This window comes from Pongo pygmaeus, chromosome 8 (assembly GCF_028885625.2).
Source record: "Pongo pygmaeus isolate AG05252 chromosome 8, NHGRI_mPonPyg2-v2.0_pri, whole genome shotgun sequence".
Taxonomy (NCBI): domain Eukaryota; kingdom Metazoa; phylum Chordata; class Mammalia; order Primates; family Hominidae; genus Pongo; species Pongo pygmaeus.
In genome coordinates, this window is record NC_072381.2 from 42,310,588 (window position 1) to 42,454,766 (window position 144,179).

A 144,179-nucleotide genomic window follows, 5' to 3' on the forward strand; every position below is an offset into this window, starting at 1 on the left:
GAAAAGAAATATCTTCACCTTAAAACTAGACATAAGCATTCTCACAAACTTCTGTGTGATTACTGCATTCAACTCACAGACTTGAACATTCCCTGTGATAGAACAGTTTGGAAACACTCCTTTTGTAGAATCTGCAAGTGTTTATTTGGATCGCTTTGACGCCTATGCTGGAAAAGGAAATATCTTCAGCTAAAAACTACACAGAAGCATTCTCAGAAACTTCTCTGTGATGAGTGCATTCAACTCACAGACTTGAACGTTTCTTTTGATAGGACAGTTTTGAAACACTCCTTTCGTAGGATCTGCAAGTATTTATTTCGAGCGCACTGAGGCCTATGCTGGAAAAGGAAGTATCTTCACATAACAACTACACAGAAGCATTCTCAGAAACTTCTTTGTTATGAGTGCATTCAACTCACAGACTTGAGCCTTCCTTTTGAAAGAGCAGTTTTGACACACTCTTTTTGTAGAGTCTGCAAGTGGATATTTGGAGGGTTTTGAGGCCTATGCTGGGAAAAGTAATATCTTCACCTAAAAACTACACAGAAGCATTCTCACAAACTTCTGTCTGACTAGTGCATTCAACTCACAGACTTGAACATTCCCTCTGATACAGTAGTTTGGAAACACTCCTTTTGTAAAATCTGCAAGTGTTTATTTGGAGAGCTTTGACGCCTATGCTGGAAAAGGAAATATCTTCAAAGAAAGACTACACAGAAGCATTCTCAGAAACTTCTTTGTGATGAGTGGATTCAGCTCACATACTTGAGCCTTTCTTTTGAAAGAGCAGTTTTGAAACACTCTTTTTGTAGAATCTGCAAGTGGAAATTTGGAGCGCTTTAAGGCCTATTCTGGGAAAAGAAATATCTTCACCTAAAAACTAGACAGAAGCATTCTCACAAACTTCTGTGTGATTAGTGCATTCAACTCACAGACTTGAACATTGCTTTTGATAGAGCAGTTTGGAAACACTCCTTTAGTAGAATCTGCAAGTGTTTATTTGGAGCGCTTTGACGGCTATGCTGGAAAAGGAAATATCTTCACATAAAAACTAGACAGAAGCATTCTCAGAAACTTCTTTGTGATGAGTGCATTCTACTCATACAGTTGAAGCCTCTTTTTGGTGGAAGAGTTTTCAAGCTCTCTTTTTGTAGAATCTGCAAGTGCATATTTGGAGCGCTCTGAGGCCTGTGCTGGGAAATGGAATTATCTTCACATAACTACTACACAGAAGCATTCTCAGAAACTTCTTTGTGATGAGTGCATTCAGCTCACAGACTTGAGCCTTTCCTTTGAAAGAGCAGTTTTGAAACACTCTTTTTGTAGAGTCTGCAAGTGGATATTTGGAGGGCTTCGAGGCCTATGCTGGGAAAATAAATATCTTCACCTGAAACTAGACAGAAGCATTCTCACAAACTTCTGTGTGATTACTGCATTCAACTCACAGACTTGAACATTCCCTCTGATACAACAGTTTGGAAACACTCCTTTTGTAGAATCTGCAAGTGTTTATTTGGATCGCTTTGACGCCTATGCTGGAAAAGGAAATATCTTCAGCTAAAAACTACACAGAAGCATTCTCAGAAACTTCCCTGTGATGAGTGCATTCAACTCACAGACTTGAACGTTTCTTTTGATAGGACAGTTTTGAAACACTCCTTTTGTAGAATCTGCAAGTGTTTATTTCGAGCGCTTTGAGGCCTATGCTGGAAAAGGAAGTATCTTCACTTAACAACTACACAGAAGCATTCTCAGAAACTTCTTTGTGATGAGGGCATTTAACTCACAGACTTGAGCCTTTCTTTTGAAAGAGCAGTTTTGAAACACTCTTTTTGCAGAATCTGCAAGTGGAAATTTGGAGCGCTTTAAGGCCTGTTCTGGGAAAAGGAATATCTTCCCCTAAAAACTAGACAGAAGCATTCTCACAAACTTCTGTGTGATTACTGCATTCAACTCACAGACTTGAACATTCTCTCTGATAGAGCAGTTTGGAAACACTCCTTTTGTAGAATCTGCAAGTGTTTATTTGGATCGCTTTGACGCCTATGCTGGAAAAGGAAATATCTTCACCTAAAAACTACACAGAAGAATTCTGAGAAACTTCTCTGTGATGAGTGAATTCAACTCACAGACTTGAACGTTTCTTTTGATAGGACAGTTTTGAAACACTCCTTTTGTGGAATCTGCAAGTGTTTATTTCGAGCGCTTTGAGGCCTGTGCTGGAAAAGGAAGTATCTTCACATAACAACTACACAGAAGCATTCTCAGAAACTTCTTTGCGATGAGTGCATTCAACTCACAGACTTGAGCCTTTCTTTTGAAAGAGCAGTTTTGAAACACTCTTTTTGTAGAATCTGCAAGTGGATATTTGGAGCGCTTTAAGGCCTATTCTGGGAAAAGAAATATCTTCACCTAAAAACTAGACAGAAGAATTCTCACAAAATTCTGTGTGATTAGTGCATTCAACTCACAGACTTGAACATTGCTTTTGATAGAGCAGTTTGGAAACACTCCTTTAGTAGAATCTGCAAGTGTTTATTTGGAGCGCTTTGACGCCTATGCTGGAAAAGGAAATATCTTCACATAAAAACTAGACAGAAGCATTCTCAGAAACTTCTTTGTGATGAGTGCATTCTACTCATAGAGGTGAAACCTCTTTTTGGTGGAAGAGTTTTCAAGCTCTCTTTTTGTAGAATCTGCAAGTGCATAATTGGAACGCTCTGAGGCCTGTGCTGGGAAATGAAATATCTTCACCTAAAAATTACACAGAAGCATTCTCAGAAACTTCTGTGTGATGAGTGCATTCAACTGACAGACTTGAACATTCCCTCTTATAGAGCAGTTTGGAAACACTCCTTTTGTAGAATCTGCATGTGTTTATTTGGAGCGCTTTGAGGCCTATGCTGGAAAAGGAAATATCTTCACATAAAAACTAGACAGAAGCATTCTCAGAAACTTCTTTGTGGTGAGTGCATTGTACTCACAGACTTGAACATTCCTCTTCAGAGATCAGTTTGGAAACACTCCTTTTGTAGAATCTGCAAGTGTTTATTTGGATCGCTTTGACGCCTATGCTGGAAAAGGAATTATCTTCACCTAAAAACTACACAGAAGTATTCTCAGAAACTTCTCTGTGATGAGTGCATTCAATTCACAGACTTGAAAGTTTCTTTTGACAGGACAGTCTTGAAACACTCCTTTTGTAGAATCTGCAAGTGTTTATTTCGAGCGCTTTGAGGCCTATGCTGGAAAAGGAAGTATCTTCACATAACAACTACACAGAAGCATTCTCAGAAACTTCTTTGTGATGAGTGCATTCAGCTCACAGACTTGAGACTTTCCTTTGAAAGAGCAGTTTTGAAACACTCTTTTTGTAGAATCTGCAAGTGGAAATTTGGAGCGCTTTAAGGCTCATTCTGGGAAAAGAAATATCTTCACCTTAAAACTAGACATAAGCATTCTCACAAACTTCTGTGTGATTACTGCATTCAACTCACAGACTTGAACATTCCCTGTGATAGAACAGTTTGGAAACACTCCTTTTGTAGAATCTGCAAGTGTTTATTTGGATCGCTTTGACGCCTATGCTGGAAAAGGAAATATCTTCAGCTAAAAACTACACAGAAGCATTCTCAGAAACTTCTCTGTGATGAGTGCATTCAACTCACAGACTTGAACGTTTCTTTTGATAGGACAGTTTTGAAACACTCCTTTCGTAGGATCTGCAAGTATTTATTTCGAGCGCACTGAGGCCTATGCTGGAAAAGGAAGTATCTTCACATAACAACTACACAGAAGCATTCTCAGAAACTTCTTTGTTATGAGTGCATTCAACTCACAGACTTGAGCCTTCCTTTTGAAAGAGCAGTTTTGACACACTCTTTTTGTAGAGTCTGCAAGTGGATATTTGGAGGGCTTTGAGGCCTATGCTGGGAAAAGTAATATCTTCACCTAAAAACTACACAGAAGCATTCTCACAAACTTCTGTCTGACTAGTGCATTCAACTCACAGACTTGAACATTCCCTCTGATACAGTAGTTTGGAAACACTCCTTTTGTAAAATCTGCAAGTGTTTATTTGGAGAGCTTTGACGCCTATGCTGGAAAAGGAAATATCTTCAAAGAAAGACTACACAGAAGCATTCTCAGAAACTTCTTTGTGATGAGTGGATTCAGCTCACATACTTGAGCCTTTCTTTTGAAAGAGCAGTTTTGAAACTCTCTTTTTGTAGAATCTGCAAGTGGAAATTTGGAGCGCTTTAAGGCCTATTCTGGGAAAAGAAATATCTTCACCTAAAAACTAGACAGAAGCATTCTCACTAACTTCTGTGTGATTACTGCATTCAACACACAGACTTGAACATTCCCTCTGATAGAACAGTTTGGAAACACTCCTTTTGTAGAATCTGCAAGTGTTTATTTGGATCGCTTTGACGCCTAAGCTGGAAAAGGAAATATCTTCACCTAAAAACTACACAGAAGCATTCTCAGAAACTTCTCTGTGATGAGTGCATTCAACTCACAGACTTGAACGTTTCTTTTCATAGGACAGTTTTGAAACACTCCTTTTGTAGAATCTGCAAGTGTTTATTTCGAGCGCTTTGAGGCCTATGCTAAAAAAGGAAGTATCTTCACATAACAACTACACAGAAGCATTCTCAGAAACTACTTTGTGATAAGTGCATTCAACTCACATACTTTAACGTCTCTTTTGATAGGACAGTTTTCAAACACTCCTTTCGGAGAGTCTGCAAGTGTTTATTTCGAGCGCTTTGAGGACTATGCTGGAAAAGGAAGTATCTTCACATAACAACTACACAGAAGCATTCTCAGAAACTTCTTTGTGATGAGTGCATTCAACTCACAGACTTGAGCCATTCTTTTCAAAGAGCAGTTTTGAAACACTCTTTTTGTAGAATCTGCAAGTGGATATTTGGAGCACTTTAAGGCCTATGCTGGGAAAAGAAATATCTTCACCTAAAAACTAGACAGAAGCAATCTCACAAACTTCTGTGTGATTAGTGCATTCAACACAGAGACTTGAACATTGCTTTTGATAGAGCAGTTTGGAAACACTCTTTTGTAGAATCTGCAAGTGTTTATTGGGAGCGCTTTGACGCCTATGCTGGAAAAGGAAATATCTTCACCTAAAAACTACACAGAAGCATTCTCTGAAACTTCTTTGTGATGAGTGCATTCTACTCACAGAGTTGAAGCCTCTTTTTGTTTGAAGAGTTTTCAAGCTGTCTTTTTGAAGAATCTGCAAGTGCTTATGTGGAGCGCTCCGAGGCCTATGCTGGGAAATGAAATATCTTCACCTAAAAACTACACAGAAGCATTCTCAGAAACTTCTGTGTGATGAGTGCATTCAACTCACAGACTTGAAAGTTTCTTTTGATAGCACAGTTTTGAAACACTACTTTCCTAGAATCTGCAAGTGTTTATTCGAGCGCTTTGTTGCCAATGCTGGAAAAGGAAGTATCTTCACATAACAACTACACAGAAGAATTCTCAGAAACTTCTTTGTGATGAGTGCATTCAACTCACAGACTTGAGCCTTTCCTTTGAAAGAGCAGTTTTGAAACACTCTTTTTGTAGAATCTGCAAGTGGAAATTTGGAGCGCTTTAAGGCCTATTCCTGGAAAAGAAATATCTTCACCTCAAAACTAGACAGAAGCATTCTCACAAACTTCTGTGTGATTACTGCATTCAACTCACAGACTTGAACATTCCCTCTGATAGAGCAGTTTGGAAAAACTCCTTTAGTAGAATCTGCAAGTGTTTATTTGGAGCGCTTTGACGCCTATGCTGGAAAAGGAAATATCTTCACATAAAAACTAGACAGAAGCATTCTCAGAAACTTCTTTGTGATGAGTGCATTCTACTCATAGAGCTGAAGCCTCTTTTTTGTGGAAGAGTTTTCAAGCTCTCTTTTTGTAGAATCTGCAAGTGCATATTTGGAGCGCTCTGAGGCCTGTGCTGGGAAATGAAATATCTTCACCTAAAAACTACACAGAAGCATTCTCAGAAACTTCTGTGTGATGAGTGCATTCAACTCACAGACTTGAACATACCCTCTGATAGAGCAGTTTGGAAACACTCCTTTTGTAGAATCTGCAAGTGTTTCTTTGGAGCGCTTTGACGCCTATGCTGGAAAAGGAAATATCTTCACATAAAAACTAGACAGAAGCATTCTCAGAAACTTCTTGTGGTGAGTGCATTGTACTCACAGACTTGAACATTCCTCTTGAGAGATCAGTTTGGAAACACTCCTTTTGTAGAATCTGCAAGTGTTTATTTGGATCGCTTTGACGCCTATGCTGGAAAAGGAAATATCTTCACCTAAAAACTACACAGAAGCATTCTCAGAAACTTCTCTGTGATGAGTGCATTCAACTCACAGACTTGAACGTTTCTTTTGACAGGAGAGTCTTGAAACACTCCTTTTGTAGAATCTGCAAGTGTTTATTTCGAGCGCTTTGAGGCCTATGCTGGAAAAGGAAGTATCTTCACATAACAACTACACAGAAGCATTCTCAGAAACTTCTTTGTGATGAGGGCATTCAACTCACAGACTTGAGCCTTTCTTTTGAAAGAGCAGTTTTGAAACACTCTTTTTGTAGAATCTGCAAGTGGAAATTTGGAGCGCTTTAAGGCCTATTCTGGGAAAAGAAATATCTTCACCGAAAAACTAGACAGAAGCATTCTCACAAACTTCTGTGTGATTACTGCATTCAACTCACAGACTTCAACATTCCCTCTGATAGAGCAGTTTGGAAACACTCCTTTTGTAGAATCTGCAAGTGATTATTTGGATCGCTTTGACGCCTATGCTGGAAAAGGAAATATCTTCACCTAAAAACTACACAGAAGCATTCTCAGAAACTTCTCTGTGATGAGTGCATTCAACTCACAGACTTGAACGTTTCTTTTGATAGGACAGTTTTGAAACACTCCTTTTGTAGAATCTGCAAGTGTTTACTTCGAACGCTTTGAGGCCTGTACTGGAAAAGGAAGTATCTTCACATAACAACTGCACAGAAGCATTCTCAGAAACTTCTTTGTGATGAGTGCATTCAACTCACAGACTTGAGCCTTTCTTTTGAAAGAGCAGTTTTGAAACCCTCTTTTTGTAGAATCTGCAAGTGGATATTTGGAGCTTTTTAAGGCCTATTCTGGGAAAAGAAATATCTTCACCTAAAAACTAGACAGAAGCATTCTCACAAACTTCTGTGTGATTAGTGCATTCAACTCACAGACTTGAACATTGCTTTTGATAGAGCAGTTTGGAAACACTCCTTTAGTAGAATCTGCAAGTGTTTATTTGGAGCGCTTTGACGGCTATGCTGGAAAAGGAAATATCTTCACATAAAAACTAGACAGAAGCATTCTCAGAAACTTCTTTGTGATGAGTGCATTCTACTCATACAGTTGAAGCCTCTTTTTGGTGGAAGAGTTTTCAAGCTCTCTTTTTGTAGAATCTGCAAGTGCATATTTGGAGCGCTCTGAGGCCTGTGCTGGGAAATGGAATTATCTTCACATAACTACTACACAGAAGCATTCTCAGAAACTTCTTTGTGATGAGTGCATTCAGCTCACAGACTTGAGCCTTTCCTTTGAAAGAGCAGTTTTGAAACACTCTTTTTGTAGAGTCTGCAAGTGGATATTTGGAGGGCTTCGAGGCCTATGCTGGGAAAATAAATATCTTCACCTGAAACTAGACAGAAGCATTCTCACAAACTTCTGTGTGATTACTGCATTCAACTCACAGACTTGAACATTCCCTCTGATACAACAGTTTGGAAACACTCCTTTTGTAGAATCTGCAAGTGTTTATTTGGATCGCTTTGACGCCTATGCTGGAAAAGGAAATATCTTCAGCTAAAAACTACACAGAAGCATTCTCAGAAACTTCCCTGTGATGAGTGCATTCAACTCACAGACTTGAACGTTTCTTTTGATAGGACAGTTTTGAAACACTCCTTTTGTAGAATCTGCAAGTGTTTATTTCGAGCGCTTTGAGGCCTATGCTGGAAAAGGAAGTATCTTCACTTAACAACTACACAGAAGCATTCTCAGAAACTTCTTTGTGATGAGGGCATTTAACTCACAGACTTGAGCCTTTCTTTTGAAAGAGCAGTTTTGAAACACTCTTTTTGCAGAATCTGCAAGTGGAAATTTGGAGCGCTTTAAGGCCTGTTCTGGGAAAAGGAATATCTTCCCCTAAAAACTAGACAGAAGCATTCTCACAAACTTCTGTGTGATTACTGCATTCAACTCACAGACTTGAACATTCTCTCTGATAGAGCAGTTTGGAAACACTCCTTTTGTAGAATCTGCAAGTGTTTATTTGGATCGCTTTGACGCCTATGCTGGAAAAGGAAATATCTTCACCTAAAAACTACACAGAAGAATTCTGAGAAACTTCTCTGTGATGAGTGAATTCAACTCACAGACTTGAACGTTTCTTTTGATAGGACAGTTTTGAAACACTCCTTTTGTGGAATCTGCAAGTGTTTATTTCGAGCGCTTTGAGGCCTGTGCTGGAAAAGGAAGTATCTTCACATAACAACTACACAGAAGCATTCTCAGAAACTTCTTTGCGATGAGTGCATTCAACTCACAGACTTGAGCCTTTCTTTTGAAAGAGCAGTTTTGAAACACTCTTTTTGTAGAATCTGCAAGTGGATATTTGGAGCGCTTTAAGGCCTATTCTGGGAAAAGAAATATCTTCACCTAAAAACTAGACAGAAGAATTCTCACAAAATTCTGTGTGATTAGTGCATTCAACTCACAGACTTGAACATTGCTTTTGATAGAGCAGTTTGGAAACACTCCTTTAGTAGAATCTGCAAGTGTTTATTTGGAGCGCTTTGACGCCTATGCTGGAAAAGGAAATATCTTCACATAAAAACTAGACAGAAGCATTCTCAGAAACTTCTTTGTGATGAGTGCATTCTACTCATAGAGTTGAAACCTCTTTTTGGTGGAAGAGTTTTCAAGCTCTCTTTTTGTAGAATCTGCAAGTGCATAATTGGAACGCTCTGAGGCCTGTGCTGGGAAATGAAATATCTTCACCTAAAAACTACACAGAAGCATTCTCAGAAACTTCTGTGTGATGAGTGCATTCAACTGACAGACTTGAACATTCCCTCTGATAGAGCAGTTTGGAAACACTCCTTTTGTAGAATCTGCATGTGTTTATTTGGAGCGCTTTGAGGCCTATGCTGGAAAAGGAAATATCTTCACATAAAAACTAGACAGAAGCATTCTCAGAAACTTCTTTGTGGTGAGTGCATTGTACTCACAGACTTGAACATTCCTCTTCAGAGATCAGTTTGGAAACACTCCTTTTGTAGAATCTGCAAGTGTTTATTTGGATCGCTTTGACGCCTATGCTGGAAAAGGAATTATCTTCACCTAAAAACTACACAGAAGTATTCTCAGAAACTTCTCTGTGATGAGTGCATTCAATTCACAGACTTGAAAGTTTCTTTTGACAGGACAGTCTTGAAACACTCCTTTTGTAGAATCTGCAAGTGTTTATTTCGAGCACTTTGAGGCCTATGCTGGAAAAGGAAGTATCTTCACATAACAACTACACAGAAGCATTCTCAGAAACTTCTTTGTGATGAGTGCATTCAGCTCACAGACTTGAGACTTTCCTTTGAAAGAGCAGTTTTGAAACACTCTTTTTGTAGAATCTGCAAGTGGAAATTTGGAGCGCTTTAAGGCTCATTCTGGGAAAAGAAATATCTTCACCTTAAAACTAGACATAAGCATTCTCACAAACTTCTGTGTGATTACTGCATTCAACTCACAGACTTGAACATTCCCTGTGATAGAACAGTTTGGAAACACTCCTTTTGTAGAATCTGCAAGTGTTTATTTGGATCGCTTTGACGCCTATGCTGGAAAAGGAAATATCTTCAGCTAAAAACTACACAGAAGCATTCTCAGAAACTTCTCTGTGATGAGTGCATTCAACTCACAGACTTGAACGTTTCTTTTGATAGGACAGTTTTGAAACACTCCTTTCGTAGGATCTGCAAGTATTTATTTCGAGCGCACTGAGGCCTATGCTGGAAAAGGAAGTATCTTCACATAACAACTACACAGAAGCATTCTCAGAAACTTCTTTGTTATGAGTGCATTCAACTCACAGACTTGAGCCTTCCTTTTGAAAGAGCAGTTTTGACACACTCTTTTTGTAGAGTCTGCAAGTGGATATTTGGAGGGCTTTGAGGCCTATGCTGGGAAAAGTAATATCTTCACCTAAAAACTACACAGAAGCATTCTCACAAACTTCTGTCTGACTAGTGCATTCAACTCACAGACTTGAACATTCCCTCTGATACAGTAGTTTGGAAACACTCCTTTTGTAAAATCTGCAAGTGTTTATTTGGAGAGCTTTGACGCCTATGCTGGAAAAGGAAATATCTTCAAAGAAAGACTACACAGAAGCATTCTCAGAAACTTCTTTGTGATGAGTGGATTCAGCTCACATACTTGAGCCTTTCTTTTGAAAGAGCAGTTTTGAAACACTCTTTTTGTAGAATCTGCAAGTGGAAATTTGGAGCGCTTTAAGGCCTATTCTGGGAAAAGAAATATCTTCACCTAAAAACTAGACAGAAGCATTCTCACTAACTTCTGTGTGATTACTGCATTCAACACACAGACTTGAACATTCCCTCTGATAGAACAGTTTGGAAACACTCCTTTTGTAGAATCTGCAAGTGTTTATTTGGATCGCTTTGACGCCTAAGCTGGAAAAGGAAATATCTTCACCTAAAAACTACACAGAAGCATTCTCAGAAACTTCTCTGTGATGAGTGCATTCAACTCACAGACTTGAACGTTTCTTTTCATAGGACAGTTTTGAAACACTCCTTTTGTAGAATCTGCAAGTGTTTATTTCGAGCGCTTTGAGGCCTATGCTAAAAAAGGAAGTATCTTCACATAACAACTACACAGAAGCATTCTCAGAAACTTCTTTGTGATAAGTGCATTCAACTCACATACTTTAACGTCTCTTTTGATAGGACAGTTTTCAAACACTCCTTTCGGAGAGTCTGCAAGTGTTTATTTCGAGCGCTTTGAGGACTATGCTGGAAAAGGAAGTATCTTCACATAACAACTACACAGAAGCATTCTCAGAAACTTCTTTGTGATGAGTGCATTCAACTCACAGACTTGAGCCATTCTTTTCAAAGAGCAGTTTTGAAACACTCTTTTTGTAGAATCTGCAAGTGGATATTTGGAGCACTTTAAGGCCTATGCTGGGAAAAGAAATATCTTCACCTAAAAACTAGACAGAAGCAATCTCACAAACTTCTGTGTGATTAGTGCATTCAACACAGAGACTTGAACATTGCTTTTGATAGAGCAGTTTGGAAACACTCTTTTGTAGAATCTGCAAGTGTTTATTGGGAGCGCTTTGACGCCTATGCTGGAAAAGGAAATATCTTCACCTAAAAACTACACAGAAGCATTCTCTGAAACTTCTTTGTGATGAGTGCATTCTACTCACAGAGTTGAAGCCTCTTTTTGTTTGAAGAGTTTTCAAGCTGTCTTTTTGAAGAATCTGCAAGTGCTTATGTGGAGCGCTCCGAGGCCTATGCTGGGAAATGAAATATCTTCACCTAAAAACTACACAGAAGCATTCTCAGAAACTTCTGTGTGATGAGTGCATTCAACTCACAGACTTGAAAGTTTCTTTTGATAGCACAGTTTTGAAACACTACTTTCCTAGAATCTGCAAGTGTTTATTCGAGCGCTTTGGGGCCAATGCTGGAAAAGGAAGTATCTTCACATAACAACTACACAGAAGAATTCTCAGAAACTTCTTTGTGATGAGTGCATTCAACTCACAGACTTGAGCCTTTCCTTTGAAAGAGCAGTTTTGAAACACTCTTTTTGTAGAATCTGCAAGTGGAAATTTGGAGCGCTTTAAGGCCTATTCCTGGAAAAGAAATATCTTCACCTCAAAACTAGACAGAAGCATTCTCACAAACTTCTGTGTGATTACTGCATTCAACTCACAGACTTGAACATTCCCTCTGATAGAGCAGTTTGGAAACACTCCTTTAGTAGAATCTGCAAGTGTTTATTTGGAGCGCTTTGACGCCTATGCTGGAAAAGGAAATATCTTCACATAAAAACTAGACAGAAGCATTCTCAGAAACTTCTTTGTGATGAGTGCATTCTACTCATAGAGCTGAAGCCTCTTTTTTGTGGAAGAGTTTTCAAGCTCTCTTTTTGTAGAATCTGCAAGTGCATATTTGGAGCGCTCTGAGGCCTGTGCTGGGAAATGAAATATCTTCACCTAAAAACTACACAGAAGCATTCTCAGAAACTTCTGTGTGATGAGTGCATTCAACTCACAGACTTGAACATACCCTCTGATAGAGCAGTTTGGAAACACTCCTTTTGTAGAATCTGCAAGTGTTTCTTTGGAGCGCTTTGACGCCTATGCTGGAAAAGGAAATATCTTCACATAAAAACTAGACAGAAGCATTCTCAGAAACTTCTTGTGGTGAGTGCATTGTACTCACAGACTTGAACATTCCTCTTGAGAGATCAGTTTGGAAACACTCCTTTTGTAGAATCTGCAAGTGTTTATTTGGATCGCTTTGACGCCTATGCTGGAAAAGGAAATATCTTCACCTAAAAACTACACAGAAGCATTCTCAGAAACTTCTCTGTGATGAGTGCATTCAACTCACAGACTTGAACGTTTCTTTTGACAGGAGAGTCTTGAAACACTCCTTTTGTAGAATCTGCAAGTGTTTATTTCGAGCGCTTTGAGGCCTATGCTGGAAAAGGAAGTATCTTCACATAACAACTACACAGAAGCATTCTCAGAAACTTCTTTGTGATGAGGGCATTCAACTCACAGACTTGAGCCTTTCTTTTGAAAGAGCAGTTTTGAAACACTCTTTTTGTAGAATCTGCAAGTGGAAATTTGGAGCGCTTTAAGGCCTATTCTGGGAAAAGAAATATCTTCACCGAAAAACTAGACAGAAGCATTCTCACAAACTTCTGTGTGATTACTGCATTCAACTCACAGACTTGAACATTCCCTCTGATAGAGCAGTTTGGAAACACTCCTTTTGTAGAATCTGCAAGTGATTATTTGGATCGCTTTGACGCCTATGCTGGAAAAGGAAATATCTTCACCTAAAAACTACACAGAAGCATTCTCAGAAACTTCTCTGTGATGAGTGCATTCAACTCACAGACTTGAACGTTTCTTTTGATAGGACAGTTTTGAAACACTCCTTTTGTAGAATCTGCAAGTGTTTATTTCGAGCGCTTTGAGGCCTGTGCTGGAAAAGGAAGTATCTTCACATAACAACTACACAGAAGCTTTCTCAGAAACTTCTTTGTGATGAGTGCATTCAACTCACAGACTTGAGCCTTTCTTTTGAAAGAGCAGTTTTGAAACACTCTCTTTGTAGAATCTGCAAGTGGATATTTGGAGCGCTTTAAGGCCTATTCTGGGAAAAGAAATATCTTCACCTAAAAACTAGACAGAAGCATTATCACAAACTTCTGTGTGATTAATGCATTCAACTCACAGACTTGAACATTCCCTCTGAAACAGCAGTTTGGAAACACTCCTTTTGTAGAATCTGCAAGTGATTATTTGGATCGCTTTGACGCCTATGCTGGAAAAGGAAATATCTTCACCTAAAAACTACACAGAAGCATTCTCAGAAACTTCTCTGTGATGAGTGCATTCAACTCACAGACTTGAACGTTTCTTTTGATAGGACAGTTTTGAAACACTCCTTTTGTAGAATCTGCAAGTGTTTACTTCGAACGCTTTGAGGCCTGTACTGGAAAAGGAAGTATCTTCACATAACAACTGCACAGAAGCATTCTCAGAAACTTCTTTGTGATGAGTGCATTCAACTCACAGACTTGAGCCTTTCTTTTGAAAGAGCAGTTTTGAAACCCTCTTTTTGTAGAATCTGCAAGTGGATATTTGGAGCTTTTTAAGGCCTATTCTGGGAAAAGAAATATCTTCACCTAAAAACTAGACAGAAGCATTCTCACAAACTTCTGTGTGATTAGTGCATTCAACTCACAGACTTGAACATTGCTTTTGATAGAGCAGTTTGGAAACACTCCTTTAGTAGAATCTGCAAGTGTTTATTTGGAGCGCTTTGACGGCTATGCTGGAAAAGGAAATATCTTCACATAAAAACTAGACAGAAGCATTCTCAGAAACTTCTTTGTGATGAGTGCATTCTACTCATACAGTTGAAGCCTCTTTTTGGTGGAAGAGTTTTCAAGCTCTCTTTTTGTAGAATCTGCAAGTGCATATTTGGAGCGCTCTGAGGCCTGTGCTGGGAAATGGAATTATCTTCACATAACTACTACACAGAAGCATTCTCAGAAACTTCTTTGTGATGAGTGCATTCAGCTCACAGACTTGAGCCTTTCCTTTGAAAGAGCAGTTTTGAAACACTCTTTTTGTAGAGTCTGCAAGTGGATATTTGGAGGGCTTCGAGGCCTATGCTGGGAAAATAAATATCTTCACCTGAAACTAGACAGAAGCATTCTCACAAACTTCTGTGTGATTACTGCATTCAACTCACAGACTTGAACATTCCCTCTGATACAACAGTTTGGAAACACTCCTTTTGTAGAATCTGCAAGTGTTTATTTGGATCGCTTTGACGCCTATGCTGGAATAGGAAATATCTTCAGCTAAAAACTACACAGAAGCATTCTCAGAAACTTCCCTGTGATGAGTGCATTCAACTCACAGACTTGAACGTTTCTTTTGATAGGACAGTTTTGAAACACTCCTTTTGTAGAATCTGCAAGTGTTTATTTCGAGCGCTTTGAGGCCTATGCTGGAAAAGGAAGTATCTTCACTTAACAACTACACAGAAGCATTCTCAGAAACTTCTTTGTGATGAGGGCATTTAACTCACAGACTTGAGCCTTTCTTTTGAAAGAGCAGTTTTGAAACACTCTTTTTGCAGAATCTGCAAGTGGAAATTTGGAGCGCTTTAAGGCCTGTTCTGGGAAAAGGAATATCTTCCCCTAAAAACTAGACAGAAGCATTCTCACAAACTTCTGTGTGATTACTGCATTCAACTCACAGACTTGAACATTCTCTCTGATAGAGCAGTTTGGAAACACTCCTTTTGTAGAATCTGCAAGTGTTTATTTGGATCGCTTTGACGCCTATGCTGGAAAAGGAAATATCTTCACCTAAAAACTACACAGAAGAATTCTGAGAAACTTCTCTGTGATGAGTGAATTCAACTCACAGACTTGAACGTTTCTTTTGATAGGACAGTTTTGAAACACTCCTTTTGTGGAATCTGCAAGTGTTTATTTCGAGCGCTTTGAGGCCTGGGCTGGAAAAGGAAGTATCTTCACATAACAACTACACAGAAGCATTCTCAGAAACTTCTTTGCGATGAGTGCATTCAACTCACAGACTTGAGCCTTTCTTTTGAAAGAGCAGTTTTGAAACACTCTTTTTGTAGAATCTGCAAGTGGATATTTGGAGCGCTTTAAGGCCTATTCTGGGAAAAGAAATATCTTCACCTAAAAACTAGACAGAAGAATTCTCACAAAATTCTGTGTGATTAGTGCATTCAACTCACAGACTTGAACATTGCTTTTGATAGAGCAGTTTGGAAACACTCCTTTAGTAGAATCTGCAAGTGTTTATTTGGAGCGCTTTGACGCCTATGCTGGAAAAGGAAATATCTTCACATAAAAACTAGACAGAAGCATTCTCAGAAACTTCTTTGTGATGAGTGCATTCTACTCATAGAGTTGAAACCTCTTTTTGGTGGAAGAGTTTTCAAGCTCTCTTTTTGTAGAATCTGCAAGTGCATAATTGGAACGCTCTGAGGCCTGTGCTGGGAAATGAAATATCTTCACCTAAAAACTACACAGAAGCATTCTCAGAAACTTCTGTGTGATGAGTGCATTCAACTGACAGACTTGAACATTCCCTCTGATAGAGCAGTTTGGAAACACTCCTTTTGTAGAATCTGCATGTGTTTATTTGGAGCGCTTTGAGGCCTATGCTGGAAAAGGAAATATCTTCACATAAAAACTAGACAGAAGCATTCTCAGAAACTTCTTTGTGGTGAGTGCATTGTACTCACAGACTTGAACATTCCTCTTCAGAGATCAGTTTGGAAACACTCCTTTTGTAGAATCTGCAAGTGTTTATTTGGATCGCTTTGACGCCTATGCTGGAAAAGGAATTATCTTCACCTAAAAACTACACAGAAGTATTCTCAGAAACTTCTCTGTGATGAGTGCATTCAATTCACAGACTTGAAAGTTTCTTTTGACAGGACAGTCTTGAAACACTCCTTTTGTAGAATCTGCAAGTGTTTATTTCGAGCGCTTTGAGGCCTATGCTGGAAAAGGAAGTATCTTCACATAACAACTACACAGAAGCATTCTCAGAAACTTCTTTGTGATGAGTGCATTCAGCTCACAGACTTGAGACTTTCCTTTGAAAGAGCAGTTTTGAAACACTCTTTTTGTAGAATCTGCAAGTGGAAATTTGGAGCGCTTTAAGGCTCATTCTGGGAAAAGAAATATCTTCACCTTAAAACTAGACATAAGCATTCTCACAAACTTCTGTGTGATTACTGCATTCAACTCACAGACTTGAACATTCCCTGTGATAGAACAGTTTGGAAACACTCCTTTTGTAGAATCTGCAAGTGTTTATTTGGATCGCTTTGACGCCTATGCTGGAAAAGGAAATATCTTCAGCTAAAAACTACACAGAAGCATTCTCAGAAACTTCTCTGTGATGAGTGCATTCAACTCACAGACTTGAACGTTTCTTTTGATAGGACAGTTTTGAAACACTCCTTTCGTAGGATCTGCAAGTATTTATTTCGAGCGCACTGAGGCCTATGCTGGAAAAGGAAGTATCTTCACATAACAACTACACAGAAGCATTCTCAGAAACTTCTTTGTTATGAGTGCATTCAACTCACAGACTTGAGCCTTCCTTTTGAAAGAGCAGTTTTGACACACTCTTTTTGTAGAGTCTGCAAGTGGATATTTGGAGGGCTTTGAGGCCTATGCTGGGAAAAGTAATATCTTCACCTAAAAACTACACAGAAGCATTCTCACAAACTTCTGTCTGACTAGTGCATTCAACCCACAGACTTGAACATTCCCTCTGATACAGTAGTTTGGAAACACTCCTTTTGTAAAATCTGCAAGTGTTTATTTGGAGAGCTTTGACGCCTATGCTGGAAAAGGAAATATCTTCAAAGAAAGACTACACAGAAGCATTCTCAGAAACTTCTTTGTGATGAGTGGATTCAGCTCACATACTTGAGCCTTTCTTTTGAAAGAGCAGTTTTGAAACACTCTTTTTGTAGAATCTGCAAGTGGAAATTTGGAGAGCTTTAAGGCCTATTCTGGGAAAAGAAATATCTTCACCTAAAAACTAGACAGAAGCATTCTCACTAACTTCTGTGTGATTACTGCATTCAACACACAGACTTGAACATTCCCTCTGATAGAACAGTTTGGAAACACTCCTTTTGTAGAATCTGCAAGTGTTTATTTGGATCGCTTTGACGCCTAAGCTGGAAAAGGAAATATCTTCACCTAAAAACTACACAGAAGCATTCTCAGAAACTTCTCTGTGATGAGTGCATTCAACTCACAGACTTGAACGTTTCTTTTCATAGGACAGTTTTGAAACACTCCTTTTGTAGAATCTGCAAGTGTTTATTTCGAGCGCTTTGAGGCCTATGCTAAAAAAGGAAGTATCTTCACATAACAACTACACAGAAGCATTCTCAGAAACTTCTTTGTGATAAGTGCATTCAACTCACATACTTTAACGTCTCTTTTGATAGGACAGTTTTCAAACACTCCTTTCGGAGAGTCTGCAAGTGTTTATTTCGAGCGCTTTGAGGACTATGCTGGAAAAGGAAGTATCTTCACATAACAACTACACAGAAGCATTCTCAGAAACTTCTTTGTGATGAGTGCATTCAACTCACAGACTTGAGCCATTCTTTTCAAAGAGCAGTTTTGAAACACTCTTTTTGTAGAATCTGCAAGTGGATATTTGGAGAACTTTAAGGCCTATGCTGGGAAAAGAAATATCTTCACCTAAAAACTAGACAGAAGCAATCTCACAAACTTCTGTGTGATTAGTGCATTCAACACAGAGACTTGAACATTGCTTTTGATAGAGCAGTTTGGAAACACTCTTTTGTAGAATCTGCAAGTGTTTATTGGGAGCGCTTTGACGCCTATGCTGGAAAAGGAAATATCTTCACCTAAAAACTACACAGAAGCATTCTCTGAAACTTCTTTGTGATGAGTGCATTCTACTCACAGAGTTGAAGCCTCTTTTTGTTTGAAGAGTTTTCAAGCTGTCTTTTTGAAGAATCTGCAAGTGCTTATGTGGAGCGCTCCGAGGCCTATGCTGGGAAATGAAATATCTTCACCTAAAAACTACACAGAAGCATTCTCAGAAACTTCTGTGTGATGAGTGCATTCAACTCACAGACTTGAAAGTTTCTTTTGATAGCACAGTTTTGAAACACTACTTTCCTAGAATCTGCAAGTGTTTATTCGAGCGCTTTGGGGCCAATGCTGGAAAAGGAAGTATCTTCACATAACAACTACACAGAAGAATTCTCAGAAACTTCTTTGTGATGAGTGCATTCAACTCACAGACTTGAGCCTTTCCTTTGAAAGAGCAGTTTTGAAACACTCTTTTTGTAGAATCTGCAAGTGGAAATTTGGAGCGCTTTAAGGCCTATTCCTGGAAAAGAAATATCTTCACCTCAAAACTAGACAGAAGCATTCTCACAAACTTCTGTGTGATTACTGCATTCAACTCACAGACTTGAACATTCCCTCTGATAGAGCAGTTTGGAAAAACTCCTTTAGTAGAATCTGCAAGTGTTTATTTGGAGCGCTTTGACGCCTATGCTGGAAAAGGAAATATCTTCACATAAAAACTAGACAGAAGCATTCTCAGAAACTTCTTTGTGATGAGTGCATTCTACTCATAGAGCTGAAGCCTCTTTTTTGTGGAAGAGTTTTCAAGCTCTCTTTTTGTAGAATCTGCAAGTGCATATTTGGAGCGCTCTGAGGCCTGTGCTGGGAAATGAAATATCTTCACCTAAAAACTACACAGAAGCATTCTCAGAAACTTCTGTGTGATGAGTGCATTCAACTCACAGACTTGAACATACCCTCTGATAGAGCAGTTTGGAAACACTCCTTTTGTAGAATCTGCAAGTGTTTCTTTGGAGCGCTTTGACGCCTATGCTGGAAAAGGAAATATCTTCACATAAAAACTAGACAGAAGCATTCTCAGAAACTTCTTGTGGTGAGTGCATTGTACTCACAGACTTGAACATTCCTCTTGAGAGATCAGTTTGGAAACACTCCTTTTGTAGAATCTGCAAGTGTTTATTTGGATCGCTTTGACGCCTATGCTGGAAAAGGAAATATCTTCACCTAAAAACTACACAGAAGCATTCTCAGAAACTTCTCTGTGATGAGTGCATTCAACTCACAGACTTGAACGTTTCTTTTGACAGGAGAGTCTTGAAACACTCCTTTTGTAGAATCTGCAAGTGTTTATTTCGAGCGCTTTGAGGCCTATGCTGGAAAAGGAAGTATCTTCACATAACAACTACACAGAAGCATTCTCAGAAACTTCTTTGTGATGAGGGCATTCAACTCACAGACTTGAGCCTTTCTTTTGAAAGAGCAGTTTTGAAACACTCTTTTTGTAGAATCTGGAAGTGGAAATTTGGAGCGCTTTAAGGCCTATTCTGGGAAAAGAAATATCTTCACCGAAAAACTAGACAGAAGCATTCTCACAAACTTCTGTGTGATTACTGCATTCAACTCACAGACTTGAATATTCCCTCTGATAGAGCAGTTTGGAAACACTCCTTTTGTAGAATCTGCAAGTGATTATTTGGATCGCTTTGACGCCTATGCTGGAAAAGGAAATATCTTCACCTAAAAACTACACAGAAGCATTCTCAGAAACTTCTCTGTGATGAGTGCATTCAACTCACAGACTTGAACGTTTCTTTTGATAGGACAGTTTTGAAACACTCCTTTTGTAGAATCTGCAAGTGTTTACTTCGAACGCTTTGAGGCCTGTACTGGAAAAGGAAGTATCTTCACATAACAACTGCACAGAAGCATTCTCAGAAACTTCTTTGTGATGAGTGCATTCAACTCACAGACTTGAGCCTTTCTTTTGAAAGAGCAGTTTTGAAACCCTCTTTTTGTAGAATCTGCAAGTGGATATTTGGAGCTTTTTAAGGCCTATTCTGGGAAAAGAAATATCTTCACCTAAAAACTAGACAGAAGCATTCTCACAAACTTCTGTGTGATTAGTGCATTCAACTCACAGACTTGAACATTGCTTTTGATAGAGCAGTTTGGAAACACTCCTTTAGTAGAATCTGCAAGTGTTTATTTGGAGCGCTTTGACGGCTATGCTGGAAAAGGAAATATCTTCACATAAAAACTAGACAGAAGCATTCTCAGAAACTTCTTTGTGATGAGTGCATTCTACTCATACAGTTGAAGCCTCTTTTTGGTGGAAGAGTTTTCAAGCTCTCTTTTTGTAGAATCTGCAAGTGCATATTTGGAGCGCTCTGAGGCCTGTGCTGGGAAATGGAATTATCTTCACATAACTACTACACAGAAGCATTCTCAGAAACTTCTTTGTGATGAGTGCATTCAGCTCACAGACTTGAGCCTTTCCTTTGAAAGAGCAGTTTTGAAACACTCTTTTTGCAGAATCTGCAAGTGGAAATTTGGAGCGCTTTAAGGCCTGTTCTGGGAAAAGGAATATCTTCCCCTAAAAACTAGACAGAAGCATTCTCACAAACTTCTGTGTGATTACTGCATTCAACTCACAGACTTGAACATTCTCTCTGATAGAGCAGTTTGGAAACACTCCTTTTGTAGAATCTGCAAGTGTTTATTTGGATCGCTTTGACGCCTATGCTGGAAAAGGAAATATCTTCACCTAAAAACTACACAGAAGAATTCTGAGAAACTTCTCTGTGATGAGTGAATTCAACTCACAGACTTGAACGTTTCTTTTGATAGGACAGTTTTGAAACACTCCTTTTGTGGAATCTGCAAGTGTTTATTTCGAGCGCTTTGAGGCCTGTGCTGGAAAAGGAAGTATCTTCACATAACAACTACACAGAAGCATTCTCAGAAACTTCTTTGCGATGAGTGCATTCAACTCACAGACTTGAGCGTTTCTTTTGAAAGAGCAGTTTTGAAACACTCTTTTTGTAGAATCTGCAAGTGGATATTTGGAGCGCTTTAAGGCCTATTCTGGGAAAAGAAATATCTTCACCTAAAAACTAGACAGAAGAATTCTCACAAAATTCTGTGTGATTAGTGCATTCAACTCACAGACTTGAACATTGCTTTTGATAGAGCAGTTTGGAAACACTCCTTTAGTAGAATCTGCAAGTGTTTATTTGGAGCGCTTTGACGCCTATGCTGGAAAAGGAAATATCTTCACATAAAAACTAGACAGAAGCATTCTCAGAAACTTCTTTGTGATGAGTGCATTCTACTCATAGAGTTGAAACCTCTTTTTGGTGGAAGAGTTTTCAGGCTCTCTTTTTGTAGAATCTGCAAGTGCATAATTGGAACGCTCTGAGGCCTGTGCTGGGAAATGAAATATCTTCACCTAAAAACTACACAGAAGCATTCTCAGAAACTTCTGTGTGATGAGTGCATTCAACTGACAGACTTGAACATTCCCTCTGATAGAGCAGTTTGGAAACACTCCTTTTGTAGAATCTGCATGTGTTTATTTGGAGCGCTTTGAGGCCTATGCTGGAAAAGGAAATATCTTCACATAAAAACTAGACAGAAGCATTCTCAGAAACTTCTTTGTGGTGAGTGCATTGTACTCACAGACTTGAACATTCCTCTTCAGAGATCAGTTTGGAAACACTCCTTTTGTAGAATCTGCAAGTGTTTATTTGGATCGCTTTGACGCCTATGCTGGAAAAGGAATTATCTTCACCTAAAAACTACACAGAAGTATTCTCAGAAACTTCTCTGTGATGAGTGCATTCAATTCACAGACTTGAAAGTTTCTTTTGACAGGACAGTCTTGAAACACTCCTTTTGTAGAATCTGCAAGTGTTTATTTCGAGCGCTTTGAGGCCTATGCTGGAAAAGGAAGTATCTTCACATAACAACTACACAGAAGCATTCTCAGAAACTTCTTTGTGATGAGTGCATTCAGCTCACAGACTTGAGACTTTCCTTTGAAAGAGCAGTTTTGAAACACTCTTTTTGTAGAATCTGCAAGTGGAAATTTGGAGCGCTTTAAGGCTCATTCTGGGAAAAGAAATATCTTCACCTTAAAACTAGACATAAGCATTCTCACAAACTTCTGTGTGATTACTGCATTCAACTCACAGACTTGAACATTCCCTGTGATAGAACAGTTTGGAAACACTCCTTTTGTAGAATCTGCAAGTGTTTATTTGGATCGCTTTGACGCCTATGCTGGAAAAGGAAATATCTTCAGCTAAAAACTACACAGAAGCATTCTCAGAAACTTCTCTGTGATGAGTGCATTCAACTCACAGACTTGAACGTTTCTTTTGATAGGACAGTTTTGAAACACTCCTTTCGTAGGATCTGCAAGTATTTATTTCGAGCGCACTGAGGCCTATGCTGGAAAAGGAAGTATCTTCACATAACAACTACACAGAAGCATTCTCAGAAACTTCTTTGTTATGAGTGCATTCAACTCACAGACTTGAGCCTTCCTTTTGAAAGAGCAGTTTTGACACACTCTTTTTGTAGAGTCTGCAAGTGGATATTTGGAGGGCTTTGAGGCCTATGCTGGGAAAAGTAATATCTTCACCTAAAAACTACACAGAAGCATTCTCACAAACTTCTGTCTGACTAGTGCATTCAACTCACAGACTTGAACATTCCCTCTGATACAGTAGTTTGGAAACACTCCTTTTGTAAAATCTGCAAGTGTTTATTTGGAGAGCTTTGACGCCTATGCTGGAAAAGGAAATATCTTCAAAGAAAGACTACACAGAAGCATTCTCAGAAACTTCTTTGTGATGAGTGGATTCAGCTCACATACTTGAGCCTTTCTTTTGAAAGAGCAGTTTTGAAACACTCTTTTTGTAGAATCTGCAAGTGGAAATTTGGAGCGCTTTAAGGCCTATTCTGGGAAAAGAAATATCTTCACCTAAAAACTAGACAGAAGCATTCTCACTAACTTCTGTGTGATTACTGCATTCAACACACAGACTTGAACATTCCCTCTGATAGAACAGTTTGGAAACACTCCTTTTGTAGAATCTGCAAGTGTTTATTTGGATCGCTTTGACGCCTAAGCTGGAAAAGGAAATATCTTCACCTAAAAACTACACAGAAGCATTCTCAGAAACTTCTCTGTGATGAGTGCATTCAACTCACAGACTTGAACGTTTCTTTTCATAGGACAGTTTTGAAACACTCCTTTTGTAGAATCTGCAAGTGTTTATTTCGAGCGCTTTGAGGCCTATGCTAAAAAAGGAAGTATCTTCACATAACAACTACACAGAAGCATTCTCAGAAACTTCTTTGTGATAAGTGCATTCAACTCACATACTTTAACGTCTCTTTTGATAGGACAGTTTTCAAACACTCCTTTCGGAGAGTCTGCAAGTGTTTATTTCGAGCGCTTTGAGGACTATGCTGGAAAAGGAAGTATCTTCACATAACAACTACACAGAAGCATTCTCAGAAACTTCTTTGTGATGAGTGCATTCAACTCACAGACTTGAGCCATTCTTTTCAAAGAGCAGTTTTGAAACACTCTTTTTGTAGAATCTGCAAGTGGATATTTGGAGCACTTTAAGGCCTATGCTGGGAAAAGAAATATCTTCACCTAAAAACTAGACAGAAGCAATCTCACAAACTTCTGTGTGATTAGTGCATTCAACACAGAGACTTGAACATTGCTTTTGATAGAGCAGTTTGGAAACACTCTTTTGTAGAATCTGCAAGTGTTTATTGGGAGCGCTTTGACGCCTATGCTGGAAAAGGAAATATCTTCACCTAAAAACTACACAGAAGCATTCTCTGAAACTTCTTTGTGATGAGTGCATTCTACTCACAGAGTTGAAGCCTCTTTTTGTTTGAAGAGTTTTCAAGCTGTCTTTTTGAAGAATCTGCAAGTGCTTATGTGGAGCGCTCCGAGGCCTATGCTGGGAAATAAAATATCTTCACCTAAAAACTACACAGAAGCATTCTCAGAAACTTCTGTGTGATGAGTGCATTCAACTCACAGACTTGAAAGTTTCTTTTGATAGCACAGTTTTGAAACACTACTTTCCTAGAATCGGCAAGTGTTTATTCGAGCGCTTTGGGGCCAATGCTGGAAAAGGAAGTATCTTCACATAACAACTACACAGAAGAATTCTCAGAAACTTCTTTGTGATGAGTGCATTCAACTCACAGACTTGAGCCTTTCCTTTGAAAGAGCAGTTTTGAAACACTCTTTTTGTAGAATCTGCAAGTGGAAATTTGGAGCGCTTTAAGGCCTATTCCTGGAAAAGAAATATCTTCACCTCAAAACTAGACAGAAGCATTCTCACAAACTTCTGTGTGATTACTGCATTCAACTCACAGACTTGAACATTCCCTCTGATAGAGCAGTTTGGAAAAACTCCTTTAGTAGAATCTGCAAGTGTTTATTTGGAGCGCTTTGACGCCTATGCTGGAAAAGGAAATATCTTCACATAAAAACTAGACAGAAGCATTCTCAGAAACTTCTTTGTGATGAGTGCATTCTACTCATAGAGCTGAAGCCTCTTTTTTGTGGAAGAGTTTTCAAGCTCTCTTTTTGTAGAATCTGCAAGTGCATATTTGGAGCGCTCTGAGGCCTGTGCTGGGAAATGAAATATCTTCACCTAAAAACTACACAGAAGCATTCTCAGAAACTTCTGTGTGATGAGTGCATTCAACTCACAGACTTGAACATACCCTCTGATAGAGCAGTTTGGAAACACTCCTTTTGTAGAATCTGCAAGTGTTTCTTTGGAGCGCTTTGACGCCTATGCTGGAAAAGGAAATATCTTCACATAAAAACTAGACAGAAGCATTCTCAGAAACTTCTTGTGGTGAGTGCATTGTACTCACAGACTTGAACATTCCTCTTGAGAGATCAGTTTGGAAACACTCCTTTTGTAGAATCTGCAAGTGTTTATTTGGATCGCTTTGACGCCTATGCTGGAAAAGGAAATATCTTCACCTAAAAACTACACAGAAGCATTCTCAGAAACTTCTCTGTGATGAGTGCATTCAACTCACAGACTTGAACGTTTCTTTTGACAGGAGAGTCTTGAAACACTCCTTTTGTAGAATCTGCAAGTGTTTATTTCGAGCGCTTTGAGGCCTATGCTGGAAAAGGAAGTATCCTCACATAACAACTACACAGAAGCATTCTCAGAAACTTCTTTGTGATGAGGGCATTCAACTCACAGACTTGAGCCTTTCTTTTGAAAGAGCAGTTTTGAAACACTCTTTTTGTAGAATCTGCAAGTGGAAATTTGGAGCGCTTTAAGGCCTATTCTGGGAAAAGAAATATCTTCACCGAAAAACTAGACAGAAGCATTCTCACAAACTTCTGTGTGATTACTGCATTCAACTCACAGACTTGAACATTCCCTCTGATAGAGCAGTTTGGAAACACTCCTTTTGTAGAATCTGCAAGTGATTATTTGGATCGCTTTGACGCCTATGCTGGAAAAGGAAATATCTTCACCTAAAAACTACACAGAAGCATTCTCAGAAACTTCTCTGTGATGAGTGCATTCAACTCACAGACTTGAACGTTTCTTTTGATAGGACAGTTTTGAAACACTCCTTTTGTAGAATCTGCAAGTGTTTATTTCGAGCGCTTTGAGGCCTGTGCTGGAAAAGGAAGTATCTTCACATAACAACTACACAGAAGCTTTCTCAGAAACTTCTTTGTGATGAGTGCATTCAACTCACAGACTTGAGCCTTTCTTTTGAAAGAGCAGTTTTGAAACACTCTTTTTGTAGAATCTGCAAGTGGATATTTGGAGCGCTTTAAGGCCTATTCTGGGAAAAGAAATATCTTCACCTAAAAACTAGACAGAAGCATTATCACAAACTTCTGTGTGATTAATGCATTCAACTCACAGACTTGAACATTGCTTTTGATAGAGCAGTTTGGAAACTCTCCTTTAGTAGAATCTGCAAGTGTTTATTTGGAGCGCTTTCACGCCTATGCTGGAAAAGGAAATATCTTCACATAAAAACTAGGCAGAAGCATACTCAGAAACTTCTTTGTGATCAGTGCATTCTACTCATAGAGTTGAAGCCTCTTTTTGGTGGAAGAGTTTTCAAGCTCTCTTTTTGTAGAATCTGCAAGTGCATATTTGGAGCGCTCTGAGGCCTGTGCTGGGAAATGAAATATCTTCACCTAAAAACTACACAGAAGCATTCTCAGAAACTTCTGTGTGATGAGTGCATTCAACTCACAGACTTGAACATTCCCTCTGATAGAGCAGTTTGGAAACACTCCTTTTGTAGAATCTGCAAGTGTTTATTTGGAGCGCTTTGACGCCTATGCTGGAAAAGGAAATATCTTCACATAATAACTAGACAGAAGCATTCTCAGAAACTTCTTTGTGGTGAGTGCATTTTGCTCACAGACTTGAACATTCCTCTTGAGAGATCAGTTTGGAAACACTCCTTTTGTAGAATCTGGAAGTGTTTATTTCGAGCGCTTTGAGGCCTATGCTGGAAAAGGAAGTATCTTCACATAACAACTACACAGAAGCATTCTCAGAAACTTCTTTGTGATGATTGCATTCAGCTCACAGACTTGAGCCTTTCCTTTGAAAGAGCAGTTGTGAAACACTGTTTTTGTAGAATCTGCAAGTGGAAATTTGGAGCGCTTTAAGGCTTATTCTGGGAAAAGAAATATCTTCACCTAAAAACTAGACAGAAGCATTGTCACAAACTTCTGTGTGATTACTGCATTCAACTCACAGACTTGAACATTCCCTCTGATAGAACAGTTTGGAAACACTCCTTTTGTAGAATCTGCAAGTGTTTATTTGGATCGCTTTGAGGCCTAAGCTGGAAAATGAAATATCTTCAGCTAAAAACTACACAGAAGCATTCTCAGAAACTTCTCTGTGATGACTGCATTCAACTCACAGACTTGAACGTTTCTTTTGATAGGACAGTTTGAAACACTCCTTTTGTAGAATCTGCAAGTGTTTATTTCGAGCGCTTTGAGGCCTATGCTGGAAAAGGAATTATCTTCCCATAACAACTACACAGAAGCATTCTCAGAAACTTCTTTGTGATGAGGGCATTCAACTCACAGACTTGAGCCTTTCTTTTGAAAGAGCGGTTTTGAAACACTCTTTTTGTAGAATCTGCAAGTGGAAATTTGGAGCGCTTTAAGGCCTATTCTGGGAAAAGAAATATCTTCACCTAAAAACTAGACAGAAGCATCCTCACAAACTTCTGTGTGATTACTGCATTCAACTCACAGACTTAAACATTCCCTCTGATAGAGCAGTTTGGAAACACTCCTTTTGTAGAATCTGCAAGTGTTTATTTGGATCGCTTTGGCGCCTATGCTGGAAAAGGAAATATCTTCACCTAAAAACTACACAGAAGCATTCTCAGAAACTTCTCTGTGATGAGTGCATTCAACTCACAGACTTGAACGTTTCTTTTGATAGGACAGTTTTGAAACACTCCTTTTGTAGAATCTGCAAGTGTTTATTTCGAGCACTTTGAGGCCTATGCTGGAAAAGGAAGTATCTTCACATAACAACTACACAGAAGCATTCTCAGAAACTTCTTTGTGATGAGTGCATTCAGCTCACAGACTTGAGACTTTCCTTTGAAAGAGCAGTTTTGAAACACTCTTTTTGTAGAATCTGCAAGTGGAAATTTGGAGCGCTTTAAGGCTCATTCTGGGAAAAGAAATATCTTCACCTTAAAACTAGACATAAGCATTCTCACAAACTTCTGTGTGATTACTGCATTCAACTCACAGACTTGAACATTCCCTGTGATAGAACAGTTTGGAAACACTCCTTTTGTAGAATCTGCAAGTGTTTATTTGGATCGCTTTGACGCCTATGCTGGAAAAGGAAATATCTTCAGCTAAAAACTACACAGAAGCATTCTCAGAAACTTCTCTGTGATGAGTGCATTCAACTCACAGACTTGAACGTTTCTTTTGATAGGACAGTTTTGAAACACTCCTTTCGTAGGATCTGCAAGTATTTATTTCGAGCGCACTGAGGCCTATGCTGGAAAAGGAAGTATCTTCACATAACAACTACACAGAAGCATTCTCAGAAACTTCTTTGTTATGAGTGCATTCAACTCACAGACTTGAGCCTTCCTTTTGAAAGAGCAGTTTTGACACACTCTTTTTGTAGAGTCTGCAAGTGGATATTTGGAGGGCTTTGAGGCCTATGCTGGGAAAAGTAATATCTTCACCTAAAAACTACACAGAAGCATTCTCACAAACTTCTGTCTGACTAGTGCATTCAACTCACAGACTTGAACATTCCCTCTGATACAGTAGTTTGGAAACACTCCTTTTGTAAAATCTGCAAGTGTTTATTTGGAGAGCTTTGACGCCTATGCTGGAAAAGGAAATATCTTCAAAGAAAGACTACACAGAAGCATTCTCAGAAACTTCTTTGTGATGAGTGGATTCAGCTCACATTCTTGAGCCTTTCTTTTGAAAGAGCAGTTTTGAAACACTCTTTTTGTAGAATCTGCAAGTGGAAATTTGGAGCGCTTTAAGGCCTATTCTGGGAAAAGAAATATCTTCACCTAAAAACTAGACAGAAGCATTCTCACTAACTTCTGTGTGATTACTGCATTCAACACACAGACTTGAACATTCCCTCTGATAGAACAGTTTGGAAACACTCCTTTTGTAGAATCTGCAAGTGTTTATTTGGATCGCTTTGACGCCTAAGCTGGAAAAGGAAATATCTTCACCTAAAAACTACACAGAAGCATTCTCAGAAACTTCTCTGTGATGAGTGCATTCAACTCACAGACTTGAACGTTTCTTTTCATAGGACAGTTTTGAAACACTCCTTTTGTAGAATCTGCAAGTGTTTATTTCGAGCGCTTTGAGGCCTATGCTAAAAAAGGAAGTATCTTCACATAACAACTACACAGAAGCATTCTCAGAAACTTCTTTGTGATAAGTGCATTCAACTCACATACTTTAACGTCTCTTTTGATAGGACAGTTTTCAAACACTCCTTTCGGAGAGTCTGCAAGTGTTTATTTCGAGCGCTTTGAGGACTATGCTGGAAAAGGAAGTATCTTCACATAACAACTACACAGAAGCATTCTCAGAAACTTCTTTGTGATGAGTGCATTCAACTCACAGACTTGAGCCATTCTTTTCAAAGAGCAGTTTTGAAACACTCTTTTTGTAGAATCTGCAAGTGGATATTTGGAGCACTTTAAGGCCTATGCTGGGAAAAGAAATATCTTCACCTAAAAACTAGACAGAAGCAATCTCACAAACTTCTGTGTGATTAGTGCATTCAACACAGAGACTTGAACATTGCTTTTGATAGAGCAGTTTGGAAACACTCTTTTGTAGAATCTGCAAGTGTTTATTGGGAGCGCTTTGACGCCTATGCTGGAAAAGGAAATATCTTCACCTAAAAACTACACAGAAGCATTCTCTGAAACTTCTTTGTGATGAGTGCATTCTACTCACAGAGTTGAAGCCTCTTTTTGTTTGAAGAGTTTTCAAGCTGTCTTTTTGAAGAATCTGCAAGTGCTTATGTGGAGCGCTCCGAGGCCTATGCTGGGAAATGAAATATCTTCACCTAAAAACTACACAGAAGCATTCTCAGAAACTTCTGTGTGATGAGTGCATTCAACTCACAGACTTGAAAGTTTCTTTTGATAGCACAGTTTTGAAACACTACTTTCCTAGAATCTGCAAGTGTTTATTCGAGCGCTTTGGGGCCAATGCTGGAAAAGGAAGTATCTTCACATAAAAACTACACAGAAGAATTCTCAGAAACTTCTTTGTGATGAGTGCATTCAACTCACAGACTTGAGCCTTTCCTTTGAAAGAGCAGTTTTGAAACACTCTTTTTGTAGAATCTGCAAGTGGAAATTTGGAGCGCTTTAAGGCCTATTCCTGGAAAAGAAATATCTTCACCTCAAAACTAGACAGAAGCATTCTCACAAACTTCTGTGTGATTACTGCATTCAACTCACAGACTTGAACATTCCCTCTGATAGAGCAGTTTGGAAACACTCCTTTAGTAGAATCTGCAAGTGTTTATTTGGAGCGCTTTGACGCCTATGCTGGAAAAGGAAATATCTTCACATAAAAACTAGACAGAAGCATTCTCAGAAACTTCTTTGTGATGAGTGCATTCTACTCATAGAGCTGAAGCCTCTTTTTTGTGGAAGAGTTTTCAAGCTCTCTTTTTGTAGAATCTGCAAGTGCATATTTGGAGCGCTCTGAGGCCTGTGCTGGGAAATGAAATATCTTCACCTAAAAACTACACAGAAGCATTCTCAGAAACTTCTGTGTGATGAGTGCATTCAACTCACAGACTTGAACATACCCTCTGATAGAGCAGTTTGGAAACACTCCTTTTGTAGAATCTGCAAGTGTTTCTTTGGAGCGCTTTGACGCCTATGCTGGAAAAGGAAATATCTTCACATAAAAACTAGACAGAAGCATTCTCAGAAACTTCTTGTGGTGAGTGCATTGTACTCACAGACTTGAACATTCCTCTTGAGAGATCAGTTTGGAAACACTCCTTTTGTAGAATCTGCAAGTGTTTATTTGGATCGCTTTGACGCCTATGCTGGAAAAGGAAATATCTTCACCTAAAAACTACACAGAAGCATTCTCAGAAACTTCTCTGTGATGAGTGCATTCAACTCACAGACTTGAACGTTTCTTTTGACAGGAGAGTCTTGAAACACTCCTTTTGTAGAATCTGCAAGTGTTTATTTCGAGCGCTTTGAGGCCTATGCTGGAAAAGGAAGTATCTTCACATAACAACTACACAGAAGCATTCTCAGAAACTTCTTTGTGATGAGGGCATTCAACTCACAGACTTGAGCCTTTCTTTTGAAAGAGCAGTTTTGAAACACTCTTTTTGTAGAATCTGCAAGTGGAAATTTGGAGCGCTTTAAGGCCTATTCTGGGAAAAGAAATATCTTCACCGAAAAACTAGACAGAAGCATTCTCACAAACTTCTGTGTGATTACTGCATTCAACTCACAGACTTGAACATTCCCTCTGATAGAGCAGTTTGGAAACACTCCTTTTGTAGAATCTGCAAGTGATTATTTGGATCGCTTTGACGCCTATGCTGGAAAAGGAAATATCTTCACCTAAAAACTACACAGAAGCATTCTCAGAAACTTCTCTGTGATGAGTGCATTCAACTCACAGACTTGAACGTTTCTTTTGATAGGACAGTTTTGAAACACTCCTTTTGTAGAATCTGCAAGTGTTTATTTCGAGCGCTTTGAGGCCTGTGCTGGAAAAGGAAGTATCTTCACATAACAACTACACAGAAGCTTTCTCAGAAACTTCTTTGTGATGAGTGCATTCAACTCACAGACTTGAGCCTTTCTTTTGAAAGAGCAGTTTTGAAACACTCTCTTTGTAGAATCTGCAAGTGGATATTTGGAGCGCTTTAAGGCCTATTCTGGGAAAAGAAATATCTTCACCTAAAAACTAGACAGAAGCATTATCACAAACTTCTGTGTGATTAATGCATTCAACTCACAGACTTGAACATTCCCTCTGAAACAGCAGTTTGGAAACACTCCTTTTGTAGAATCTGCAAGTGATTATTTGGATCGCTTTGACGCCTATGCTGGAAAAGGAAATATCTTCACCTAAAAACTACACAGAAGCATTCTCAGAAACTTCTCTGTGATGAGTGCATTCAACTCACAGACTTGAACGTTTCTTTTGATAGGACAGTTTTGAAACACTCCTTTTGTAGAATCTGCAAGTGTTTACTTCGAACGCTTTGAGGCCTGTACTGGAAAAGGAAGTATCTTCACATAACAACTGCACAGAAGCATTCTCAGAAACTTCTTTGTGATGAGTGCATTCAACTCACAGACTTGAGCCTTTCTTTTGAAAGAGCAGTTTTGAAACCCTCTTTTTGTAGAATCTGCAAGTGGATATTTGGAGCTTTTTAAGGCCTATTCTGGGAAAAGAAATATCTTCACCTAAAAACTAGACAGAAGCATTCTCACAAACTTCTGTGTGATTAGTGCATTCAACTCACAGACTTGAACATTGCTTTTGATAGAGCAGTTTGGAAACACTCCTTTAGTAGAATCTGCAAGTGTTTATTTGGAGCGCTTTGACGGCTATGCTGGAAAAGGAAATATCTTCACATAAAAACTAGACAGAAGCATTCTCAGAAACTTCTTTGTGATGAGTGCATTCTACTCATACAGTTGAAGCCTCTTTTTGGTGGAAGAGTTTTCAAGCTCTCTTTTTGTAGAATCTGCAAGTGCATATTTGGAGCGCTCTGAGGCCTGTGCTGGGAAATGGAATTATCTTCACATAACTACTACACAGAAGCATTCTCAGAAACTTCTTTGTGATGAGTGCATTCAGCTCACAGACTTGAGCCTTTCCTTTGAAAGAGCAGTTTTGAAACACTCTTTTTGTAGAGTCTGCAAGTGGATATTTGGAGGGCTTCGAGGCCTATGCTGGGAAAATAAATATCTTCACCTGAAACTAGACAGAAGCATTCTCACAAACTTCTGTGTGATTACTGCATTCAACTCACAGACTTGAACATTCCCTCTGATACAACAGTTTGGAAACACTCCTTTTGTAGAATCTGCAAGTGTTTATTTGGATCGCTTTGACGCCTATGCTGGAAAAGGAAATATCTTCAGCTAAAAACTACACAGAAGCATTCTCAGAAACTTCCCTGTGATGAGTGCATTCAACTCACAGACTTGAACGTTTCTTTTGATAGGACAGTTTTGAAACACTCCTTTTGTAGAATCTGCAAGTGTTTATTTCGAGCGCTTTGAGGCCTATGCTGGAAAAGGAAGTATCTTCACTTAACAACTACACAGAAGCATTCTCAGAAACTTCTTTGTGATGAGGGCATTTAACTCACAGACTTGAGCCTTTCTTTTGAAAGAGCAGTTTTGAAACACTCTTTTTGCAGAATCTGCAAGTGGAAATTTGGAGCGCTTTAAGGCCTGTTCTGGGAAAAGGAATATCTTCCCCTAAAAACTAGACAGAAGCATTCTCACAAACTTCTGTGTGATTACTGCATTCAACTCACAGACTTGAACATTCTCTCTGATAGAGCAGTTTGGAAACACTCCTTTTGTAGAATCTGCAAGTGTTTATTTGGATCGCTTTGACGCCTATGCTGGAAAAGGAAATATCTTCACCTAAAAACTACACAGAAGAATTCTGAGAAACTTCTCTGTGATGAGTGAATTCAACTCACAGACTTGAACGTTTCTTTTGATAGGACAGTTTTGAAACACTCCTTTTGTGGAATCTGCAAGTGTTTATTTCGAGCGCTTTGAGGCCTGTGCTGGAAAAGGAAGTATCTTCACATAACAACTACACAGAAGCATTCTCAGAAACTTCTTTGCGATGAGTGCATTCAACACACAGACTTGAGCCTTTCTTTTGAAAGAGCAGTTTTGAAACACTCTTTTTGTAGAATCTGCAAGTGGATATTTGGAGCGCTTTAAGGCCTATTCTGGGAAAAGAAATATCTTCACCTAAAAACTAGACAGAAGAATTCTCACAAAATTCTGTGTGATTAGTGCATTCAACTCACAGACTTGAACATTGCTTTTGATAGAGCAGTTTGGAAACACTCCTTTAGTAGAATCTGCAAGTGTTTATTTGGAGCGCTTTGACGCCTATGCTGGAAAAGGAAATATCTTCACATAAAAACTAGACAGAAGCATTCTCAGAAACTTCTTTGTGATGAGTGCATTCTACTCATAGAGTTGAAACCTCTTTTTGGTGGAAGAGTTTTCAAGCTCTCTTTTTGTAGAATCTGCAAGTGCATAATTGGAACGCTCTGAGGCCTGTGCTGGGAAATGAAATATCTTCACCTAAAAACTACACAGAAGCATTCTCAGAAACTTCTGTGTGATGAGTGCATTCAACTGACAGACTTGAACATTCCCTCTGATAGAGCAGTTTGGAAACACTCCTTTTGTAGAATCTGCATGTGTTTATTTGGAGCGCTTTGAGGCCTATGCTGGAAAAGGAAATATCTTCACATAAAAACTAGACAGAAGCATTCTCAGAAACTTCTTTGTGGTGAGTGCATTGTACTCACAGACTTGAACATTCCTCTTCAGAGATCAGTTTGGAAACACTCCTTTTGTAGAATCTGCAAGTGTTTATTTGGATCGCTTTGACGCCTATGCTGGAAAAGGAATTATCTTCACCTAAAAACTACACAGAAGTATTCTCAGAAACTTCTCTGTGATGAGTGCATTCAATTCACAGACTTGAAAGTTTCTTTTGACAGGACAGTCTTGAAACACTCCTTTTGTAGAATCTGCAAGTGTTTATTTCGAGCGCTTTGAGGCCTATGCTGGAAAAGGAAGTATCTTCACATAACAACTACACAGAAGCATTCTCAGAAACTTCTTTGTGATGAGTGCATTCAGCTCACAGACTTGAGACTTTCCTTTGAAAGAGCAGTTTTGAAACACTCTTTTTGTAGAATCTGCAAGTGGAAATTTGGAGCGCTTTAAGGCTCATTCTGGGAAAAGAAATATCTTCACCTTAAAACTAGACATAAGCATTCTCACAAACTTCTGTGTGATTACTGCATTCAACTCACAGACTTGAACATTCCCTGTGATAGAACAGTTTGGAAACACTCCTTTTGTAGAATCTGCAAGTGTTTATTTGGATCGCTTTGACGCCTATGCTGGAAAAGGAAATATCTTCAGCTAAAAACTACACAGAAGCATTCTCAGAAACTTCTCTGTGATGAGTGCATTCAACTCACAGACTTGAACGTTTCTTTTGATAGGACAGTTTTGAAACACTCCTTTCGTAGGATCTGCAAGTATTTATTTCGAGCGCACTGAGGCCTATGCTGGAAAAGGAAGTATCTTCACATAACAACTACACAGAAGCATTCTCAGAAACTTCTTTGTTATGAGTGCATTCAACTCACAGACTTGAGCCTTCCTTTTGAAAGAGCAGTTTTGACACACTCTTTTTGTAGAGTCTGCAAGTGGATATTTGGAGGGCTTTGAGGCCTATGCTGGGAAAAGTAATATCTTCACCTAAAAACTACACAGAAGCATTCTCACAAACTTCTGTCTGACTAGGGCATTCAACCCACAGACTTGAACATTCCCTCTGATACAGTAGTTTGGAAACACTCCTTTTGTAAAATCTGCAAGTGTTTATTTGGAGAGCTTTGACGCCTATGCTGGAAAAGGAAATATCTTCAAAGAAAGACTACACAGAAGCATTCTCAGAAACTTCTTTGTGATGAGTGGATTCAGCTCACATACTTGAGCCTTTCTTTTGAAAGAGCAGTTTTGAAACACTCTTTTTGTAGAATCTGCAAGTGGAAATTTGGAGCGCTTTAAGGCCTATTCTGGGAAAAGAAATATCTTCACCTAAAAACTAGACAGAAGCATTCTCACTAACTTCTGTGTGATTACTGCATTCAACACACAGACTTGAACATTCCCTCTGATAGAACAGTTTGGAAACACTCCTTTTGTAGAATCTGCAAGTGTTTATTTGGATCGCTTTGACGCCTAAGCTGGAAAAGGAAATATCTTCACCTAAAAACTACACAGAAGCATTCTCAGAAACTTCTCTGTGATGAGTGCATTCAACTCACAGACTTGAACGTTTCTTTTCATAGGACAGTTTTGAAACACTCCTTTTGTAGAATCTGCAAGTGTTTATTTCGAGCGCTTTGAGGCCTATGCTAAAAAAGGAAGTATCTTCACATAACAACTACACAGAAGCATTCTCAGAAACTTCTTTGTGATAAGTGCATTCAACTCACATACTTTAACGTCTCTTTTGATAGGACAGTTTTCAAACACTCCTTTCGGAGAGTCTGCAAGTGTTTATTTCGAGCGCTTTGAGGACTATGCTGGAAAAGGAAGTATCTTCACATAACAACTACACAGAAGCATTCTCAGAAACTTCTTTGTGATGAGTGCATTCAACTCACAGACTTGAGCCATTCTTTTCAAAGAGCAGTTTTGAAACACTCTTTTTGTAGAATCTGCAAGTGGATATTTGGAGCACTTTAAGGCCTATGCTGGGAAAAGAAATATCTTCACCTAAAAACTAGACAGAAGCAATCTCACAAACTTCTGTGTGATTAGTGCATTCAACACAGAGACTTGAACATTGCTTTTGATAGAGCAGTTTGGAAACACTCTTTTGTAGAATCTGCAAGTGTTTATTGGGAGCGCTTTGACGCCTATGCTGGAAAAGGAAATATCTTCACCTAAAAACTACACAGAAGCATTCTCTGAAACTTCTTTGTGATGAGTGCATTCTACTCACAGAGTTGAAGCCTCTTTTTGTTTGAAGAGTTTTCAAGCTGTCTTTTTGAAGAATCTGCAAGTGCTTATGTGGAGCGCTCCGAGGCCTATGCTGGGAAATAAAATATCTTCACCTAAAAACTACACAGAAGCATTCTCAGAAACTTCTGTGTGATGAGTGCATTCAACTCACAGACTTGAAAGTTTCTTTTGATAGCACAGTTTTGAAACACTACTTTCCTAGAATCGGCAAGTGTTTATTCGAGCGCTTTGGGGCCAATGCTGGAAAAGGAAGTATCTTCACATAACAACTACACAGAAGAATTCTCAGAAACTTCTTTGTGATGAGTGCATTCAACTCACAGACTTGAGCCTTTCCTTTGAAAGAGCAGTTTTGAAACACTCTTTTTGTAGAATCTGCAAGTGGAAATTTGGAGCGCTTTAAGGCCTATTCCTGGAAAAGAAATATCTTCACCTCAAAACTAGACAGAAGCATTCTCACAAACTTCTGTGTGATTACTGCATTCAACTCACAGACTTGAACATTCCCTCTGATAGAGCAGTTTGGAAACACTCCTTTAGTAGAATCTGCAAGTGTTTATTTGGAGCGCTTTGACGCCTATGCTGGAAAAGGAAATATCTTCACATAAAAACTAGACAGAAGCATTCTCAGAAACTTCTTTGTGATGAGTGCATTCTACTCATAGAGCTGAAGCCTCTTTTTTGTGGAAGAGTTTTCAAGCTCTCTTTTTGTAGAATCTGCAAGTGCATATTTGGAGCGCTCTGAGGCCTGTGCTGGGAAATGAAATATCTTCACCTAAAAACTACACAGAAGCATTCTCAGAAACTTCTGTGTGATGAGTGCATTCAACTCACAGACTTGAACATACCCTCTGATAGAGCAGTTTGGAAACACTCCTTTTGTAGAATCTGCAAGTGTTTCTTTGGAGCGCTTTGACGCCTATGCTGGAAAAGGAAATATCTTCACATAAAAACTAGACAGAAGCATTCTCAGAAACTTCTTGTGGTGAGTGCATTGTACTCACAGACTTGAACATTCCTCTTGAGAGATCAGTTTGGAAACACTCCTTTTGTAGAATCTGCAAGTGTTTATTTGGATCGCTTTGACGCCTATGCTGGAAAAGGAAATATCTTCACCTAAAAACTACACAGAAGCATTCTCAGAAACTTCTCTGTGATGAGTGCATTCAACTCACAGACTTGAACGTTTCTTTTGACAGGAGAGTCTTGAAACACTCCTTTTGTAGAATCTGCAAGTGTTTATTTCGAGCGCTTTGAGGCCTATGCTGGAAAAGGAAGTATCCTCACATAACAACTACACAGAAGCATTCTCAGAAACTTCTTTGTGATGAGGGCATTCAACTCACAGACTTGAGCCTTTCTTTTGAAAGAGCAGTTTTGAAACACTCTTTTTGTAGAATCTGCAAGTGGAAATTTGGAGCGCTTTAAGGCCTATTCTGGGAAAAGAAATATCTTCACCGAAAAACTAGACAGAAGCATTCTCACAAACTTCTGTGTGATTACTGCATTCAACTCACAGACTTGAACATTCCCTCTGATAGAGCAGTTTGGAAACACTCCTTTTGTAGAATCTGCAAGTGATTATTTGGATCGCTTTGACGCCTATGCTGGAAAAGGAAATATCTTCACCTAAAAACTACACAGAAGCATTCTCAGAAACTTCTCTGTGATGAGTGCATTCAACTCACAGACTTGAACGTTTCTTTTGATAGGACAGTTTTGAAACACTCCTTTTGTAGAATCTGCAAGTGTTTATTTCGAGCGCTTTGAGGCCTGTGCTGGAAAAGGAAGTATCTTCACATAACAACTACACAGAAGCTTTCTCAGAAACTTCTTTGTGATGAGTGCATTCAACTCACAGACTTGAGCCTTTCTTTTGAAAGAGCAGTTTTGAAACACTCTTTTTGTAGAATCTGCAAGTGGATATTTGGAGCGCTTTAAGGCCTATTCTGGGAAAAGAAATATCTTCACCTAAAAACTAGACAGAAGCATTATCACAAACTTCTGTGTGATTAATGCATTCAACTCACAGACTTGAACATTGCTTTTGATAGAGCAGTTTGGAAACACTCCTTTAGTAGAATCTGCAAGTGTTTATTTGGAGCGCTTTCACGCCTATGCTGGAAAAGGAAATATCTTCACATAAAAACTAGGCAGAAGCATACTCAGAAACTTCTTTGTGATCAGTGCATTCTACTCATAGAGTTGAAGCCTCTTTTTGGTGGAAGAGTTTTCAAGCTCTCTTTTTGTAGAATCTGCAAGTGCATATTTGGAGCGCTCTGAGGCCTGTGCTGGGAAATGAAATATCTTCACCTAAAAACTACACAGAAGCATTCTCAGAAACTTCTGTGTGATGAGTGCATTCAACTCACAGACTTGAACATTCCCTCTGATAGAGCAGTTTGGAAACACTCCTTTTGTAGAATCTGCAAGTGTTTATTTGGAGCGCTTTGACGCCTATGCTGGAAAAGGAAATATCTTCACATAATAACTAGACAGAAGCATTCTCAGAAACTTCTTTGTGGTGAGTGCATTTTGCTCACAGACTTGAACATTCCTATTGAGAGATCAGTTTGGAAACACTCCTTTTGTAGAATCTGCAAGTGTTTATTTCGAGCGCTTTGAGGCCTATGCTGGAAAAGGAAGTATCTTCACATAACAACTACACAGAAGCATTCTCAGAAACTTCTTTGTGATGATTGCATTCAGCTCACAGACTTGAGCCTTTCCTTTGAAAGAGCAGTTGTGAAACACTGTTTTTGTAGAATCTGCAAGTGGAAATTTGGAGCGCTTTAAGGCTTATTCTGGGAAAAGAAATATCTTCACCTAAAAACTAGACAGAAGCATTGTCACAAACTTCTGTGTGATTACTGCATTCAACTCACAGACTTGAACATTCCCTCTGATAGAACAGTTTGGAAACACTCCTTTTGTAGAATCTGCAAGTGTTTATTTGGATCGCTTTGAGGCCTAAGCCGGAAAATGAAATATCTTCAGCTAAAAACTACACAGAAGCATTCTCAGAAACTTCTCTGTGATGACTGCATTCAACTCACAGACTTGAACGTTTCTTTTGATAGGACAGTTTTGAAACACTCCTTTTGTAGAATCTGCAAGTGTTTATTTCGAGCGCTTTGAGGCCTATGCTGGAAAAGGAATTATCTTCCCATAACAACTACACAGAAGCATTCTCAGAAACTTCTTTGTGATGAGGGCATTCAACTCACAGACTTGAGCCTTTCTTTTGAAAGAGCAGTTTTGAAACACTCTTTTTGTAGAATCTGCAAGTGGAAATTTGGAGCGCTTTAAGGCCTATTCTGGGAAAAGAAATATCTTCACCTAAAAACTAGACAGAAGCATCCTCACAAACTTCTGTGTGATTACTGCATTCAACTCACAGACTTAAACATTCCCTCTGATAGAGCAGTTTGGAAACACTCCTTTTGTAGAATCTGCAAGTGTTTATTTGGATCGCTTTGGCGCCTATGCTGGAAAAGGAAATATCTTCACCTAAAAACTACACAGAAGCATTCTCAGAAACTTCTCTGTGATGAGTGCATTCAACTCACAGACTTGAACGTTTCTTTTGATAGGACAGTTTTGAAACACTCCTTTTGTAGAATCTGCAAGTGTTTATTTCGAGCGCTTTGAGGCCTGTGCTGGAAAAGGAATTATCTTCACATAAAAACTACACAGAAGCATTCTCAGAAACTTCTTTGTGATGAGGGCATTTAACTCACAGACTTGAGCCTTCCTTTTGAAAGAGCAGTTTTGAAACACTCTTTTTGTAGAATCTGCAAGTGGAAATTTGGAGCGCTTTAAGGCCTATTCTGGGAAAAGAAATATCTTCACCTAAAAACTAGACAGAAGCATTCTCACAAACTTCTGTGTGATTACTGCATTCAACTCACAGACTTGAACATTCCCTCTGATAGAGCAGTTTGGAAACACACCTTTTGTAGAATCTGCAAGTGTTTATTTGGATCGCTTTGACGCCTATGCTGGAAAAGGAAATATCTTCACCTAAAAACTACACAGAAGCATTCTCAGAAACTTCTCTGTGATGAGAGCATTCAACTCACAGACTTGAACGTTTCTTTTGATAGGACAGTTTTGAAACCCTCCTTTTTTAGAATCTGCAAGTGTTTATTTCGAGCGCTTTGAGGCCTGTGCTGGAAAAGGAAGTATCTTCACATAACAACTACACAGAAGCTTTCTCAGAAACTTCTTTGAGATGAGTGCATTCAACTCACAGAGTTGAGCCTTTCTTTTGAAAGAGCAGTTTTGAAACACTCTTTTTGTAGAATCTGCAAGTGGATATTTGGAGCGCTTTAAGGCCTATTCTGGGAAAAGAAATATCTTCACCTAAAAACTAGACAGAAGAATTCTCACAAACTTCTGTGTGAATAGTGCATTCTACTCACAGACTTGAACATTGCTTTTGATAGAGCAGTTTGGAAACACTCCTTTAGTAGAATCTGCAAGTGTTTATTTGGAGCGCTTTGACGCCTATGCTGGAAAAGGAAATATCTTCACATAAAAACTAGACAGAAGCATTCTCAGAAACTTCTTTGTGATGAGTGCATTCTACTCATAGAGTTGAAGCCTCCTTTTTGTGGAAGAGTTTTCAAGCTCTCTTTTTGTAGAATCTGCAAGTGCATAATTGGAACGCTCTGAGGCCTGTGCTGGGAAATGAAATATCTTCACCTAAAAACAACACAGAAGCATTCTCAGAAACTTCTGTGTGATGAGTGCATTCAACTCACAGACTTGAACATTCCCTCTGATAGAGCAGTTTGGAAACACTCCTTTTGTAGAATCTGTAAGTGTTTATTTGGATCGCTTTGACGCCTATGCTGGAAAAGGAAATATCTTCACCTAAAAAGTACACAGAAGCATTCTCAGAAACTTCTCTGTGATGAGTGCATTCAACTCACAGACTTGAACGTTTCTTTTGATAGGACAGTTTTGAAACACTCCTTTTGTAGAATCTGCAAGTGTTTATTTCGAGCGCTTTGAGGCCTGTGCTGGAAAAGGAAGTATCTTCACATAACAACTACACAGAAGCTTTCTCAGAAACTTCTTTGCGATGAGTGCATTCAACTCACAGACTTGAGCCTTTCTTTTGAAAGAGCAGTTTTGAAACACTCTTTTTGTAGAATCTGCAAGTGGATATTTGGAGCGCTTTAAGGCCTATTCTGGGAAAAGAAATATCTTCACGTAAAAACTGGACAGAAGAATTCTCACAAACTTCTCTGTGATTAGTGCATTCAACTCACAGACTTGAACATTGCTTTTGATAGAGCAGTTTGGAAACACTCCTTTAGTAGAATCTGCAAGTGTTTATTTGGAGCGCTTTGACGCCTATGCTGGAAAAGGAAATATCTTCACATAAAAACTAGACAGAAGCATTCTCAGAAACTTCTTTTTGATGAGTGCATTCTACTCATAGAGTTGAAGCCTCTTTTTGGGGGAAGAGTTTTCAAGCTCTCTTTTTGTAGAATCTGCAAGTGCATAATTGGAACGCTCTGAGGCCTGTGCTGGGAAATGAAATATCTTCACATAAAAACTACACAGAAGCATTCTCAGAAACTTCTGTGTGATGAGTGCATTCAACTCACAGACTTGAACATTCCCTCTGCTAGAGCAGTTTGGAAACACTCCTTTTGTAGAATCTGTAAGTGTTTATTTGGAGCGCTTTGACGCCTATGCTGGAAAAGGAAATATCTTCACATAAAAACTAGACAGAAGCATTCTCAGAAACTTCTTTGTGGTGAGTGCATTGTACTCACAGACTTGAACATTCCTCTTGAGAGATCAGTTTGGAAACACTCCTTTTGTAGAATCTGCAAGTGTTTATTTGGATCGCTTTGACGCCTATGCTGGAAAAGGAATTATCTTCACCTAAAAACTACACAGAAGCATTCTCAGAAACTTCTCTGTGATGAGTGCATTCAACTCACAGGCTTGAACGTTTCTTTTGACAGGACAGTCCTGAAACACTCCTTTTGTAGAATCTGCAAGTGTTTATTTCGAGCGCTTTGAGGCCTATGCTGGAAAAGGAAGTATCTTCACATAAGAACTACACAGAAGCATTCTCAGAAACTGCTTTGTGATGAGTGCATTCAGCTCACAGACTTGAGCCTTTCCTTTGAAAGAGCAGTTTTGAAACACTCTTTTTGTAGAATCTGCAAGTGGAAATTTGGAGCGCTTTAAGGCTTATTCTGGGAAAAGAAATATCTTCACCTTAAAACTAGACAGAAGCATTCTCACAAACTTCTGTGTGATTACTGCATTCAACTCACAGACTTGAACATTCCCTCTGATAGAACAGTTTGGAAACACTCCTTTTGTAGAATCTGCAAGTGTTTATTTGGATCGCTTTGACGCCTGTGCTGGAAAAGGAAATATCTTCAGCTAAATACTACACAGAAGCATTCTCAGAAACTTCTCTGTTATGAGTGCATTCAACTCACAGACTTGAACGTTTCTTTTGATAGGACAGTTTTGAAACACTCCTTTTGTAGAATCTGCAAGTGTTTATTTCGAGCGCTTTGAGGCCTATGCTGGAAAAGGAATTATCTTCACATAACAACTACACAGAAGCATTCTCAGAAACTACTTTGTGATGAGTGCATTCAACTCACAGACTTTAACGTCTCTCATTATAGGACAGTTTTCAAACACTCCTTTCGTAGAGTCTGCAAGTGTTTATTTCGAGCGCTTTGAGGCCTATGCTGGAAAAGGAAGTATCTTCACATAACAACTACACAGAAGCATTCTCAGAAACTTCTTTGTGATGAGTGCATTCAACTCACAGACTTGATCCTTTCTTTTGAAAGAGCAGTTTTGAAACACTCTTTTTGTAGAATCTGCAAGTGGATATTTGGAGCGCTTTGAGGCCTATTCTGGGAAAAGAAATATCTTCACCTAAAAACTAGACGGAAGAATTCTCACAAACTTCTGTGTCATTAGTGCATTCAACTCACAGACTTGAACATTGCTTTTGATAGAACAGTTTGGAAACACTCCTTTAGTAGAATCTGCAAGTGTTTATTTGGAGCGCTTTGACGCCTATGCTGGAAAAGGAAATATCTTCACATAAAAACTAGACAGAAGCATTCTCAGAAACTTCTTTGTGATGAGTGCATTCTACTCATTGAGTTGAAGCCTCTTTTTGGTGGAAGAGTTTTCAAGCTCTCTTTTTGTAGAATCTGCAAGTGCATATTTGGAGCGCTCTGAGGCCTGTGCTGGGAAATGAAATATGTTCACCTAAAAACTACACAGAAGCATTCTCAGAAACTTCTGTGTGATGAGTGCATTCAACTCACAGACTTGAACGTTTATTTTGATAGGACAGTTTTGAAACACTCCTTTCTTAGAATCTGCAAGTGTTTATTTCGAGCGCTTTGAGGCCTATGCTCGAAAAGGAAGTATCTTCACATAACAACTACACAGAAGCATTCTCAGAAACTTCTTTGTGATGAGTGCATTCAACTCACAGACTTGAGCCTTCCTATTGAAAGAGCAGTTTTGAAACACTCTTTTTGTAGGGTCTGCAAGTGGATATTTGGAGGGCTTTGAGGCCTATGCTGGGAAAAGAAATATCTTCACCTAAAAACTACACAGAAGCATTCTCACAAACTTCTGTCTTACTAGTGCATTCAACTCACGGACTTGAACATTCCCTCTGATAGAGCAGTTTGGAAACACTCCTTTAGTAGAATCTGCAAGTGTTTATTTGGAGCACTTTGACGCCTATGCTCGAAAAGGAAATATCTTCACATAAAAACTAGACAGAAGCATTCTCAGAAACTTCTTTGTTTCGAGTGCATTCTACTCACAGACTTGAACATTCCTCTTCATAGAGCAGTTTGGAAACACTCCTTTTGTAGAATCGGCAAGTGTTTATTTGGATCGCTTTGACGCCTATGCTGGAAAAGGAGATATCTCCACCTAAAAACTACACAGAAGCATTCTCAGAAACTTCTGTGTGATGAGTGCATTCAACTCACAGACTTGAACGTTTATTTTGATAGGACTGTTTTGAAACACTCCTTTCCTAGAATCTGCAAGTGTTTATTTCGAGCGCTTTGAGGCCTATGCTGGAAAAGGAAGTATCTTCACATAACAACTACACAGAAGCATTCTCAGAAACTTGTTTGTGATGAGTGCATTCAACTCACAGACTTGAGCCTTTCTTTTGAAAGAGCAGTTTTGAAACACTCTTTTTGTAGAATCTGCAAGTGGAAATTTGGAGCGCTTTAAGGCCTATTCTGGGAAAAGAAATATCTTCACCTAAAAACTAGACAGAAGCATTCTCACAAACGTCTGTGTGATTACTGCATTGAACTCACAGACTTGAACATTCCCTCTGATAGTGCAGTTTGGAAACACCCCTTTGGTAGAATCTGCAAGTGCTTATTTGGATCGCTTTGACGCCTATGCTGGAAAAGGAATTATCTTCACCTAAAAACTACACAGAAGCATTCTCAGAAACTTCTCTGTGATGAGGGCCTTCAACTCACAGACTTGAACGTTTCTTTTGATAGGACCGTTTTGAAACACTCCTTTTGTAGAATCTGCATGTGTTTATTTCGAGCACTTTGAGGCCTATGCTGGAAAAGGAAGTATCTTCACATAACAACTACACAGAAGCATTCTCAGAAACTTCTTTGTGATGAGTGCATTCAACTCACAGACTTGAGCCTTTCTTTTGAAAGAGCAGTTTTGAAACACTCTTTTTGTAGAATCTGCAAGTGGATATTTGGAGCGCTTTAAGGCCTATTCTGGGAAAAGAAATATCTTCACCTTAAAACTAGACAGAAGCATTCTCACAAACTTCTGTGTGATTACTGCATTCAACTCACAGACTTGAACATTCCCTCTGATAGAACAGTTTGGAAACACTCCTTTTGTAGAATCTGCAAGTGTTTATTTGGATCGCTTTGACGCCTGTGCTGGAAAAGGAAATATCTTCAGCTAAATACTACACAGAAGCATTCTCAGAAACTTCTCTGTTATGAGTGCATTCAACTCACAGACTTGAACGTTTCTTTTGATAAGACAGTTTTGAAACACTCCTTTTGTAGAATCTGCAAGTGTTTATTTCGAGCGCTTTGAGGCCTATGCTGGAAAAGGAATTATCTTCACATAACAACTACACAGAAGCATTCTCAGAAACTACTTTGTGATGAGTGCATTCAACTCACAGACTTTAACGTCTCTCATTATAGGACAGTTTTCAAACACTCCTTTCGTAGAGTCTGCAAGTGTTTATTTCGAGCGCTTTGAGGCCTATGCTGGAAAAGGAGGTATCTTCACATAACAACTACACAGAAGCATTCTCAGAAACTTCTTTGTGATGAGTGCATTCAACTCACAGACTTGATCCTTTCTTTTGAAAGAGCAGTTTTGAAACACTCTTTTTGTAGAATCTGCAAGTGGATATTTGGAGCGCTTTGAGGCCTATTCTGGGAAAAGAAATATCTTCACCTAAAAACTAGACGGAAGAATTCTCACAAACTTCTGTGTCATTAGTGCATTCAACTCACAGACTTGAACATTGCTTTTGATAGAACAGTTTGGAAACACTCCTTTAGTAGAATCTGCAAGTGTTTATTTGGAGCGCTTTGACGCCTATGCTGGAAAAGGAAATATCTTCACATAAAAACTAGACAGAAGCATTCTCAGAAACTTCTTTGTGATGAGTGCATTCTACTCATTGAGTTGAAGCCTCTTTTTGGTGGAAGAGTTTTCAAGCTCTCTTTTTGTAGAATCTGCAAGTGCATATTTGGAGCGCTCTGAGGCCTGTGCTGGGAAATGAAATATGTTCACCTAAAAACTACACAGAAGCATTCTCAGAAACTTCTGTGTGATGAGTGCATTCAACTCACAGACTTGAACGTTTATTTTGATAGGACAGTTTTGAAACACTCCTTTCTTAGAATCTGCAAGTGTTTATTTCGAGCGCTTTGAGGCCTATGCTCGAAAAGGAAGTATCTTCACATAACAACTACACAGAAGCATTCTCAGAAACTTCTTTGTGATGAGTGCATTCAACTCACAGACTTGAGCCTTCCTATTGAAAGAGCAGTTTTGAAACACTCTTTTTGTAGGGTCTGCAAGTGGATATTTGGAGGGCTTTGAGGCCTATGCTGGGAAAAGAAATATCTTCACCTAAAAACTACACAGAAGCATTCTCACAAACTTCTGTCTTACTAGTGCATTCAACTCACGGACTTGAACATTCCCTCTGATAGAGCAGTTTGGAAACACTCCTTTAGTAGAATCTGCAAGTGTTTATTTGGAGCACTTTGACGCCTATGCTCGAAAAGGAAATATCTTCACATAAAAACTAGACAGAAGCATTCTCAGAAACTTCTTTGTTTCGAGTGCATTCTACTCACAGACTTGAACATTCCTCTTCATAGAGCAGTTTGGAAACACTCCTTTTGTAGAATCGGCAAGTGTTTATTTGGATCGCTTTGACGCCTATGCTGGAAAAGGAGATATCTCCACCTAAAAACTACACAGAAGCATTCTCAGAAACTTCTGTGTGATGAGTGCATTCAACTCACAGACTTGAACGTTTATTTTGATAGGACTGTTTTGAAACACTCCTTTCCTAGAATCTGCAAGTGTTTATTTCGAGCGCTTTGAGGCCTATGCTGGAAAAGGAAGTATCTTCACATAACAACTACACAGAAGCATTCTCAGAAACTTGTTTGTGATGAGTGCATTCAACTCACAGACTTGAGCCTTTCTTTTGAAAGAGCAGTTTTGAAACACTCTTTTTGTAGAATCTGCAAGTGGAAATTTGGAGCGCTTTAAGGCCTATTCTGGGAAAAGAAATATCTTCACCTAAAAACTAGACAGAAGCATTCTCACAAACGTCTGTGTGATTACTGCATTGAACTCACAGACTTGAACATTCCCTCTGATAGTGCAGTTTGGAAACACCCCTTTGGTAGAATCTGCAAGTGCTTATTTGGATCGCTTTGACGCCTATGCTGGAAAAGGAATTATCTTCACCTAAAAACTACACAGAAGCATTCTCAGAAACTTCTCTGTGATGAGGGCCTTCAACTCACAGACTTGAACGTTTCTTTTGATAGGACCGTTTTGAAACACTCCTTTTGTAGAATCTGCATGTGTTTATTTCGAGCACTTTGAGGCCTATGCTGGAAAAGGAAGTATCTTCACATAACAACTACACAGAAGCATTCTCAGAAACTTCTTTGTGATGAGTGCATTCAACTCACAGACTTGAGCCTTTCTTTTGAAAGAGCAGTTTTGAAACACTCTTTTTGTAGAATCTGCAAGTGGATATTTGGAGCGCTTTAAGGCCTATTCTGGGAAAAGAAATATCTTCACCTTAAAACTAGACAGAAGCATTCTCACAAACTTCTGTGTGATTACTGCATTCAACTCACAGACTTGAACATTCCCTCTGATAGAACAGTTTGGAAACACTCCTTTTGTAGAATCTGCAAGTGTTTATTTGGATCGCTTTGACGCCTGTGCTGGAAAAGGAAATATCTTCAGCTAAATACTACACAGAAGCATTCTCAGAAACTTCTCTGTTATGAGTGCATTCAACTCACAGACTTGAACGTTTCTTTTGATAAGACAGTTTTGAAACACTCCTTTTGTAGAATCTGCAAGTGTTTATTTCGAGCGCTTTGAGGCCTATGCTGGAAAAGGAATTATCTTCACATAACAACTACACAGAAGCATTCTCAGAAACTACTTTGTGATGAGTGCATTCAACTCACAGACTTTAATGTCTCTCATTATAGGACAGTTTTCAAACACTCCTTTCGTAGAGTCTGCAAGTGTTTATTTCGAGCGCTTTGAGGCCTATGCTGGAAAAGGAGGTATCTTCACATAACAACTACACAGAAGCATTCTCAGAAACTTCTTTGTGATGAGTGCATTCAACTCACAGACTTGATCCTTTCTTTTGAAAGAGCAGTTTTGAAACACTCTTTTTGTAGAATCTGCAAGTGGATATTTGGAGCGCTTTGAGGCCTATTCTGGGAAAAGAAATATCTTCACCTAAAAACTAGACGGAAGAATTCTCACAAACTTCTGTGTCATTAGTGCATTCAACTCACAGACTTGAACATTGCTTTTGATAGAACAGTTTGGAAACACTCCTTTAGTAGAATCTGCAAGTGTTTATTTGGAGCGCTTTGACGCCTATGCTGGAAAAGGAAATATCTTCACATAAAAACTAGACAGAAGCATTCTCAGAAACTTCTTTGTGATGAGTGCATTCTACTCATTGAGTTGAAGCCTCTTTTTGGTGGAAGAGTTTTCAAGCTCTCTTTTTGTAGAATCTGCAAGTGCATATTTGGAGCGCTCTGAGGCCTGTGCTGGGAAATGAAATATGTTCACCTAAAAACTACACAGAAGCATTCTCAGAAACTTCTGTGTGATGAGTGCATTCAACTCACAGACTTGAACGTTTATTTTGATAGGACAGTTTTGAAACACTCCTTTCTTAGAATCTGCAAGTGTTTATTTCGAGCGCTTTGAGGCCTATGCTCGAAAAGGAAGTATCTTCACATAACAACTACACAGAAGCATTCTCAGAAACTTCTTTGTGATGAGTGCATTCAACTCACAGACTTGAGCCTTCCTATTGAAAGAGCAGTTTTGAAACACTCTTTTTGTAGGGTCTGCAAGTGGATATTTGGAGGGCTTTGAGGCCTATGCTGGGAAAAGAAATATCTTCACCTAAAAACTACACAGAAGCATTCTCACAAACTTCTGTCTTACTAGTGCATTCAACTCACGGACTTGAACATTCCCTCTGATAGAGCAGTTTGGAAACACTCCTTTAGTAGAATCTGCAAGTGTTTATTTGGAGCACTTTGACGCCTATGCTCGAAAAGGAAATATCTTCACATAAAAACTAGACAGAAGCATTCTCAGAAACTTCTTTGTTTCGAGTGCATTCTACTCACAGACTTGAACATTCCTCTTCATAGAGCAGTTTGGAAACACTCCTTTTGTAGAATCGGCAAGTGTTTATTTGGATCGCTTTGACGCCTATGCTGGAAAAGGAGATATCTCCACCTAAAAACTACACAGAAGCATTCTCAGAAACTTCTGTGTGATGAGTGCATTCAACTCACAGACTTGAACGTTTATTTTGATAGGACTGTTTTGAAACACTCCTTTCCTAGAATCTGCAAGTGTTTATTTCGAGCGCTTTGAGGCCTATGCTGGAAAAGGAAGTATCTTCACATAACAACTACACAGAAGCATTCTCAGAAACTTGTTTGTGATGAGTGCATTCAACTCACAGACTTGAGCCTTTCTTTTGAAAGAGCAGTTTTGAAACACTCTTTTTGTAGAATCTGCAAGTGGAAATTTGGAGCGCTTTAAGGCCTATTCTGGGAAAAGAAATATCTTCACCTAAAAACTAGACAGAAGCATTCTCACAAACGTCTGTGTGATTACTGCATTGAACTCACAGACTTGAACATTCCCTCTGATAGTGCAGTTTGGAAACACCCCTTTGGTAGAATCTGCAAGTGCTTATTTGGATCGCTTTGACGCCTATGCTGGAAAAGGAATTATCTTCACCTAAAAACTACACAGAAGCATTCTCAGAAACTTCTCTGTGATGAGGGCCTTCAACTCACAGACTTGAACGTTTCTTTTGATAGGACCGTTTTGAAACACTCCTTTTGTAGAATCTGCATGTGTTTATTTCGAGCACTTTGAGGCCTATGCTGGAAAAGGAAGTATCTTCACATAACAACTACACAGAAGCATTCTCAGAAACTTCTTTGTGATGAGTGCATTCAACTCACAGACTTGAGCCTTTCTTTTGAAAGAGCAGTTTTGAAACACTCTTTTTGTAGAATCTGCAAGTGGATATTTGGAGCGCTTTAAGGCCTATTCTGGGAAAAGAAATATCTTCACCTAAACACTAGACAGAAGCATTCTCACAAACGTCTGTGTGATTACTGCATTGAACTCACAGACTTGAACATTCCCTCTGATAGAGCAGTTTGGAAACACTGCTTTTGTAGAATCTGCAAGTACTTAATTGGATCGCTTTGACACCTATGCTGGAAAAGGTAATATCTTCACATAAAAACTAGACAGAAGCATTCTCACAAACGTCTGTGTGATTACTGCATTGAACTCACAGACTTGAACATTCCCTCTGAGAGAGCAGTTTGGAAACACTCCTTTTGTAGAATCTGCAAGTGTTTATTTCGAGCGCTTTGAGGCCTATGCTGGAAAACGAAGAATCTTCACATAACAACTACACAGAAGCATTCTCAGAAACTTCTGTGTGATGAGTGCATTCAACTCACAGACTTGAACGTTTATTTTGATAGGACTGTTTTGAAACACTCCTGTCCTAGAATCTGCAAGTGTTTATTTCGAGCGCTTTGAGGCCTATGCTGGAAAAGGAAGTATCTTCACATAACAACTACACAGAAGCATTCTCAGAAACTTCTTTGTGATGAGTGCATTCAACTCACAGACTTCAGCCTTTCTTTTGAAAGAGCAGTTTTGAAACACTCTTTTTGTAGAATCTGCAAGTGGAAATTTGGAGCGCTTTAAGGCCTATTCTGGGAAAAGAAATATCTTCCCCTAAACACTAGACAGAAGCATTCTCACAAACGTCTGTGTGATTACTGCATTGAACTCACAGACTTGAACATTCCCTCTGATAGAGCAGTCTGGAAACACTCCTTTTGTAGAATCTGCAAGTGCTTATTCGGATCGCTTTGACGCCTATGCTGGAAAAGGAATTATCTTCACCTAAAAACTACACAGAAGCATTCTCAGAAACTTCTCTGTGATGAGGGCATTCAACTCACAGACTTGAACGTTTCTTTTGATAGGACAGTTTTGAAACACTCCTTTTGTAGAATCTGCATGTGTTTATTTCGAGCGCTTTGACGCCTATGCTGGAAAAGGAAGTATCTTCACAAAACAACTACACAGAAGCATTCTCAGAAACTTCTTTGTGATGAGTGCATTCAACTCACAGACTTGAGCCTTTCTTTTGAAAGAGCAGTTTTGAAACACTCTTTTTGTAGAATCTGCAAGTGGATATTTGGAGCGCTTTAAGGCCTACTCTGGGAAAAGAAATATCTTCACCTAAAACTAGACGGAAGAATTCTCACAAACTTCTGTGTGATTAGTGCATTCAACTCACAGACTTGAACATTGCTTTTGATAGAGCAGTTTGGAAACACTCCTTTAGTAGAATCTGCAAGTGTTTATTTGGAGCGCTTTGACGCCTATGCTGGAAAAGGAAATATCTTCACATAAAAACTAGACAGAAGCATTCTCGGAAACGTCTTTGTGATGAGTGCATTCTACTCATAGAGTTGAAGCCTCTTTTTGGTGGAAGAGTTTTCAAGCTCTCTTTTTGTAGAATCTGCAAGTGCATATTTGGAGCGCTCTGAGGCCTGTGCTGGGAAATGAAATATGTTCTCCTAAAAACTACACAGAAGCATTCTCTGAAACTTCTGTGTGATGAGTGCATTCAACTCACAGACTTGAACGTTTATATTGATAGGACTGTTTTGAAACACTCCTTTCCTAGAATCTGCATGTGTTTATTTCGAGCGCTTTGAGGCCTATGCTGGAAAAGGAAGTATCTTCACATAACAACAACACAGAAGCATTCTCAGAAACTTCTTTGTGATGAGTGCATTCAACTCACAGACTTGAGCCTTTCTTTTGAAAGAGCAGTTTTGAAACACTCTTTTTGTAGAATCTGCAAGTGGAAATTTGGAGCGCTTTAAGGCCTATACTGGGAAAAGAAATATCTTCACCTAAACACTAGACAGAAGCATTCTCACAAACGTCTGTGTGATTACTGCATTGAACTCACAGACTTGAACATTCCCTCTGAGAGAGCAGTTTGGAAACACTGCTTTTGTAGAATCTGCAAGTGCTTATTTGGATCGCTTTGACGCCTATGCTGGAAAAGGTAATATCTTCACATAAAAACTAGACAGAAGCATTCTCACAAACGTCTGTGTGATTACTGCATTGAACTCACAGACTTGAACATTCCCTCTGAGAGAGCAGTTTGGAAACACTCCCTTTGTAGAATCTGCAAGTGTTTATTTCGAGCGCTTTCAGGCCTATGCTGGAAAACGAAGAATCTTCACATAACAACTACACAGAAGCATTCTCAGAAACTTCTGTGTGATGAGTGCATTCAACTCACAGACTTGAACGTTTATTTTGATAGGACTGTTTTGAAACACTCCTTTCCTAGAATCTGCAAGTGTTTATTTCGAGCGCTTTGAGGCCTATGCTGGAAAAGGAAGTATCTTCACATAACAACTACACAGAAGCATTCTCAGAAACTTCTTTGTGATGAGTGCATTCAACTCATAGACTTGAGCCTTTCTTTTGAAAGAGCAGTTTTGAAACACTCTTTTTGTAGAATCTGCAAGTGGAAATTTGGAGCGCTTTAAGGCCTATTCTGGGAAAAGAAATATCTTCACCTAAACACTAGACAGAAGCATTCTCACAAACGTCTGTGTGATTACTGCATTGAACTCACAAACATGAACATTCCCTCTGATAGAGCAGTTTGGAAACACTCCTTTTGTAGAATCTGCAAGTGCTTATTTGGATCGCTTTGACGCCTATGCTAGAAAGGGAATTATCTTCACCTAAAAACTACACAGCAGCATTCTCAGAAACTTCTCTGTCATGAGGGCATTCAACTCACAGACTTGAACTTTTCTTTTGATAGGACAGTTTTGAAACACTCCTTTTGTAGAATCTGCATGTGTTTATTTCCAGCGCTTTGAGGCCTATGCTGGAAAAGGAAGTATCTTCATATAACAACTACACAGAAGCATTCTCAGAAACTTCTTTGTGATGAGTGCATTCAACTCACAGACTTGAGCCTTTCTTTTGAAAGAGCAGTTTTGAAACACTCTTTTTGTAGAATCTGCAAGTGGATATTTGGAGCGCTTTTAGGCCTATTCTTGGAAAAGAAATATCTTCACCTAAAAACTAGACGGAAGAATTCTCACAAACTTCTGTGTGATTAGTGCATTCAACTCACAGACTTGAACATTGCTTTTGATAGAGCAGTTTGGAAACACTCCTTTAGTAGAATCTGCAAGTGTTTATTTGGAGCGCTTTGACGCCTATGCTGGAAAAGGAAATATCTTCACATAAAAACTAGACAGAAGCATTCTCAGAAACTTCTTTGTGATGAGTGCATTCTACTCATAGAGTTGAAGCCTCTTTTTGGTGGAAGAGTTTTCAAGCTCTCTTTTTGTAGAATCTGCAAGTGCATATTTGGAGCGCTCTGAGGCCTGTGCTGGGAAATGAAATATGTTCACCTAAAAACTACACAGAAGCATTCTCAGAAACTTCTGTGTGATGAGTGCATTCAACTCACAGACTTGAACGTTTATTTTGAGAGGACAGTTTTGAAACACTCCTTTCGTAGAATCTGCAAGTGTTTATTTCGAGCGCTTTGAGGCCTATGCTCGAAAAGGAAGTATCTTCACATAACAACTACACAGAAGCATTCTCAGAAACTTCTTTGTGATGAGAGCATTCAACTCACAGACTTGAGCCTTCTTTTTGAAAGAGCAGTTTTGAAACACTCTTTTTGTAGAGTCTGCAAGTGGATATTTGGAGGGCTTTGAGGCCTATGCTGGGAAAAGAAATATCTTCGCCTAAAAACTACACAGAAACATTCTCACAAACTTCTGTCTTAGTAGTGCATTGAACTCACAGACTTGAACATTCCCTCTGATAGAGCAGTTTGGAAACACTCCTTTTGTAGAATCTGCAAGTGTTTATTTGGAGCCCTTTGACGCCTATGCTGGAAAAGGAAATATCTTCACATAAAAACTAGACAGAAGCACTCTCAGAAACTTCTTTGTGGGGAGTGCATTCTACTCACAGACTTGAACATTCCTTCTGATAGAGCAGTTTGGAAACACTCCTTTTTTAGAATCTGCCAGTGTTTATTTGGATCGCTTTGACGCCTATGCTGGAAAAGGAAATATCTTCACATAAAAACTAGACAGAAGCATTCTCAGAAACTTCTTTGTGATGAGTGCATTCTACTCATTGAGTTGAAGCCTCTTTTTGGTGGAAGAGTTTTCAAGCTCTCTTTTTGTAGAATCTGCAAGTGCATATTTGGAGCGCTCTGAGGCCTGTGCTGGGAAATGAAATATGTTCACCTAAAAACTACACAGAAGCATTCTCAGAAACTTCTGTGTGATGAGTGCATTCAACTCACAGACTTGAACGTTTATTTTGATAGGACAGTTTTGAAACACTCCTTTCTTAGAATCTGCAAGTGTTTATTTCGAGCGCTTTGAGGCCTATGCTCGAAAAGGAAGTATCTTCACATAACAACTACACAGAAGCATTCTCAGAAACTTCTTTGTGATGAGTGCATTCAACTCACAGACTTGAGCCTTCCTATTGAAAGAGCAGTTTTGAAACACTCTTTTTGTAGGGTCTGCAAGTGGATATTTGGAGGGCTTTGAGGCCTATGCTGGGAAAAGAAATATCTTCACCTAAAAACTACACAGAAGCATTCTCACAAACTTCTGTCTTACTAGTGCATTCAACTCACGGACTTGAACATTCCCTCTGATAGAGCAGTTTGGAAACACTCCTTTAGTAGAATCTGCAAGTGTTTATTTGGAGCACTTTGACGCCTATGCTCGAAAAGGAAATATCTTCACATAAAAACTAGACAGAAGCATTCTCAGAAACTTCTTTGTTGCGAGTGCATTCTACTCACAGACTTGAACATTCCTCTTCATAGAGCAGTTTGGAAACACTGCTTTTGTAGAATCTGCAAGTGCTTATTTGGATCGCTTTGACGCCTATGCTGGAAAAGGTAATATCTTCACATAAAAACTTGACAGAAGCATTCTCACAAACGTCTGTGTGATTACTGCATTGAACTCACAGACTTGAACATTCCCTCTGATAGAGCAGTTTGGAAACACTCCTTTTGTAGAATCTGCAAGTGTTTATTTCGAGCGCTTTGAGGCCTATGCTGGAAAAGGAAGTATCTTCACATAAGAACTACACAGAAGCATTCTCAGAAACTTCTTTGTGATGAGTGCATTCAACTCACAGACTTGAGCCTTTGTTTTGAAAGAGCAGTTTTGAAACACTCTTTTTGTAGAATCTGCAAGTGGAAATTTGGAGCGCTTTAAGGCCTATTCCGGGAAAAGAAATATCTTCACCTAAACACTAGACAGAAGCATTCTCACAAACGTCTGTGTGATTACTGCATTGAACTCACAGACTTGAACATTCCCTCTGATAGAGCAGTTTGGAAACACTCCTTTTGTAGAATCTGCAAGTGCTTATTTGGATCGCTTTGACACCAATGCTGGAAAAGGAATTATCTTCACCTAAAAACTACACAGAACCATTCTCAGAAACTTCACTGTGATGAGGGCATTCAACTCACAGACTTGAACGTTTCTTTTGATAGGACAGTTTTGAAACACTCCTTTCGTAGAATCTGCAAGTGTTTATTTCGAGCGCTTTGAGGCCTGTGCTCGAAAAGGAAGTATCTTCACATAACAACTACACAGAAGCATTCTCAGAAACTTCTTTGTGATGAGTGCTTTCAACTCACAGACTTGAGCCTTCCTTTTGAAAGAGCAGTTTTGAAACACTCTTTTTGTAGAATCTGCAAGTGGATATTTGGAGGGCTTTGAGGCCTATGCTGGGAAAAGGAATATCTTCACCTAAAAACTACACAGAAGCATTCTCACAAACGTCTGTGTGATTTCTGCATTGAACTCACAGACTTGAACATTCCCTCTGATAGAGCAGTTTGGAAACACTCCTTTTGTAGAATCTGCAAGTGTTTATTTGGATCGCTTTGACGCCTATGCTGGAAAAGGAAATATCTTCACCTAAAAACTACACAGAAGCATTCTCAGAAACTTCTCTGTGATGAGTGCATTCAACTCACAGACTTTAACGTTTCTTTTGACAGGACAGTTTTGAAACACTCCTTTTGTAGAATCTGCAAGTGTTTATTTCGAGCGCTTTGAGGCCTATGCTGGAAAAGGAAGTATCTTCACATAAGAACTACACAGAAGCATTCTCAGAAACTTCTTTGTGATGAGTGCATTCAACTCACAGACTTGAGCCTTTCTTTTGAAAGAGCAGTATTGAAACACTCTTTTTGTAGAATCTGCAAGTGGATATTTCGAGCGCTTTAAGGCCTATTCTGGGAAAAGAAATATCTTCATCTAAAAACTAGACAGAAGAATTCTCACAAACTTCTGTGTCATTAGTGCATTCAACTCACAGACTTGAACATTCCTTTTGATAGTGCAGTTTGGAAACACTCCTTTAGTAGAATCTGCAAGTGTTTATTTGGAGCGCTTTGAAGCCAATGCTGGAAAAGGAAATATCTTCACATAAAAACTAGACAGAAGCATTCTCAGAAACTTCTTTGTGATGAGGGCATTCTACTCATAGAGTTGAAGCCTCTTTTTGGTGGAATAGTTTTCAAGCTCTCTTTTTGTAGAATCTGCAATTGCATATTTGGAGCGCTCTGAGGCCTGTGCTGGGAAATGAAATATGTTCACCTAAAAACTACACAGAAGCATTCTCAGAAACTTCTGTGTGATGAGTGCATTCAACTCACAGACTTGAACGTTTATATTGATAGGACTGTTTTGAAACACTCCTTTCCTAGAATCTGTATGTGTTTATTTCGAGCGCTTTGAGGCCTATGCTGGAAAAGGAAGTATCTTCACATAACAACTACACAGAAGCATTCTCAGAAACTTCTTTGTGATGAGTGCATTCAACTCACAGACTTGAGCCTTTCTTTTGAAAGAGCACTTTTGAAACACACTTTTTGTAGAATCTGCAAGTGGAAATTTGGAGCGCTTTAAGGCCTATTCTGGGAAAAGAAATATCTTCACCTAAACACTAGACAGAAGCATTCTCACAAACGTCTGTGTGGTTACTGCATTGAACTCACAGACTTGAACATTCCCTCTGATAGAGCAGTTTGGAAACACTGCTTTTGTAGAATCTGCAAGTGCTTATTTGTATCGCTTTGACGCCTATGCTGGAAAAGGTAATATCTTCACATAAAAACTAGACAGAAGCATTCTCACAAACGTCTGTGTGATTACTGCATTGAACTCACGGACTTGAACATTCCCTCTGAGAGAGCAGTTTGGAAACACTCCTTTTGTAGAATCTGCAAGTGTTTATTTCGAGCGCTTTGTGGCCTATGCTGGAAAACGAAGTATCTTCACATAACAACTACACAGAAGCATTCTCAGAAACTTCTGTGTGATGAGTGCATTCAACTCACAGACTTGAACGTTTATTTTGATAGGACTGTTTTGAAACACTCCTTTCCTAGAATCTGCAAGTGTTTATTTCGAGCGCTTTGAGGCCTATGCTAGAAAAGGAAGTATCTTCACATAACAACTACACAGAAGCATTCTCAGAAACTTCTTTGTGATGAGTGCATTCAACTCACAGACTTGAGCCTTTCTTTTGAAAGAGCAGTTTTGAAACACTCTTTTTGTAGAATCTGCAAGTGGAAATTTGGAGCGGTTTAAGGCCTATTCTGGGAAAAGAAATATCTTCACCTAAACACTAGACAGAAGCATTCTCACAAACGTCTGTGTGATTACTGCATTGAACTCACAGACTTGAACATTCCCTCTGATAGAGCAGTCTGGAAACACTCCTTTTGTAGAATCTGAAACTGCTTATTCGGATCGCTTTGACGCCTATGCTGGAAAAGGAATTATCTTCACCTAAAAACTACACAGAAGCATTCTCAGAAACTTCTCTGTGATGACGGCATTCAATTCACAGACTTGAACGTTTCTTTTGATAGGACAGTTTTGAAACACTCCTTTTGTAGAATCTACATGTGTTTATTTCGAGCGCTTTGAGGCCTATGCTGGAAAAGAAAGTATCTTCACATAACAACTACACAGAAGCATTCTCAGAAACTTCTTTGTGATGAGTGCATTCAACTCACAGACTTGATCCTTTCTTTTGAAAGAGCAGTTTTGAAACACTCTTTTTGTAGAATCTGCAAGTGGATATTTGGAGCGCTTTGAGGCCTATTCTGGGAAAAGAAATATCTTCACCTAAAAACTAGACGGAAGAATTCTCACAAACTTCTGTGTCATTAGTGCATTCAACTCACAGACTTGAACATTGCTTTTGATAGAACAGTTTGGAAACACTCCTTTAGTAGAATCTGCAAGTGTTTATTTGGAGCGCTTTGACGCCTATGCTGGAAAAGGAAATATCTTCACATAAAAACTAGACAGAATCATTCTCAGAAACTTCTTTGTGATGAGTGCATTCTACTCATTGAGTTGAAGCCTCTTTTTGGTGGAAGAGTTTTCAAGCTCTCTTTTTGTAGAATCTGCAAGTGCATATTTGGAGCGCTCTGAGGCCTGTGCTGGGAAATGAAATATGTTCACCTAAAAACTACACAGAAGCATTCTCAGAAACTTCTGTGTGATGAGTGCATTCAACTCACAGACTTGAACGTTTATTTTGATAGGACAGTTTTGAAACACTCCTTTCTTAGAATCTGCAAGTGTTTATTTCGAGCGCTTTGAGGCCTATGCTCGAAAAGGAAGTATCTTCACATAACAACTACACAGAAGCATTCTCAGAAACTTCTTTGTGATGAGTGCATTCAACTCACAGACTTGAGCCTTCCTATTGAAAGAGCAGTTTTGAAACACTCTTTTTGTAGGGTCTGCAAGTGGATATTTGGAGGGCTTTGAGGCCTATGCTGGGAAAAGAAATATCTTCACCTAAAAACTACACAGAAGCATTCTCACAAACTTCTGTCTTACTAGTGCATTCAACTCACGGACTTGAACATTCCCTCTGATAGAGCAGTTTGGAAACACTCCTTTAGTAGAATCTGCAAGTGTTTATTTGGAGCACTTTGACGCCTATGCTCGAAAAGGAAATATCTTCACATAAAAACTAGACAGAAGCATTCTCAGAAACTTCTTTGTTGCGAGTGCATTCTACTCACAGACTTGAACATTCCTCTTCATAGAGCAGTTTGGAAACACTCCTTTTGTAGAATCGGCAAGTGTTTATTTGGATCGCTTTGACGCCTATGCTGGAAAAGGAGATATCTCCACCTAAAAACTACACAGAAGCATTCTCAGAAACTTCTGTGTGATGAGTGCATTCAACTCACAGACTTGAACGTTTATTTTGATAGGACTGTTTTGAAACACTCCTTTCCTAGAATCTGCAAGTGTTTATTTCGAGCGCTTTGAGGCCTATGCTGGAAAAGGAAGTATCTTCACATAACAACTACACAGAAGCATTCTCAGAAACTTCTTTGTGATGAGTGCATTCAACTCACAGACTTGAGCCTTTCTTTTGAAAGAGCAGTTTTGAAACACTCTTTTTGTAGAATCTGCAAGTGGAAATTTGGAGCGCTTTAAGGCCTTTTCTGGGAAAAGAAATATCTTCACCTAAAAACTAGACAGAAGCATTCTCACAAACGTCTGTGTGATTACTGCATTGAACTCACAGACTTGAATATTCCCTCTGATAGTGCAGTTTGGAAACACTCCTTTTGTAGAATCTGCAAGTGCTTATTTGGATCGCTTTGACGCCTATGCTGGAAAAGGAATTATCTTCACCTAAAAACTACACAGAAGCATTCTCAGAAACTTCTCTGTGATGAGGGCCTTCAACTCACAGACTTGAACGTTTCTTTTGATAGGACCGTTTTGAAACACTCCTTTTGTAGAATCTGCATGTGTTTATTTCGAGCACTTTGAGGCCTATGCTGGAAAAGGAAGTATCTTCACATAGCAACTACACAGAAGCATTCTCAGAAACTTCTTTGTGATGAGTGCATTCAACTCACAGACTTGAGCCTTTCTTTTGAAAGAGCAGTTTTGAAACACTCTTTTTGTAGAATCTGCAAGTGGATATTTGGAGCGCTTTAAGGCCTATTCTGGGAAAAGAAATATCTTCACCTAAAAACTAGACGGAAGCATTCTCACAAACTTCTGTGTGATTAGCGCATTCAACTCACAGACTTGAACATTCCCTCTGATAGAGCAGTTTGGAAACACTGCTTTTGTAGAATCAGCAAGTGCTTATTTGGATCGCTTTGACGACTATGCTGGAAAAGGTAATATCTTCACATAAAAACTAGACAGAAGCATTCTCACAAACGTCTGTGTGATTACTGCATTGAAGTCACAGACTTGAACATTCCCTCTGATAGAGCAGTTTGGAAACACTCCTTTTGTAGAATCTGCAAGTGTTTATTTCGAGCGCTTTGAAGCCTATGCTGGAAAACGAAGTATCTTCACATAACAACTACACAGCAGCATTCTCAGAAACTTCTCTGTCATGAGGGCATTCAACTCACAGACTTGAACTTTTCTTTTGATAGGACAGTTTTGAAACACTCCTTTCGTAGAATCTGCAAGTGTTTATTTCGAGCGCTTTGAGGCCTATGCTCGAAAAGGAAGTATCTTCACATAACAACTACACAGAAGCATTCTCAGAAACTTCTTTGTGATGAGTGCATTCAACTCACAGACTTGAGCCTTCTTTTTGAAAGAGCAGTTTTGAAACACTCTTTTTGTAGCGTCTGCAAGTGGATATTTGGAGGGCTTTGAGGCCTATGCTGGGAAAAGAAATATCTTCGCCTAAAAACTACACAGAAACATTCTCACAAACTTCTGTCTTAGTAGTGCATTGAACTCACCGACTTGAACATTCCCTCTGATAGAGCAGTTTGGAAACACTCCTTTTTTAGAATCTGCCAGTGTTTATTTTGATCGCTTTGACGCCTATGCTGGAAAAGGAAATATCTTCACATAAAAACTAGACAGAAGCATTCTCAGAAACTTCTTTGTGATGAGTGCATTCTACTCATTGAGTTGAAGCCTCTTTTTGGTGGAAGAGTTTTCAAGCTCTCTTTTTGTAGAATCTGCAAGTGCATATTTGGAGCGCTCTGAGGCCTGTGCTGGGAAATGAAATATGTTCTCCTAAAAACTACACAGAAGCATTCTCAGAAACTTCTGTGTGATGAGTGCATTCAACTCACAGACTTGAACGTTTATATTGATAGGACTGTTTTGAAACACTCCTTTCCTAGAATCTGCATGTGTTTATTTCGAGCGCTTTGAGGCCTATGCTGGAAAAGGAAGTATCTTCACATAACAACAACACAGAAGCATTCTCAGAAACTTCTTTGTGATGAGTGCATTCAACTCACAGACTTGAGCCTTTCTTTTGAAAGAGCAGTTTTGAAACACTCTTTTTGTAGAATCTGCAAGTGGAAATTTGGAGCGCTTTAAGGCCTATTCTGGGAAAAGAAATATCTTCACCTAAACACTAGACAGAAGCATTCTCACAAACGTCTGTGTGATTACTGCATTGAACTCACAGACTTGAACATTCCCTCTGATAGAGCAGTTTGGAAACACTGCTTTTGTAGAATCTGCAAGTACTTATTTGGATCGCTTTGACACCTATGCTGGAAAAGGTAATATCTTCACATAAAAACTAGACAGAAGCATTCTCACAAACGTCTGTGTGATTACTGCATTGAACTCACAGACTTGAACATTCCCTCTGAGAGAGCAGTTTGGAAACACTCCTTTTGTAGAATCTGCAAGTGTTTATTTCGTGCGCTTTGAGGCCTATGCTGGAAAACGAAGAATCTTCACATAACAACTACACAGAAGCATTCTCAGAAACTTCTGTGTGATGAGTGCATTCAACTCACAGACTTGAACGTTTATTTTGATAGGACTGTTTTGAAACACTCCTTTCCTAGAATCTGCAAGTGTTTATTTCGAGCGCTTTGAGGCCTATGCTGGAAAAGGAAGTATCTTCACATAACAACTACACAGAAGCATTCTCAGAAACTTCTTTGTGATGAGTGCATTCAACTCACAGACTTCAGCCTTTCTTTTGAAAGAGCAGTTTTGAAACACTCTTTTTGTAGAATCTGCAAGTGGAAATTTGGAGCGCTTTAAGGCCTATTCTGGGAAAAGAAATATCTTCCCCTAAACACTAGACAGAAGCATTCTCACAAACGTCTGTGTGATTACTGCATTGAACTCACAGACATGAACATTCCCTCTGATAGAGCAGTCTGGAAACACTTCTTTTGTAGAATCTGCAAGTGCTTATTCGGATCGCTTTGACGCCTATGCTGGAAAAGGAATTATCTTCACCTAAAGACTACACAGAAGCATTCTCAGAAACTTCTCTGTGATGAGGGCATTCAACTCACAGACTTGAACGTTTCTTTTGATAGGACAGTTTTGAAACACTCCTTTTGTAGAATCTGCATGTGTTTATTTCGAGCGCTTTGACGCCTATGCTGGAAAAGGAAGTATCTTCACAAAACAACTACACAGAAGCATTCTCAGAAACTTCTTTGTGATGAGTGCATTCAACTCACAGACTTGAGCCTTTCTTTTGAAAGAGCAGTTTTGAAACACTCTTTTTGTAGAATCTGCAAGTGGATATTTGGAGCGCTTTAAGGCCTACTCTGGGAAAAGAAATATCTTCACCTAAAACTAGACGGAAGAATTCTCACAAACTTCTGTGTGATTAGTGCATTCAACTCACAGACTTGAACATTGCTTTTGATAGAGCAGTTTGGAAACACTCCTTTAGTAGAATCTGCAAGTGTTTATTTGGAGCGCTTTGACGCCTATGCTGGAAAAGGAAATATCTTCACATAAAAACTAGACAGAAGCATTCTCAGAAACGTCTTTGTGATGAGTGCATTCTACTCATAGAGTTGAAGCCTCTTTTTGGTGGAAGAGTTTTCAAGCTCTCTTTTTGTAGAATCTGCAAGTGCATATTTGGAGCGCTCTGAGGCCTGTGCTGGGAAATGAAATATGTTCTCCTAAAAACTACACAGAAGCATTCTCAGAAACTTCTGTGTGATGAGTGCATTCAACTCACAGACTTGAACGTTTATATTGATAGGACTGTTTTGAAACACTCCTTTCCTAGAATCTGCATGTGTTTATTTCGAGCGCTTTGAGGCCTATGCTGGAAAAGGAAGTATCTTCACATAACAACAACACAGAAGCATTCTCAGAAACTTCTTTGTGATGAGTGCATTCAACTCACAGACTTGAGCCTTTCTTTTGAAAGAGCAGTTTTGAAACACTCTTTTTGTAGAATCTGCAAGTGGAAATTTGGAGCGCTTTAAGGCCTATACTGGGAAAAGAAATATCTTCACCTAAACACTAGACAGAAGCATTCTCACAAACGTCTGAGTGATTACTGCATTGAACTCACAGACTTGAACATTCCCTCTGAGAGAGCAGTTTGGAAACACTGCTTTTGTAGAATCTGCAAGTGCTTATTTGGATCGCTTTGACGCCTATGCTGGAAAAGGTAATATCTTCACATAAAAACTAGACAGAAGCATTCTCACAAACGTCTGTGTGATTACTGCATTGAACTCACAGACTTGAACATTCCCTCTGAGAGAGCAGTTTGGAAACACTCCTTTTGTAGAATCTGCAAGTGTTTATTTCGAGCGCTTTGAGGCCTATGCTGGAAAACGAAGAATCTTCACATAACAACTACACAGAAGCATTCTCAGAAACTTCTGTGTGATGAGTGCATTCAACTCACAGACTTGAACGTTTATTTTGATAGGATTGTTTTGAAACACTCCTTTCCTAGAATCTGCAAGTGTTTATTTCGAGCGCTTTGAGGCCTATGCTCGAAAAGGAAGTATCTTCACATACGAACTAGACAGAAGCATTCTCAGAAACTTCTTTGTGATGAGCGCATTCTACTCATAGAGTTGAAGCCTCTTTTTGGTGGAAGAGTTTTCAAGCTCTCTTTTTGTAGAATCTGCAATTGCATATTGGGAGCGCTCTGAGGCCTGTGCTGGGAAATGAAATATGTTCACCTAAAAACTACACAGAAGCATTCTCAGAAACTTCTGTGTGATGAGTGCATTCAACTCACAGACTTGAACGTTTATTTTGATAGGACAGTTTTGAAAAACTCCTTTCGTAGAATTAGCAAGTGTTTATTTCGAGCGCTTTGAGGCCTATGCTCGAAAAGGAAGTATCTTCACATAACAACCACACAGAAGCATTCTCAGAAACTTCTTTGTGATGAGTGCATTCAGCTCACAGACTTGAGCCTTCCTTTTGAAAGAGCAGTTTTGAAACACTCTTTTTGTAGAGTCTGCAAGTGGATATTTGGAGGGCTTTGAGGCCTATGCTGGGAAAAGAAATATCTCCGCCTAAAAACTACACAGAAACATTCTCACAAACTTCTGTCTTAGTAGTGTATTCAACGCACAGACTTGAACATTCCCTCTGATAGACCAATTTGGAAACACTCCTTTTGTAGGATCTGCAAGTATTTATTTGGAGCGCTTTGACGCCTATGCTGGAAAAGGAAATAACTTCACATAAAAACTAGACAGAAGCACTCTCAGAAAGTTCTTTGTGGTGAGTGCATTCTACTCACAGACTTGAACATTCCCTCTGATAGAGCAGTTTGGAAACACTCCTTTTGTAGGATCTGCCAGTGTTTATTTGGATCGCTTTGACGCCTATGCTGGAAAAGGAAATATCTTCACATAAAAACTAGACAGAAGCATTCTCAGAAACTTCTTTGTGATGAGCGCATTCTACTCATAGAGTTGAAGGCTGTTTTTGGTGGAAGAGTTTTCAAGCTCTCTTTTTGTAGAATCTGCAAGTGCATATTTGGAGCGCTCTCAGGCCTGTGCTGGGAAATGAAATATGTTCACCTAAAAACTACACAGAAGCATTCTCAGAAACTTCTGTGTGATGAGTGCATTCAACTCACAGACTTGAACGTTTATTTTGATAGGACTGTTTTGAAACACTCCTTTCCTAGAATCTGCAAGTGTTTATTTCGAGCGCTTTGAGGCCTATGCTGGAAAACGAAGTATCTTCAAATAACAACTACACAGAAGCATTCTCAGAAACTTCTTTGCGATGAGTGCATTCAACTCACAGACTTGAGCCTTTCTTTTGAAAGAGCAGTTTTGAAACACTCTTTTTGTAGAATCTGCAAGTGTTTATTTCGAGCGCTTTGAGGCCTATGCTGGAAAAGGAAGTATCTTCACATAACAACTACACAGAAGCATTCTCAGAAACTTCTTTGTGATGAGTGCATTCAACTCACAGACTTGAGCCTTTGTTTTGAAAGAGCAGTTTTGAAACACTCTTTTTGTAGAATCTGCAAGTGGATATTTGGAGCGCTTTAAGGCCTATTCTGGGAAAAGAAATATCTTCACCTAAAAACTAGACAGAAGAATTCTCACAAACTTCTGTGTCATTAGTGCAGTCAACTCACAGACTTGAACATTCCTTTTGATAGAGCAGTTTGGAAACACTCCTTTTGTAGAATCTGCAAGTGTTTATTTGGAGCGCTTTGACGCCTATGCTGGAAAAGGAAATATCTCCACCTAAAATATACACAGAAGCATTCTCAGAAACTTCTTTGTGATGAGTGCATTCAACTCACAGACTTGAACGTTTATTTTGATAGGACTGTTTTGAAACACTCCTTTCCTAGAATCTACAAGTGTTTATTTCTAGCGCTTTGAGGCCTATGCTCAAAAGGAAGTATCTTCACATAACAACTACACAGAAGCATTCTCAGAAACTTCTTTGTGATGAGTGCATTCAACTCACAGACTTGAGCCTTTGTTTTGAAAGAGCAGTTTTGAAACACTCTTTTTGTAGAATCTGCAAGTGGAAATTTGGAGCGCTTTAAGGCCTATGCTGGAAAAGGAAATATCTTCACATAAAAACTAGACAGAAGCATTCTCAGAAACTTCTTTGTGATGAGTGCATTCTACTCATTGAGTTGAAGCCTCTTTTTGGTGGAAGAGTTTTCAAGCTATCTTTTTGTAGAATCTGCAAGTGCATATTTGGAGCGCTCTGAGGCCTGTGCTGGGAAATGAAATATGTTCACCTAAAAACTACACAGAAGCATTCTCACAAACTTCTGTGTGATGAGTGCATTCAACTCACAGACTTGAACGTTTATTTTGATAGGACAGTTTTGAAACACTCCTTTCGTAGAATCTACAAGTGTTTATTTCGAGCGCTTTGAGGCCTATGCTCGAAAAGGAAGTATCTTCACATAACAACTACACAGAAGCATTCTCAGAAACTTCTTTGTGATGAGTGCATTCAACTCACAGACTTGAGCCTTCCTTTTGAAAGAGCAGTTTTGAAACACTCTTTTTGTAGAGTCTGCAAGTGGATATTTGGAGGGCTTTGAGGCCTATGCTGGGAAAAGAAGTATCTTCGCCTAAAAACTACACAGAAACATTCTCACAAACTTCTGTCTTAGTAGTGCATTCAATTCACAGACTTGAACATTCCCTCTGATAGAGCAGTTTGGAAACACTCCTTTTGTAGAATCTGCAAGTGTTTATTTGGAGCGCTTTGACGCCTATGCTCGAAAAGGAAATATCTTCACATAAAAACTAGACAGAAGCATTCTCAGAAACTTCTTTGTGGCGAGTGCATTCTACTCACAGACTTGAACATTCCTCTTGATAGAGCAGTTTGGAAACACTCCTTTTGTAGAATCGGCAAGTGTTTATTTGGATCGCTTTGACGCCTATGCTGGAAAAGGAAATATCTCTACCTAAAAACTACACAGAAGCATTCTCAGAAACTTCTGTGTGATGATTGCATTCAACTCACAGACTTGAACGTTTATTTTGATAGGACTGTTTTGAAACACTCCTTTCCTAGAATCTGCAAGTGTTTATTTCGAGCGCTTTGAGGCCTAGGCTAAAAAAGGAAGTATCTTCACATAACAACTACACAGAAGCATTCTCAGAAACTTCTTTGCGATGAGTGCATTCACCTCACAGACTTGAGCCTTTCTTTTGAAAGAGCAGTTTTGAAACACTCTTTTTGTAGAATCTGCAAGTGGAAATTTGGAGCGCTTTAAGGCCTATTCTGGGAAAAGAAATATCTTCACCTAAACACTAGACAGAAGCATTCTCACAAACGTCTGTGTGATTACTGCATTGAACTTATAGACTTGAACATTCCCTCTGATAGAGCAGTTTGGAAACACTCCTTTTGTAGAATCTGCAAGTGCTTATTTGGATCGCTTTGACGCCTACGCTGGAAAAGGAATTATCTTCACCTAAAAACTACACAGCAGCATTCTCAGAAACTTCTCTGTCATGAGGGCATTCAACTCACAAACTTGAACGTTTCTTTTGATAGGACAGTTTTGAAACACTCCTTTTGTAGAATCTGCATGTGTTTATTTCGAGCGCTTTGAGGCCTATTCTGGAAAAGGAAGTATCTTCACATAACAACTACACAGAAACATTCTCAGAAACTTCTTTGTGATGAGTGCATTCTACTCACAGAGTTGAAGCCTCTTTTTGTTTGAAGAGTTTTCAAGCTGTCTTTTTGAAGAATCTGCAAGTGCTTATGTGGAGCGCTCCGAGGCCTATGCTGGGAAATGAAATATCTTCACCTAAAAACTACACAGAAGCATTCTCAGAAACTTCTGTGTGATGAGTGCATTCAACTCACAGACTTGAAAGTTTCTTTTGATAGCACAGTTTTGAAACACTACTTTCCTAGAATCTGCAAGTGTTTATTCGAGCGCTTTGGGGCCAATGCTGGAAAAGGAAGTATCTTCACATAACAACTACACAGAAGAATTCTCAGAAACTTCTTTGTGATGAGTGCATTCAACTCACAGACTTGAGCCTTTCCTTTGAAAGAGCAGTTTTGAAACACTCTTTTTGTAGAATCTGCAAGTGGAAATTTGGAGCGCTTTAAGGCCTATTCCTGGAAAAGAAATATCTTCACCTCAAAACTAGACAGAAGCATTCTCACAAACTTCTGTGTGATTACTGCATTCAACTCACAGACTTGAACATTCCCTCTGATAGAGCAGTTTGGAAAAACTCCTTTAGTAGAATCTGCAAGTGTTTATTTGGAGCGCTTTGACGCCTATGCTGGAAAAGGAAATATCTTCACATAAAAACTAGACAGAAGCATTCTCAGAAACTTCTTTGTGATGAGTGCATTCTACTCATAGAGCTGAAGCCTCTTTTTTGTGGAAGAGTTTTCAAGCTCTCTTTTTGTAGAATCTGCAAGTGCATATTTGGAGCGCTCTGAGGCCTGTGCTGGGAAATGAAATATCTTCACCTAAAAACTACACAGAAGCATTCTCAGAAACTTCTGTGTGATGAGTGCATTCAACTCACAGACTTGAACATACCCTCTGATAGAGCAGTTTGGAAACACTCCTTTTGTAGAATCTGCAAGTGTTTCTTTGGAGCGCTTTGACGCCTATGCTGGAAAAGGAAATATCTTCACATAAAAACTAGACAGAAGCATTCTCAGAAACTTCTTGTGGTGAGTGCATTGTACTCACAGACTTGAACATTCCTCTTGAGAGATCAGTTTGGAAACACTCCTTTTGTAGAATCTGCAAGTGTTTATTTGGATCGCTTTGACGCCTATGCTGGAAAAGGAAATATCTTCACCTAAAAACTACACAGAAGCATTCTCAGAAACTTCTCTGTGATGAGTGCATTCAACTCACAGACTTGAACGTTTCTTTTGACAGGAGAGTCTTGAAACACTCCTTTTGTAGAATCTGCAAGTGTTTATTTCGAGCGCTTTGAGGCCTATGCTGGAAAAGGAAGTATCTTCACATAACAACTACACAGAAGCATTCTCAGAAACTTCTTTGTGATGAGGGCATTCAACTCACAGACTTGAGCCTTTCTTTTGAAAGAGCAGTTTTGAAACACTCTTTTTGTAGAATCTGCAAGTGGAAATTTGGAGCGCTTTAAGGCCTATTCTGGGAAAAGAAATATCTTCACCGAAAAACTAGACAGAAGCATTCTCACAAACTTCTGTGTGATTACTGCATTCAACTCACAGACTTGAACATTCCCTCTGATAGAGCAGTTTGGAAACACTCCTTTTGTAGAATCTGCAAGTGATTATTTGGATCGCTTTGACGCCTATGCTGGAAAAGGAAATATCTTCACCTAAAAACTACACAGAAGCATTCTCAGAAACTTCTCTGTGATGAGTGCATTCAACTCACAGACTTGAACGTTTCTTTTGATAGGACAGTTTTGAAACACTCCTTTTGTAGAATCTGCAAGTGTTTACTTCGAACGCTTTGAGGCCTGTACTGGAAAAGGAAGTATCTTCACATAACAACTGCACAGAAGCATTCTCAGAAACTTCTTTGTGATGAGTGCATTCAACTCACAGACTTGAGCCTTTCTTTTGAAAGAGCAGTTTTGAAACCCTCTTTTTGTAGAATCTGCAAGTGGATATTTGGAGCTTTTTAAGGCCTATTCTGGGAAAAGAAATATCTTCACCTAAAAACTAGACAGAAGCATTCTCACAAACTTCTGTGTGATTAGTGCATTCAACTCACAGACTTGAACATTGCTTTTGATAGAGCAGTTTGGAAACACTCCTTTAGTAGAATCTGCAAGTGTTTATTTGGAGCGCTTTGACGGCTATGCTGGAAAAGGAAATATCTTCACATAAAAACTAGACAGAAGCATTCTCAGAAACTTCTTTGTGATGAGTGCATTCTACTCATACAGTTGAAGCCTCTTTTTGGTGGAAGAGTTTTCAAGCTCTCTTTTTGTAGAATCTGCAAGTGCATATTTGGAGCGCTCTGAGGCCTGTGCTGGGAAATGGAATTATCTTCACATAACTACTACACAGAAGCATTCTCAGAAACTTCTTTGTGATGAGTGCATTCAGCTCACAGACTTGAGCCTTTCCTTTGAAAGAGCAGTTTTGAAACACTCTTTTTGTAGAGTCTGCAAGTGGATATTTGGAGGGCTTCGAGGCCTATGCTGGGAAAATAAATATCTTCACCTGAAACTAGACAGAAGCATTCTCACAAACTTCTGTGTGATTACTGCATTCAACTCACAGACTTGAACATTCCCTCTGATACAACAGTTTGGAAACACTCCTTTTGTAGAATCTGCAAGTGTTTATTTGGATCGCTTTGACGCCTATGCTGGAAAAGGAAATATCTTCAGCTAAAAACTACACAGAAGCATTCTCAGAAACTTCCCTGTGATGAGTGCATTCAACTCACAGACTTGAACGTTTCTTTTGATAGGACAGTTTTGAAACACTCCTTTTGTAGAATCTGCAAGTGTTTATTTCGAGCGCTTTGAGGCCTATGCTGGAAAAGGAAGTATCTTCACTTAACAACTACACAGAAGCATTCTCAGAAACTTCTTTGTGATGAGGGCATTTAACTCACAGACTTGAGCCTTTCTTTTGAAAGAGCAGTTTTGAAACACTCTTTTTGCAGAATCTGCAAGTGGAAATTTGGAGCGCTTTAAGGCCTGTTCTGGGAAAAGGAATATCTTCCCCTAAAAACTAGACAGAAGCATTCTCACAAACTTCTGTGTGATTACTGCATTCAACTCACAGACTTGAACATTCTCTCTGATAGAGCAGTTTGGAAACACTCCTTTTGTAGAATCTGCAAGTGTTTATTTGGATCGCTTTGACGCCTATGCTGGAAAAGGAAATATCTTCACCTAAAAACTACACAGAAGAATTCTGAGAAACTTCTCTGTGATGAGTGAATTCAACTCACAGACTTGAACGTTTCTTTTGATAGGACAGTTTTGAAACACTCCTTTTGTGGAATCTGCAAGTGTTTATTTCGAGCGCTTTGAGGCCTGTGCTGGAAAAGGAAGTATCTTCACATAACAACTACACAGAAGCATTCTCAGAAACTTCTTTGCGATGAGTGCATTCAACTCACAGACTTGAGCCTTTCTTTTGAAAGAGCAGTTTTGAAACACTCTTTTTGTAGAATCTGCAAGTGGATATTTGGAGCGCTTTAAGGCCTATTCTGGGAAAAGAAATATCTTCACCTAAAAACTAGACAGAAGAATTCTCACAAAATTCTGTGTGATTAGTGCATTCAACTCACAGACTTGAACATTGCTTTTGATAGAGCAGTTTGGAAACACTCCTTTAGTAGAATCTGCAAGTGTTTATTTGGAGCGCTTTGACGCCTATGCTGGAAAAGGAAATATCTTCACATAAAAACTAGACAGAAGCATTCTCAGAAACTTCTTTGTGATGAGTGCATTCTACTCATAGAGTTGAAACCTCTTTTTGGTGGAAGAGTTTTCAAGCTCTCTTTTTGTAGAATCTGCAAGTGCATAATTGGAACGCTCTGAGGCCTGTGCTGGGAAATGAAATATCTTCACCTAAAAACTACACAGAAGCATTCTCAGAAACTTCTGTGTGATGAGTGCATTCAACTGACAGACTTGAACATTCCCTCTGATAGAGCAGTTTGGAAACACTCCTTTTGTAGAATCTGCATGTGTTTATTTGGAGCGCTTTGAGGCCTATGCTGGAAAAGGAAATATCTTCACATAAAAACTAGACAGAAGCATTCTCAGAAACTTCTTTGTGGTGAGTGCATTGTACTCACAGACTTGAACATTCCTCTTCAGAGATCAGTTTGGAAACACTCCTTTTGTAGAATCTGCAAGTGTTTATTTGGATCGCTTTGACGCCTATGCTGGAAAAGGAATTATCTTCACCTAAAAACTACACAGAAGTATTCTCAGAAACTTCTCTGTGATGAGTGCATTCAATTCACAGACTTGAAAGTTTCTTTTGACAGGACAGTCTTGAAACACTCCTTTTGTAGAATCTGCAAGTGTTTATTTCGAGCGCTTTGAGGCCTATGCTGGAAAAGGAAGTATCTTCACATAACAACTACACAGAAGCATTCTCAGAAACTTCTTTGTGATGAGTGCATTCAGCTCACAGACTTGAGACTTTCCTTTGAAAGAGCAGTTTTGAAACACTCTTTTTGTAGAATCTGCAAGTGGAAATTTGGAGCGCTTTAAGGCTCATTCTGGGAAAAGAAATATCTTCACCTTAAAACTAGACATAAGCATTCTCACAAACTTCTGTGTGATTACTGCATTCAACTCACAGACTTGAACATTCCCTGTGATAGAACAGTTTGGAAACACTCCTTTTGTAGAATCTGCAAGTGTTTATTTGGATCGCTTTGACGCCTATGCTGGAAAAGGAAATATCTTCAGCTAAAAACTACACAGAAGCATTCTCAGAAACTTCTCTGTGATGAGTGCATTCAACTCACAGACTTGAACGTTTCTTTTGATAGGACAGTTTTGAAACACTCCTTTCGTAGGATCTGCAAGTATTTATTTCGAGCGCACTGAGGCCTATGCTGGAAAAGGAAGTATCTTCACATAACAACTACACAGAAGCATTCTCAGAAACTTCTTTGTTATGAGTGCATTCAACTCACAGACTTGAGCCTTCCTTTTGAAAGAGCAGTTTTGACACACTCTTTTTGTAGAGTCTGCAAGTGGATATTTGGAGGGCTTTGAGGCCTATGCTGGGAAAAGTAATATCTTCACCTAAAAACTACACAGAAGCATTCTCACAAACTTCTGTCTGACTAGTGCATTCAACTCACAGACTTGAACATTCCCTCTGATACAGTAGTTTGGAAACACTCCTTTTGTAAAATCTGCAAGTGTTTATTTGGAGAGATTTGACGCCTATGCTGGAAAAGGAAATATCCTAAAAGAAAGACTACACAGAAGCATTCTCAGAAACTTCTTTGTGATGAGTGGATTCAGCTCACATACTTGAGCCTTTCTTTTGAAAGAGCAGTTTTGAAACACTCTTTTTGTAGAATCTGCAAGTGGAAATTTGGAGCGCTTTAAGGCCTATTCTGGGAAAAGAAATATCTTCACCTAAAAACTAGACAGAAGCATTCTCACTAACTTCTGTGTGATTACTGCATTCAACACACAGACTTGAACATTCCCTCTGATAGAACAGTTTGGAAACACTCCTTTTGTAGAATCTGCAAGTGTTTATTTGGATCGCTTTGACGCCTAAGCTGGAAAAGGAAATATCTTCACCTAAAAACTACACAGAAGCATTCTCAGAAACTTCTCTGTGATGAGTGCATTCAACTCACAGACTTGAACGTTTCTTTTCATAGGACAGTTTTGAAACACTCCTTTTGTAGAATCTGCAAGTGTTTATTTCGAGCGCTTTGAGGCCTATGCTAAAAAAGGAAGTATCTTCACATAACAACTACACAGAAGCATTCTCAGAAACTTCTTTGTGATAAGTGCATTCAACTCACATACTTTAACGTCTCTTTTGATAGGACAGTTTTCAAACACTCCTTTCGGAGAGTCTGCAAGTGTTTATTTCGAGCGCTTTGAGGACTATGCTGGAAAAGGAAGTATCTTCACATAACAACTACACAGAAGCATTCTCAGAAACTTCTTTGTGATGAGTGCATTCAACTCACAGACTTGAGCCATTCTTTTCAAAGAGCAGTTTTGAAACACTCTTTTTGTAGAATCTGCAAGTGGATATTTGGAGCACTTTAAGGCCTATGCTGGGAAAAGAAATATCTTCACCTAAAAACTAGACAGAAGCAATCTCACAAACTTCTGTGTGATTAGTGCATTCAACACAGAGACTTGAACATTGCTTTTGATAGAGCAGTTTGGAAACACTCTTTTGTAGAATCTGCAAGTGTTTATTGGGAGCGCTTTGACGCCTATGCTGTAAAAGGAAATATCTTCACCTAAAAACTACACAGAAGCATTCTCTGAAACTTCTTTGTGATGAGTGCATTCTACTCACAGAGTTGAAGCCTCTTTTTGTTTGAAGAGTTTTCAAGCTGTCTTTTTGAAGAATCTGCAAGTGCTTATGTGGAGCGCTCCGAGGCCTATGCTGGGAAATGAAATATCTTCACCTAAAAACTACACAGAAGCATTCTCAGAAACTTCTGTGTGATGAGTGCATTCAACTCACAGACTTGAAAGTTTCTTTTGATAGCACAGTTTTGAAACACTACTTTCCTAGAATCTGCAAGTGTTTATTCGAGCGCTTTGGGGCCAATGCTGGAAAAGGAAGTATCTTCACATAACAACTACACAGAAGAATTCTCAGAAACTTCTTTGTGATGAGTGCATTCAACTCACAGACTTGAGCCTTTCCTTTGAAAGAGCAGTTTTGAAACACTCTTTTTGTAGAATCTGCAAGTGGAAATTTGGAGCGCTTTAAGGCCTATTCCTGGAAAAGAAATATCTTCACCTCAAAACTAGACAGAAGCATTCTCACAAACTTCTGTGTGATTACTGCATTCAACTCACAGACTTGAACATTCCCTCTGATAGAGCAGTTTGGAAACACTCCTTTAGTAGAATCTGCAAGTGTTTATTTGGAGCGCTTTGACGCCTATGCTGGAAAAGGAAATATCTTCACATAAAAACTACACAGAAGCATTCTCAGAAACTTCTTTGTGATGAGTGCATTCTACTCATAGAGCTGAAGCCTCTTTTTTGTGGAAGAGTTTTCAAGCTCTCTTTTTGTAGAATCTGCAAGTGCATATTTGGAGCGCTCTGAGGCCTGTGCTGGGAAATGAAATATCTTCACCTAAAAACTACACAGAAGCATTCTCAGAAACTTCTGTGTGATGAGTGCATTCAACTCACAGACTTGAACATACCCTCTGATAGAGCAGTTTGGAAACACTCCTTTTGTAGAATCTGCAAGTGTTTCTTTGGAGCGCTTTGACGCCTATGCTGGAAAAGGAAATATCTTCACATAAAAACTAGACAGAAGCATTCTCAGAAACTTCTTGTGGTGAGTGCATTGTACTCACAGACTTGAACATTCCTCTTGAGAGATCAGTTTGGAAACACTCCTTTTGTAGAATCTGCAAGTGTTTATTTGGATCGCTTTGACGCCTATGCTGGAAAAGGAAATATCTTCACCTAAAAACTACACAGAAGCATTCTCAGAAACTTCTCTGTGATGAGTGCATTCAACTCACAGACTTGAACGTTTCTTTTGACAGGAGAGTCTTGAAACACTCCTTTTGTAGAATCTGCAAGTGTTTATTTCGAGCGCTTTGAGGCCTATGCTGGAAAAGGAAGTATCTTCACATAACAACTACACAGAAGCATTCTCAGAAACTTCTTTGTGATGAGGGCATTCAACTCACAGACTTGAGCCTTTCTTTTGAAAGAGCAGTTTTGAAACACTCTTTTTGTAGAATCTGCAAGTGGAAATTTGGAGCGCTTTAAGGCCTATTCTGGGAAAAGAAATATCTTCACCGAAAAACTAGACAGAAGCATTCTCACAAACTTCTGTGTGATTACTGCATTCAACTCACAGACTTGAACATTCCCTCTGATAGAGCAGTTTGGAAACACTCCTTTTGTAGAATCTGCAAGTGATTATTTGGATCGCTTTGACGCCTATGCTGGAAAAGGAAATATCTTCACCTAAAAACTACACAGAAGCATTCTCAGAAACTTCTCTGTGATGAGTGCATTCAACTCACAGACTTGAACGTTTCTTTTGATAGGACAGTTTTGAAACACTCCTTTTGTAGAATCTGCAAGTGTTTATTTCGAGCGCTTTGAGGCCTGTGCTGGAAAAGGAAGTATCTTCACATAACAACTACACAGAAGCTTTCTCAGAAACTTCTTTGTGATGAGTGCATTCAACTCACAGACTTGAGCCTTTCTTTTGAAAGAGCAGTTTTGAAACACTCTTTTTGTAGAATCTGCAAGTGGATATTTGGAGCGCTTTAAGGCCTATTCTGGGAAAAGAAATATCTTCACCTAAAAACTAGACAGAAGCATTATCACAAACTTCAGTGTGATTAATGCATTCAACTCACAGACTTGAACATTCCCTCTGAAACAGCAGTTTGGAAACACTCCTTTTGTAGAATCTGCAAGTGATTATTTGGATCGCTTTGACGCCTATGCTGGAAAAGGAAATATCTTCACCTAAAAACTACACAGAAGCATTCTCAGAAACTTCTCTGTGATGAGTGCATTCAACTCACAGACTTGAACGTTTCTTTTGATAGGACAGTTTTGAAACACTCCTTTTGTAGAATCTGCAAGTGTTTACTTCGAACGCTTTGAGGCCTGTACTGGAAAAGGAAGTATCTTCACATAACAACTGCACAGAAGCATTCTCAGAAACTTCTTTGTGATGAGTGCATTCAACTCACAGACTTGAGCCTTTCTTTTGAAAGAGCAGTTTTGAAACCCTCTTTTTGTAGAATCTGCAAGTGGATATTTGGAGCTTTTTAAGGCCTATTCTGGGAAAAGAAATATCTTCACCTAAAAACTAGACAGAAGCATTCTCACAAACTTCTGTGTGATTAGTGCATTCAACTCACAGACTTGAACATTGCTTTTGATAGAGCAGTTTGGAAACACTCCTTTAGTAGAATCTGCAAGTGTTTATTTGGAGCGCTTTGACGGCTATGCTGGAAAAGGAAATATCTTCACATAAAAACTAGACAGAAGCATTCTCAGAAACTTCTTTGTGATGAGTGCATTCTACTCATACAGTTGAAGCCTCTTTTTGGTGGAAGAGTTTTCAAGCTCTCTTTTTGTAGAATCTGCAAGTGCATATTTGGAGCGCTCTGAGGCCTGTGCTGGGAAATGGAATTATCTTCACATAACTACTACACAGAAGCATTCTCAGAAACTTCTTTGTGATGAGTGCATTCAGCTCACAGACTTGAGCCTTTCCTTTGAAAGAGCAGTTTTGAAACACTCTTTTTGTAGAGTCTGCAAGTGGATATTTGGAGGGCTTCGAGGCCTATGCTGGGAAAATAAATATCTTCACCTGAAACTAGACAGAAGCATTCTCACAAACTTCTGTGTGATTACTGCATTCAACTCACAGACTTGAACATTCCCTCTGATACAACAGTTTGGAAACACTCCTTTTGTAGAATCTGCAAGTGTTTATTTGGATCGCTTTGACGCCTATGCTGGAAAAGGAAATATCTTCAGCTAAAAACTACACAGAAGCATTCTCAGAAACTTCCCTGTGATGAGTGCATTCAACTCACAGACTTGAACGTTTCTTTTGATAGGACAGTTTTGAAACACTCCTTTTGTAGAATCTGCAAGTGTTTATTTCGAGCGCTTTGAGGCCTATGCTGGAAAAGGAAGTATCTTCACTTAACAACTACACAGAAGCATTCTCAGAAACTTCTTTGTGATGAGGGCATTTAACTCACAGACTTGAGCCTTTCTTTTGAAAGAGCAGTTTTGAAACACTCTTTTTGCAGAATCTGCAAGTGGAAATTTGGAGCGCTTTAAGGCCTGTTCTGGGAAAAGGAATATCTTCCCCTAAAAACTAGACAGAAGCATTCTCACAAACTTCTGTTTGATTACTGCATTCAACTCACAGACTTGAACATTCTCTCTGATAGAGCAGTTTGGAAACACTCCTTTTGTAGAATCTGCAAGTGTTTATTTGGATCGCTTTGACGCCTATGCTGGAAAAGGAAATATCTTCACCTAAAAACTACACAGAAGAATTCTGAGAAACTTCTCTGTGATGAGTGAATTCAACTCACAGACTTGAACGTTTCTTTTGATAGGACAGTTTTGAAACACTCCTTTTGTGGAATCTGCAAGTGTTTATTTCGAGCGCTTTGAGGCCTGTGCTGGAAAAGGAAGTATCTTCACATAACAACTACACAGAAGCATTCTCAGAAACTTCTTTGCGATGAGTGCATTCAACTCACAGACTTGAGCCTTTCTTTTGAAAGAGCAGTTTTGAAACACTCTTTTTGTAGAATCTGCAAGTGGATATTTGGAGCGCTTTAAGGCCTATTCTGGGAAAAGAAATATCTTCACCTAAAAACTAGACAGAAGAATTCTCACAAAATTCTGTGTGATTAGTGCATTCAACTCACAGACTTGAACATTGCTTTTGATAGAGCAGTTTGGAAACACTCCTTTAGTAGAATCTGCAAGTGTTTATTTGGAGCGCTTTGACGCCTATGCTGGAAAAGGAAATATCTTCACATAAAAACTAGACAGAAGCATTCTCAGAAACTTCTTTGTGATGAGTGCATTCTACTCATAGAGTTGAAACCTCTTTTTGGTGGAAGAGTTTTCAAGCTCTCTTTTTGTAGAATCTGCAAGTGCATAATTGGAACGCTCTGAGGCCTGTGCTGGGAAATGAAATATCTTCACCTAAAAACTACACAGAAGCATTCTCAGAAACTTCTGTGTGATGAGTGCATTCAACTGACAGACTTGAATATTCCCTCTGATAGAGCAGTTTGGAAACACTCCTTTTGTAGAATCTGCATGTGTTTATTTGGAGCGCTTTGAGGCCTATGCTGGAAAAGGAAATATCTTCACATAAAAACTAGACAGAAGCATTCTCAGAAACTTCTTTGTGGTGAGTGCATTGTACTCACAGACTTGAACATTCCTCTTCAGAGATCAGTTTGGAAACACTCCTTTTGTAGAATCTGCAAGTGTTTATTTGGATCGCTTTGACGCCTATGCTGGAAAAGGAATTATCTTCACCTAAAAACTACACAGAAGTATTCTCAGAAACTTCTCTGTGATGAGTGCATTCAATTCACAGACTTGAAAGTTTCTTTTGACAGGACAGTCTTGAAACACTCCTTTTGTAGAATCTGCAAGTGTTTATTTCGAGCGCTTTGAGGCCTATGCTGGAAAAGGAAGTATCTTCACATAACAACTACACAGAAGCATTCTCAGAAACTTCTTTGTGATGAGTGCATTCAGCTCACAGACTTGAGACTTTCCTTTGAAAGAGCAGTTTTGAAACACTCTTTTTGTAGAATCTGCAAGTGGAAATTTGGAGCGCTTTAAGGCTCATTCTGGGAAAAGAAATATCTTCACCTTAAAACTAGACATAAGCATTCTCACAAACTTCTGTGTGATTACTGCATTCAACTCACAGACTTGAACATTCCCTGTGATAGAACAGTTTGGAAACACTCCTTTTGTAGAATCTGCAAGTGTTTATTTGGATCGCTTTGACGCCTATGCTGGAAAAGGAAATATCTTCAGCTAAAAACTACACAGAAGCATTCTCAGAAACTTCTCTGTGATGAGTGCATTCAACTCACAGACTTGAACGTTTCTTTTGATAGGACAGTTTTGAAACACTCCTTTCGTAGGATCTGCAAGTATTTATTTCGAGCGCACTGAGGCCTATGCTGGAAAAGGAAGTATCTTCACATAACAACTACACAGAAGCATTCTCAGAAACTTCTTTGTTATGAGTGCATTCAACTCACAGACTTGAGCCTTCCTTTTGAAAGAGCAGTTTTGACACACTCTTTTTGTAGAGTCTGCAAGTGGATATTTGGAGGGCTTTGAGGCCTATGCTGGGAAAAGTAATATCTTCACCTAAAAACTACACAGAAGCATTCTCACAAACTTCTGTCTGACTAGTGCATTCAACTCACAGACTTGAACATTCCCTCTGATACAGTAGTTTGGAAACACTCCTTTTGTAAAATCTGCAAGTGTTTATTTGGAGAGCTTTGACGCCTATGCTGGAAAAGGAAATATCTTCAAAGAAAGACTACACAGAAGCATTCTCAGAAACTTCTTTGTGATGAGTGGATTCAGCTCACATACTTGAGCCTTTCTTTTGAAAGAGCAGTTTTGAAACACTCTTTTTGTAGAATCTGCAAGTGGAAATTTGGAGCGCTTTAAGGCCTATTCTGGGAAAAGAAATATCTTCACCTAAAAACTAGACAGAAGCATTCTCACAAACTTCTGTGTGATTAGTGCATTCAACTCACAGACTTGAACATTGCTTTTGATAGAGCAGTTTGGAAACACTCCTTTAGTAGAATCTGCAAGTGTTTATTTGGAGCGCTTTGACGGCTATGCTGGAAAAGGAAATATCTTCACATAAAAACTAGACAGAAGCATTCTCAGAAACTTCTTTGTGATGAGTGCATTCTACTCATACAGTTGAAGCCTCTTTTTGGTGGAAGAGTTTTCAAGCTCTCTTTTTGTAGAATCTGCAAGTGCATATTTGGAGCGCTCTGAGGCCTGTGCTGGGAAATGGAATTATCTTCACATAACTACTACACAGAAGCATTCTCAGAAACTTCTTTGTGATGAGTGCATTCAGCTCACAGACTTGAGCCTTTCCTTTGAAAGAGCAGTTTTGAAACACTCTTTTTGTAGAGTCTGCAAGTGGATATTTGGAGGGCTTCGAGGCCTATGCTGGGAAAATAAATATCTTCACCTGAAACTAGACAGAAGCATTCTCACAAACTTCTGTGTGATTACTGCATTCAACTCACAGACTTGAACATTCCCTCTGATACAACAGTTTGGAAACACTCCTTTTGTAGAATCTGCAAGTGTTTATTTGGATCGCTTTGACGCCTATGCTGGAAAAGGAAATATCTTCAGCTAAAAACTACACAGAAGCATTCTCAGAAACTTCCCTGTGATGAGTGCATTCAACTCACAGACTTGAACGTTTCTTTTGATAGGACAGTTTTGAAACACTCCTTTTGTAGAATCTGCAAGTGTTTATTTCGAGCGCTTTGAGGCCTATGCTGGAAAAGGAATTATCTTCACTTAACAACTACACAGAAGCATTCTCAGAAACTTCTTTGTGATGAGGGCATTTAACTCACAGACTTGAGCCTTTCTTTTGAAAGAGCAGTTTTGAAACACTCTTTTTGCAGAATCTGCAAGTGGAAATTTGGAGCGCTTTAAGGCCTGTTCTGGGAAAAGGAATATCTTCCCCTAAAAACTAGACAGAAGCATTCTCACAAACTTCTGTGTGATTACTGCATTCAACTCACAGACTTGAACATTCTCTCTGATAGAGCAGTTTGGAAACACTCCTTTTGTAGAATCTGCAAGTGTTTATTTGGATCGCTTTGACGCCTATGCTGGAAAAGGAAATATCTTCACCTAAAAACTACACAGAAGAATTCTGAGAAACTTCTCTGTGATGAGTGAATTCAACTCACAGACTTGAACGTTTCTTTTGATAGGACAGTTTTGAAACACTCCTTTTGTGGAATCTGCAAGTGTTTATTTCGAGCGCTTTGAGGCCTGTGCTGGAAAAGGAAGTATCTTCACATAACAACTACACAGAAGCATTCTCAGAAACTTCTTTGCGATGAGTGCATTCAACTCACAGACTTGAGCCTTTCTTTTGAAAGAGCAGTTTTGAAACACTCTTTTTGTAGAATCTGCAAGTGGATATTTGGAGCGCTTTAAGGCCTATTCTGGGAAAAGAAATATCTTCACCTAAAAACTAGACAGAAGAATTCTCACAAAATTCTGTGTGATTAGTGCATTCAACTCACAGACTTGAACATTGCTTTTGATAGAGCAGTTTGGAAACACTCCTTTAGTAGAATCTGCAAGTGTTTATTTGGAGCGCTTTGACGCCTATGCTGGAAAAGGAAATATCTTCACATAAAAACTAGACAGAAGCATTCTCAGAAACTTCTTTGTGATGAGTGCATTCTACTCATAGAGTTGAAACCTCTTTTTGGTGGAAGAGTTTTCAAGCTCTCTTTTTGTAGAATCTGCAAGTGCATAATTGGAACGCTCTGAGGCCTGTGCTGGGAAATGAAATATCTTCACCTAAAAATTACACAGAAGCATTCTCAGAAACTTCTGTGTGATGAGTGCATTCAACTGACAGACTTGAACATTCCCTCTGATAGAGCAGTTTGGAAACACTCCTTTTGTAGAATCTGCATGTGTTTATTTGGAGCGCTTTGAGGCCTATGCTGGAAAAGGAAATATCTTCACATAAAAACTAGACAGAAGCATTCTCAGAAACTTCTTTGTGGTGAGTGCATTGTACTCACAGACTTGAACATTCCTCTTCAGAGATCAGTTTGGAAACACTCCTTTTGTAGAATCTGCAAGTGTTTATTTGGATCGCTTTGACGCCTATGCTGGAAAAGGAATTATCTTCACCTAAAAACTACACAGAAGTATTCTCAGAAACTTCTCTGTGATGAGTGCATTCAATTCACAGACTTGAAAGTTTCTTTTGACAGGACAGTCTTGAAACACTCCTTTTGTAGAATCTGCAAGTGTTTATTTCGAGCGCTTTGAGGCCTATGCTGGAAAAGGAAGTATCTTCACATAACAACTACACAGAAGCATTCTCAGAAACTTCTTTGTGATGAGTGCATTCAGCTCACAGACTTGAGACTTTCCTTTGAAAGAGCAGTTTTGAAACACTCTTTTTGTAGAATCTGCAAGTGGAAATTTGGAGCGCTTTAAGGCTCATTCTGGGAAAAGAAATATCTTCACCTTAAAACTAGACATAAGCATTCTCACAAACTTCTGTGTGATTACTGCATTCAACTCACAGACTTGAACATTCCCTGTGATAGAACAGTTTGGAAACACTCCTTTTGTAGAATCTGCAAGTGTTTATTTGGATCGCTTTGACGCCTATGCTGGAAAAGGAAATATCTTCAGCTAAAAACTACACAGAAGCATTCTCAGAAACTTCTCTGTGATGAGTGCATTCAACTCACAGACTTGAACGTTTCTTTTGATAGGACAGTTTTGAAACACTCCTTTCGTAGGATCTGCAAGTATTTATTTCGAGCGCACTGAGGCCTATGCTGGAAAAGGAAGTATCTTCACATAACAACTACACAGAAGCATTCTCAGAAACTTCTTTGTTATGAGTGCATTCAACTCACAGACTTGAGCCTTCCTTTTGAAAGAGCAGTTTTGACACACTCTTTTTGTAGAGTCTGCAAGTGGATATTTGGAGGGCTTTGAGGCCTATGCTGGGAAAAGTAATATCTTCACCTAAAAACTACACAGAAGCATTCTCACAAACTTCTGTCTGACTAGTGCATTCAACCCACAGACTTGAACATTCCCTCTGATACAGTAGTTTGGAAACACTCCTTTTGTAAAATCTGCAAGTGTTTATTTGGAGAGCTTTGACGCCTATGCTGGAAAAGGAAATATCTTCAAAGAAAGACTACACAGAAGCATTCTCAGAAACTTCTTTGGGATGAGTGGATTCAGCTCACATACTTGAGCCTTTCTTTTGAAAGAGCAGTTTTGAAACACTCTTTTTGTAGAATCTGCAAGTGGAAATTTGGAGCGCTTTAAGGCCTATTCTGGGAAAAGAAATATCTTCACCTAAAAACTAGACAGAAGCATTCTCACTAACTTCTGTGTGATTACTGCATTCAACACACAGACTTGAACATTCCCTCTGATAGAACAGTTTGGAAACACTCCTTTTGTAGAATCTGCAAGTGTTTATTTGGATCGCTTTGACGCCTAAGCTGGAAAAGGAAATATCTTCACCTAAAAACTACACAGAAGCATTCTCAGAAACTTCTCTGTGATGAGTGCATTCAACTCACAGACTTGAACGTTTCTTTTCATAGGACAGTTTTGAAAAACTCCTTTTGTAGAATCTGCAAGTGTTTATTTCGAGCGCTTTGAGGCCTATGCTAAAAAAGGAAGTATCTTCACATAACAACTACACAGAAGCATTCTCAGAAACTTCTTTGTGATAAGTGCATTCAACTCACATACTTTAACGTCTCTTTTGATAGGATAGTTTTCAAACACTCCTTTCGGAGAGTCTGCAAGTGTTTATTTCGAGCGCTTTGAGGACTATGCTGGAAAAGGAAGTATCTTCACATAACAACTACACAGAAGCATTCTCAGAAACTTCTTTGTGATGAGTGCATTCAACTCACAGACTTGAGCCATTCTTTTCAAAGAGCAGTTTTGAAACACTCTTTTTGTAGAATCTGCAAGTGGAAATTTGGAGCGCTTTAAGGCCTATTCTGGGAAAAGAAATATCTTCACCTAAAAACTAGACAGAAGCATTCTCACTAACTTCTGTGTGATTACTGCATTCAACACACAGACTTGAACATTCCCTCTGATAGAACAGTTTGGAAACACTCCTTTTGTAGAATCTGCAAGTGTTTATTTGGATCGCTTTGACGCCTAAGCTGGAAAAGGAAATATCTTCACCTAAAAACTACACAGAAGCATTCTCAGAAACTTCTCTGTGATGAGTGCATTCAACTCACAGACTTGAACGTTTCTTTTCATAGGACAGTTTTGAAACACTCCTTTTGTAGAATCTGCAAGTGTTTATTTCGAGCGCTTTGAGGCCTACGCTAAAAAAGGAAGTATCTTCACATAACAACTACACAGAAGCATTCTCAGAAACTTCTTTGTGATAAGTGCATTCAACTCACATACTTTAACGTCTCTTTTGATAGGACAGTTTTCAAACACTCCTTTCGGAGAGTCTGCAAGTGTTTATTTCGAGCGCTTTGAGGACTATGCTGGAAAAGGAAGTATCTTCACATAACAACTACACAGAAGCATTCTCAGAAACTTCTTTGTGATGAGTGCATTCAACTCACAGACTTGAGCCATTCTTTTCAAAGAGCAGTTTTGAATCACTCTTTTTGTAGAATCTGCAAGTGGATATTTGGAGCACTTTAAGGCCTATGCTGGGAAAAGAAATATCTTCACCTAAAAACTAGACAGAAGCAATCTCACAAACTTCTGTGTGATTAGTGCATTCAACACAGAGACTTGAACATTGCTTTTGATAGAGCAGTTTGGAAACACTCTTTTGTAGAATCTGCAAGTGTTTATTGGGAGCGCTTTGACGCCTATGCTGGAAAAGGAAATATCTTCACCTAAAAACTACACAGAAGCATTCTCTGAAACTTCCTTGTGATGAGTGCATTCTACTCACAGAGTTGAAGCCTCTTTTTGTTTGAAGAGTTTTCAAGCTGTCTTTTTGAAGAATCTGCAAGTGCTTATGTGGAGCGCTCCGAGGCCTATGCTGGGAAATGAAATATCTTCACCTAAAAACTACACAGAAGCATTCTCAGAAACTTCTGTGTGATGAGTGCATTCAACTCACAGACTTGAAAGTTTCTTTTGATAGCACAGTTTTGAAACACTACTTTCCTAGAATCTGCAAGTGTTTATTCGAGCGCTTTGGGGCCAATGCTGGAAAAGGAAGTATCTTCACATAACAACTACACAGAAGAATTCTCAGAAACTTCTTTGTGATGAGTGCATTCAACTCACAGACTTGAGCCTTTCCTTTGAAAGAGCAGTTTTGAAACACTCTTTTTGTAGAATCTGCAAGTGGAAATTTGGAGCGCTTTAAGGCCTATTCCTGGAAAAGAAATATCTTCACCTCAAAACTAGACAGAAGCATTCTCACAAACTTCTGTGTGATTACTGCATTCAACTCACAGACTTGAACATTCCCTCTGATAGAGCAGTTTGGAAACACTCCTTTAGTAGAATCTGCAAGTGTTTATTTGGAGCGCTTTGACGCCTATGCTGGAAAAGGAAATATCTTCACATAAAAACTAGACAGAAGCATTCTCAGAAACTTCTTTGTGATGAGTGCATTCTACTCATAGAGCTGAAGCCTCTTTTTTGTGGAAGAGTTTTCAAGCTCTCTTTTTGTAGAATCTGCAAGTGCATATTTGGAGCGCTCTGAGGCCTGTGCTGGGAAATGAAATATCTTCACCTAAAAACTACACAGAAGCATTCTCAGAAACTTCTGTGTGATGAGTGCATTCAACTCACAGACTTGAACATACCCTCTGATAGAGCAGTTTGGAAACACTCCTTTTGTAGAATCTGCAAGTGTTTCTTTGGAGCGCTTTGACGCCTATGCTGGAAAAGGAAATATCTTCACATAAAAACTAGACAGAAGCATTCTCAGAAACTTCTTGTGGTGAGTGCATTGTACTCACAGACTTGAACATTCCTCTTGAGAGATCAGTTTGGAAACACTCCTTTTGTAGAATCTGCAAGTGTTTATTTGGATCGCTTTGACGCCTATGCTGGAAAAGGAAATATCTTCACCTAAAAACTACACAGAAGCATTCTCAGAAACTTCTCTGTGATGAGTGCATTCAACTCACAGACTTGAACGTTTCTTTTGACAGGAGAGTCTTGAAACACTCCTTTTGTAGAATCTGCAAGTGTTTATTTCGAGCGCTTTGAGGCCTATGCTGGAAAAGGAAGTATCTTCACATAACAACTACACAGAAGCATTCTCAGAAACTTCTTTGTGATGAGGGCATTCAACTCACAGACTTGAGCCTTTCTTTTGAAAGAGCAGTTTTGAAACACTCTTTTTGTAGAATCTGCAAGTGGAAATTTGGAGCGCTTTAAGGCCTATTCTGGGAAAAGAAATATCTTCACCGAAAAACTAGACAGAAGCATTCTCACAAACTTCTGTGTGATTACTGCATTCAACTCACAGACTTGAACATTCCCTCTGATAGAGCAGTTTGGAAACACTCCTTTTGTAGAATCTGCAAGTGATTATTTGGATCGCTTTGACGCCTATGCTGGAAAAGGAAATATCTTCACCTAAAAACTACACAGAAGCATTCTCAGAAACTTCTCTGTGATGAGTGCATTCAACTCACAGACTTGAACGTTTCTTTTGATAGGACAGTTTTGAAACACTCCTTTTGTAGAATCTGCAAGTGTTTATTTCGAGCGCTTTGAGGCCTGTGCTGGAAAAGGAAGTATCTTCACATAACAACTACACAGAAGCTTTCTCAGAAACTTCTTTGTGATGAGTGCATTCAACTCACAGACTTGAGCCTTTCTTTTGAAAGAGCAGTTTTGAAACACTCTTTTTGTAGAATCTGCAAGTGGATATTTGGAGCGCTTTAAGGCCTATTCTGGGAAAAGAAATATCTTCACCTAAAAACTAGACAGAAGCATTATCACAAACTTCAGTGTGATTAATGCATTCAACTCACAGACTTGAACATTCCCTCTGAAACAGCAGTTTGGAAACACTCCTTTTGTAGAATCTGCAAGTGATTATTTGGATCGCTTTGACGCCTATGCTGGAAAAGGAAATATCTTCACCTAAAAACTACACAGAAGCATTCTCAGAAACTTCTCTGTGATGAGTGCATTCAACTCACAGACTTGAACGTTTCTTTTGATAGGACAGTTTTGAAACACTCCTTTTGTAGAATCTGCAAGTGTTTACTTCGAACGCTTTGAGGCCTGTACTGGAAAAGGAAGTATCTTCACATAACAACTGCACAGAAGCATTCTCAGAAACTTCTTTGTGATGAGTGCATTCAACTCACAGACTTGAGCCTTTCTTTTGAAAGAGCAGTTTTGAAACCCTCTTTTTGTAGAATCTGCAAGTGGATATTTGGAGCTTTTTAAGGCCTATTCTGGGAAAAGAAATATCTTCACCTAAAAACTAGACAGAAGCATTCTCACAAACTTCTGTGTGATTAGTGCATTCAACTCACAGACTTGAACATTGCTTTTGATAGAGCAGTTTGGAAACACTCCTTTAGTAGAATCTGCAAGTGTTTATTTGGAGCGCTTTGACGGCTATGCTGGAAAAGGAAATATCTTCACATAAAAACTAGACAGAAGCATTCTCAGAAACTTCTTTGTGATGAGTGCATTCTACTCATACAGTTGAAGCCTCTTTTTGGTGGAAGAGTTTTCAAGCTCTCTTTTTGTAGAATCTGCAAGTGCATATTTGGAGCGCTCTGAGGCCTGTGCTGGGAAATGGAATTATCTTCACATAACTACTACACAGAAGCATTCTCAGAAACTTCTTTGTGATGAGTGCATTCAGCTCACAGACTTGAGCCTTTCCTTTGAAAGAGCAGTTTTGAAACACTCTTTTTGTAGAGTCTGCAAGTGGATATTTGGAGGGCTTCGAGGCCTATGCTGGGAAAATAAATATCTTCACCTGAAACTAGACAGAAGCATTCTCACAAACTTCTGTGTGATTACTGCATTCAACTCACAGACTTGAACATTCCCTCTGATACAACAGTTTGGAAACACTCCTTTTGTAGAATCTGCAAGTGTTTATTTGGATCGCTTTGACGCCTATGCTGGAAAAGGAAATATCTTCAGCTAAAAACTACACAGAAGCATTCTCAGAAACTTCCCTGTGATGAGTGCATTCAACTCACAGACTTGAACGTTTCTTTTGATAGGACAGTTTTGAAACACTCCTTTTGTAGAATCTGCAAGTGTTTATTTCGAGCGCTTTGAGGCCTATGCTGGAAAAGGAAGTATCTTCACTTAACAACTACACAGAAGCATTCTCAGAAACTTCTTTGTGATGAGGGCATTTAACTCACAGACTTGAGCCTTTCTTTTGAAAGAGCAGTTTTGAAACACTCTTTTTGCAGAATCTGCAAGTGGAAATTTGGAGCGCTTTAAGGCCTGTTCTGGGAAAAGGAATATCTTCCCCTAAAAACTAGACAGAAGCATTCTCACAAACTTCTGTTTGATTACTGCATTCAACTCACAGACTTGAACATTCTCTCTGATAGAGCAGTTTGGAAACACTCCTTTTGTAGAATCTGCAAGTGTTTATTTGGATCGCTTTGACGCCTATGCTGGAAAAGGAAATATCTTCACCTAAAAACTACACAGAAGAATTCTGAGAAACTTCTCTGTGATGAGTGAATTCAACTCACAGACTTGAACGTTTCTTTTGATAGGACAGTTTTGAAACACTCCTTTTGTGGAATCTGCAAGTGTTTATTTCGAGCGCTTTGAGGCCTGTGCTGGAAAAGGAAGTATCTTCACATAACAACTACACAGAAGCATTCTCAGAAACTTCTTTGCGATGAGTGCATTCAACTCACAGACTTGAGCCTTTCTTTTGAAAGAGCAGTTTTGAAACACTCTTTTTGTAGAATCTGCAAGTGGATATTTGGAGCGCTTTAAGGCCTATTCTGGGAAAAGAAATATCTTCACCTAAAAACTAGACAGAAGAATTCTCACAAAATTCTGTGTGATTAGTGCATTCAACTCACAGACTTGAACATTGCTTTTGATAGAGCAGTTTGGAAACACTCCTTTAGTAGAATCTGCAAGTGTTTATTTGGAGCGCTTTGACGCCTATGCTGGAAAAGGAAATATCTTCACATAAAAACTAGACAGAAGCATTCTCAGAAACTTCTTTGTGATGAGTGCATTCTACTCATAGAGTTGAAACCTCTTTTTGGTGGAAGAGTTTTCAAGCTCTCTTTTTGTAGAATCTGCAAGTGCATAATTGGAACGCTCTGAGGCCTGTGCTGGGAAATGAAATATCTTCACCTAAAAACTACACAGAAGCATTCTCAGAAACTTCTGTGTGATGAGTGCATTCAACTGACAGACTTGAATATTCCCTCTGATAGAGCAGTTTGGAAACACTCCTTTTGTAGAATCTGCATGTGTTTATTTGGAGCGCTTTGAGGCCTATGCTGGAAAAGGAAATATCTTCACATAAAAACTAGACAGAAGCATTCTCAGAAACTTCTTTGTGGTGAGTGCATTGTACTCACAGACTTGAACATTCCTCTTCAGAGATCAGTTTGGAAACACTCCTTTTGTAGAATCTGCAAGTGTTTATTTGGATCGCTTTGACGCCTATGCTGGAAAAGGAATTATCTTCACCTAAAAACTACACAGAAGTATTCTCAGAAACTTCTCTGTGATGAGTGCATTCAATTCACAGACTTGAAAGTTTCTTTTGACAGGACAGTCTTGAAACACTCCTTTTGTAGAATCTGCAAGTGTTTATTTCGAGCGCTTTGAGGCCTATGCTGGAAAAGGAAGTATCTTCACATAACAACTACACAGAAGCATTCTCAGAAACTTCTTTGTGATGAGTGCATTCAGCTCACAGACTTGAGACTTTCCTTTGAAAGAGCAGTTTTGAAACACTCTTTTTGTAGAATCTGCAAGTGGAAATTTGGAGCGCTTTAAGGCTCATTCTGGGAAAAGAAATATCTTCACCTTAAAACTAGACATAAGCATTCTCACAAACTTCTGTGTGATTACTGCATTCAACTCACAGACTTGAACATTCCCTGTGATAGAACAGTTTGGAAACACTCCTTTTGTAGAATCTGCAAGTGTTTATTTGGATCGCTTTGACGCCTATGCTGGAAAAGGAAATATCTTCAGCTAAAAACTACACAGAAGCATTCTCAGAAACTTCTCTGTGATGAGTGCATTCAACTCACAGACTTGAACGTTTCTTTTGATAGGACAGTTTTGAAACACTCCTTTCGTAGGATCTGCAAGTATTTATTTCGAGCGCACTGAGGCCTATGCTGGAAAAGGAAGTATCTTCACATAACAACTACACAGAAGCATTCTCAGAAACTTCTTTGTTATGAGTGCATTCAACTCACAGACTTGAGCCTTCCTTTTGAAAGAGCAGTTTTGACACACTCTTTTTGTAGAGTCTGCAAGTGGATATTTGGAGGGCTTTGAGGCCTATGCTGGGAAAAGTAATATCTTCACCTAAAAACTACACAGAAGCATTCTCACAAACTTCTGTCTGACTAGTGCATTCAACTCACAGACTTGAACATTCCCTCTGATACAGTAGTTTGGAAACACTCCTTTTGTAAAATCTGCAAGTGTTTATTTGGAGAGCTTTGACGCCTATGCTGGAAAAGGAAATATCTTCAAAGAAAGACTACACAGAAGCATTCTCAGAAACTTCTTTGTGATGAGTGGATTCAGCTCACATACTTGAGCCTTTCTTTTGAAAGAGCAGTTTTGAAACACTCTTTTTGTAGAATCTGCAAGTGGAAATTTGGAGCGCTTTAAGGCCTATTCTGGGAAAAGAAATATCTTCACCTAAAAACTAGACAGAAGCATTCTCACAAACTTCTGTGTGATTAGTGCATTCAACTCACAGACTTGAACATTGCTTTTGATAGAGCAGTTTGGAAACACTCCTTTAGTAGAATCTGCAAGTGTTTATTTGGAGCGCTTTGACGGCTATGCTGGAAAAGGAAATATCTTCACATAAAAACTAGACAGAAGCATTCTCAGAAACTTCTTTGTGATGAGTGCATTCTACTCATACAGTTGAAGCCTCTTTTTGGTGGAAGAGTTTTCAAGCTCTCTTTTTGTAGAATCTGCAAGTGCATATTTGGAGCGCTCTGAGGCCTGTGCTGGGAAATGGAATTATCTTCACATAACTACTACACAGAAGCATTCTCAGAAACTTCTTTGTGATGAGTGCATTCAGCTCACAGACTTGAGCCTTTCCTTTGAAAGAGCAGTTTTGAAACACTCTTTTTGTAGAGTCTGCAAGTGGATATTTGGAGGGCTTCGAGGCCTATGCTGGGAAAATAAATATCTTCACCTGAAACTAGACAGAAGCATTCTCACAAACTTCTGTGTGATTACTGCATTCAACTCACAGACTTGAACATTCCCTCTGATACAACAGTTTGGAAACACTCCTTTTGTAGAATCTGCAAGTGTTTATTTGGATCGCTTTGACGCCTATGCTGGAAAAGGAAATATCTTCAGCTAAAAACTACACAGAAGCATTCTCAGAAACTTCCCTGTGATGAGTGCATTCAACTCACAGACTTGAACGTTTCTTTTGATAGGACAGTTTTGAAACACTCCTTTTGTAGAATCTGCAAGTGTTTATTTCGAGCGCTTTGAGGCCTATGCTGGAAAAGGAATTATCTTCACTTAACAACTACACAGAAGCATTCTCAGAAACTTCTTTGTGATGAGGGCATTTAACTCACAGACTTGAGCCTTTCTTTTGAAAGAGCAGTTTTGAAACACTCTTTTTGCAGAATCTGCAAGTGGAAATTTGGAGCGCTTTAAGGCCTGTTCTGGGAAAAGGAATATCTTCCCCTAAAAACTAGACAGAAGCATTCTCACAAACTTCTGTGTGATTACTGCATTCAACTCACAGACTTGAACATTCTCTCTGATAGAGCAGTTTGGAAACACTCCTTTTGTAGAATCTGCAAGTGTTTATTTGGATCGCTTTGACGCCTATGCTGGAAAAGGAAATATCTTCACCTAAAAACTACACAGAAGAATTCTGAGAAACTTCTCTGTGATGAGTGAATTCAACTCACAGACTTGAACGTTTCTTTTGATAGGACAGTTTTGAAACACTCCTTTTGTGGAATCTGCAAGTGTTTATTTCGAGCGCTTTGAGGCCTGTGCTGGAAAAGGAAGTATCTTCACATAACAACTACACAGAAGCATTCTCAGAAACTTCTTTGCGATGAGTGCATTCAACTCACAGACTTGAGCCTTTCTTTTGAAAGAGCAGTTTTGAAACACTCTTTTTGTAGAATCTGCAAGTGGATATTTGGAGCGCTTTAAGGCCTATTCTGGGAAAAGAAATATCTTCACCTAAAAACTAGACAGAAGAATTCTCACAAAATTCTGTGTGATTAGTGCATTCAACTCACAGACTTGAACATTGCTTTTGATAGAGCAGTTTGGAAACACTCCTTTAGTAGAATCTGCAAGTGTTTATTTGGAGCGCTTTGACGCCTATGCTGGAAAAGGAAATATCTTCACATAAAAACTAGACAGAAGCATTCTCAGAAACTTCTTTGTGATGAGTGCATTCTACTCATAGAGTTGAAACCTCTTTTTGGTGGAAGAGTTTTCAAGCTCTCTTTTTGTAGAATCTGCAAGTGCATAATTGGAACGCTCTGAGGCCTGTGCTGGGAAATGAAATATCTTCACCTAAAAATTACACAGAAGCATTCTCAGAAACTTCTGTGTGATGAGTGCATTCAACTGACAGACTTGAACATTCCCTCTGATAGAGCAGTTTGGAAACACTCCTTTTGTAGAATCTGCATGTGTTTATTTGGAGCGCTTTGAGGCCTATGCTGGAAAAGGAAATATCTTCACATAAAAACTAGACAGAAGCATTCTCAGAAACTTCTTTGTGGTGAGTGCATTGTACTCACAGACTTGAACATTCCTCTTCAGAGATCAGTTTGGAAACACTCCTTTTGTAGAATCTGCAAGTGTTTATTTGGATCGCTTTGACGCCTATGCTGGAAAAGGAATTATCTTCACCTAAAAACTACACAGAAGTATTCTCAGAAACTTCTCTGTGATGAGTGCATTCAATTCACAGACTTGAAAGTTTCTTTTGACAGGACAGTCTTGAAACACTCCTTTTGTAGAATCTGCAAGTGTTTATTTCGAGCGCTTTGAGGCCTATGCTGGAAAAGGAAGTATCTTCACATAACAACTACACAGAAGCATTCTCAGAAACTTCTTTGTGATGAGTGCATTCAGCTCACAGACTTGAGACTTTCCTTTGAAAGAGCAGTTTTGAAACACTCTTTTTGTAGAATCTGCAAGTGGAAATTTGGAGCGCTTTAAGGCTCATTCTGGGAAAAGAAATATCTTCACCTTAAAACTAGACATAAGCATTCTCACAAACTTCTGTGTGATTACTGCATTCAACTCACAGACTTGAACATTCCCTGTGATAGAACAGTTTGGAAACACTCCTTTTGTAGAATCTGCAAGTGTTTATTTGGATCGCTTTGACGCCTATGCTGGAAAAGGAAATATCTTCAGCTAAAAACTACACAGAAGCATTCTCAGAAACTTCTCTGTGATGAGTGCATTCAACTCACAGACTTGAACGTTTCTTTTGATAGGACAGTTTTGAAACACTCCTTTCGTAGGATCTGCAAGTATTTATTTCGAGCGCACTGAGGCCTATGCTGGAAAAGGAAGTATCTTCACATAACAACTACACAGAAGCATTCTCAGAAACTTCTTTGTTATGAGTGCATTCAACTCACAGACTTGAGCCTTCCTTTTGAAAGAGCAGTTTTGACACACTCTTTTTGTAGAGTCTGCAAGTGGATATTTGGAGGGCTTTGAGGCCTATGCTGGGAAAAGTAATATCTTCACCTAAAAACTACACAGAAGCATTCTCACAAACTTCTGTCTGACTAGTGCATTCAACCCACAGACTTGAACATTCCCTCTGATACAGTAGTTTGGAAACACTCCTTTTGTAAAATCTGCAAGTGTTTATTTGGAGAGCTTTGACGCCTATGCTGGAAAAGGAAATATCTTCAAAGAAAGACTACACAGAAGCATTCTCAGAAACTTCTTTGGGATGAGTGGATTCAGCTCACATACTTGAGCCTTTCTTTTGAAAGAGCAGTTTTGAAACACTCTTTTTGTAGAATCTGCAAGTGGAAATTTGGAGCGCTTTAAGGCCTATTCTGGGAAAAGAAATATCTTCACCTAAAAACTAGACAGAAGCATTCTCACTAACTTCTGTGTGATTACTGCATTCAACACACAGACTTGAACATTCCCTCTGATAGAACAGTTTGGAAACACTCCTTTTGTAGAATCTGCAAGTGTTTATTTGGATCGCTTTGACGCCTAAGCTGGAAAAGGAAATATCTTCACCTAAAAACTACACAGAAGCATTCTCAGAAACTTCTCTGTGATGAGTGCATTCAACTCACAGACTTGAACGTTTCTTTTCATAGGACAGTTTTGAAAAACTCCTTTTGTAGAATCTGCAAGTGTTTATTTCGAGCGCTTTGAGGCCTATGCTAAAAAAGGAAGTATCTTCACATAACAACTACACAGAAGCATTCTCAGAAACTTCTTTGTGATAAGTGCATTCAACTCACATACTTTAACGTCTCTTTTGATAGGATAGTTTTCAAACACTCCTTTCGGAGAGTCTGCAAGTGTTTATTTCGAGCGCTTTGAGGACTATGCTGGAAAAGGAAGTATCTTCACATAACAACTACACAGAAGCATTCTCAGAAACTTCTTTGTGATGAGTGCATTCAACTCACAGACTTGAGCCATTCTTTTCAAAGAGCAGTTTTGAAACACTCTTTTTGTAGAATCTGCAAGTGGATATTTGGAGCACTTTAAGGCCTATGCTGGGAAAAGAAATATCTTCACCTAAAAACTAGACAGAAGCAATCTCACAAACTTCTGTGTGATTAGTGCATTCAACACAGAGACTTGAACATTGCTTTTGATAGAGCAGTTTGGAAACACTCTTTTGTAGAATCTGCAAGTGTTTATTGGGAGCGCTTTGACGCCTATGCTGGAAAAGGAAATATCTTCACCTAAAAACTACACAGAAGCATTCTCTGAAACTTCTTTGTGATGAGTGCATTCTACTCACAGAGTTGAAGCCTCTTTTTGTTTGAAGAGTTTTCAAGCTGTCTTTTTGAAGAATCTGCAAGTGCTTATGTGGAGCGCTCCGAGGCCTATGCTGGGAAATGAAATATCTTCACCTAAAAACTACACAGAAGCATTCTCAGAAACTTCTGTGTGATGAGTGCATTCAACTCACAGACTTGAAAGTTTCTTTTGATAGCACAGTTTTGAAACACTACTTTCCTAGAATCTGCAAGTGTTTATTCGAGCGCTTTGGGGCCAATGCTGGAAAAGGAAGTATCTTCACATAACAACTACACAGAAGAATTCTCAGAAACTTCTTTGTGATGACTGCATTCAACTCACAGACTTGAGCCTTTCCTTTGAAAGAGCAGTTTTGAAACACTCTTTTTGTAGAATCTGCAAGTGGAAATTTGGAGCGCTTTAAGGCCTATTCCTGGAAAAGAAATATCTTCACCTCAAAACTAGACAGAAGCATTCTCACAAACTTCTGTGTGATTACTGCATTCAACTCACAGACTTGAACATTCCCTCTGATAGAGCAGTTTGGAAAAACTCCTTTAGTAGAATCTGCAAGTGTTTATTTGGAGCGCTTTGACGCCTATGCTGGAAAAGGAAATATCTTCACATAAAAACTAGACAGAAGCATTCTCAGAAACTTCTTTGTGATGAGTGCATTCTACTCATAGAGCTGAAGCCTCTTTTTTGTGGAAGAGTTTTCAAGCTCTCTTTTTGTAGAATCTGCAAGTGCATATTTGGAGCGCTCTGAGGCCTGTGCTGGGAAATGAAATATCTTCACCTAAAAACTACACAGAAGCATTCTCAGAAACTTCTGTGTGATGAGTGCATTCAACTCACAGACTTGAACATACCCTCTGATAGAGCAGTTTGGAAACACTCCTTTTGTAGAATGTGCAAGTGTTTATTTGGAGCGCTTTGACGCCTATGCTGGAAAAGGAAATATCTTCACATAAAAACTAGACAGAAGCATTCTCAGAAACTTCTTGTGGTGAGTGCATTGTACTCACAGACTTGAACATTCCTCTTGAGAGATCAGTTTGGAAACACTCCTTTTGTAGAATCTGCAAGTGTTTATTTGGATCGCTTTGACGCCTATGCTGGAAAAGGAAATATCTTCACCTAAAAACTACACAGAAGCATTCTCAGAAACTTCTCTGTGATGAGTGCATTCAACTCACAGACTTGAACGTTTCTTTTGACAGGAGAGTCTTGAAACACTCCTTTTGTAGAATCTGCAAGTGTTTATTTCGAGCGCTTTGAGGCCTATGCTGGAAAAGGAAGTATCTTCACATAACAACTACACAGAAGCATTCTCAGAAACTTCTTTGTGATGAGGGCATTCAACTCACAGACTTGAGCCTTTCTTTTGAAAGAGCAGTTTTGAAACACTCTTTTTGTAGAATCTGCAAGTGGAAATTTGGAGCGCTTTAAGGCCTATTCTGGGAAAAGAAATATCTTCACCGAAAAACTAGACAGAAGCATTCTCACAAACTTCTGTGTGATTACTGCATTCAACTCACAGACTTGAACATTCCCTCTGATAGAGCAGTTTGGAAACACTCCTTTTGTAGAATCTGCAAGTGATTATTTGGATCGCTTTGACGCCTATGCTGGAAAAGGAAATATCTTCACCTAAAAACTACACAGAAGCATTCTCAGAAACTTCTCTGTGATGAGTGCATTCAACTCACAGACTTGAACGTTTCTTTTGATAGGACAGTTTTGAAACACTCCTTTTGTAGAATCTGCAAGTGTTTACTTCGAACGCTTTGAGGCCTGTACTGGAAAAGGAAGTATCTTCACATAACAACTGCACAGAAGCATTCTCAGAAACTTCTTTGTGATGAGTGCATTCAACTCACAGACTTGAGCCTTTCTTTTGAAAGAGCAGTTTTGAAACCCTCTTTTTGTAGAATCTGCAAGTGGATATTTGGAGCTTTTTAAGGCCTATTCTGGGAAAAGAAATATCTTCACCTAAAAACTAGACAGAAGCATTCTCACAAACTTCTGTGTGATTAGTGCATTCAACTCACAGACTTGAACATTGCTTTTGATAGAGCAGTTTGGAAACACTCCTTTAGTAGAATCTGCAAGTGTTTATTTGGAGCGCTTTGACGGCTATGCTGGAAAAGGAAATATCTTCACATAAAAACTAGACAGAAGCATTCTCAGAAACTTCTTTGTGATGAGTGCATTCTACTCATACAGTTGAAGCCTCTTTTTGGTGGAAGAGTTTTCAAGCTCTCTTTTTGTAGAATCTGCAAGTGCATATTTGGAGCGCTCTGAGGCCTGTGCTGGGAAATGGAATTATCTTCACATAACTACTACACAGAAGCATTCTCAGAAACTTCTTTGTGATGAGTGCATTCAGCTCACAGACTTGAGCCTTTCCTTTGAAAGAGCAGTTTTGAAACACTCTTTTTGTAGAGTCTGCAAGTGGATATTTGGAGGGCTTCGAGGCCTATGCTGGGAAAATAAATATCTTCACCTGAAACTAGACAGAAGCATTCTCACAAACTTCTGTGTGATTACTGCATTCAACTCACAGACTTGAACATTCCCTCTGATACAACAGTTTGGAAACACTCCTTTTGTAGAATCTGCAAGTGTTTATTTGGATCGCTTTGACGCCTATGCTGGAAAAGGAAATATCTTCAGCTAAAAACTACACAGAAGCATTCTCAGAAACTTCCCTGTGATGAGTGCATTCAACTCACAGACTTGAACGTTTCTTTTGATAGGACAGTTTTGAAACACTCCTTTTGTAGAATCTGCAAGTGTTTATTTCGAGCGCTTTGAGGCCTATGCTGGAAAAGGAAGTATCTTCACTTAACAACTACACAGAAGCATTCTCAGAAACTTCTTTGTGATGAGGGCATTTAGCTCACAGACTTGAGCCTTTCTTTTGAAAGAGCAGTTTTGAAACACTCTTTTTGCAGAATCTGCAAGTGGAAATTTGGAGCGCTTTAAGGCCTGTTCTGGGAAAAGGAATATCTTCCCCTAAAAACTAGACAGAAGCATTCTCACAAACTTCTGTGTGATTACTGCATTCAACTCACAGACTTGAACATTCTCTCTGATAGAGCAGTTTGGAAACACTCCTTTTGTAGAATCTGCAAGTGTTTATTTGGATCGCTTTGACGCCTATGCTGGAAAAGGAAATATCTTCACCTAAAAACTACACAGAAGAATTCTGAGAAACTTCTCTGTGATGAGTGAATTCAACTCACAGACTTGAACGTTTCTTTTGATAGGACAGTTTTGAAACACTCCTTTTGTGGAATCTGCAAGTGTTTATTTCGAGCGCTTTGAGGCCTGTGCTGGAAAAGGAAGTATCTTCACATAACAACTACACAGAAGCATTCTCAGAAACTTCTTTGCGATGAGTGCATTCAACTCACAGACTTGAGCCTTTCTTTTGAAAGAGCAGTTTTGAAACACTCTTTTTGTAGAATCTGCAAGTGGATATTTGGAGCGCTTTAAGGCCTATTCTGGGAAAAGAAATATCTTCACCTAAAAACTAGACAGAAGAATTCTCACAAAATTCTGTGTGATTAGTGCATTCAACTCACAGACTTGAACATTGCTTTTGATAGAGCAGTTTGGAAACACTCCTTTAGTAGAATCTGCAAGTGTTTATTTGGAGCGCTTTGACGCCTATGCTGGAAAAGGAAATATCTTCACATAAAAACTAGACAGAAGCATTCTCAGAAACTTCTTTGTGATGAGTGCATTCTACTCATAGAGTTGAAACCTCTTTTTGGTGGAAGAGTTTTCAAGCTCTCTTTTTGTAGAATCTGCAAGTGCATAATTGGAACGCTCTGAGGCCTGTGCTGGGAAATGATATATCTTCACCTAAAAACTACACAGAAGCATTCTCAGAAACTTCTGTGTGATGAGTGCATTCAACTGACAGACTTGAACATTCCCTCTGATAGAGCAGTTTGGAAACACTCCTTTTGTAGAATCTGCATGTGTTTATTTGGAGCGCTTTGAGGCCTATGCTGGAAAAGGAAATATCTTCACATAAAAACTAGACAGAAGCATTCTCAGAAACTTCTTTGTGGTGAGTGCATTGTACTCACAGACTTGAACATTCCTCTTCAGAGATCAGTTTGGAAACACTCCTTTTGTAGAATCTGCAAGTGTTTATTTGGATCGCTTTGACGCCTATGCTGGAAAAGGAATTATCTTCACCTAAAAACTACACAGAAGTATTCTCAGAAACTTCTCTGTGATGAGTGCATTCAATTCACAGACTTGAAAGTTTCTTTTGACAGGACAGTCTTGAAACACTCCTTTTGTAGAATCTGCAAGTGTTTATTTCGAGCGCTTTGAGGCCTATGCTGGAAAAGGAAGTATCTTCACATAACAACTACACAGAAGCATTCTCAGAAACTTCTTTGTGATGAGTGCATTCAGCTCACAGACTTGAGACTTTCCTTTGAAAGAGCAGTTTTGAAACACTCTTTTTGTAGAATCTGCAAGTGGAAATTTGGAGCGCTTTAAGGCTCATTCTGGGAAAAGAAATATCTTCACCTTAAAACTAGACATAAGCATTCTCACAAACTTCTGTGTGATTACTGCATTCAACTCACAGACTTGAACATTCCCTGTGATAGAACAGTTTGGAAACACTCCTTTTGTAGAATCTGCAAGTGTTTATTTGGATCGCTTTGACGCCTATGCTGGAAAAGGAAATATCTTCAGCTAAAAACTACACAGAAGCATTCTCAGAAACTTCTCTGTGATGAGTGCATTCAACTCACAGACTTGAACGTTTCTTTTGATAGGACAGTTTTGAAACACTCCTTTCGTAGGATCTGCAAGTATTTATTTCGAGCGCACTGAGGCCTATGCTGGAAAAGGAAGTATCTTCACATAACAACTACACAGAAGCATTCTCAGAAACTTCTTTGTTATGAGTGCATTCAACTCACAGACTTGAGCCTTCCTTTTGAAAGAGCAGTTTTGACACACTCTTTTTGTAGAGTCTGCAAGTGGATATTTGGAGGGCTTTGAGGCCTATGCTGGGAAAAGTAATATCTTCACCTAAAAACTACACAGAAGCATTCTCACAAACTTCTGTCTGACTAGTGCATTCAACTCACAGACTTGAACATTCCCTCTGATACAGTAGTTTGGAAACACTCCTTTTGTAAAATCTGCAAGTGTTTATTTGGAGAGCTTTGACGCCTATGCTGGAAAAGGAAATATCTTCAAAGAAACACTACACAGAAGCATTCTCAGAAACTTCTTTGTGATGAGTGGATTCAGCTCACATACTTGAGCCTTTCTTTTGAAAGAGCAGTTTTGAAACACTCTTTTTGTAGAATCTGCAAGTGGAAATTTGGAGCGCTTTAAGGCCTATTCTGGGAAAAGAAATATCTTCACCTAAAAACTAGACAGAAGCATTCTCACTAACTTCTGTGTGATTACTGCATTCAACACACAGACTTGAACATTCCCTCTGATAGAACAGTTTGGAAACACTCCTTTTGTAGAATCTGCAAGTGTTTATTTGGATCGCTTTGACGCCTAAGCTGGAAAAGGAAATATCTTCACCTAAAAACTACACAGAAGCATTCTCAGAAACTTCTCTGTGATGAGTGCATTCAACTCACAGACTTGAACGTTTCTTTTCATAGGACAGTTTTGAAACACTCCTTTTGTAGAATCTGCAAGTGTTTATTTCGAGCGCTTTGAGGCCTACGCTAAAAAAGGAAGTATCTTCACATAACAACTACACAGAAGCATTCTCAGAAACTTCTTTGTGATAAGTGCATTCAACTCACATACTTTAACGTCTCTTTTGATAGGACAGTTTTCAAACACTCCTTTCGGAGAGTCTGCAAGTGTTTATTTCGAGCGCTTTGAGGACTATGCTGGAAAAGGAAGTATCTTCACATAACAACTACACAGAAGCATTCTCAGAAACTTCTTTGTGATGAGTGCATTCAACTCACAGACTTGAGCCATTCTTTTCAAAGAGCAGTTTTGAATCACTCTTTTTGTAGAATCTGCAAGTGGATATTTGGAGCACTTTAAGGCCTATGCTGGGAAAAGAAATATCTTCACCTAAAAACTAGACAGAAGCAATCTCACAAACTTCTGTGTGATTAGTGCATTCAACACAGAGACTTGAACATTGCTTTTGATAGAGCAGTTTGGAAACACTCTTTTGTAGAATCTGCAAGTGTTTATTGGGAGCGCTTTGACGCCTATGCTGGAAAAGGAAATATCTTCACCTAAAAACTACACAGAAGCATTCTCTGAAACTTCCTTGTGATGAGTGCATTCTACTCACAGAGTTGAAGCCTCTTTTTGTTTGAAGAGTTTTCAAGCTGTCTTTTTGAAGAATCTGCAAGTGCTTATGTGGAGCGCTCCGAGGCCTATGCTGGGAAATGAAATATCTTCACCTAAAAACTACACAGAAGCATTCTCAGAAACTTCTGTGTGATGAGTGCATTCAACTCACAGACTTGAAAGTTTCTTTTGATAGCACAGTTTTGAAACACTACTTTCCTAGAATCTGCAAGTGTTTATTCGAGCGCTTTGGGGCCAATGCTGGAAAAGGAAGTATCTTCACATAACAACTACACAGAAGAATTCTCAGAAACTTCTTTGTGATGACTGCATTCAACTCACAGACTTGAGCCTTTCCTTTGAAAGAGCAGTTTTGAAACACTCTTTTTGTAGAATCTGCAAGTGGAAATTTGGAGCGCTTTAAGGCCTATTCCTGGAAAAGAAATATCTTCACCTCAAAACTAGACAGAAGCATTCTCACAAACTTCTGTGTGATTACTGCATTCAACTCACAGACTTGAACATTCCCTCTGATAGAGCAGTTTGGAAACACTCCTTTAGTAGAATCTGCAAGTGTTTATTTGGAGCGCTTTGACGCCTATGCTGGAAAAGGAAATATCTTCACATAAAAACTAGACAGAAGCATTCTCAGAAACTTCTTTGTGATGAGTGCATTCTACTCATAGAGCTGAAGCCTCTTTTTTGTGGAAGAGTTTTCAAGCTCTCTTTTTGTAGAATCTGCAAGTGCATATTTGGAGCGCTCTGAGGCCTGTGCTGGGAAATGAAATATCTTCACCTAAAAACTACACAGAAGCATTCTCAGAAACTTCTGTGTGATGAGTGCATTCAACTCACAGACTTGAACATACCCTCTGATAGAGCAGTTTGGAAACACTCCTTTTGTAGAATCTGCAAGTGTTTCTTTGGAGCGCTTTGACGCCTATGCTGGAAAAGGAAATATCTTCACATAAAAACTAGACAGAAGCATTCTCAGAAACTTCTTGTGGTGAGTGCATTGTACTCACAGACTTGAACATTCCTCTTGAGAGATCAGTTTGGAAACACTCCTTTTGTAGAATCTGCAAGTGTTTATTTGGATCGCTTTGACGCCTATGCTGGAAAAGGAAATATCTTCACCTAAAAACTACACAGAAGCATTCTCAGAAACTTCTCTGTGATGAGTGCATTCAACTCACAGACTTGAACGTTTCTTTTGACAGGAGAGTCTTGAAACACTCCTTTTGTAGAATCTGCAAGTGTTTATTTCGAGCGCTTTGAGGCCTATGCTGGAAAAGGAAGTATCTTCACATAACAACTACACAGAAGCATTCTCAGAAACTTCTTTGTGATGAGGGCATTCAACTCACAGACTTGAGCCTTTCTTTTGAAAGAGCAGTTTTGAAACACTCTTTTTGTAGAATCTGCAAGTGGAAATTTGGAGCGCTTTAAGGCCTATTCTGGGAAAAGAAATATCTTCACCGAAAAACTAGACAAAAGCATTCTCACAAACTTCTGTGTGATTACTGCATTCAACTCACAGACTTGAACATTCCCTCTGATAGAGCAGTTTGGAAACACTCCTTTTGTAGAATCTGCAAGTGATTATTTGGATCGCTTTGACGCCTATGCTGGAAAAGGAAATATCTTCACCTAAAAACTACACAGAAGCATTCTCAGAAACTTCTCTGTGATGAGTGCATTCAACTCACAGACTTGAACGTTTCTTTTGATAGGACAGTTTTGAAACACTCCTTTTGTAGAATCTGCAAGTGTTTATTTCGAGCGCTTTGAGGCCTGTGCTGGAAAAGGAAGTATCTTCACATAACAACTACACAGAAGCTTTCTCAGAAACTTCTTTGTGATGAGTGCTTTCAACTCACAGACTTGAGCCTTTCTTTTGAAAGAGCAGTTTTGAAACACTCTTTTTGTAGAATCTGCAAGTGGATATTTGGAGCGCTTTAAGGCCTATTCTGGGAAAAGAAATATCTTCACCTAAAAACTAGACAGAAGCATTATCACAAACTTCTGTGTGATTAATGCATTCAACCCACAGACTTGAACATTCCCTCTGAAACAGCAGTTTGGAAACACTCCTTTTGTAGAATCTGCAAGTGATTATTTGGATCGCTTTGACGCCTATGCTGGAAAAGGAAATATCTTCACCTAAAAACTACACAGAAGCATTCTCAGAAACTTCTCTGTGATGAGTGCATTCAACTCACAGACTTGAACGTTTCTTTTGATAGGACAGTTTTGAAACACTCCTTTTGTAGAATCTGCAAGTGTTTACTTCGAACGCTTTGAGGCCTGTACTGGAAAAGGAAGTATCTTCACATAACAACTGCACAGAAGCATTCTCAGAAACTTCTTTGTGATGAGTGCATTCAACTCACAGACTTGAGCCTTTCTTTTGAAAGAGCAGTTTTGAAACCCTCTTTTTGTAGAATCTGCAAGTGGATATTTGGAGCTTTTTAAGGCCTATTCTGGGAAAAGAAATATCTTCACCTAAAAACTAGACAGAAGCATTCTCACAAACTTCTGTGTGATTAGTGCATTCAACTCACAGACTTGAACATTGCTTTTGATAGAGCAGTTTGGAAACACTCCTTTAGTAGAATCTGCAAGTGTTTATTTGGAGCGCTTTGACGGCTATGCTGGAAAAGGAAATATCTTCACATAAAAACTAGACAGAAGCATTCTCAGAAACTTCTTTGTGATGAGTGCATTCTACTCATACAGTTGAAGCCTCTTTTTGGTGGAAGAGTTTTCAAGCTCTCTTTTTGTAGAATCTGCAAGTGCATATTTGGAGCGCTCTGAGGCCTGTGCTGGGAAATGGAATTATCTTCACATAACTACTACACAGAAGCATTCTCAGAAACTTCTTTGTGATGAGTGCATTCAGCTCACAGACTTGAGCCTTTCCTTTGAAAGAGCAGTTTTGAAACACTCTTTTTGTAGAGTCTGCAAGTGGATATTTGGAGGGCTTCGAGGCCTATGCTGGGAAAATAAATATCTTCACCTGAAACTAGACAGAAGCATTCTCACAAACTTCTGTGTGATTACTGCATTCAACTCACAGACTTGAACATTCCCTCTGATACAACAGTTTGGAAACACTCCTTTTGTAGAATCTGCAAGTGTTTATTTGGATCGCTTTGACGCCTATGCTGGAAAAGGAAATATCTTCAGCTAAAAACTACACAGAAGCATTCTCAGAAACTTCCCTGTGATGAGTGCATTCAACTCACAGACTTGAACGTTTCTTTTGATAGGACAGTTTTGAAACACTCCTTTTGTAGAATCTGCAAGTGTTTATTTCGAGCGCTTTGAGGCCTATGCTGGAAAAGGAAGTATCTTCACTTAACAACTACACAGAAGCATTCTCAGAAACTTCTTTGTGATGAGGGCATTTAGCTCACAGACTTGAGCCTTTCTTTTGAAAGAGCAGTTTTGAAACACTCTTTTTGCAGAATCTGCAAGTGGAAATTTGGAGCGCTTTAAGGCCTGTTCTGGGAAAAGGAATATCTTCCCCTAAAAACTAGACAGAAGCATTCTCACAAACTTCTGTGTGATTACTGCATTCAACTCACAGACTTGAACATTCTCTCTGATAGAGCAGTTTGGAAACACTCCTTTTGTAGAATCTGCAAGTGTTTATTTGGATCGCTTTGACGCCTATGCTGGAAAAGGAAATATCTTCACCTAAAAACTACACAGAAGAATTCTGAGAAACTTCTCTGTGATGAGTGAATTCAACTCACAGACTTGAACGTTTCTTTTGATAGGACAGTTTTGAAACACTCCTTTTGTGGAATCTGCAAGTGTTTATTTCGAGCGCTTTGAGGCCTGTGCTGGAAAAGGAAGTATCTTCACATAACAACTACACAGAAGCATTCTCAGAAACTTCTTTGCGATGAGTGCATTCAACTCACAGACTTGAGCCTTTCTTTTGAAAGAGCAGTTTTGAAACACTCTTTTTGTAGAATCTGCAAGTGGATATTTGGAGCGCTTTAAGGCCTATTCTGGGAAAAGAAATATCTTCACCTAAAAACTAGACAGAAGAATTCTCACAAAATTCTGTGTGATTAGTGCATTCAACTCACAGACTTGAACATTGCTTTTGATAGAGCAGTTTGGAAACACTCCTTTAGTAGAATCTGCAAGTGTTTATTTGGAGCGCTTTGACGCCTATGCTGGAAAAGGAAATAACTTCACATAAAAACTAGACAGAAGCATTCTCAGAAACTTCTTTGTGATGAGTGCATTCTACTCATAGAGTTGAAACCTCTTTTTGGTGGAAGAGTTTTCAAGCTCTCTTTTTGTAGAATCTGCAAGTGCATAATTGGAACGCTCTGAGGCCTGTGCTGGGAAATGAAATATCTTCACCTAAAAACTACACAGAAGCATTCTCAGAAACTTCTGTGTGATGAGTGCATTCAACTGACAGACTTGAACATTCCCTCTGATAGAGCAGTTTGGAAACACTCCTTTTGTAGAATCTGCATGTGTTTATTTGGAGCGCTTTGAGGCCTATGCTGGAAAAGGAAATATCTTCACATAAAAACTAGACAGAAGCATTCTCAGAAACTTCTTTGTGGTGAGTGCATTGTACTCACAGACTTGAACATTCCTCTTCAGAGATCAGTTTGGAAACACTCCTTTTGTAGAATCTGCAAGTGTTTATTTGGATCGCTTTGACGCCTATGCTGGAAAAGGAATTATCTTCACCTAAAAACTACACAGAAGTATTCTCAGAAACTTCTCTGTGATGAGTGCATTCAATTCACAGACTTGAAAGTTTCTTTTGACAGGACAGTCTTGAAACACTCCTTTTGTAGAATCTGCAAGTGTTTATTTCGAGCGCTTTGAGGCCTATGCTGGAAAAGGAAGTATCTTCACATAACAACTACACAGAAGCATTCTCAGAAACTTCTTTGTGATGAGTGCATTCAGCTCACAGACTTGAGACTTTCCTTTGAAAGAGCAGTTTTGAAACACTCTTTTTGTAGAATCTGCAAGTGGAAATTTGGAGCGCTTTATGGCTCATTCTGGGAAAAGAAATATCTTCACCTTAAAACTAGACATAAGCATTCTCACAAACTTCTGTGTGATTACTGCATTCAACTCACAGACTTGAACATTCCCTGTGATAGAACAGTTTGGAAACACTCCTTTTGTAGAATCTGCAAGTGTTTATTTGGATCGCTTTGACGCCTATGCTGGAAAAGGAAATATCTTCAGCTAAAAACTACACAGAAGCATTCTCAGAAACTTCTCTGTGATGAGTGCATTCAACTCACAGACTTGAACGTTTCTTTTGATAGGACAGTTTTGAAACACTCCTTTCGTAGGATCTGCAAGTATTTATTTCGAGCGCACTGAGGCCTATGCTGGAAAAGGAAGTATCTTCACATAACAACTACACAGAAGCATTCTCAGAAACTTCTTTGTTATGAGTGCATTCAACTCACAGACTTGAGCCTTCCTTTTGAAAGAGCAGTTTTGACACACTCTTTTTGTAGAGTCTGCAAGTGGATATTTGGAGGGCTTTGAGGCCTATGCTGGGAAAAGTAATATCTTCACCTAAAAACTACACAGAAGCATTCTCACAAACTTCTGTCTGACTAGTGCATTCAACTCACAGACTTGAACATTCCCTCTGATACAGTAGTTTGGAAACACTCCTTTTGTAAAATCTGCAAGTGTTTATTTGGAGAGCTTTGACGCCTATGCTGGAAAAGGAAATATCTTCAAAGAAACACTACACAGAAGCATTCTCAGAAACTTCTTTGTGATGAGTGGATTCAGCTCACATACTTGAGCCTTTCTTTTGAAAGAGCAGTTTTGAAACACTCTTTTTGTAGAATCTGCAAGTGGAAATTTGGAGCGCTTTAAGGCCTATTCTGGGAAAAGAAATATCTTCACCTAAAAACTAGACAGAAGCATTCTCACTAACTTCTGTGTGATTACTGCATTCAACTCACAGACTTGAACATTGCTTTTGATAGAGCAGTTTGGAAACACTCCTTTAGTAGAATCTGCAAGTGTTTATTTGGAGCGCTTTGACGGCTATGCTGGAAAAGGAAATATCTTCACATAAAAACTAGACAGAAGCATTCTCAGAAACTTCTTTGTGATGAGTGCATTCTACTCATACAGTTGAAGCCTCTTTTTGGTGGAAGAGTTTTCAAGCTCTCTTTTTGTAGAATCTGCAAGTGCATATTTGGAGCGCTCTGAGGCCTGTGCTGGGAAATGGAATTATCTTCACATAACTACTACACAGAAGCATTCTCAGAAACTTCTTTGTGATGAGTGCATTCAGCTCACAGACTTGAGCCTTTCCTTTGAAAGAGCAGTTTTGAAACACTCTTTTTGTAGAGTCTGCAAGTGGATATTTGGAGGGCTTCGAGGCCTATGCTGGGAAAATAAATATCTTCACCTGAAACTAGACAGAAGCATTCTCACAAACTTCTGTGTGATTACTGCATTCAACTCACAGACTTGAACATTCCCTCTGATACAACAGTTTGGAAACACTCCTTTTGTAGAATCTGCAAGTGTTTATTTGGATCGCTTTGACGCCTATGCTGGAAAAGGAAATATCTTCAGCTAAAAACTACACAGAAGCATTCTCAGAAACTTCCCTGTGATGAGTGCATTCAACTCACAGACTTGAACGTTTCTTTTGATAGGACAGTTTTGAAACACTCCTTTTGTAGAATCTGCAAGTGTTTATTTCGAGCGCTTTGAGGCCTATGCTGGAAAAGGAAGTATCTTCACTTAACAACTACACAGAAGCATTCTCAGAAACTTCTTTGTGATGAGGGCATTTAACTCACAGACTTGAGCCTTTCTTTTGAAAGAGCAGTTTTGAAACACTCTTTTTGCAGAATCTGCAAGTGGAAATTTGGAGCGCTTTAAGGCCTGTTCTGGGAAAAGGAATATCTTCCCCTAAAAACTAGACAGAAGCATTCTCACAAACTTCTGTGTGATTACTGCATTCAACTCACAGACTTGAACATTCTCTCTGATAGAGCAGTTTGGAAACACTCCTTTTGTAGAATCTGCAAGTGTTTATTTGGATCGCTTTGACGCCTATGCTGGAAAAGGAAATATCTTCACCTAAAAACTACACAGAAGAATTCTGAGAAACTTCTCTGTGATGAGTGAATTCAACTCACAGACTTGAACGTTTCTTTTGATAGGACAGTTTTGAAACACTCCTTTTGTGGAATCTGCAAGTGTTTATTTCGAGCGCTTTGAGGCCTGTGCTGGAAAAGGAAGTATCTTCACATAACAACTACACAGAAGCATTCTCAGAAACTTCTTTGCGATGAGTGCATTCAACTCACAGACTTGAGCCTTTCTTTTGAAAGAGCAGTTTTGAAACACTCTTTTTGTAGAATCTGCAAGTGGATATTTGGAGCGCTTTAAGGCCTATTCTGGGAAAAGAAATATCTTCACCTAAAAACTAGACAGAAGAATTCTCACAAAATTCTGTGTGATTAGTGCATTCAACTCACAGACTTGAACATTGCTTTTGATAGAGCAGTTTGGAAACACTCCTTTAGTAGAATCTGCAAGTGTTTATTTGGAGCGCTTTGACGCCTATGCTGGAAAAGGAAATATCTTCACATAAAAACTAGACAGAAGCATTCTCAGAAACTTCTTTGTGATGAGTGCATTCTACTCATAGAGTTGAAACCTCTTTTTGGTGGAAGAGTTTTCAAGCTCTCTTTTTGTAGAATCTGCAAGTGCATAATTGGAACGCTCTGAGGCCTGTGCTGGGAAATGAAATATCTTCACCTAAAAATTACACAGAAGCATTCTCAGAAACTTCTGTGTGATGAGTGCATTCAACTGACAGACTTGAACATTCCCTCTGATAGAGCAGTTTGGAAACACTCCTTTTGTAGAATCTGCATGTGTTTATTTGGAGCGCTTTGAGGCCTATGCTGGAAAAGGAAATATCTTCACATAAAAACTAGACAGAAGCATTCTCAGAAACTTCTTTGTGGTGAGTGCATTGTACTCACAGACTTGAACATTCCTCTTCAGAGATCAGTTTGGAAACACTCCTTTTGTAGAATCTGCAAGTGTTTATTTGGATCGCTTTGACGCCTATGCTGGAAAAGGAATTATCTTCACCTAAAAACTACACAGAAGTATTCTCAGAAACTTCTCTGTGATGAGTGCATTCAATTCACAGACTTGAAAGTTTCTTTTGACAGGACAGTCTTGAAACACTCCTTTTGTAGAATCTGCAAGTGTTTATTTCGAGCGCTTTGAGGCCTATGCTGGAAAAGGAAGTATCTTCACATAACAACTACACAGAAGCATTCTCAGAAACTTCTTTGTGATGAGTGCATTCAGCTCACAGACTTGAGACTTTCCTTTGAAAGAGCAGTTTTGAAACACTCTTTTTGTAGAATCTGCAAGTGGAAATTTGGAGCGCTTTAAGGCTCATTCTGGGAAAAGAAATATCTTCACCTTAAAACTAGACATAAGCATTCTCACAAACTTCTGTGTGATTACTGCATTCAACTCACAGACTTGAACATTCCCTGTGATAGAACAGTTTGGAAACACTCCTTTTGTAGAATCTGCAAGTGTTTATTTGGATCGCTTTGACGCCTATGCTGGAAAAGGAAATATCTTCAGCTAAAAACTACACAGAAGCATTCTCAGAAACTTCTCTGTGATGAGTGCATTCAACTCACAGACTTGAACGTTTCTTTTGATAGGACAGTTTTGAAACACTCCTTTCGTAGGATCTGCAAGTATTTATTTCGAGCGCACTGAGGCCTATGCTGGAAAAGGAAGTATCTTCACATAACAACTACACAGAAGCATTCTCAGAAACTTCTTTGTGATGAGTGCATTCAACTCACAGACTTGAGCCTTCCTTTTGAAAGAGCAGTTTTGACACACTCTTTTTGTAGAGTCTGCAAGTGGATATTTGGAGGGCTTTGAGGCCTATGCTGGGAAAAGTAATATCTTCACCTAAAAACTACACAGAAGCATTCTCACAAACTTCTGTCTGACTAGTGCATTCAACTCACAGACTTGAACATTCCCTCTGATACAGTAGTTTGGAAACACTCCTTTTGTAAAATCTGCAAGTGTTTATTTGGAGAGCTTTGACGCCTATGCTGGAAAAGGAAATATCTTCAAAGAAAGACTACACAGAAGCATTCTCAGAAACTTCTTTGTGATGAGTGGATTCAGCTCACATACTTGAGCCTTTCTTTTGAAAGAGCAGTTTTGAAACACTCTTTTTGTAGAATCTGCAAGTGGAAATTTGGAGCGCTTTAAGGCCTATTCTGGGAAAAGAAATATCTTCACCTAAAAACTAGACAGAAGCATTCTCACTAACTTCTGTGTGATTACTGCATTCAACACACAGACTTGAACATTCCCTCTGATAGAACAGTTTGGAAACACTCCTTTTGTAGAATCTGCAAGTGTTTATTTGGATCGCTTTGACGCCTAAGCTGGAAAAGGAAATATCTTCACCTAAAAACTACACAGAAGCATTCTCAGAAACTTCTCTGTGATGAGTGCATTCAACTCACAGACTTGAACGTTTCTTTTCATAGGACAGTTTTGAAACACTCCTTTTGTAGAATCTGCAAGTGTTTATTTCGAGCGCTTTGTGGCCTATGCTAAAAAAGGAAGTATCTTCACATAACAACTACACAGAAGCATTCTCAGAAACTTCTTTGTGATAAGTGCATTCAACTCACATACTTTAACGTCTCTTTTGATAGGACAGTTTTCAAACACTCCTTTCGGAGAGTCTGCAAGTGTTTATTTCGAGCGCTTTGAGGACTATGCTGGAAAAGGAAGTATCTTCACATAACAACTACACAGAAGCATTCTCAGAAACTTCTTTGTGATGAGTGCATTCAACTCACAGACTTGAGCCATTCTTTTCAAAGAGCAGTTTTGAAACACTCTTTTTGTAGAATCTGCAAGTGGATATTTGGAGCACTTTAAGGCCTATGCTGGGAAAAGAAATATCTTCACCTAAAAACTAGACAGAAGCAATCTCACAAACTTCTGTGTGATTAGTGCATTCAACACAGAGACTTGAACATTGCTTTTGATAGAGCAGTTTGGAAACACTCTTTTGTAGAATCTGCAAGTGTTTATTGGGAGCGCTTTGACGCCTATGCTGGAAAAGGAAATATCTTCACCTAAAAACTACACAGAAGCATTCTCTGAAACTTCTTTGTGATGAGTGCATTCTACTCACAGAGTTGAAGCCTCTTTTTGTTTGAAGAGTTTTCAAGCTGTCTTTTTGAAGAATCTGCAAGTGCTTATGTGGAGCGCTCCGAGGCCTATGCTGGGAAATGAAATATCTTCACCTAAAAACTACACAGAAGCATTCTCAGAAACTTCTGTGTGATGAGTGCATTCAACTCACAGACTTGAAAGTTTCTTTTGATAGCACAGTTTTGAAACACTACTTTCCTAGAATCGGCAAGTGTTTATTCGAGCGCTTTGGGGCCAATGCTGGAAAAGGAAGTATCTTCACATAACAACTACACAGAAGAATTCTCAGAAACTTCTTTGTGATGAGTGCATTCAACTCACAGACTTGAGCCTTTCCTTTGAAAGAGCAGTTTTGAAACACTCTTTTTGTAGAATCTGCAAGTGGAAATTTGGAGCGCTTTAAGGCCTATTCCTGGAAAAGAAATATCTTCACCTCAAAACTAGACAGAAGCATTCTCACAAACTTCTGTGTGATTACTGCATTCAACTCACAGACTTGAACATTCCCTCTGATAGAGCAGTTTGGAAACACTCCTTTAGTAGAATCTGCAAGTGTTTATTTGGAGCGCTTTGACGCCTATGCTGGAAAAGGAAATATCTTCACATAAAAACTAGACAGAAGCATTCTCAGAAACTTCTTTGTGATGAGTGCATTCTACTCATAGAGCTGAAGCCTCTTTTTTGTGGAAGAGTTTTCAAGCTCTCTTTTTGTAGAATCTGCAAGTGCATATTTGGAGCGCTCTGAGGCCTGTGCTGGGAAATGAAATATCTTCACCTAAAAACTACACAGAAGCATTCTCAGAAACTTCTGTGTGATGAGTGCATTCAACTCACAGACTTGAACATACCCTCTGATAGAGCAGTTTGGAAACACTCCTTTTGTAGAATCTGCAAGTGTTTCTTTGGAGCGCTTTGACGCCTATGCTGGAAAAGGAAATATCTTCACATAAAAACTAGACAGAAGCATTCTCAGAAACTTCTTGTGGTGAGTGCATTGTACTCACAGACTTGAACATTCCTCTTGAGAGATCAGTTTGGAAACACTCCTTTTGTAGAATCTGCAAGTGTTTATTTGGATCGCTTTGACGCCTATGCTGGAAAAGGAAATATCTTCACCTAAAAACTACACAGAAGCATTCTCAGAAACTTCTCTGTGATGAGTGCATTCAACTCACAGACTTGAACGTTTCTTTTGACAGGAGAGTCTTGAAACACTCCTTTTGTAGAATCTGCAAGTGTTTATTTCGAGCGCTTTGAGGCCTATGCTGGAAAAGGAAGTATCTTCACATAACAACTACACAGAAGCATTCTCAGAAACTTCTTTGTGATGAGGGCATTCAACTCACAGACTTGAGCCTTTCTTTTGAAAGAGCAGTTTTGAAACACTCTTTTTGTAGAATCTGCAAGTGGAAATTTGGAGCGCTTTAAGGCCTATTCTGGGAAAAGAAATATCTTCACCGAAAAACTAGACAGAAGCATTCTCACAAACTTCTGTGTGATTACTGCATTCAACTCACAGACTTGAACATTCCCTCTGATAGAGCAGTTTGGAAACACTCCTTTTGTAGAATCTGCAAGTGATTATTTGGATCGCTTTGACGCCTATGCTGGAAAAGGAAATATCTTCACCTAAAAACTACACAGAAGCATTCTCAGAAACTTCTCTGTGATGAGTGCATTCAACTCACAGACTTGAACGTTTCTTTTGATAGGACAGTTTTGAAACACTCCTTTTGTAGAATCTGCAAGTGTTTATTTCGAGCGCTTTGAGGCCTGTGCTGGAAAAGGAAGTATCTTCACATAACAACTACACAGAAGCTTTCTCAGAAACTTCTTTGTGATGAGTGCATTCAACTCACAGACTTGAGCCTTTCTTTTGAAAGAGCAGTTTTGAAACACTCTTTTTGTAGAATCTGCAAGTGGATATTTGGAGCGCTTTAAGGCCTATTCTGGGAAAAGAAATATCTTCACCTAAAAACTAGACAGAAGCATTATCACAAACTTCTGTGTGATTAATGCATTCAACTCACAGACTTGAACATTGCTTTTGATAGAGCAGTTTGGAAACACTCCTTTAGTAGAATCTGCAAGTGTTTATTTGGAGCGCTTTCACGCCTATGCTGGAAAAGGAAATATCTTCACATAAAAACTAGGCAGAAGCATACTCAGAAACTTCTTTGTGATCAGTGCATTCTACTCATAGAGTTGAAGCCTCTTTTTGGTGGAAGAGTTTTCAAGCTCTCTTTTTGTAGAATCTGCAAGTGCATATTTGGAGCGCTCTGAGGCCTGTGCTGGGAAATGAAATATCTTCACCTAAAAACTACACAGAAGCATTCTCAGAAACCTCTGTGTGATGAGTGCATTCAACTCACAGACTTGAACATTCCCTCTGATAGAGCAGTTTGGAAACACTCCTTTTGTAGAATCTGCAAGTGTTTATTTGGATCGCTTTGACGCCTATGCTGGAAAAGGAAATATCTTCACATAATAACTAGACAGAAGCATTCTCAGAAACTTCTTTGTGGTGAGTGCATTGTGCTCACAGACTTGAACATTCCTCTTGAGAGATCAGTTTGGAAACACTCCTTTTGTAGAATCTGCAAGTGTTTATTTCGAGCGCTTTGAGGCCTATGCTGGAAAAGGAAGTATCTTCACATAACAACTACACAGAAGCATTCTCAGAAACTTCTTTGTGATGATTGCATTCAGCTCACAGACTTGAGCCTTTCCTTTGAAAGAGCAGTTGTGAAACACTGTTTTTGTAGAATCTGCAAGTGGAAATTTGGAGCGCTTTAAGGCTTATTCTGGGAAAAGAAATATCTTCACCTAAAAACTAGACAGAAGCATTGTCACAAACTTCTGTGTGATTACTGCATTCAACTCACAGACTTGAACATTCCCTCTGATAGAACAGTTTGGAAACACTCCTTTTGTAGAATCTGCAAGTGTTTATTTGGATCGCTTTGAGGCCTAAGCTGGAAAATGAAATATCTTCAGCTAAAAACTACACAGAAGCATTCTCAGAAACTTCTCTGTGATGACTGCATTCAACTCACAGACTTGAACGTTTCTTTTGATAGGACAGTTTTGAAACACTCCTTTTGTAGAATCTGCAAGTGTTTATTTCGAGCGCTTTGAGGCCTATGCTGGAAAAGGAATTATCTTCCCATAACAACTACACAGAAGCATTCTCAGAAACTTCTTTGTGATGAGGGCATTCAACTCACAGACTTGAGCCTTTCTTTTGAAAGAGCAGTTTTGAAACACTCTTTTTGTAGAATCTGCAAGTGGAAATTTGGAGCGCTTTAAGGCCTATTCTGGGAAAAGAAATATCTTCACCTAAAAACTAGACAGAAGCATCCTCACAAACTTCTGTGTGATTACTGCATTCAACTCACAGACTTAAACATTCCCTCTGATAGAGCAGTTTGGAAACACTCCTTTTGTAGAATCTGCAAGTGTTTATTTGGATCGCTTTGGCGCCTATGCTGGAAAAGGAAATATCTTCACCTAAAAACTACACAGAAGCATTCTCAGAAACTTCTCTGTGATGAGTGCATTCAACTCACAGACTTGAACGTTTCTTTTGATAGGACAGTTTGGAAACACTCCTTTTGTAGAATCTGTAAGTGTTTATTTCGAGCACTTTGGGGCCTGTGCTGGAAAAGGAATTATCTTCACATAAAAACTACACAGAAGCATTCTCAGAAACTTCTTTGTGATGAGGGCATTTAACTCACAGACTTGAGCCTTTCTTTTGAAAGAGCAGTTTTGAAACACTCTTTTTGTAGAATCTGCAAGTGGAAATTTGGAGCGCTTTAAGGCCTATTCTGGGAAAAGAAATATCTTCACCTAAAAACTAGACAGAAGCATTCTCACAAACTTCTGTGTGATTACTGCATTCAACTCACAGACTTGAACATTCCCTCTGATAGAGCAGTTTGGAAACACACCTTTTGTAGAATCTGCAAGTGTTTATTTGGATCGCTTTGACGCCTATGCTGGAAAAGGAAATATCTTCACCTAAAAACTACACAGAAGCATTCTCAGAAACTTCTCTGTGATGAGTGCATTCAACTCACAGACTTGAACGTTTCTTTTGATAGGACAGTTTTGAAACCCTCCTTTTTTAGAATCTGCAAGTGTTTATTTCGAGCGCTTTGAGGCCTGTGCTGGAAAAGGAAGTATCTTCACATAACAACTACACAGAAGCTTTCTCAGAAACTTCTTTGCGATGAGTGCATTCAACTCACAGAGTTGAGCCTTTCTTTTGAAAGAGCAGTTTTGAAACACTCTTTTTGTAGAATCTGCAAGTGGATATTTGGAGCGCTTTAAGGCCTATTCTGGGAAAAGAAATATCTTCACCTAAAAACTAGACAGAAGAATTCTCACAAACTTCTGTGTGAATAGTGCATTCTACTGACAGACTTGAACATTGCTTTTGTTAGAGCAGTTTGGAAACACTCCTTTAGTAGAATCTGCAAGTGTTTATTTGGAGCGCTTTGACGCCTATGCTGGAAAAGGAAATATCTTCACATAAAAACTAGACAGAAGCATTCTCAGAAACTTCTTTGTGATGAGTGCATTCTACTCATAGAGTTGAAGCCTCTTTTTGGTGGAAGAGTTTTCAAGCTCTCTTTTTGTAGAATCTGCAAGTGCATAATTGGAACGCTCTGAGGCCTGTGCTGGGAAATGAAATATCTTCACCTAAAAACTACACAGAAGCATTCTCAGAAACTTCTGTGTGATGAGTGCATTCAACTCACAGACTTGAACATTCCCTCTGATAGAGCAGTTTGGAAACACTCCTTTTGTAGAATCTGCAAGTGTTTATTTGGATCGCTTTGACGCCTATGCTGGAAAAGGAAATATCTTCACCTAAAAAGTACACAGAAGCATTCTCAGAAACTTCTCTGTGATGAGTGCATTCAACTCACAGACTTGAACGTTTCTTTTGATAGGACAGTTTTGAAACACTCCTTTTGTAGAATCTGCAAGTGTTTATTTCGAGCGCTTTGAGGCCTGTGCTGGAAAAGGAAGTATCTTCACATAACAACTACACAGAAGCTTTCTCAGAAACTTCTTTGCGATGAGTGCATTCAACTCACAGACTTGAGCCTTTCTTTTGAAAGAGCAGTTTTGAAACACTCTTTTTGTAGAATCTGCAAGTGGATATTTGGAGCGCTTTAAGGCCTATTCTGGGAAAAGAAATATCTTCACGTAAAAACTGGACAGAAGAATTCTCACAAACTTCTGTGTGATTAGTGCATTCAACTCACAGACTTGAACATTGCTTTTGATAGAGCAGTTTGGAAACACTCCTTTAGTAGAATCTGCAAGTGTTTATTTGGAGCGCTTTGACGCCTATGCTGGAAAAGGAAATATCTTCACATAAAAACTAGACAGAAGCATTCTCAGAAACTTCTTTTTGATGAGTGCATTCTACTCATAGAGTTGAAGCCTCTTTTTGGGGGAAGAGTTTTCAAGCTCTCTTTTTGTAGAATCTGCAAGTGCATAATTGGAACGCTCTGAGGCCTGTGCTGGGAAATGAAATATCTTCACCTAAAAACTACACAGAAGCATTCTCAGAAACTTCTGTGTGATGAGTGCATTCAACTCACAGACTTGAACATTCCCTCTGCTAGAGCAGTTTGGAAACACTCCTTTTGTAGAATCTGTAAGTGTTTATTTGGAGCGCTTTGGCGCCTATGCTGGAAAAGGAAATATCTTCACATAAAAACTAGACAGAAGCATTCTCAGAAACTTCTTTGTGGTGAGTGCATTGTACTCACAGACTTGAACATTCCTCTTGAGAGATCAGTTTGGAAACACTCCTTTTGTAGAATCTGCAAGTGTTTATTTGGATCGCTTTGACGCCTATGCTGGAAAAGGAATTATCTTCACCTAAAAACTACACAGAAGCATTCTCAGAAACTTCTCTGTGATGAGTGCATTCAACTCACAGGCTTGAACGTTTCTTTTGACAGGACAGTCCTGAAACACTCCTTTTGTAGAATCTGCAAGTGTTTATTTCGAGCGCTTTGAGGCCTATGCTGGAAAAGGAATTATCTTCACATAACAACTACACAGAAGCATTCTCAGAAACTTCTTTGTGATGAGTGCATTCAACTCACAGACTTGAGCCATTCTTTTCAAAGAGCAGTTTTGAAACACTCTTTTTGTAGAATCTGCAAGTGGATATTTGGAGCACTTTAAGGCCTGTGCTGGGAAAAGAAATATCTTCACCTAAAAACTAGACAGAAGCAATCTCCCAAACTTCTGTGTGATTAGTGCATTCAACACAGAGACTTGAACATTGCTTTTGATAGAGCAGTTTGGAAAAACTCTTTTGTAGAATCTGCAAGTGTTTATTGGGAGCGCTTTGACGCCTATGCTGGAAAAGGAAATATCTTCACCTAAAAACTACACAGAAGCATTCTCTGAAACTTCTTTGTGATGAGTGCATTCTACTCACAGAGTTGAAGCCTCTTTTTGTTTGAAGAGTTTTCAAGCTGTCTTTTTGAAGAATCTGCAAGTGCTTATGTGGAGCGCTCCGAGGCCTATGCTGGGAAATGAAATATCTTCACCTAAAAACTACACAGAAGCATTCTCAGAAACTTCTGTGTGATGAGTGCATTCAACTCACAGACTTGAAAGTTTCTTTTGATAGCACAGTTTTGAAACACTACTTTCCTAGAATCTGCAAGTGTTTATTCGAGCTCTTTGGGGCCAATGCTGGAAAAGGAAGTATCTTCACATAACAACTACACAGAAGAATTCTCAGAAACTTCTTTGTGATGAGTGCATTCAGCTCACAGACTTGAGCCTTTCCTTTGAAAGAGCAGTTTTGAAACACTCTTTTTGTAGAATCTGCAAGTGGAAATTTGGAGCGCTTTAAGGCCTATTCCTGGAAAAGAAATATCTTCACCTCAAAACTAGACAGAAGCATTCTCACAAACTTCTGTGTGATTACTGCATTCAACTCACAGACTTGAACATTCCCTCTGATAGAGCAGTTTGGAAACACTCCTTTAGTAGAATCTGCAAGTGTTTATTTGGAGCGCTTTGACGCCTATGCTGGAAAAGGAAATATCTTCACATAAAAACTAGACAGAAGCATTCTCAGAAACTTCTTTGTGATGAGTGCATTCTACTCATAGAGTTGAAGCCTCTTTTTTGTGGAAGAGTTTTCAAGCTCTCTTTTTGTAGAATCTGCAAGTGCATATTTGGAGCGCTCTGAGGCCTGTGCTGGGAAATTAAATATCTTCACCTAAAAACTACACAGAAGCATTCTCACAAACTTCTGTGTGATGAGTGCATTCAACTCACAGACTTGAACATACCCTCTGATAGAGCAGTTTGGAAACACTCCTTTTGTAGAATCTGCAAGTGTTTATTTGGAGCGCTTTGACGCCTATGCTGGAAAAGGAAATATCTTCACATAAAAACTAGACAGAAGCATTCTCAGAAACTTCTTGTGGTGAGTGCATTGTACTCACAGACTTGAACATTCCTCTTGAGAGATCAGTTTGGAAACACTCCTTTTGTAGAATCTGCAAGTGTTTATTTGGATCGCTTTGACGCCTATGCTGGAAAAGGAAATATCTTCACCTAAAAACTACACAGAAGCATTCTCAGAAACTTCTCTGTGATGAGTGCATTCAACTCACAGACTTGAACGTTTCTTTTGACAGGACAGTCTTGAAACACTCCTTTTGTAGAATCTGCAAGTGTTTATTTCGAGCGCTTTGAGGCCTATGCTGGAAAAGGAAGTATCTTCACATAACAACTACACAGAAGCATTCTCAGAAACTTCTTTGTGATGAGGGCATTCAACTCACAGACTTGAGCCTTTCTTTTGAAAGAGCAGTTTTGAAACACTCTTTTTGTAGAATCTGCAAGTGGAAATTTGGAGCGCTTTAAGGCCTATTCTGGGAAAAGAAATATCTTCACCTAAAAACTAGACAGAAGCATTCTCACAAACTTCTGTGTGATTACTGCATTCAACTCACAGACTTGAACATTCCCTCTGATAGAGCAGTTTGGAAACACTCCTTTTGTAGAATCTGCAAGTGATTATTTGGATCGCTTTGACGCCTATGCTGGAAAAGGAAATATCTTCACCTAAAAACTACACAGATGCATTCTCAGAAACTTCTCTGTGATGAGTGCATTCAACTCACAGACTTGAACGTTTCTTTTGATAGGACAGTTTTGAAACACTCCTTTTGTAGAATCTGCAAGTGTTTATTTCGAGCACTTTGAGGCCTGTGCTGGAAAAGGAAGTATCTTCACATAACAACTACACAGAAGCTTTCTCAGAAACTTCTTTGTGATCAGTGCATTCTACTCATAGAGTTGAAGCCTCTTTTTGGTGGAAGAGTTTTCAAGCTCTCTTTTTGTAGAATCTGCAAGTGCATATTTGGAGCGCTCTGAGGCCTGTGCTGGGAAATGAAATATCTTCACCTAAAAACTACACAGAAGCATTCTCAGAAACTTCTGTGTGATGAGTGCATTCAACTCACAGACTTGTACATTCCCTCTGATAGAGCAGTTTGGAAACACTCCTTTTGTAGAATCTGCAAGTGTTTATTTGGAGCGCTTTGACGCCTATGCTGGAAAAGGAAATATCTTCACATAATAACTAGACAGAAGCATTCTCAGAAACTTCTTTGTGGTGAGTGCATTGTGCTCACAGACTTGAACATTCCTCTTGAGAGATCAGTTTGGAAACACTCCTTTTGTAGAATCTGCAAGTGTTTATTTCGAGCGCTTTGAGGCCTATGCTGGAAAAGGAAGTATCTTCACATAACAACTACACAGAAGCATTCTCAGAAACTTCTTTGTGATGATTGCATTCAGCTCACAGACTTGAGCCTTTCCTTTGAAAGAGCAGTTGTGAAACACTGTTTTTGTAGAATCTGCAAGTGGAAATTTGGAGCGCTTTAAGGCTTATTCTGGGAAAAGAAATATCTTCACCTAAAAACTAGACAGAAGCATTGTCACAAACTTCTGTGTGATTACTGCATTCAACTCACAGACTTGAACATTCCCTCTGATAGAACAGTTTGGAAACACTCCTTTTGTAGAATCTGCAAGTGTTTATTTGGATCGCTTTGAGGCCTAAGCTGGAAAATGAAATATCTTCAGCTAAAAACTACACAGAAGCATTCTCAGAAACTTCTCTGTGATGGGTGCATTCAACTCACAGACTTGAACGTTTCTTTTGATAGGACAGTTTTGAAACACTCCTTTTGTAGAATCTGCAAGTGTTTATTTCGAGCGCTTTGAGGCCTATGCTGGAAAAGGAATTATCTTCCCATAACAACTACACAGAAGCATTCTCAGAAACTTCTTTGTGATGAGGGCATTCAATTCACAGACTTGAGCCTTTCTTTTGAAAGAGCAGTTTTGAAACACTCTTTTTGTAGAATCTGCAAGTGGAAATTTGGAGCGCTTTAAGGCCTATTCTGGGAAAAGAAATATCTTCACCTAAAAACTAGACAGAAGCATCCTCACAAACTTCTGTGTGATTACTGCATTCAACTCACAGACTTAAACATTCCCTCTGATAGAGCAGTTTGGATACACTCCTTTTGTAGAATCTGCAAGTGTTTATTTGGATCGCTTTGGCGCCTATGCTGGAAAAGGAAATATCTTCACCTAAAAACTACACAGAAGCATTCTCAGAAACTTCTCTGTGATGAGTGCATTCAACTCACAGACTTGAACGTTTCTTTTGATAGGACAGTTTTGAAACACTCCTTTTGTAGAATCTGCAATTGTTTATTTCGAGTACTTTGAGGCCTGTGCTGGAAAAGGAATTATCTTCACATAAAAACTACACAGAAGCATTCTCAGAAACTTCTTTGTGATGAGGGCATTTAACTCACAGACTTGAGCCTTTCTTTTGAAAGAGCAGTTTTGAAACACTCTTTTTGTAGAATCTGCAAGTGGAAATTTGGAGCGCTTTAAGGCCTATTCTGGGAAAAGAAATATCTTCACCTAAAAACTAGACAGAAGCATTCTCACAAACTTCTGTGTGATTACTGCATTCAACTCACAGACTTGAACATTCCCTCTGATAGAGCAGTTTGGAAACACACCTTTTGTAGAATCTGCAAGTGTTTATTTGGATCGCTTTGACGCCTATGCTGGAAAAGGAAATATCTTCACCTAAAAACTACACAGAAGCATTCTCAGAAACTTCTCTGTGATGAGTGCATTCAACTCACAGACTTGAACGTTTCTTTTGATAGGACAGTTTTGAAACCCTCCTTTTTTAGAATCTGCAAGTGTTTATTTCGAGCGCTTTGGGGCCTGTGCTGGAAAAGGAAGTATCTTCACATAACAACTACACAGAAGCTTTCTCAGAAACTTCTTTGCGATGAGTGCATTCAACTCACAGAGTTGAGCCTTTCTTTTGAAAGAGCAGTTTTGAAACACTCTTTTTGTAGAATCTGCAAGTGGATATTTGGAGAGCTTTAAGGCCTATTCTGGGAAAAGAAATATCTTCACCTAAAAACTAGACTGAAGAATTCTCACAACCTTCTGTGTGAATAGTGCATTCTACTCACAGACTTGAACATTCCTTTTGATAGAGCAGTTTGGAAACACTCCTTTAGTAGAATCTGCAAGTGTTTATTTGGAGCGCTTTGACGCCTATGCTGGAAAAGGAAATATCTTCACATAAAAACTAGACAGAAGCATTCTCAGAAACTTCTTTGTGATGAGTGCATTCTACTCATAGAGTTGAAGCCTCTTTTTGGTGGAAGAGTTTTCAAGCTCTCTTTTTGTAGAATCTGCAAGTGCATAATTGGAACGCTCTGAGGCCTGTGCTGGGAAATGTAATATCTTCACCTAAAAACAACACAGAAGCATTCTCAGAAACTTCTGTGTGATGAGTGCATTCAACTCACAGACTTGAACATTCCCTCTGATAGAGCAGTTTGGAAACACTCCTTTTGTAGAATCTGTAAGTGTTTATTTGGATCGCTTTGACGCCTATGCTGGAAAAGGAAATATCTTCACCTAAAAAGTACACAGAAGCATTCTCAGAAACTTCTCTGTGATGAGTGCATTCAACTCACAGACTTGAAAGTTTCTTTTGATAGGACAGTTTTGAAACACTCCTTTTGTAGAATCTGCAAGTGTTTATTTCGAGCGCTTTGAGGCCTGTGCTGGAAAAGGAAGTATCTTCACATAACAACTACACAGAAGCTTTCTCAGAAACTTCTTTGCGATGAGTGCATTCAACTCACAGACTTGAGCCTTTCTTTTGAAAGAGCAGTTTTGCAACACTCTTTTTGTAGAATCTGCAAGTGGATATTTGGAGCGCTTTAAGGCCTATTCTGGGAAAAGAAATATCTTCACGTAAAAACTGGACAGAAGAATTCTCACAAACTTCTGTGTGATTACTGCATTCAACTCACAGACTTGAACATTGCTTTCGATAGAGCAGTTTGGAAACACTCCTTTAGTAGAATCTTCAAGTGTTTATTTGGAGCGCTTTGACGCCTATGCTGGAAAAGGAAATATCTTCACATAAAAACTAGACAGAAGCATTCTCAGAAACTTCTTTTTGATGAGTGCATTCTACTCATAGAGTTGAAGCCTCTTTTTGGGGGAAGAGTTTTCAAGCTCTCTTTTTGTAGAATCTGCAAGTGCATAATTGGAACGCTCTGAGGCCTGTGCTGGGAAATGAAATATCTTCACCTGAAAACTACACAGAAGCATTCTCAGAAACTTCTGTGTGATGAGTGCATTCAACTCACAGACTTGAACATTCCCTCTGCTAGAGCAGTTTGGAAACACTCCTTTTGTAGAATCTGTAAGTGTTTATTTGGAGCGCTTTGACGCCTATGCTGGAAAAGGAAATATCTTCACATAAAAACTAGACAGAAGCATTCTCAGAAACTTCTTTGTGGTGAGTGCAGTGTACTCACAGACTTGAACATTCCTCTTGAGAGATCAGTTTGGTAACACTCCTTTTGTAGAATCTGCAAGTGTTTATTTGGATCGCTTTGACGCCTATGCTGGAAAAGGAATTATCTTCACCTAAAAACTACACAGAAGCATTCTCAGAAACTTCTCTGTGATGAGTGCATTCAACTCACAGGCTTGAACGTTTCTTTTGACAGGACAGTCCTGAAACACTCCTTTTGTAGAATCTGCAAGTGTTTATTTCGAGCGCTTTGAGGCCTATGCTGGAAAAGGAAGTATCTTCACATAACAACTACACAGAAGCATTCTCAGAAACTGCTTTGTGATGAGTGCATTCAGCTCACAGACTTGAGCCTTTCCTTTGAAAGAGCAGTTTTGAAACACTCTTTTTGTAGAATCTGCAAGTGGAAATTTGGAGCGCTTTAAGGCTTATTCTGGGAAAAGAAATATCTTACCCTTAAAACTAGACAGAAGCATTCTCATAAACTTCTGTGTGATTACTGCATTCAACTCACAGAATTTAACATTCCCTCTGATAGAACAGTTTGGAAACACTCCTTTTGTAGAATCTGCAAGTGTTTATTTGGATCGCTTTGACGCCTGTGCTGGAAAAGGAAATATCTTCAGCTAAAAACTACACAGAAGCATTCTCAGAAACTTCTCTGTGATGAGTGCATTCAACTCACAGACTTGAACGTTTCTTTTGATAGGACAGTTTTGAAACACTCCTTTTGTAGAATCTGCAAGTGTTTATTTCGAGCGCTTTGAGGCCTATGCTGGAAAAGGAATTATCTTCACATAACAACTACACAGAAGCATTCTCAGAAACTACTTTGTGATGAGTGCATTCAACTCACAGACTTTAACGTCTCTCATTATAGGACAGTTTTCAAACACTCCTTTCGTAGAGTCTGCAAGTGTTTATTTCGAGCGCTTTGAGGCCTATGCTGGAAAAGGAAGTATCTTCACATAACAACTACACAGAAGCATTCTCAGAAACTTCTTTGTGATGAGTGCATTCAACTCACAGACTTGAGCCATTCTTTTCAAAGAGCAGTTTTGAAACACTCTTTTTGTAGAATCTGCAAGTGGATATTTGGAGCACTTTAAGGCCTATGCTGGGAAAAGAAATATCTTCACCTAAAAACTAGACAGAAGCAATCTCACAAACTTCTGTGTGATTAGTGCATTCAACTCACAGACTTGAACATTGCTTTTGATAGAGCAGTTTGGAAACACTCTTTTGTAGAATCTGCAAGTGTTTATTGGGAGCGCTTTGACGCCTATGCTGGAAAAGGAAATATCTTCACATAAAAATTAGACAGAAGCATTCTCAGAAACTTCTTTGTGATGAGTGCATTCTACTCACAGAATTGAAGCCTCTTTTTGTTTGAAGAGTTTTCAAGCTGTCTTTTTGAAGAATCTGCAAGTGCATATTTGGAGCGCTCCGAGGCCTATGCTGGGAAATGTAATATCTTCACCTAAAAACTACACAGAAGCATTCTCAGAAGCTTCTGTGTGATGAGTGCATTCAACTCACAGACTTGAACGTTTCTTTTGATAGGACAGTTTTGAAACACTCCTTTCCTAGAATCTGCAAGTGTTTATTCGAGCGCTTTGGGGCCAATGCTGGAAAAGGAAGTATCTTCACATAACAACTACACAGAAGCATTCTCAGAAACTTCTTTGTGATGAGTGCATTCAACTCACGGACTTGAGCCTTCCTTTTGAAAGAGCAGTTTTGAAACACTCTTTTTGTAGAGTCTGCAAGTGGATATTTGGAGGGCTTTGAGGCCTATGCTGGGAAAGGAAATATCTTCACCTGAAACTAGAAAGAAGCATTCTCACAAACTTTGTGTGATTACTGCATTCAACTCACAAACTTGAACATTCGCACTGATAGAGCAGTTTGGAAACACTCCTTTTGTAGAATCTGCAAGTGTTTATTTGCAGCGCTTTGACGCCTTTGCTGGAAAAGGAAATATCTTCACATAAAAACTACACAGAAGCATTCTCAGAAACTTCTTTGTGATGAGTGCATTCTACTCACAGAGTTGAAGCCTCTTTTTTGTGGGAGAGTTTTCAAGCTCTCTTTTTGTAGAATCTACAAGTGCATATTTGGAGCGCTCTGAGGCCTGTGCTGGGAAATGAAATATCTTCACCTAAAAATTACACAGAAGCATTCTCAGAAACTTCTGTGTGATGAGTGCATTCAACTCACAGACTTGAACGTTTATTTTGATAGGACAGTTTTGAAACACTCCTTTCGTAGAATCTGCAAGTGTTTATTTCGAGCGCTTTGAGACCTATGCTAGAAAAGGAAATATCTTCACATAACAACTACACAGAAGCATTCTCAGAAACTTCTTTGTGATGAGCGCATTCAACTCACAGACTTGAGCCTTCCTTTTGAAAGAGCAGTTTTGAAACACTCTTTTTGTAGAGTCTGCAAGTGGATATTTGCAGGGCATTGAGGCCTATGCTGGGAAAAGAAATATCTTCACCTAAAAACTAGACAAAAGCATTCTCACAAACTTCTGTGTGATTACTGCATTCAACTCACAGACTTGAACATTCCCTCTGAAACAGCAGTTTGGAAACACTCCTTTTGTAAAATCTGCAAGTGTTTATTTGGATCGCTTTGACGCCTATGCTGGAAAAGGAAATATCTTCACCTAAAAACTACACAGAAGCATTCTCAGAAACTTCTCTGTGATGAGTGCATTCAACTCACCGACTTGAACGTTTCTTCTGATAGGACAGTTTTGAAACACTCCTTTTGTAGAATCTACAAGTGTTTATTTCGAACGCTTTGAGGCCTGTACTGGAAAAGGTAGTATCTTCACATAACAACTGCACAGAAGCATTCTCAGAAACTTCTTTGTGATGAGTGCATTCAACTCACAGACTTGAGCCTTTCTTTTGAAAGAGCAGTTTTGAAACCCTCTTTTTGTAGAATCTGCAAGTGGATATTTGGAGCTTTTTAAGGCCTATTCTGAGAAAAGAAATATCTTCACCTAAAAACTAGACAGAAGAATTTTCACAAACTTCTGTGTGATTAGTGCATTCAACTCACAGACTTGAACATTGCTTTTGATAGAGCAGTTTGGAAACACTCCTTTAGTAGAATCTGCAAGTGTTTATTTGGAGCGCTTTGACGGCTATGCTGGAAAAGGAAATATCTTCACATAAATACTAGACAGAAGTATTCTCAGAAACTTCTTTGTGATGAGTGAATTCTACTCATACAGTTGAAGCCTCTTTTTGGTGGAAGAGTTTTCAAGCTCTCTTTTTGTAGAATCTGCAAGTGCATATTTGGAGCACTCTGAGGACATTGCTGGGAAATGAAATATCTTCACCTAAAAACTACACAGAAGCATTCTCAGAAACTTCTCTGTGATGAGTGCATTCAACTCACAGACTTGAACGTTTATTTTGATAGGACAGTTTTGAAACACTCCTTTCGTAGAATCTGCAAGTGTTTATTTCGAGCGCTTTGAGGCCTATGCTGGAAAAGGAAGTATCTTCACATAACAACTACACAGAAGCATTCTCAGAAACTTCTTTGTGATGAGTGCATTCAACTCACCGACTTTAACGTCTCTTTGATAGGACAGTTTTCAAACAATCCTTTCGTAGAGTCTGCAAGTGTTTATTTCGAGCGCTTTGAGGTCTATGCTGGAAAAGGAACTATCTTCACATAACAACTACACAGAAGCATTCTCAGAAACTTCTTTGGGATGAGTGCATTCAACTCACAGACTTGAGCCATTCTTTTCAAAGAGCAGTTTTCAAACACTCTTTTTGTAGAATCTGCAAGTGGATATTTGGAGCACTTTATGGCCTATGCTGGGAAAAGAAATATCTTCACCTAAAAACTAGACAGAAGCATTCTCACAAACTTCTGCGTGATTACTGCATTCAACTCACAGACTTGAACATTGCTTTTGATACAGCAGTTTGGAAAAACTCCTTTTGTAGAATCTGCAAGTGTTTATTTGGAGCGCTTTGACGCCTATGCTGGAAAAGGAAATATCTTCACATAAAACCTAGACAGAAGCATTCCAAGAAACTTCTTGGTGATGAGTGCATTCTACTCACAGAGTTGAAGCCTCTTTTTGTTTGAAGAGTTTTCAAGCTGTCTTTTTGAAGAATCTGCAAGTGCATATTTGGAGCGCTCCGGGGCCTATGCTGGGAAATGAAATATCTTCACCTAAAAACTACACAGAAGCATTCTCAGAAACTTCTGTGTGATGAGTGCATTCAACTCACAGACTTGAACATTCCTCTTGATAGAGCAGTTTGGAAACACTCCTTTTGTAGAATCTGCAAGTGTTTATTTGTATCCCTTTGACGCCTATGCTGGAAAAGGAAATATCTTCAACTAAAAACTACACAGAAGCATTCTCAGAAACTTCTCTGTGATGAGTGCATTCAACTCACAGACTTGAACGATTCTTTTGATAGGAGAGTCTTGAAACACTCCTTTTGTAGAATCTGCAAGTGTTTATTTCGAGCGCTTTGAGGCCTATGCTGGAAAAGGAAGTATCTTCACATCACAACTACACAGAAGCATTCTCAGAAACTTCTTTGTGATGAGTGCATTCAACTCACAGACTTGAGCCATTCTTTTCAAAGAGCAGTTTTGAAACACTCTTTTTGTAGAATCTGCAAGTGGATATTTGGAGCACTTTAAGGCCTATGCTGGGAAAAGAAATATCTTCACCTAAAAACTAGACAGAAGCAATCTCACAAACTTCTGTGTGATTAGTGCATTCAACTCACAGACTTGAACATTGCTTTTGATAGAGCAGTTTGGAAACACTCTTTTGTAGAATCTGCAAGTGTTTATTGGGAGCGCTTTGACGCCTATGCTGGAAAAGGAAATATCTTCACATAAAAACTAGACAGAAGCATTCTCAGAAACTTCTTTGTGATGAGTGCATTCTACCCACAGAATTGAAGCCTCTTTTTGTTTGAACAGTTTTCAAGCTGTCTTTTTGAAGAATCTGCATGTGCATATTTGGAGCGCTCCGAGGCCTATGCTGGGAAATGAAATATCTTCACCTAAAAACTACACAGAAGCATTCTCAGAAACTTCTGTGTGATGAGTGCATTCAACTCACAGACTTGAACGTTTCTTTTGATAGGACAGTTTTGAAACACTCCTTTCCTAGAATCTGCAAGTGTTTATTCGAGCGCTTTGGGGCCAATGCTGGAAAAAGAAGTATCTTCACATAACAACTACACAGAAGCATTCTCAGAAACTTCTTTGTGATGAGGGCATTCAACTCCCGGACTTGAGCCTTCCTTTTGAAAGAGCAGTTTTGAAACACTCTTTTTGTAGAGTCTGCAAGTGGATATTTGGAGGGCTTTGAGGCCTATGCTGGGAAAGGAAATATCTTCACCTGAAACTAGAAAGAAGCATTCTCACAAACTTTGTGTGATTACTGCATTCAACTCACAAACTTGAACATTCGCACTGATAGAGCAGTTTGGAAACACTCCTTTTGTAGAATCTGCAAGTGTTTATTTGCAGCGCTTTGACGCCTATGCTGGAAAAGGAAATATCTTCACATAAAAACTACACAGAAGCATTCTCAGAAACTTCTTTGTGATGAGTGCATTCTACTCACAGAGTTGAAGCCTCTTTTTTGTGGGAGAGTTTTCAAGCTCTCTTTTTGTAGAATCTACAAGTGCATATTTGGAGCGCTCTGAGGCCTGTGCTGGGAAATGAAATATCTTCACCTAAAAATTACACAGAAGCATTCTCAGAAACTTCTGTGTGATGAGTGCATTCAACTCACAGACTTGAACGTTTATTTTGATAGGACAGTTTTGAAACACTCCTTTCGTAGAATCTGCAAGTGTTTATTTCGAGCGCTTTGAGGCCTATGCTAGAAAAGGAAATATCTTCACATAACAACTACACAGAAGCATTCTCAGAAACTTCTTTGTGATGAGTGCATTCAACTCACAGACTTGAGCCTTCCTTTTGAAAGAGCAGTTTTGAAACACTCTTTTTGTAGAGTCTGCAAGTGGATATTTGCAGGGCATTGAGGCCTATGCTGGGAAAAGAAATATCTTCACCTAAAAACTAGACAAAAGCATTCTCACAAACTTCTGTGTGATTACTGCATTCAACTCACAGACTTGAACATTCCCTCTGATAGAGCAGTTTGGAAACACTCCTTTTGTAAAATCTGCAAGTGTTTATTTGGATCGCTTTGACGCCTATGCTGGAAAAGGAAATATCTTCACCTAAAAACTACACAGAAGCATTCTCAGAAACTTCTCTGTGATGAGTGCATTCAACTCACCGACTTGAACGTTTCTTTTGATAGGACAGTTTTGAAACACTCCTTTTGTAGAATCTGCAAGTGCTTATTTCGAACGCTTTGAGGCCTGTACTGGAAAAGGAAGTATCTTCACATAACAACTGCACAGAAGCATTCTCAGAAACTTCTTTGTGATGCGTGCATTCAACTCACAGACTTGAGCCTTTCTTTTGAAAGAGCAGTTTTGAAACCCTCTTTTTGTAGAATCTGCAAGTGGATATTTGGAGCTTTTTAGGGCCTATTCTGGGAAAAGAAATATCTTCACCTAAAAACTAGACAGAAGAATTTTCACAAACTTCTGTGTGATTAGTGCATTCAACTCACAGACTTGAACATTGCTTTTGATAGAGCAGTTTGGAAACACTCCTTTAGTAGAATCTGCAAGTCTTTATTTGGAGCGCTTTGACGGCTATGCTGGAAAAGGAAATATCTTCACATAAAAACTAGACAGAAGCATTCTCAGAAACTTCTTTGTGATGAGTGCATTCTACTCATAGAGTTGAAGCCTCCTTTTGGTGGAAGAGTTTTCAAGCTCTCTTTTTGTAGAATCTGCAAGTGCATATTTGGAGCGCTCTGAGGCCTGTGCTGGGAAATGAAATATCTTCACCTAAAAACTACACAGAAGCATTCTCAGAAACTTCTGTGTGATGAGTGCATTCAACTCACAGACTTGAACGTTTATTTTGATAGGACAGTTTTGAAACACTCCTTTCGTAGAATCTGCAAGTATTTATTTCGAGCGCTTTGAGGCCTATGCTGGAAAAGGAAGTATCTTCACATAACAACTACACAGAAGCATTCTCAGAAACTTCTTTGTGATGAGTGCATTCAACTCACAGACTTGAGCCATTCTTTTCAAAGAGCAGTTTTGAAACACTCTTTTTGTAGAATCTGCAAGTGGATATTTGGAGCACTTTAAGGCCTATTCTGGGAAAAGAAATATCTTCACCTAAAAACTAGACAGAAGAATTCTCACAAACTTCTGTGTGAATAGTGCATTCTACTCACAGACTTGAACATTGCTTTTGATTGAGCAGTTTGGAAACACTCCTTTAGTAGAATCTGCAAGTGTTTATTTGGAGCGCTTTGACGCCTATGCTGGAAAAGGAAATATCTTCACATAAAAACTAGACAGAAGCATTCTCAGAAACTTCTTTGTGATGAGTGCATTCTACTCATAGAGTTGAAGCCTCTTTTTTGTGGAAGAGTTTTCAAGCTCTCTTTTTGTAGAATCTGCAAGTGCATATTTGGAGCGCTCTGAGGCCTGTGCTGGGAAATGAAATATCTTCACCTAAAAACTACACAGAAGCATTCTCAGAAACTTCTGTGTGATGAGTGCATTCAACTCACAGACTTGAACATACCCTCTGATAGAGCAGTTTGGAAACACTCCTTTTGTAGAATCTGCAAGTGTTTATTTGGAGCGCTTTGACGCCTATGCTGGAAAAGGAAATATCTTCACATAAAAACTAGACAGAAGCATTCTCAGAAACTTCTTGTGGTGAGTGCATTGTACTCACAGACTTGAACATTCCTCTTGAGAGATCAGTTTGGAAACACTCCTTTTGTAGAATCTGCAAGTGTTTATTGGGATCGCTTTGACGCCTATGCTGGAAAAGGAAATATCTTCACCTAAAAACTACACAGAAGCATTCTCAGAAACTTCTCTGTGATGAGTGCATTCAACTCACAGGCTTGAACGTTTCTTTTGACAGGACAGTCTTGAAACACTCCTTTTGTAGAATCTACAAGTGTTTATTTCGAACGCTTTGAGGCCTGTACTGGAAAAGGAAGTATCTTCACATAACAACTGCACAGAAGCATTCTCAGAAACTTCTTTGTGATGAGTGCATTCAACTCACAGACTTGAGCCTTTCTTTTGAAAGAGCAGTTTTGAAACCCTCTTTTTGTAGAATCTGCAAGTGGATATTTGGAGCTTTTTAAGGCCTATTCTGAGAAAAGAAATATCTTCACCTAAAAACTAGACAGAAGAATTTTCACAAACTTCTGTGTGATTAGTGCATTCAACTCACAGACTTGAACATTGCTTTTGATAGAGCAGTTTGGAAACACTCCTTTAGTAGAATCTGCAAGTGTTTATTTGGAGCGCTTTGACGGCTATGCTGGAAAAGGAAATATCTTCACATAAATACTAGACAGAAGTATTCTCAGAAACTTCTTTGTGATGAGTGAATTCTACTCATACAGTTGAAGCCTCTTTTTGGTGGAAGAGTTTTCAAGCTCTCTTTTTGTAGAATCTGCAAGTGCATATTTGGAGCACTCTGAGGACATTGCTGGGAAATGAAATATCTTCACCTAAAAACTACACAGAAGCATTCTCAGAAACTTCTCTGTGATGAGTGCATTCAACTCACAGACTTGAACGTTTATTTTGATAGGACAGTTTTGAAACACTCCTTTCGTAGAATCTGCAAGTGTTTATTTCGAGCGCTTTGAGGCCTATGCTGGAAAAGGAAGTATCTTCACATAACAACTACACAGAAGCATTCTCAGAAACTTCTTTGTGATGAGTGCATTCAACTCACCGACTTTAACGTCTCTTTGATAGGACAGTTTTCAAACAATCCTTTCGTAGAGTCTGCAAGTGTTTATTTCGAGCGCTTTGAGGTCTATGCTGGAAAAGGAACTATCTTCACATAACAACTACACAGAAGCATTCTCAGAAACTTCTTTGGGATGAGTGCATTCAACTCACAGACTTGAGCCATTCTTTTCAAAGAGCAGTTTTCAAACACTCTTTTTGTAGAATCTGCAAGTGGATATTTGGAGCACTTTATGGCCTATGCTGGGAAAAGAAATATCTTCACCTAAAAACTAGACAGAAGCATTCTCACAAACTTCTGCGTGATTACTGCATTCAACTCACAGACTTGAACATTGCTTTTGATACAGCAGTTTGGAAAAACTCCTTTTGTAGAATCTGCAAGTGTTTATTTGGAGCGCTTTGACGCCTATGCTGGAAAAGGAAATATCTTCACATAAAACCTAGACAGAAGCATTCCAAGAAACTTCTTGGTGATGAGTGCATTCTACTCACAGAGTTGAAGCCTCTTTTTGTTTGAAGAGTTTTCAAGCTGTCTTTTTGAAGAATCTGCAAGTGCATATTTGGAGCGCTCCGGGGCCTATGCTGGGAAATGAAATATCTTCACCTAAAAACTACACAGAAGCATTCTCAGAAACTTCTGTGTGATGAGTGCATTCAACTCACAGACTTGAACATTCCTCTTGATAGAGCAGTTTGGAAACACTCCTTTTGTAGAATCTGCAAGTGTTTATTTGTATCCCTTTGACGCCTATGCTGGAAAAGGAAATATCTTCAACTAAAAACTACACAGAAGCATTCTCAGAAACTTCTCTGTGATGAGTGCATTCAACTCACAGACTTGAACGATTCTTTTGATAGGAGAGTCTTGAAACACTCCTTTTGTAGAATCTGCAAGTGTTTATTTCGAGCGCTTTGAGGCCTATGCTGGAAAAGGAAGTATCTTCACATCACAACTACACAGAAGCATTCTCAGAAACTTCTTTGTGATGAGTGCATTCAACTCACAGACTTGAGCCATTCTTTTCAAAGAGCAGTTTTGAAACACTCTTTTTGTAGAATCTGCAAGTGGATATTTGGAGCACTTTAAGGCCTATGCTGGGAAAAGAAATATCTTCACCTAAAAACTAGACAGAAGCAATCTCACAAACTTCTGTGTGATTAGTGCATTCAACTCACAGACTTGAACATTGCTTTTGATAGAGCAGTTTGGAAACACTCTTTTGTAGAATCTGCAAGTGTTTATTGGGAGCGCTTTGACGCCTATGCTGGAAAAGGAAATATCTTCACATAAAAACTAGACAGAAGCATTCTCAGAAACTTCTTTGTGATGAGTGCATTCTACCCACAGAATTGAAGCCTCTTTTTGTTTGAACAGTTTTCAAGCTGTCTTTTTGAAGAATCTGCATGTGCATATTTGGAGCGCTCCGAGGCCTATGCTGGGAAATGAAATATCTTCACCTAAAAACTACACAGAAGCATTCTCAGAAACTTCTGTGTGATGAGTGCATTCAACTCACAGACTTGAACGTTTCTTTTGATAGGACAGTTTTGAAACACTCCTTTCCTAGAATCTGCAAGTGTTTATTCGAGCGCTTTGGGGCCAATGCTGGAAAAAGAAGTATCTTCACATAACAACTACACAGAAGCATTCTCAGAAACTTCTTTGTGATGAGGGCATTCAACTCCCGGACTTGAGCCTTCCTTTTGAAAGAGCAGTTTTGAAACACTCTTTTTGTAGAGTCTGCAAGTGGATATTTGGAGGGCTTTGAGGCCTATGCTGGGAAAGGAAATATCTTCACCTGAAACTAGAAAGAAGCATTCTCACAAACTTTGTGTGATTACTGCATTCAACTCACAAACTTGAACATTCGCACTGATAGAGCAGTTTGGAAACACTCCTTTTGTAGAATCTGCAAGTGTTTATTTGCAGCGCTTTGACGCCTATGCTGGAAAAGGAAATATCTTCACATAAAAACTACACAGAAGCATTCTCAGAAACTTCTTTGTGATGAGTGCATTCTACTCACAGAGTTGAAGCCTCTTTTTTGTGGGAGAGTTTTCAAGCTCTCTTTTTGTAGAATCTACAAGTGCATATTTGGAGCGCTCTGAGGCCTGTGCTGGGAAATGAAATATCTTCACCTAAAAATTACACAGAAGCATTCTCAGAAACTTCTGTGTGATGAGTGCATTCAACTCACAGACTTGAACGTTTATTTTGATAGGACAGTTTTGAAACACTCCTTTCGTAGAATCTGCAAGTGTTTATTTCGAGCGCTTTGAGGCCTATGCTAGAAAAGGAAATATCTTCACATAACAACTACACAGAAGCATTCTCAGAAACTTCTTTGTGATGAGTGCATTCAACTCACAGACTTGAGCCTTCCTTTTGAAAGAGCAGTTTTGAAACACTCTTTTTGTAGAGTCTGCAAGTGGATATTTGCAGGGCATTGAGGCCTATGCTGGGAAAAGAAATATCTTCACCTAAAAACTAGACAAAAGCATTCTCACAAACTTCTGTGTGATTACTGCATTCAACTCACAGACTTGAACATTCCCTCTGATAGAGCAGTTTGGAAACACTCCTTTTGTAAAATCTGCAAGTGTTTATTTGGATCGCTTTGACGCCTATGCTGGAAAAGGAAATATCTTCACCTAAAAACTACACAGAAGCATTCTCAGAAACTTCTCTGTGATGAGTGCATTCAACTCACCGACTTGAACGTTTCTTTTGATAGGACAGTTTTGAAACACTCCTTTTGTAGAATCTGCAAGTGCTTATTTCGAACGCTTTGAGGCCTGTACTGGAAAAGGAAGTATCTTCACATAACAACTGCACAGAAGCATTCTCAGAAACTTCTTTGTGATGCGTGCATTCAACTCACAGACTTGAGCCTTTCTTTTGAAAGAGCAGTTTTGAAACCCTCTTTTTGTAGAATCTGCAAGTGGATATTTGGAGCTTTTTAGGGCCTATTCTGGGAAAAGAAATATCTTCACCTAAAAACTAGACAGAAGAATTTTCACAAACTTCTGTGTGATTAGTGCATTCAACTCACAGACTTGAACATTGCTTTTGATAGAGCAGTTTGGAAACACTCCTTTAGTAGAATCTGCAAGTCTTTATTTGGAGCGCTTTGACGGCTATGCTGGAAAAGGAAATATCTTCACATAAAAACTAGACAGAAGCATTCTCAGAAACTTCTTTGTGATGAGTGCATTCTACTCATAGAGTTGAAGCCTCCTTTTGGTGGAAGAGTTTTCAAGCTCTCTTTTTGTAGAATCTGCAAGTGCATATTTGGAGCGCTCTGAGGCCTGTGCTGGGAAATGAAATATCTTCACCTAAAAACTACACAGAAGCATTCTCAGAAACTTCTGTGTGATGAGTGCATTCAACTCACAGACTTGAACGTTTATTTTGATAGGACAGTTTTGAAACACTCCTTTCGTAGAATCTGCAAGTATTTATTTCGAGCGCTTTGAGGCCTATGCTGGAAAAGGAAGTATCTTCACATAACAACTACACAGAAGCATTCTCAGAAACTTCTTTGTGATGAGTGCATTCAACTCACAGACTTGAGCCATTCTTTTCAAAGAGCAGTTTTGAAACACTCTTTTTGTAGAATCTGCAAGTGGATATTTGGAGCACTTTAAGGCCTATTCTGGGAAAAGAAATATCTTCACCTAAAAACTAGACAGAAGAATTCTCACAAACTTCTGTGTGAATAGTGCATTCTACTCACAGACTTGAACATTGCTTTTGATAGAGCAGTTTGGAAACACTCCTTTAGTAGAATCTGCAAGTGTTTATTTGGAGCGCTTTGACGCCTATGCTGGAAAAGGAAATATCTTCACATAAAAACTAGACAGAAGCATTCTCAGAAACTTCTTTGTGATGAGTGCATTCTACTCATAGAGTTGAAGCCTCTTTTTTGTGGAAGAGTTTTCAAGCTCTCTTTTTGTAGAATCTGCAAGTGCATATTTGGAGCGCTCTGAGGCCTGTGCTGGGAAATGAAATATCTTCACCTAAAAACTACACAGAAGCATTCTCAGAAACTTCTGTGTGATGAGTGCATTCAACTCACAGACTTGAACATACCCTCTGATAGAGCAGTTTGGAAACACTCCTTTTGTAGAATCTGCAAGTGTTTATTTGGAGCGCTTTGACGCCTATGCTGGAAAAGGAAATATCTTCACATAAAAACTAGACAGAAGCATTCTCAGAAACTTCTTGTGGTGAGTGCATTGTACTCACAGACTTGAACATTCCTCTTGAGAGATCAGTTTGGAAACACTCCTTTTGTAGAATCTGCAAGTGTTTATTGGGATCGCTTTGACGCCTATGCTGGAAAAGGAAATATCTTCACCTAAAAACTACACAGAAGCATTCTCAGAAACTTCTCTGTGATGAGTGCATTCAACTCACAGACTTGAACGTTTCTTTTGACAGGACAGTCTTGAAACACTCCTTTTGTAGAATCTGCAAGTGTTTATTTCGAGCGCTTTGAGGCCTATGCTGGAAAAGGAAGTATCTTCACATAACAACTACACAGAAGCATTCTCAGAAACTTCTTTGTGATGAGGGCATTCAACTCACAGACTTGAGCCTTTCTTTTGAAAGAGCAGTTTTGAAACACTCTTTTTGTAGAATCTGCAAGTGGAAATTTGGAGCGCTTTAAGGCCTACTCTGGGAAAAGAAATATCTTCACCTAAAAACTAGACAGAAGCATTCTCACAAACTTCTGTGTGATTACTGCATTCAACTCACAGACTTGAACATTCCCTCTGATAGAGCAGTTTGGAAACACTCCTTTTGTAGAATCTACAAGTGATTATTTGGATCGCTTTGACGCCTATGCTGGAAAAGGAAATATCTTCACCTAAAAACTACACAGATGCATTCTCAGAAACTTCTCTGTGATGAGTGCATTCAACTCACAGACTTGAACGTTTCTTTTGATAGGACAGTTTTGAAACACTCCTTTTGTAGAATCTGCAAGTGTTTATTTCGAGCACTTTGAGGCCTGTGCTGGAAAAGGAAGTATCTTCACATAACAACTACACAGAAGCTTTCTCAGAAACTTCTTTGTGATCAGTGCATTCTACTCATAGAGTTGAAGCCTCTTTTTGGTGGAAGAGTTTTCAAGCTCTCTTTTTGTAGAATCTGCAAGTGCATATTTGGAGCGCTCTGAGGCCTGTGCTGGGAAATGAAATATCTTCACCTAAAAACTACACAGAAGCATTCTCAGAAACTTCTGTGTGATGAGTGCATTCAACTCACAGACTTGAACATTCCCTCTGATAGAGCAGTTTGGAAACACTCCTTTTGTAGAATCTGCAAGTGTTTATTTGGAGCGCTTTGACGCCTATGCTGGAAAAGGAAATATCTTCACATAATAACTAGACAGAAGCATTCTCAGAAACTTCTTTGTGGTGAGTGCATTGTGCTCACAGACTTGAACATTCCTCTTGAGAGATCAGTTTGGAAACACTCCTTTTGTAGAATCTGCAAGTGTTTATTTCGAGCGCTTTGAGGCCTATGCTGGAAAAGGAAGTATCTTCACATAACAACTACACAGAAGCATTCTCAGAAACTTCTTTGTGATGATTGCATTCAGCTCACAGACTTGAGCCTTTCCTTTGAAAGAGCAGTTGTGAAACACTGTTTTTGTAGAATCTGCAAGTTGAAATTTGGAGCGCTTTAAGGCTTATTCTGGGAAAAGAAATATCTTCACCTAAAAACTAGACAGAAGCATTGTCACAAACTTCTGTGTGATTACTGCATTCAACTCACAGACTTGAACATTCCCTCTGATAGAACAGTTTGGAAACACTCCTTTTGTAGAATCTGCAAGTGTTTATTTGGATCGCTTTGAGGCCTAAGCTGGAAAATGAAATATCTTCAGCTAAAAACTACACAGAAGCATTCTCAGAAACTTCTCTGTGATGAGTGCATTCAACTCACAGACTTGAACGTTTCTTTTGATAGGACAGTTTTGAAACACTCCTTTTGTAGAATCTGCAAGTGTTTATTTCGAGCGCTTTGAGGCCTATGCTGGAAAAGGAATTATCTTCCCATAACAACTACACAGAAGCATTCTCAGAAACTTCTTTGTGATGAGGGCATTCAATTCACAGACTTGAGCCTTTCTTTTGAAAGAGCAGTTTTGAAACACTCTTTTTGTAGAATCTGCAAGTGGAAATTTGGAGCGCTTTAAGGCCTATTCTGGGAAAAGAAATATCTTCACCTAAAAACTAGACAGAAGCATCCTCACAAACTTCTGTGTGATTACTGCATTCAACTCACAGACTTAAACATTCCCTCTGATAGAGCAGTTTGGATACACTCCTTTTGTAGAATCTGCAAGTGTTTATTTGGATCGCTTTGGCGCCTATGCTGGAAAAGGAAATATCTTCACCTAAAAACTACACAGAAGCATTCTCAGAAACTTCTCTGTGATGAGTGCATTCAACTCACAGACTTGAACGTTTCTTTTGATAGGACAGTTTTGAAACACTCCTTTTGTAGAATCTGCAAGTGTTTATTTCGAGCACTTTGAGGCCTGTGCTGGAAAAGGAATTATCTTCACATAAAAACTACACAGAAGCATTCTCAGAAACTTCTTTGTGATGAGGGCATTTAACTCACAGACTTGAGCCTTTCTTTTGAAAGAGCAGTTTTGAAACACTCTTTTTGTAGAATCTGCAAGTGGAAATTTGGAGCGCTTTAAGGCCTATTCTGGGAAAAGAAATATCTTCACCTAAAAACTAGACAGAAGCATTCTCACAAACTTCTGTGTGATTACTGCATTCAACTCACAGACTTGAACATTCCCTCTGATAGAGCAGTTTGGAAACACACCTTTTGTAGAATCTGCAAGTGTTTATTTGGATCGCTTTGACGCCTATGCTGGAAAAGGAAATATCTTCACCTAAAAACTACACAGAAGCATTCTCAGAAACTTCTCTGTGATGAGTGCATTCAACTCACAGACTTGAACGTTTCTTTTGATAGGACAGTTTTGAAACCCTCCTTTTTTAGAATCTGCAAGTGTTTATTTCGAGCGCTTTGAGGCCTGTGCTGGAAAAGGAAGTATCTTCACATAACAACTACACAGAAGCTTTCTCAGAAACTTCTTTGCGATGAGTGCATTCAACTCACAGAGTTGAGCCTTTCTTTTGAAAGAGCAGTTTTGAAACACTCTTTTTGTAGAATCTGCAAGTGGATATTTGGAGCGCTTTAAGGCCTATTCTGGGAAAAGAAATATCTTCACCTAAAAACTAGACTGAAGAATTCTCACAAACTTCTGTGTGAATAGTGCATTCTACTCACAGACTTGAACATTCCTTTTGATAGAGCAGTTTGGAAACACTCCTTTAGTAGAATCTGCAAGTGTTTATTTGGAGCGCTTTGACGCCTATGCTGGAAAAGGAAATATCTTCACATAAAAACTAGACAGAAGCATTCTCAGAAACTTCTTTGTGATGAGTGCATTCTACTCATAGAGTTGAAGCCTCTTTTTGGTGGAAGAGTTTTCAAGCTCTCTTTTTGTAGAATCTGCAAGTGCATAATTGGAACGCTCTGAGGCCTGTGCTGGGAAATGACATATCTTCACCTAAAAACAACACAGAAGCATTCTCAGAAACTTCTGTGTGATGAGTGCATTCAACTCACAGACTTGAACATTCCCTCTGATAGAGCAGTTTGGAAACACTCCTTTTGTAGAATCTGTAAGTGTTTATTTGGATCGCTTTGACGCCTATGCTGGAAAAGGAAATATCTTCACCTAAAAAGTACACAGAAGCATTCTCAGAAACTTCTCTGTGATGAGTGCATTCAACTCACAGACTTGAAAGTTTCTTTTGATAGGACAGTTTTGAAACACTCCTTTTGTAGAATCTGCAAGTGTTTATTTCGAGCGCTTTGAGGCCTGTGCTGGAAAAGGAAGCATCTTCACATAACAACTACACAGAAGCTTTCTCAGAAACTTCTTTGCGATGAGTGCATTCAACTCACAGACTTGAGCCTTTCTTTTGAAAGAGCAGTTTTGCAACACTCTTTTTGTAGAATCTGCAAGTGGATATTTGGAGCGCTTTAAGGCCTATTCTGGGAAAAGAAATATCTTCACGTAAAAACTGGACAGAAGAATTCTCACAAACTTCTGTGTGATTACTGCATTCAACTCACAGACTTGAACATTGCTTTCGATAGAGCAGTTTGGAAACACTCCTTTAGTAGAATCTTCAAGTGTTTATTTGGAGCGCTTTGACGCCTATGCTGGAAAAGGAAATATCTTCACATAAAAACTAGACAGAAGCATTCTCAGAAACTTCTTTTTGATGAGTGCATTCTACTCATAGAGTTGAAGCCTCTTTTTGGGGGAAGAGTTTTCAAGCTCTCTTTTTGTAGAATCTGCAAGTGCATAATTGGAACGCTCTGAGGCCTGTGCTGGGAAATGAAATATCTTCACCTAAAAACTACACAGAAGCATTCTCAGAAACTTCTGTGTGATGAGTGCATTCAACTCACAGACTTGAACATTCCCTCTGCTAGAGCAGTTTGGAAACACTCCTTTTGTAGAATCTGTAAGTGTTTATTTGGAGCGCTTTGACGCCTATGCTGGAAAAGGAAATATCTTCACATAAAAACTAGACAGAAGCATTCTCAGAAACTTCTTTGTGGTGAGTGCATTGTACTCACAGACTTGAACATTCCTCTTGAGAGATCAGTTTGGAAACACTCCTTTTGTAGAATCTGCAAGTGTTTATTTGGATCGCTTTGACGCCTATGCTGGAAAAGGAATTATCTTCACCTAAAAACTACACAGAAGCATTCTCAGAAACTTCTCTGTGATGAGTGCATTCAACTCACAGGCTTGAACGTTTCTTTTGACAGGACAGTCCTGAAACACTCCTTTTGTAGAATCTGCAAGTGTTTATTTCGAGCGCTTTGAGGCCTATGCTGGAAAAGGAAGTATCTTCACATAACAACTACACAGAAGCATTCTCAGAAACTGCTTTGTGATGAGTGCATTCAGCTCACAGACTTGAGCCTTTCCTTTGAAAGAGCAGTTTTGAAACACTCTTTTTGTAGAATCTGCAAGTGGAAATTTGGAGCGCTTTAAGGCTTATTCTGGGAAAAGAAATATCTTCACCTTAAAACTAGACAGAAGCATTCTCACAAACTTCTGTGTGATTACTGCATTCAACTCACAGAATTGAACATTCCCTCTGATAGAACAGTTTGGAAACACTCCTTTTGTAGAATCTGCAAGTGTTTATTTGGATCGCTTTGACGCCTGTGCTGGAAAAGGAAATATCTTCAGCTAAAAACTACACAGAAGCATTCTCAGAAACTTCTCTGTGATGAGTGCATTCAACTCACAGACTTGAAAGTTTCTTTTGATAGGACAGTTTTGAAACACTCCTTTTGTAGAATCTGCAAGTGTTTATTTCGAGCGCTTTGAGGCCTATGCTGGAAAAGGAATTATCTTCACATAACAACTACACAGAAGCATTCTCAGAAACTACTTTGTGATGAGTGCATTCAACTCACAGACTTTAACGTCTCTCATTATAGGACAGTTTTCAAACACTCCTTTCGTAGAGTCTGCAAGTGTTTATTTCGAGCGCTTTGAGGCCTATGCTGGAAAAGGAAGTATCTTCACATAACAACTACACAGAAGCATTCTCAGAAACTTCTTTGTGATGAGTGCATTCAACTCACAGACTTGAGCCATTCTTTTCAAAGAGCAGTTTTGAAACACTCTTTTTGTAGAATCTGCAAGTGGATATTTGGAGCACTTTAAGGCCTATGCTGGGAAAAGAAATATCTTCACCTAAAAACTAGACAGAAGCAATCTCACAAACTTCTGTGTGATTAGTGCATTCAACTCACAGACTTGAACATTGCTTTTGATAGAGCAGTTTGGAAACACTCTTTTGTAGAATCTGCAAGTGTTTATTGGGAGCGCTTTGACGCCTATGCTGGAAAAGGAAATATCTTCACATAAAAATTAGACAGAAGCATTCTCAGAAACTTCTTTGTGATGAGTGCATTCTACTCACAGAATTGAAGCCTCTTTTTGTTTGAAGAGTTTTCAAGCTGTCTTTTTGAAGAATCTGCAAGTGCATATTTGGAGCGCTCCGAGGCCTATGCTGGGAAATGTAATATCTTCACCTAAAAACTACACAGAAGCATTCTCAGAAGCTTCTGTGTGATGAGTGCATTCAACTCACAGACTTGAACGTTTCTTTTGATAGGACAGTTTTGAAACACTCCTTTCCTAGAATCTGCAAGTGTTTATTCGAGCGCTTTGGGGCCAATGCTGGAAAAGGAAGTATCTTCACATAACAACTACACAGAAGCATTCTCAGAAACTTCTTTGTGATGAGTGCATTCAACTCACGGACTTGAGCCTTCCTTTTGAAAGAGCAGTTTTGAAACACTCTTTTTGTAGAGTCTGCAAGTGGATATTTGGAGGGCTTTGAGGCCTATGCTGGGAAAGGAAATATCTTCACCTGAAACTAGAAAGAAGCATTCTCACAAACTTTGTGTGATTACTGCATTCAACTCACAAACTTGAACATTCGCACTGATAGAGCAGTTTGGAAACACTCCTTTTGTAGAATCTGCAAGTGTTTATTTGCAGCGCTTTGACGCCTATGCTGGAAAAGGAAATATCTTCACATAAAAACTACACAGAAGCATTCTCAGAAACTTCTTTGTGATGAGTGCATTCTACTCACAGAGTTGAAGCCTCTTTTTTGTGGGAGAGTTTTCAAGCTCTCTTTTTGTAGAATCTACAAGTGCATATTTGGAGCGCTCTGAGGCCTGTGCTGGGAAATGAAATATCTTCACCTAAAAATTACACAGAAGCATTCTCAGAAACTTCTGTGTGATGAGTGCATTCAACTCACAGACTTGAACGTTTATTTTGATAGGACAGTTTTGAAACACTCCTTTCGTAGAATCTGCAAGTGTTTATTTCGAGCGCTTTGAGACCTATGCTAGAAAAGGAAATATCTTCACATAACAACTACACAGAAGCATTCTCAGAAACTTCTTTGTGATGAGCGCATTCAACTCACAGACTTGAGC